The sequence below is a fragment of the Oncorhynchus tshawytscha genome, linkage group LG20, assembly GCF_018296145.1.
Source record: "Oncorhynchus tshawytscha isolate Ot180627B linkage group LG20, Otsh_v2.0, whole genome shotgun sequence".
NCBI lineage: Eukaryota > Metazoa > Chordata > Actinopteri > Salmoniformes > Salmonidae > Oncorhynchus > Oncorhynchus tshawytscha.
The window spans coordinates 11269330-11413508 of NC_056448.1; the positions used below are offsets into that span (position 1 = coordinate 11269330).

Sequence of the window (144179 nt, forward strand, 5' to 3'; positions counted from 1 at the left end):
TAACATCCCGACTGAACTGGAGACCTGAAAATACCTGTGCAGTGACGCTCCCCATCCAACCTGAGAGCTTGAGAGGATCTGCAGAGAATAATGGGAGAAACTCCCCAAATACAGGTGTGCCAAGCTGGTTGCCGCCATACCCAAGAAGACTCGAGGCTGTAATCACTGCCAAAGGTGCTTCAACAAAGTACTGAGTAAAGGGTCTGAATACTTACGTAAATATATTTGTTTTTTATTTTTAATAAATGTGCCAACATTTCTTAAAACCCATTTTTGCTTTGTTATTGTGTATAGATCGAGGGGGAAAACTATTTAATCAACTTTAGAATAAGGCTGTAACCTAACTAAATGTGTAAAAAGTCAAGGTGTCTGAATACCTTCTGAAGGCACTAAGTAAAGACATTCTAATATATTTGTAGTGAAAGATCTAAAAATGGTTAAAGTTTTTCCCCCCAAAATATAGAATAACAAAATATTTTGAAAACATTCCAAATAGGTTTCCAGTAAGTAATGTGGGTGCCTCGGCCACAAATAGCACTTTTCATTATAAATGCATAATAAAAATGTGGCAGTATACCCTCTCATTGCACACTGCCACAATTTGGTAAAGTACACAACATATGTCAACACAAAGGTACACTTTATATACAAAAGTATGTGGATACCTCTTCAAATTAGTGTATTCTGCCATTTCAGCCACACCCGTTGCTGACAGGTATATAAAATCAGGCACACCGCCATGCAATCTCCATAGACAAACATTGGCAGTCTTACTGAAGATTTAAGTGACTTACACTGTGGCACTGTCATAGGATGCCACCTTTCCAACAAGTCAGTTCATCAAATTTCTGCCCTGCTAGAGCTGCCCCGTTCAACTGTAAGTGCTGTTATTGTGAAGTGGAAATGTATAGGACAGGGATCATCAACTAGATTCAGCCGCGGGCCAATTTATTTATTTTTCCTCAGCAGATGGCCGGAGGACCAGGTCATGATTAAAGATCAATTGTAGACTGCAAATTGACCGCAAGAATCTCACAGATATAATTTGACTAAAACAATTTCAAACCTTGCTTACCTTGGTATACAATCACATTTCTATATTATGCGTTGGAATACTAGAACAGATTCTCCAAAATTAAGATAAAATTCAATGTTGGACATAATTTAAGTGTATATTTGTTGTTGTTTTTTGCTCAGAAACTCTGAGGGCCATATAAAACCACCGTACGTGGGCCGCCAATTGGGGAACCCTGGTCTAGGAGCAACAACGCCTCAGCAAAAATTCTGTCCTCGGTTGCAACACTCACTAGTTAGTTCCAAACTGCCTCTGGAAACAATGTCAGCACAATAACTGTTCGTCAGGAGCTTCATCAAATGGGTTTCCATGGCCGAGCAGCCGCACACAAGCCTAAGATCACCATGCGCTATGCCAAACGTCGGCTGGAGTGGTGTAAAGCTCGCTGCCATTGGCCTCTGCAGTGGAAACGCGTTATCTGGAGTGATGAATCACGCTTCACCATCTGGTGGTCCGACGGACAAATCTAGGTTTGGCGGATGCCAGGAGAACGCTACCTGCACGAATGCATAGTGCCAACTGTAAAGTTTGGCGGAAGAGGAATATTGGTCTGTGGCTGTTTTTCATGGTTCAGGCTAGGACGCTAACGCTACAGCATACAATGACATTCTAGACGATTCTGTGTTTCCAACTTTGTGGCAACAGTTTGGGGAAGGCCCTTCCCTGTTTCAGCATGCCAATGACCCCATGCACAAAGCTATCGGTGTCGAAGAACTTGACTGGCCTGCATAGAACCCTGACCTCAACACCATCTAACACCTTTGGGAAGAAATGACGCACCGACTGCGAGCCAGGTGTAATCGGCCAACATCAGTGCCTGACCTCACTAATGCTCTTGTGGCTGAATGGAAGCAAGTCCTTGCAGCAATGTTCCAACATCTAATGGAAAGCCTTCCCAGAAGAGTGGAGGTTGTTACAGCAGCAAAGCGGGGGACCAACTCCATATCAATGCCCATGATTTTGGAATCAGCTGTTCGACAAGCAGGTGTCCACATACTTTTGGTCATGTAATATATCTTCTTTTGGCAAAAGGTAGTCATGGTAGCTCAGTAAATGCTAGTATTTCTTTTTGAAAGCTGTCTCTTGATGTTTTGTTCCATGATGGTTAAAAGTTCTGTTCAGATGTGATGACACCACAAACTGTTGCATGGTCCAGGTCAGTATAATGTCATGTCACCAAGATTCCAAACTGGGTTTACTGTTTATCCAATCAGAAACCACTGCAAAGGAGAGAGACACATTATGAGAGGTGTGTAAGTGAAATAAACTCTGATTTTAATACCGTAGCTCTGTTTTCTCAGGTAAATGGTGATGTTAGGATTTCAAGATGAATTTATGCCTTGCAGGTCTCTGAGTTTTTACATTGACAGCACATATGTTGTGGCTTCAGAGGACATAGGTTGCCCATCACTGGAATGTGATTTATGCAGGGGTAGGTTATATGGGGTTAATCTTAGCTTAATCTTTAGGTGTCTTGTTGACATGGAAGTTTAAAGAGGCTGAAGAAGGAGAAGTTGTTGCGAGGAATAACAAACAGCAAGACTTCGTTCTCTTCTCTTGTGCTCTCTTCTCTTTTTCACTAAGGTTAAAACAAACAAAAAAAAGCTAATATTTTTAGGCCTGGGACTTTTAGGAATGTAATGCACCATGATACTCTGTTTTATGTGGCGTCTGAGAGACTAGCACCTGCTAACAGCTCCCTCCCTCTGGAACATGGACTGGGGATTAGTGACATGTGACTACCCACCAGACATGCACTGGAGGACGGGTTTTTCCCTTACTCAAACTATGCAAACAATTTCCAAACCCACGTTTCTTTACACAGGAAAAACAATGAGCTAAACATTGTATTTAGTCATAGCCATATACGCGAGTTGGTGAAAGAGCAAGGGATAATCTCAGATAACTGTATGATAAATCCTTATCCCTGTTGCTATTCACTCTTACCAGGTCGCAATCGTGTCACTAGCAGACCTTCTCGTTCTTGCCGTTGTCTCTGCTCTTCCTGCTCCTCCTCTTCCTCATTCTCACTGTTGCAGTGTCCCTCCCTGGTCCTGCCCCCTGCAGCCCCTGCCTCCCTCCCAGCAGCACTGGACCGTAGGGCTACCAGCCGATGATGGATGGCTACGTAGAGGCGAGCCACGTCCCTGGCGCTGGCCTGGATGAGGAACACCCGGATGGCCTGGGTCTCCACATCGGTGGCCGTCACCTGGAGGTTCCGACGGGCGGGGCGACGCAGGTGTGTGTGGGGCCAGAGCTTAGTGTTGAGGATGACTTTCAGACTGCCCTGGTGCCTCATCACTGTTTTGATCGGAGGGAGGCAGGTGTGAGAGATGTACTGAGGATGAGAGAGTATTACAGAAAGACGTGCAGATTTTGGTCAGAGAGAGTGGAATAGTAGTCTTCTTCATGGTAAACTCACCTATCCTGGACTGCAGCCCTCCTTTGGTCCCTGCCATTAGATCATTGAGTCGCAGGACTCCTCTCCCTCGCTCATTCCATGCCTGAGTTCCATTTTCCAGAACAAACAGTCTGCAGGTCAGCTAAAAGAAAGGTATTTAAAAAGGTACATCACTATCACTGCTCTAGCAATAGGCATATTGAACATTTCCTATTTCAACATAACATGGTCCTCACCTGGACCACATTGCTCTCCTTCTCCTCCCCAGTGAACAGCTGAACCCGCCTGAGCACACGCTGCCTCCCACAGGACTCTGTGTAAGCTGCAGCAGACTCCCTCAGGCTGTTCCACACAGCACCTATCAACAACCACAGACAGCACTTCAGCTGTAGTTCTGAAAGGCATACACTAAGAGGCAGTCAATTGCTATTAGAACCGAGGTGCACAACTAGTCCTGTAGGGCGTAGTCTGGTGGACCAGGACTGGAGATGTGTACCCATGCAAATCCAATGACGCCCCTAATGATTTACCTTTATGCCTTGTCTCAAAGGTGGAGGACTCAGAATTAGAGGAGCTGCAATCAGAATGTTCACTGCTGGGCAATTTCTGTGGTCTCTATATGAGTGGAGAAAGTTAGAGTATTTCTGTAAATGCAATGTATTTTGTAACACAGTTATGTTTTATAGTCATATGCAAACTTGATACTTTATAAGTATGTCATTGGTGCTCAAAAGTTTCCTGAACTCACCAAAACTCTCGCGTCCATGTTTTCCCCAAATACAAACTGGACCCTGTCTGAGGTAATAGTGTCTGCCTTCAATCTGTAGAGGGTGAACCAGAGGTCAGCAGAGAGGTCAGCAGGTTCAGAATCATTGCTGGGAACTAAACTGTGTCTCTGACACCACGTAGCTCTGACAGAGGAAACAAAACCCAACACCATTGTCAGGGTCTCTGGATTAAAGCATGGCTGTCCAGTCCTGGGTCTGGCCTGGAAGTTATTAACTCGTAACACTAATTACTCTGATTTAAGTAACTAAACCCTGCCATAAATAGATTTATAAAATCACTTCAGTGAAACATCACTAATATTATATTAAACCAGGTGCCCTGCATACCTGTGAACTTGAGGGAACGTCTTCAGATGTAATTCACTCACAGTGGAGGAGTGGTCAGTTGTGACGCTGCAGCAATCGTCTGAAAGGTCATGGCTGACCTGTGGGACAAAATACAATGCAAACCTTTTATTTTACAGTCTTATTGTATTTCTGATAAATTACAGTAATGGCCACTTGAGTCAAAGAACTCAACACAACCTTTATGTAAATATAAAATAAATTGCAGCCAAAACGTATTATATAATTGTGTGTTAATGTGGCAAGTTTGGGAGTAGAAAGGAAGCTATTCAGTCTCAGTGTGGTAAGCATTCTGATGCTGATTCAAACCGGTTTTGGAGTTTGGGTTTATAAACCTGCATCCTCCCACTCTCAGGCAGTGCGTGAATACGTTTCTCTGAGAAAAACATGTTGGTCCCTCAGGCAGTGATGCAACCACAACTGAGGGGAACAAGTGTTTTACTATTTAAATAGTAATAGCCTCATGTAGGACAACACCTGCTTGTTCACAGGCACAGACATAACGTAGTTTCTCAGGACCCACCTGCAAGGTCGGAGTTCGGCCTATTTGGTTGTCATTCTCTCATGTTAAGCTAAACATTTCACAAAGCTATACACGGTGCTGAAATGCTCCCATTTTTAGACTGTTGGCAATACCGTTACTTGTTCAGTAAATCAAGTTGGAAATTCAAACCTTGCAGATTGCAGTGCTGCGGGAGTGTCCGGTACGCCAGTGTTCACAGGTGCCAGCTCTGGAGGACAAAGCCATGAGCCTAACACCAGGGTGTGCGACACGTATCAAGAGAGAGAAGCACGGGGCGTTACTGACGCGTGACGGGGGGAGGTGAAGAGTTGTGGAATACCTCAGATAGGTGTGGCTGTGAGATGTTGTTCCTGGGCTGAGGGGCGAGGAGACGTGCAGGCTGAAGTAATGACCTTCTGACCCTGTTCAGAGGTGACACTATAAAGAAAGAGATGGAGTGTGTGAGAGGGAACGATGTCCTTTAAAGTCAGCCTTACGATCAGATATGGATTAAATACGAGTCGTTCAGGGAATTGGAGGTCTTTTTGTTCAGCCCCCTTAAAGATAAACATAACACCATACAATACAAACTAACCTTTGTTTTGGGAAATGTTGGTCTGGCTGCAGAGATTTGAGGGCATGAAGACATTTGATCTTGAGACTAGGAGAGAGAATATCCATCAGAAGAGTTCACACACACAGTATATCATATGGTTAAAGTTAAAATGTGACCCAGATTTATGTCAAATTGACCGCCAGATTTGGCACATGACAACATACAATCGCCAACACTGAGCAGTGAGGTTTCCACATGGGCACTAGTGGGTCATGGTGGTGATTTGTGATGAGCAGGTGAGGGCTGCAGTGACAGAGTGAAACTGAAACGGATTAAGGGAAAGAGATACCAGGGGCTGCTGTGAAGTGGCTGCTGGGAATCTGAGGCCCTGACAAGGATGGTGTGACTGGAATGTATGGACCTACAGGGAATACTGGCACTGAACATAAACAGAAAATATTTAAGAGAGTTTGACCATGATGCACTGCTTCGGTTCGTTTAATAGATGGGGAGATATTTTATCCCATTAAGATCCCAGTTTTATTAAGGCTACAATCATCTCCAGGTGAGTCAAGGAATTAAGCAGCCTGACTCAGTCGCCACTTATTTGCATGGGCAATGTATGCCCTAGGGCAGTGGTTTCCCAACTGAAATTGGATAGTGCATCATCAATTCCTCCTCATGTTAGTCATTGCATAATTTAAAGAGCTATTTATAACTTGTCAGAAATGGTCAGATCAACTAGCTGTCAGCTAACATTAATTTTTTTGCCCATAGATATTGATGTAATTTGTCACTCATATCACATGAATACACATTAGACATGGCAAAATGTTTAGAATTGAAAGAAAATTTGCTTTAAAACTGAAAAATGTTCTTTGCACCCCATGACAGAATGTGTAGAATTTCATCAAATAAGCTTTAAACCTGCATAATTCTCCCCTCCAACAAGAGGGGTGAGAACAGTTTGTGTCATGAACCGTGCTTGTGCCCATATTCCCCAATGCTAGAAGGGGAATCCCTGCCCTAGGGGACACAAATCTCACAAACAGAGCGACATAGCGTCGTACACGGTCCGTTCCAAAATGTAAGCCACCCAAAAGTACGTAGAACTATGTGTGAAAACACAACGCTCCGTCGCAGCGCTTTCGTAGTTTGCGTTAAGTGTGTAGGGCCCTTTAGAGAGATGATAGAGACGAGAGATCGCAAATGTGTAGGAGGGAGTTTTGTTTACCTGGAGGACGCGGGGGAAAAGAGAGAGAGCTTGATCGCACTCGTCTACTGCCGTCACAGGAGCCTGTCCGAGATACAGAGTGAAAATGCAAATAAGACCTTGATTGGTTGGATTACCACACTGCCAATCACAGGCCAATCATTATAGTCAATGATTGACAACGCTGCCTACCAATCCCACCACAATACAGGGTCCTTCATCATTAGAAAAAGTTAATTATGTAAACCATATATGTTTCATAATACCTTGTACACAGTAAAAAGGTGCAATTTTAATAGAGATCTTACAGATACATCTCCTTTACCAAAGGAACAAAAGAAACATGGAGGAAAAGGCATTATGTCTGGTGTTATGCACCAGTACTTGTGTGTGTGTGTGTGTGTGTGTGTGTGTGTACTGGACAGTGGAAACTCACCTTTCCTGATTCTGTTGTTAGGGTTAGGGTAGGTGAGCGATCTGAATCGTTTGTTTGGACTGATTCCCATAACTATTTGGAGAACAAGAAAAAGATGCAGAAGCACGACTGTCCATGCAATAGAAAGTAACAAAGAAATCATCTATCAAAATGGTTGATTGTTATGACACGCAGCAGCAGCAAGTTATGATGCTTACCTGAGCCCTCCTCCCATCTCTCTGCGCTTCTCTGTAAACAAAATGATTATGATTACTCTTTCATTACGTGATTTGTTCCACACCATGCATTTGCATCCTGTCAACATTGTAAGCCTACCCATTATTAGGATATAACGTTTACCTTCATGGATGGGGTTTTCTTTTGAAAGATGAACATTGGTGGGGCAAGCACAGTTTTTTCTGTAAAAAGACGAATAATAGCACAGTTAGAGGGAATTCTTCCTTGTTGCAGTTTGATATGACTGAATCAGTACTTAAAAGGGACTTTTTAAAATGTTTTTTAGTCAAAAAGATAGCGGAATATTTGTTTTTCCTGTATGTTTTTCCAATGGCATCATATGGTGTGCATCATGTGATTTCAACCAAATATGAGTAGGCATTGCCTACTAATTAGTTAAAATCAAACGATGCATAACAGATGATGCCATTGGAAAAACGTATCTTACTCTTATCTTTTTTGACTAGGAAACATTGAAACGTGCCATTTTCACATACGTTGATGTTGTTGGGGTAGTGCTGGAGAAAAATAATATTTCTATTACATTATTCATGCATGAATCTTAGCTAATCCCTACCTGAGCTTAAAGCATTAACTTAAATTCAAATAGGAAAACACTTTTCTTAATTTTGCCACTGAAACCACAAAGACATAACTAGGGAAATGGGTCTGAATCTGTGAGCTGTCAGTACACACTGTTCTGCCAAGAACCTAAAATGTGATGCTAGGAAAATCAACAGTAAAGCTGTTCTGAATATGAATAATTTACACACAAACTATTATTCCTAAATAAACTCTCAAAATACACAGCCAGCTAAACAACTATTACCAAAGATCCACTCACAATGCAAAGGATGACAGCCAAGAAGTTGAAATGTCACAATCGCAGGAAAAATCTGCACAACGGCCCAAAGAGCAGCGAGATCGCTAGGCTCGCCCACAGTTCTGGAGATGTCAATTGTCATCCCACCTCAATGTATTATCCTAATGAATGGAGGCTTTGACATCCAAGGCCTCTTATGCAACCACACAGCCTGACAAGGGGCTCTGGGAGCTGGGGACAGGCCCACCGTGGAAGGGGTGAGTGATGGGATAGCAGTGGAGGTGAGAGCCAGCTAGGCAGTAGACGCCAAGGCTTGGCCATGGGTAAAACTGACCTGTCTGGAGGCTATAAATACACAGGGACTCTGTCACTGATCTGACCTTGTACTATGAACTCTACATGGAGTCAGTGAGTAATGTCTTTTGGTGTGTTAATTCCAGAGGAGAACGACTGCCCCCTCTCATTGAAGCCACGGAAGTTCAAGGAACACCGCGGTACAGCAGGCATTGTTTACAGAAAATATGCTCCCCATAATAATGAATAGAAAATGGAAACCTTTGTGTAAATATATATTTTTTTTTACCAAAGACAATCATGGTCCCAATAATTGATTCTAAGATGTATGTCCTTGAACAAATTATTTTAAAATCTCACCCAGAAGAAGTTAAGGATAATTTAGTTGCTGATGGCAGCCTGCAGTATCCAGGCTGGCCTTCAACTTGAGTTACTCAATTAGAGGGGGCAGCACTGAGCTAGCCTGCAATGTCACTTCCTGGAGTAGTTCAAACTGCGCCACAGATTATGCATTATATTGACAAGAAAGTGTCCGCTCTTACAATTAAAAAATTAAATCTTCAAAAATGGAAGGCAGTCGGGAGGAGGCAAGATCAGGTAGGACCATTCTAGCCAATGAGAGGGCAGATACGTGTGTAAACAACAGGCACGTGAAATTCTTTAAAGATGGTCATACCAAGGATCATTTAGCTATTTGATTTGGAATTTTAAGACCCCTTAATAAAAGGTATCCAAACTTTTATTTATTTATTATTGGATGAAACATTGAATTTGGCACTACTGCTATTAGCCAATAGAACGAAGATATATATATATATATATATATACACACACACACCTGGGGCGGCAGGGTAGCCTAGTGGTTAGAGTGTTGGACTAGTAACCGAAAGGTTGCAAGTTTAAATCCCCGAGCTGACAAGTACAAACCTGTCGTTCTGCCCCTGAACAGGCAGTTAACCCACTGTTCCTAGGCCGTCATTGAAAATAAGAATTTGTCCTTAACTGACTTGCCTAGTTAAAAAGGTCAAATAAAAAAACACACATACATATATATATATATATACATATATATACATACATATATATATATATACACACATACATATACATATATATATACACAGTGCCTTGCGAAAGTATTCGGCCCCCTTGAACTTTGCGACCTTTTGCCACATTTCAGGCTTCAAAACATAAAGATATAAAACTGTATTTTTTTGTGAAGAATCAACAACAAGTGGGACACAATCATGAAGTGGAACGACATTTATTAGATATTTCAAACTTTTTTAACAAATCAAAAACTGAAAAATTGGGCGTGCAAAATTATTCAGCCCCTTTAAGTTAATACTTTGTAGCGCCACCTTTTGCTGCGATTACAGCTGTAAGTCGCTTGGGGTATGTCTCTATCAGTTTTGCACATCGAGAGACTGAAATTTTTTCCCATTCCTCCTTGCAAAACAGCTCGAGCTCAGTGAGGTTGGATGGAGAGCATTTGTGAACAGCAGTTTTCAGTTCTTTCCACAGATTCTCGATTGGATTCAGGTCTGGACTTTGACTTGGCCATTCTAACACCTGGATATGTTTATTTTTGAACCATTCCATTGTAGATTTTGCTTTATGTTTTGGATCATTGTCTTGTTGGAAGACAAATCTCCGTCCCAGTCTCAGGTCTTTTGCAGACTCCATCAGGTTTTCTTCCAGAATGGTCCTGTATTTGGCTCCATCCATCTTCCCATCAATTTTAACCATCTTCCCTGTCCCTGCTGAAGAAAAGCAGGCCCAAACCATGATGCTGCCACCACCATGTTTGACAGTGGGGATGGTGTGTTCAGGGTGATGAGCTGTGTTGCTTTTACGCCAAACATAACGTTTTGCATTGTTGCCAAAAAGTTCAATTTTGGTTTCATCTGACCAGATCACCTTCTTCCACATGTTTGGTGTGTCTCCCAGGTGGCTTGTGGCAAACTTTAAATGACAGTTTTTATGGATATCTTTAAGAAATGGCTTTCTTTTGCCACTCTTCCTTAAAGGCCAGATTTGTGCAATATACGACTGATTGTTGTCCTATGGACAGAGTCTCCCACCTCAGCTATAGATCTCTACAGTTCATCCAGAGTGATCATGGGCCTCTTGGCTGCATCTCTGATCAGTCTTCTCCTTGTATGAGCTGAAAGTTTAGAGGGACGGCCAGGTCTTGGTAGATTTGCAGTGGTCTGATACTCCTTCCATTTCAATATTATCGCTTGCACAGTGCTCCTTGGGATGTTTAAAGCTTGGGAAATCTTTTTGTATCCAAATCCGGCTTTAAACTTCTTCACAACAGTATCTCGGACCTGCCTGGTGTGTTCCTTGTTCTTCATGATGCTCTCTGCGCTTTTAACGGACCTCTGAGACTATCACAGTGCAGGTGCATTTATACGGAGACTTGATTACACACAGGTGGATTGTATTTATCATCATTAGTCATTTAGGTCAACATTGGATCATTCAGAGATCCTCACTGAACTTCTGGAGAGAGTTTGCTGCACTGAAAGTAAAGTGGCTGAATAATTTTGCACGCCCAATTTTTCAGTTTTTGATTTGTTAAAAAAGTTTGAAATATCTAATAAATGTCGTTCCACTTCATGATTGTGTCCCACTTGTTGTTGATTCTTCACAAAAAAATACAGTTTTATATCTTTATGTTTGAAGCCTGAAATGTGGCAAAAGGTCGCAAAGTTCAAGGGGGCCGAATACTTTCGCAAGGCACTGTATGTGTGTATTTATCTCCTTATTTAACACACTAAAATATCTCCATATATACTTCCATTTTTTAACTGGTACCGAAGACCTTGTGAGGCTTGTGGGTGTCCTAGAGCAAAACACCATTGTGCTGTTGAGAGTCTCAGCTTTCAATCGAGTCGTGGTCATAGTACTTTGTAGTACCGTTAGGAACCTACAGACGTTGTGGTGAGAAGAGCGATTTTCGGGATGTCTCATGGTCTGACAGACACCGCTCTAGCTCTGCCACCTTCTACCGTAGAAGTGGAAGGGCGATATCGGCGGATGTGGTGGATTGAGACGCAGCCCATGCTAACAAACTGATATCGCTTTTAAACACACGGATTTTGATGGGATTTTTGTATTATGTTAATGAGATTTCTGCGGGGGTGGAAATTGTAAGCTAAGGGTTTAACCGACTTCATTTGGCTTCAATGCGCTACCAAGTCTTCATAGGAATTAATGTTGTCATGTGCTCCATTCACATATACCTTGAGATTTGCCAGTGCTGTGTCAGTGAATGTGCTCACTCTGGGCATGGAGAGAGATGGTGTTCACACTTCAGTCAGTGACAGATGATCACTTGGAGTTCACCCAGGTCTACTGTGTAAACACCCTATTCTAATGACTATTGACTGTTCAGATGCAACAGATTGTGGCATGCACTGATTAACATTGAAATGTGTGTTGCTTCTTGCATTTATGTGGTTGTTCAGCTTCCCTTGAAAGCTAAAAAGTACAGTAATGCTTCATCTGAGGCTATTTCTGCCACATCCGCAATCCTCTGTGACCTGGGGAAATCAGACACCACTTATTAACCCTAGAATCCAACTCTGAGGACTTCCAATCACATGACCTACATTAGACAAACAGCAGGGCACGACAAATGGAATGACACTTTACACACCAGAGACAAGTGCCTATTACTCAGAATATGTACTGGAAGCAACAGCGTAGAGAGGTGATCATCCGTGTATACAGTAGTGTGTTTTTTGCTGTGTCAACTGTCTACTTAACATAATAGCAGCACTGTGTATCCTACCTGACATATAGGTGATGTTGTACGTGCACGTCATCGCTCCTGTGTGAAAATACTTATTCACAGGTCAGGTACCATACTACTCACAGTTGAGTTTGGTCACCCCAGACAACCCAGACATACTGACGTTTTTTTTTTACACATTGCATCTCAACTCGTGTTCCCCAAATCTCCCCAAACTTTCCTCCTCTTCCTCCCCTACACCCCTCCTCCTCTCCTATCCTCTGTATGGGCAGACACTCTCTCAGTGTTATATTAACTATGTAATGTTGCTGTTACCTTAGGTCTGAGGGTCCACAGGTCAGCCAGCTCATCCAGAGGTTAGGCAGCACCTGACCTCGGCCGAGGGCCCTACGTATCACACGTCATGAGCAATTCCAATAAGCACTGTCAGGCTAACGCCAGAGAGCAGCAGGCAGGCCAACTCTTTATGAAAGACGATTATTTTCCACATCACGGATTACATGGGTCATTACATAAGTTAGAGAGGAGGGTATTAAATAAACACTATTAAAACTGTTGCCAAATAGGAAATTAAAAAGAAAAGAAGCTAGCTTCCTTTGAGCTTAAAAGAGCACGCACTCTGACAATTCCCTGGAATATTGCAGACAAGGTCTGTCTAAGTTAATGACATAAAAACTTGAACTTGAAAACGTATTAAGTTATTTAAAAGTGATCCTCAGAAAAACCCCTTACATGCCTGTCTCTGGTAGAAAAAGCTGAGGAGCACTGCAATCTGGCAGTGGCAAGCTCCAGTCACTCAGAGAAGAGGACCACACAATGGTGATCTGTGAAGAGTGACGTCAATAGAGATGCACATGCCCTGTCCATGCTCAGCGCAGAAGTGAATAATTCCTGAGACCTCTCATAGTGAATGAACGCATCTATCATGATGAGATCCAACCAAGACAAAGCTGCCTTTGATAAAGCAGTTCAGCTTCACAACAGAGATAGCTGCTACTGTAGATGTGTTCAGCCCTGCTACAGGACAAGCTGTATGTGTGTGTCGTTGTGTTTTGATCTCCTTCAGTTATGTCTGCCTCGTGTGTGTGTGTGTGTGTGCACTAGCTGAACGACACCAAGGTCAGGAGAACCCAGCAGAGAGAATGATGGATGGCTGAATCATCATGGGATCTGTGTGCTGTGCTCTCCCTCAGTCACGTTGGTCTTCCATCTAACCCTGTGATGACCAGGCATCCGGGCACGGAGATTAGCACAGGCAGAAACACACACAGCACGCGCACATATTAATGCCCGCACAGCTAATCCACCCTGCAGAAACAATAACCACACGGTACAGCCATGTGGTACAGGCCTACATAGGCCAAACACTTGTATTGACTCACAGCTAAACCATTCTATTGCAGACTGTGTAAGGAAGAAACACTAACTTGTCTTTACTGTAGATACCTCACACTGCTTTAGCAGAGCCTTTCAGCAGCAGAGGCAAAAACAACAGTAAGCCTACTCAAAGCGATCCATGTAGCTTTTCCATGGGTAATACTTTAATTAGGTTAAAATCAATTTTTCATCCAGATTTTGTATAAAATATTATTGTTTGATGTTCCCTAGTTCCTGGTTTTGGAATACACAGGTAAAAGATTGAAACTGTTTGTTAAAGTATGGTCTCTCTGTCCTCTGCTAGGGTGAATGTAATGGAACTGTAGAGAGGCAGTGTGCTTCTCTTCAAACTGTAGCTGGGCTCCACAAACCTCTGCCCTGACAAAGATACCAAGAGGAGAGCCCATTGAACACACACAAACACATGCACAGTTTCAGAAATGTCCTTGTCTCTGTTAGGAGCATGAATGGGGGAGAGGAGGGGGCACTCACCCTAAACTGCCTCAGACCGGGCCACTCTGGACTCCAGAATGCCACTCAGGGGCTAGTCTGGGTTAAATTAACTGTCCAGTGAAAATCTAACATTTAAAAGTTCATATTCTGTTACCTCATACCTAATAATGTTGTTGATTCTTCCTATACTCATATTTGTGACCAAAGCATACTGTAAATTGGAGAAAACCCCACCTCAAACTGTCATACTCCTGAGGTTTTCTCCAATTTACAGTATGCTTTGGTCACAAATAGGAGCTGGCCAATCAGGGGTCTACTCGCATAAATATTTTTTTATCAAGGGTATACGCCCACACCGTTCTTTGCTTGGGGTACGCCCACACCATTCCAACACAGAAAAGCAGTTTAACATACTTAATTACACTTTTTGTAATTTAAAAAAAAAGTAATTTTAGGTCATATTTCAAAGAAATCTGGAAACATTTCATTTAAAGGGGCAGAGGCCCCACCCCCACCAAGCCACCATCCCCCTCATAACTCTGCCTTGCTTCCCCCTGTCTTCCCCCTGATAGAGCGTACCCACTGTCACATGTTCCATGCGAAGAGAGCCTCTATTCACACACTTGCTGGCTGCGGGCCCAATTGGGGTTGCAGTGGTTAGTGGTTACAATAACTGTTCTCAGATCGCCCAAACAAGAACACACCAATAGCTCAGTCTAGCAGTACATCTGGGCTTCATTTAGGGAGCTGGGATTACATTAGAAAAACCAACATGAAAGACCACAAACAGAAAACATGGCCAGCATACAGCTGCATCACAGCATAATGGGCAGGCAGATGGTTACAGACATGGATATAAACTAGTCAGACAAAAACAGCATTCATCTTCTAATACAAGAATGTGAGTTCTGGATTCGTGAACTTAACAAAATCATATTTACAGTGTGCATTTCCGCAGCCACTGGCCACAACTAATAAGTGTCACTCACCAATATACGTTAATTGCTTTGCACACAAACACTCCACGCATGTCAGTTAAATTTAGCTCTGTTGTACAGAATGACCATGAACTCATAATGAACTACGGGCAATTCCACGGTAACCGTATGTCAAACAAAACCCAATGATTGCAAAGTTAAACAAACCAACTCTATGCAAAAGGACTATTTTTTAACAATTTCCACAGAAATGTTTACAAAAACACATTTACTGTGAGAACAGTGTCGATGCAGTGTTCGGTAACAGAATGACGTCACACGAAACAGCACAAACCGTCAGTCTGTTACCAAACTTTGCATCTGCGTTGTTCTACAAGTAAATGTGTTTTTGTCAAATGTTCTCTGTCACCGTGGAATTGCCTCTATCTTACTCTTCCTGATAAAAGACAGACGGCTTTCCTAATTGTGCATAGGGACTAGATACCGTTTAAGGAAAAGGTTTGAGGTATCATTCTAATGTAGAACAGGAAATACTGTAAGAAAACCGTGACTCTGCTGATTCCCCAGATTCCAGCCAAGGACCCCCTCCAAAGGGTCTACAAATCTAAACACACAGACACACACACACAGACAGTCCTGGAGACCCCCCTGGATGCTCGCTGACTGCTGGGGGATAAGCCAGACTGGGCCTCTAACAGGCTATTAAACAGAGCGCTTCGCCCCATAAGAATGCGAGGCTACTTACAACCTCCAACTATGGGCACGGGCATATCTAACTCACTGAGATCTCAGTCACAGGCTCATTAATCACTTGTCATAACTTTGTTAGGTCTACAGCTCTAGATGAAAACAGACTTTTACTGGGAACGTAGGGGAAAACAAGGTCTGAGCATGTGATTTTCCTGGGAAAATCAGGAATCATAATTTAATGATGGTTTATTGAACAAATCTTTAATAATTTGGTTACCTTGATGGCCTCGTCCTCAACACTTATCTCACCCTGCTTATTGTCTCCCCTACAGCAAACAGCTGGGAATTGGTTATCATTGAAAGTACCGTAAATGACCCAGCATTTCTGACCATATTGAGAGACTATACAGCTAAATATCTCTCGTTAAGAACCCTGTGAAACCTTGAAAACTCTGCTTCTCTTGCAGATGTTTTTTTGACCTGACAAAACACTTCCTTGTTGCAATAGAATGATCTAGTATGGGTTTTCATATCTTCAGTCTGAAACATGACACTATAGGGGAGAGAGGGGCTAGAGTTTGGTTATGGAGGACGGTGGGGGGGGGTAACCACCCTATGTCAGGGTTCACGCTCGAATTTGAGAAAGTGGCTAGCTATTGGGCATGACTGGTAGCTTGGTGAAGAATTAGCTAGCCTGATCTGGTTCTCATTTAAATAAGTGGACTCTGTAACCTTAAGTGGGGGGGGGGGGTAAGTGAAACCCCTCCTCCTGAGATGAGATCTGATCATGTCTTGCACATACAGTACTTCTCTCCAATGAACTCACTTCATTCCTGAATGACACTGAGCTGAAGATGAATATCCTGCCGCCATAGAATGTCAACTCATCCCTATAAGTTAGACAACGTTTACAGGCTTAGTTCAAGAGCATCAACAAGACAAGATTTATTAAGATCCAAGCAGTATTATAAATCAGTTAATTTACTGAACCATACATTCATCCTGCTGTATCATTTCCCATCAAATCAGCATGCCAATTGTTTCTCTTTACAGCCAGAGGGATGCTCTAAAAAAGCTTCCATGCTTCATAGTTGTGTGGAAGCTCTCATCAGCGATATCATCAGTGCTGATTGATCAGCTACACTACATGACCAAAAGTATGTGGACACCTGCTTGTCAAACATCTCATTCCAAAATCACAGATATTAACATGGAGTTGATACCCCCTTTGCTGCTATAACAGCCTCTACTCTTCTGGGAAGGCTTTCCACTAGATGTTGAAACATTGCTATGGGGACTTTCTTCCATTCAGCCACAAGAGCATTCGTGAGGACGGGTACTGATGTTGGGCGATACCGCCTGGCTCGCACTCTGCGTTCCAATTCATCCCAAAGGTGGTAGATGGGGTTGAGGTCAGGGCTCTGTGCAGACCAGTCAAGTTCTTTGACACCAATCTCAACAAAACCTTTCTGTATGGACCTCGCTTCGTGCACGGGGGCATTGTCATGCTTAAACAGGAATGGGCCTTCCCCAAACTGTTGCCACAATGTTGGAAGAACAGAACCGTCTAGAATGTCATTGTATGCTGTAGCGTTAAAATTTCCCTTCACTGGAATTAAGGGTCCTACCACCAAACTTTAATGTTAGCACTATGCATTTTGGGCAAGGTAGTGTTCTCCTGGCATCCACCAAACCCATATTCATCCAACGAAGTGCCAGATGTTGAAGAGTATGTTTTTTTCGAAATCTATGTATTTTTTGGGCACAAGTGTATGAGTTCCATTTTTGCAGCAGGGCCTATTAAAAGGCTTGTCACATTGAGAATATAGGGGATAACAGTACTGTGTAGCGTTACGGCAATACATTTATTTTTGTCTTAAGTATACAATTACATTTAGATTATTATCTAACAGTCGAGACCTGTTAAAGTGACTATTGAAAAAGTGAGATGAAATGACAACTTTACCCTTTAACTCTTCAGCTACGTCCTGCGCGCATCCTCTATCCTGCGCCAGAAAGGTATTACCCATCCGCGGTCTGGAGGTGACAGGTTCTGCCGCTCCACAGACACTCTCCGCGGGCTCCACCGTACAGGGAACATTTTCATGGAAGTCCGAGACTGGCATCATTGAATAATACGCTGAAATATCTTCGTTCGGGGAAAGATTCCCTCTCATTCTTCGGATCTGAAGCTGTGACAAACTAGTGAAATAAACACAACCTCAAGAAAAGGAAGAAACGCCCAGATAAAAGTGGTGATTTGCTCTCTTGGTGTCAAAAGCTTAATTGTCCGGAAGTGTTGATTTTCTTACTCTCGATTCAACTGTCAGTCAGTTTGCCTTCGCACTGTTTATGAATGAAGAGTCATATACCGTGTTCACTACCGAGCGTGCGCCACATTGTGGCTCCTGTCTGCTTGGAAAATGTGGGCGTGGTGAGCGACGTAAGCCAGGTTAACCCCCTCAACCAGTTTATAGTGCTGTGGTAAATGTACTTAAATGAATGCACTCTAAATGGCATTAAAAAACAGATAAGCTTAACGGAAAGCATCTAGAGATTGGAATCCATATCTATACCAACATAGGTAGTTACTCCAAAAGAGCACGTGGCAAGTAATACTATAACAGGATAACTGGAGCAGATATGCAAAGGACCTACTTCAGTCAAAACGAATGGTAAAGTAATTTTCTTATATATTTAACCAGGCAAGTCAGTTAAGAAAAAATTATTATATTTAATGACAGCCTACACCGGCCAAACCCAGACAACACTGTGCCACCCAATCACAGCCGGTTGTGATACAGCCTGGATATGAACCAAGGTGTCTATAGTGACACCTCTAGCACTGAGACACAGCACCTTAGACCTCTTCCCCACTCAGGAGCCCAATTAAATAAAGCAAAGAAGATTATCTTTGCTAATATATCACTATTGATATTGCAGTGGTTTAATTATTTAAAGATAAGATGACATTTTATGAGTATATTTTCTTTATGTTGTATTATACCTCCTTCATTATGTGACTCATAATTGAGGAGGTATAATACCACATCAAGAAAATAGCATGTATCTACCATTGCCCCAGAAGTGCCTAAACTCTCTTTTGACAACAAAAAAAAGGTACATTTGTCAGTGCGGAAATTCCAAAGGTTTTGTTCCATAAAAAAACATGAATGAACATGGGCATGATGCTCTATGTCAGGGTTCCCCAACTGGTGACCACGGTTGGTTTTATTTGGCCCCCCAAGTAATGAGCAAAAAAACTTTTTTCATTGTTGGACATAAAGACTGTAAAAAAAAAAACACCAGGAAATCAGCTCCAGGTGTTTTAATTTCAGGAATCTCTTCCCAACTATTCCCACACATAATGGAGAGAAAGACAGGTGATCTTATACAAACGTAAGCAAGATGTGAAATGATTATGTTTTAGTCAAATATGATATCTGTTTCAGCTTCTTGCGGTCAATTTGCAGTCTACAAATTATATGTAATTATGTTCCGGGCCCCCGACCTTCCGCACAAGAAAAAAATAGCTGAATCTAGTTGATGATCCCTGCTCAATGTGTTATTGCCTTATCACCCCACTCTTATGGAACTTTGCCCAAGATCAACCGAATCCAAATAGGTCACACAGAATAGTCTTTTTCAGTAACCAAATAGGTTAAAAAAATAAATAATAACAAAGACTGTAGGGAATGAGTAGCCATGCCTACTGTAATTGAGTTATATGCATCTCTCTAACCTTTTGGATGGCAGTTGAGCAACCTCTAAGTATTTTCATATAATGCCTTATTTTGGCTTGGACTTTTGCAATATGCTTAGCTTGAACTTTGGGAAATGTCCAGAGAGAGCTTGTTTTCAATTGTTGTTGGATTCTTTCCCCAAATCATGAGGGAAAAACAGGACAAGGATAAGTGCTCTGTGTAGCCTTTGCTTTATGAGAGCAAAGAGTGCTGCTGGCAACTTCACCTTGTGCTGCAACTTTATTCCCACTCTTCCCAAGTTCCCATAGTAGCTGTCCTACTTATTTATTATTGACACTACAGCATATATGGTGACACAGAGCGTTGATTCATATTAGTAGATGCATAACACTCATTAGCACACTTGTCCACATCGTTTCATAAAGCATTCTGTCTTCCCCTTGGTCCTAACTTGGTCTTGTCTGTTCAGTGTGTAGTTTACCCTGGGATAGGAATCGTAAATGTGGCCCAGTGCCAGTGCTTGACTTGGATTGAAATAGGTGCCGGTACTAATTTTGGGTGCTGGTACTGTTTAAATTTAGGTGCAGGAGCTCCACAATACTTTGAGCTGCAGGAGCTCAAGCAGTAGAACATTTTAGGTGCTGGTACTCAGCTCCAGTGAGATCCTGCCCAAGTCAAGCACTGCCCAGTGCCTATAGCTATTAATAACCTGGAGTGGATGCCTGCTGGCTATAGGCTACTACTCTATTTCATTAAACAATATGAATTATGCATCAGCATGGGCATCTGTCCAACACGGGACAACATACCTGTGTGTACTTTGTTTTTGAAAATATGGCCTCTATTCAGAGTAGTTTTATGAATTGCTAAACACATCAACAAAGATTGTTTATTAGGCTTCTGTAACAAGGTGCTAGAGGCCAGGCATGGACTACTTTGACATCATGAGATGTTTCCAAATGCCAAGCAGCATTACAACACACAGTCCCATGCTGGTGCCTGCCTGGTTGTCACGTGAGATCCCCCAGCTGGTGATTGTGATGCATGACGATACACTCTAAGAGAAAAAGGTGCTATCTAGAACCTAAAACGGTTCAGGAACGCTTTTGCCTTCCATGTAAAACCCATTCCACAGATCGTTCTACATGGAACCCAAAGAGTTCTTCTACCTGGAACCAAAAAGAGTTCTTCTATGGGGACAGCCGAAGAACCCCTTTGGAACCCTTTTTTCTAAGCGCGTACAGGAGGAATAGGACAGACTCTGAGTGAAGGGTGCAGGACTGGAACAGGCTGGTTTTTTGAGCATGCTCAGTTGGAGCAGGAGGAATTTTCCACTGTGTGTAACCAGGCAGCAGCCTTGGAGGGGGCAAAGGCTCTCTGCTCAGAGGGGCTGTCTGTGTGCATGAGTTATGCTGTGGTGTGCTATTGTGTGTGACTGCATTAATGTTTACTTCATGTGTGTAGTGGTAAAGCTATTGTGGCTGATTGTATGTGTTTATGTGTGTATGTACGCGCTCTTCTGTTCTTTCATGTGTTTTTTTTTCACATGCTGTTTTTTATATAATTGGGGCTTGTGTCTGTGTGCTTGTCTATGTGTTGTCTGAATGTGTTTGCTCGGACTGTGAGCATTTAACAATCCATTTTTAACTCTCAGTGCCAGGCTCCCCCTCTACTCTCCTCTTTAGGTCCATTACACATTACACAACCCTCTCTGCCCTTCCTCAATCTCACCTGATAACAACCAGCTGGTCTCTTTCTATATACAATACATTCGGAAAGTATTCAGAACCCTTGACTTTTTCCAAATGTTGTTACCTTATAGCCTTATTCTAAAATGCATTAAAAAAAATGTTTTTCCTCATCAATCTACACACAATACTCCATAATGACAAAGCAAAAAAAGCTTTTTAGAAATGTTTGCACATTTATTAACAAGAAAAAAACAGAAATACCTTGTTTACATAAGTATTCAGACCCTTTGCTATGAGACTGGAAATTGAACTCATGTGCATCCTGTTTCCATTGATCATCCTTGAGATGTTTCTACAACTTGATTGGAGTCCATCTGTGGTAAATTCAATTGATTGGACATGATTTGGAAAGGCACACACCTGTCTATATAAGGTCCCACAGTTGACAGTGCATGTCAGAGCAAAAACCAATCCATGAGGTTGAAGGAATTGTCCATAGGTTGTGTTGAGGCACAGATCTGGGGAAGGGTACCTAAACATTTCTGCAGCATTGAAAGTCCCCAAGAACACAGTGGCCTCCGTCATTTTTAAACAGAAGCAGTTTGGAACCACCAAGACTCTTCCTAGAGCAGAGTACAGAGAGATCCTTGATGAAAACCTGCTCTAGAGTGCTCAGAATCTCAGACTGGGGTGAAGGTTCAACTTCCAACAGGACAACGAACCTAAGCACACAACGCAGGAGTGGCTTTGGGAAAGTCTCTGAATGTCCTTGAGTGGCCCAGCCAGAGCCCGGACTTGAACAAACATCTCTGGAGAGACCTGAAAATAGCTGTGCAGCGACACTCCCCATCCAACCTGACAGAGCTTGAGAGGATCTGCAGAGAAGAATGGGAGAAATTCCCCAAATACATGTGTGCCACGTTTGTAGCATCCTACCCAAGAAGACGCGATACTGTAATCATTGCCAAAGGTGCTTCAACAAAGTACTGAGTAAAGGATCTGAATACTTATGTAAATGTGATATTTCAGTTTTTTGTTTTTGTTATACCCAAAAAACGTTTATCAACCTGTTTTTGCCTTGTCATTATGAGCTATTGTGTGTAGATTGATGAGGGGAAAAAACAACTTTATCAATTTTAGAATAAGGATGTAAAGCAACAACATTTGGAAAAAGTCAAGGGGTTTGAATACTTTCCGAATGCACTGTGTCTCTCTCTGACCGTGGCACAGAGCTCTTTATATTTCCAGGACTACCGTTGTGTGTGTGAGGTCTACAACATGCCCTTCTAATGCTCAGGTGTGACCAGGGTCATTATAACCCATAAAACAGAGTTCACTGAACCATCATATTACTGTATTGAAAGGGAATTCAGTCTTGTTCATGTTTTAAATGTGAACATTGTATGAATTATGGTCATTTTCCTGTATGCAATGAGGGAGAAATAAGTGAAACACTACATTTGCAGAAAAGATGAGTTCCTCATAAGTCACGACACCTGGGATTTGATGGGAGTGCTTATGACAATTTTGCCCATGGGATATTTTAAGACCACACTGATAGGCTGCTAGGAAAACATCTGGTTTACTACACTGCCATCTACTGGTGAAAGGTTCTCAGTAATTATTTTTCCCATGTTGTGTACATTCTTGTGCTACTTTGATATTGCTTAATATATATGTGGTTCAGTAACACAGTTATCCATTCCTTAGTGAGTATTATATTATTATTATTATTATATTTCAATGCTCTAACATTCACAGATTCATTGAATCCCTTATGTACCATTGGAAAGAAAACTGGAACACTTTGTCAAGGAACACAGAGGTTCCTTGACAACCCAGAGAGGCATTTAAAGCTCATAGCCAACCTATCCATCGCCAAAACTGAAGAGAAAGACTAAAAAGAAGCCTGGCATAAGGAGCAGAGAAACTAAAGAGAGAGAGTAGTTTTGGCCAGACAGAAGTAGGGCGCTTAAAGTAGTCTACAATTAATTGGGATGCTAAAGACTAACTTGACTTGCTTCACACAGTTTCTCTAGCAGGACAATGAACTGAAATAAACTCAAATATCACTATCCTATGGGATGAATCAAACTTCTAACTTTACCCAGTTTTGCACAGGATCTTATACCTTTTATGTAGTTGTGTAAGTTCCACTTCTCACCACATGGTGACACCGTTGTCTTGCTGCATAATCATGGCCTCCATGCAAAAAATCAATCTTTTTTAGGCCATACACTAGTGTATCAATAACAAGTTCATACTTGCTCACTATTCCTTTAGCAGGCTCTCCTAATAAAAGAAGACAGTTAGTCTTGGTACATTGAAAGACAATTGGTATTACACAGTCATAATCATATCATTAAATCAAGACAAAGGAGATGATTGCGGACTACAGGAAAAAGAGGACAGAGCCAAGTCTAGATCCAAGAGGCTTCTAAATAGCTTCTACCCCCAAGCCATAAGACTCCTGAACACCTAATCAAATGCCTACCCAGACTATTTTCATTGCCAACCCCCCCTCTCCCCCCCCTCTCCCCCTCTTTTACACCGCTGCTACTCTCTGTTGTTATCATCTATGCATAGTCACTTTAATAACTCTACCTGCATGTACATACTATCTCAACTAACCGGTGCCCCTGCACATTGACCCTATACTGGTACACCCCTGTATATAGTCTCGCTATTGTTATTTTACTGCTGCTCTTTAATGACTTGTTACTTGTATTTCTTATTCTTGTCTGTATTTTAAAAAACTGCATTGTTGGTTAGGGGCTCGTAAGTAAGCATTTCACTGTAAGGACTACACCAGTTGTATTCGGCGCATGTAACTAATAACATTTGAATTGATTTGAACATTTATTTGATTTGATAATTAACAGATATGTTATCTGTGCATTCCAAATCGCTCACACCCAAGAGAGTGCCAGAAGTCCTTAGAGTTATAATAGTAATTATATTGCTGTTGGTATTAAGGCACATAGATCTACACAATGTCCTCTTAATCTGACTGCATGAGACCTCAGTGAGAGGCCAGGCCCCTGAACCACAGGTGGGGCCAACAGAGGACTTGTTACGTGCTGAGAATAAGGCCAGACTCATTCACATCACTGAAAGTAAACCAGGTCATAGACAACTATCAGTCTATGGGATTCTGCTTGTATCTTTTAATGGACTTTGTGTTCAAGTTGGAGGGTGTTAAGACAGCAGACCTTGGTTCAAATACTATTTCAAGTATCTAAATTACTTTCATGCACATTTCAAAGTAACCTTGTTGTAAAATGTTAAGACAAGTAGTTGAATATTGGAATTTATTTGGAAATACATTTGGAACGTATTGGCATGTATTTGAAAATACTGAAATACACTGACTGAAATACACTCCCACTCATTTTTATTTTATTTTTGTTTTCACCTTTATTTAACCAGGTAGGCTAGTTGAGAACAAGTCCTCATTTACAACTGCGACCTGGCCAAGATAAAGCATAGCAGTGTGAACAAACAACAACACAGAGTTACACATGGAGTAAACAATTAACAAGTCAATAACACAGTAGAAAAAAAGGGGGAAAAGAGTCTATATACATTGTGTGCAAAAGGCATGAGGAGGTAGGCGAATAATGACATTTTAGCAGATTAACACGGGAGTGATAAATGATCAGATGGTCATGTGCAGGTAGAGATACTTTAACCCAGGTATTTCAAAATAGTATTTAATAAAAGTATTTGAAAATAATTTAAAATAGCAGGTTATTTCTAGAAATGATTTGAAAATACTTTCAAATACTTCCAATAGAAGTAGTTCATTCTGGCCACAAGAAGGACCTGAACTTGCACAGGCGGTGGCAAAACTCCCTGCTTGACTGTGGGCTTTTGACAGGTCAACAACAGGATATGTTAGTGATGTGTTCGCTGCTCCGGAAGGGCTTGTACAGGCGAGAGCTCCTTGCATGTGAGAGTGAATGACAGCACAGCACCGTCCCAGCTCTGGGTCGTTGGCCATTCATTCTGGGGGTGTGGGGTGATGGTATTGAAACCTTTCTTCCCGCCTCCTGCGTATTAGCTCTGTGTGAGTAATTTCGGATTTCATTAGCCGGTGCCATGATGTAAATCCGTCAGCAGTGGGATGGGGAGATGTATGGAGTATGGTGGAAAAACCCACGCAGAGGACCCGATTTTAAGACATGACAAATGGCTACTATGGATTTTTAGATAACAACCTATTACTACAAAGAAAATTGGTCAGCTGTGTGGTGTGCATGGCCTTGCAGTCACATATTGGGCCCAGCAGGAGTTGGCTGTTTGCTTTGGAGAGGTATAGCTTTTAAGGCTGTTAGATCTTCTAACATGGACATTGAGCGTCACAAAGACGATAAGCTGTAGCGACTGTCTTGCTCTCCTGGACAGTGCTGGTCTGCCCAGTCTGGATTCTTCTGCCAAGGCATCGTGTGTGACTGGCAAACTAATGGAGCCATTGCCACTCTTCCGCTATTGGCAGCCCCACTTTGAATTTTAACAACGCAAAGACATTTAGACCTGGACTTGAGTTTGTCTGGACTGGAACTATGAAGAATAAACGATGAGAACAAGGTTCCCTTGCAAATTCACTAGTAATTGGTGGTGGTGATGTGGGGCTGGGCTATTAATATGCACAGAATGTGGGTTGGCCCCCCTGAAATTTGCCCCTCAAAAACTTTGCTAGTTCGGCCAAGTTTACAGGATTGGCTACAGGCATTGAAACTCATACTTTCACTGTGCAGGGCTCAAAGTCATGAAACGTCATTAAATCATTTCATACATTTTCAAGAAAGTTCCATGTCAGTATAATTTTTGGATCCCTTAAAACATAAATCCCCATTGGAGTATATTCCTATTCATTCATTAATCTGACAGTTTTATTTGTGTGTAGATATGTGGCCTGATTTCAGGGGTATTCTTCACTAATTATACTCCATGTCACTGGGGAATACATTTTCCATACAGTGAGGTCACCCACTACTGCACAAGTTACACTTTTTTTCAACTAACTATAATTGACTTTGTCTGTCAGTTACACTGTGGATTGACTTTGAACTATAATAATAACGGGTGTAGACTAACAGTGAAATGCTTACTCCGGGTCCTTTTCCAACAATGCAGAGTAAAATACAATATTTTTTTTTTAAAATAGTGACACAAGGAATAAATACAGTGAATAATTCAGAGAAATAACAAGTAAAAAATAATGGCTATGTATAGGGATTCGGAAACAACATGGCTATATACAGTGAGTATCAGTACCGAGTCGATGTGCAGGGGTACAAGGTAATTGAGGTAGCTATGTACATAAAGCATAGATAGGGATAAAGTGACTGGGCAACAGGATATATCATTTAAAAAAGTAGAAGCAGCATATGTGTAAAGTTAGTGAGTTACTGCAAAAAAGGGTCAATGCAGGAAGTCCGGGTCGCCATTTGATTGGCTTTTTAGCATTTTGTTTAGAAGTCATATGCCTTGGGGTTAGAAGCTGTTCAGGGTCCTGTTGGTTCCAGACTCAGTGAATTGGTACCGCTTGCCACGCAGTAGCAGAGTGAACAGTCTGTGGCTTGGGTGGCAGAAGTCTTTGACCATTTTTTGGGCCTTCCTCTGACACCGCCTGGTATAGAGGTCCTGGATGGCTGGGAGCTTGGCTACAGTGATGTACTGGGTGGCATTACTATCCTCTGTAGCGCCTTGCGGTCGGCAGTCAAGATGCTCTCGGTGGTGTAGCTGTAGAACTTTTTGAGGATTTGAGGGCCCATGCCAAATATTTTCATTGTTGTGTCCTCTTCACGACTGTGTTGGTGTGTTTGGACCAAGATAGATCCTTAGTGATGTGTACACCGAGGAACTTAAAGCTCTCTACCCGCTCCACTACAGCCCCGTCGATGTGAATGGGGGCGTGTTCTGCCCTCCGTTTTCTGAGCTGGAAGAGGTTGCTGTCCTGGCAGTCTCTGACCTCCTCCCAATAGGCTGTCTCATCGTCGTCAGTGATCACTGTTGTGTTGTCGGTAAATTTAATGATGGTGTTGGAGTCGTGCACGGCCACCAGAATATGCGAGCGGAATTGAGCGGTCGGATCACGGAGCAGTGCTTGCACACCGCTCCTGCGCTCCAAGTGCCACGTTCGTTAGAATAAATGTCGGACCAAGGCGCAGCGGCTGTTGAGTTCCATATTATTTAATGAAGAAAGTGAAACTAAGCAAAGACAAAAACAAATAAACAATAAACTAACAACGAATCGTGACTACAGCGATGCCACGTGCAATAACTCAAAACACATACATTCAAACAATATCCCATAACCCGCAGGTGGAAAAATGCTACTTAAGTATGATCCCCAATTAGAGACAACGATTACCAGCTGCCTCTAATTGGGAATCATACAAATCACCAACACAGAAAATAAACCTAGAACCCCACATAGAAAATATAAACTAGAACAACCCCCCAGTTACGCCCTGACGTACTCTACCATAGAAAATAAAAGCTTTCTATGGTCAGGACGTGACACCAAGTTCTTTCCAACCTCTCCGCTAAAAAAAAAAACGCTCCTCGCTCACATGGAAAAAACTCAAAATTCGCTCCATTCATTAAAATGACAATTTAACCAACAACCATCCATGTGGTTTTGAAGTATTGAAACCAAACCATATGATTTGAAAGAAAAACATTTGAATAAACATGAAAAGGAGACTGTAAGAAGCGCTCATCATGTTACATGTCGCATTAAGCAGCATTTAAACACTCAAAATAGGTCAGGAGCCAGACTGGTAGCCCAAGAAGGAAAGAAAATGAATTATTTAGGCTACATTATTAGCCTATTATTTCAATTATTTTAAGGCTATAGCCTACAAAGATATACATTGTGAAGCATTTGCTAGTGCGACACACTAGGCTGAAAGGAACATTATAGTGCTAAGCATTTCAACATTTCATTGTATTAAATCATTATAATCTATAAATTGCGCACATAGCCTGTGTCTTACCTGTGCCTTACGAAAAATGCCTTATTAGGCTCAGTGCCTTTGAATTCATTTTTAGAAACAGCCGTTTGGTCAGAGTCTGGGTCATGCATGGTGCCTGGAGAGCAGGCCAGCAGCAGAGAGAACATCCTCTCTGCACTTGCAGAGCCACTGGGGATGCTTAACACCCTACGGGGCCACTCTTGCCATGCTGGCAGGGATACAGAGTTGTATTTTTATTTTTATATAGGTAGGCCTAAAGTTTTTAGGCAAAATAACCCTATCAAAATGGAAAATCACCTTGAAAGTGGTAAGGTGTCAGACCTATTGAGCCAAAATCTATGATAGCCTATTATATAGATAATAGAACGAAAATGAAATAAACTTTTAAGATCTGATTTTTTGTTTAGAAATACTTTGCTACTATGACACACTTCCCTAGCTACCCATCTCCTTCCTTTCTATTAGCATGTGCACGTAATAAGTACAATATCATGATTTCGCGATATGTGTAATTTCAGATTCCACAATGATTCTTTAATTCTGGACCTTACATCACCGCACTCCCTCTCTTGATCTGGGTCCTTATCTTTGTAAGTCACCTTGATTTTGCACCTGTATGTTTTATCAGTTTCTTTATGCATGCTCGGACCAGCATGCATTTGTAGTCTACTGGTGTACTACTTGAGCTACTGTAATGGAGTTCGTAAAATATTTTCATAAAGAAACTGATAAAACAGGGAGTACAGGAAGGTTGAACAGGGAGTACAGAAAGGGGCTAAACACTCACCCCTGAGGGGCCCCCGTTCTGAGAATCAGCGGCTGTGTTGTTGCCTATCCTTCCTCACCACCTGGGTTGGTCGTAAGGAAGTCCAGGATCCAGTTGCAGAGGGAGGTATTCTGTCCCAGGGACCTTAACTTAGTGATGAGCTTTGACTGCACTATGGTGTTGAACGCTGAGCTGTAGTCAATTAACAGCATTCTCATGTAGGTGTTCCTTTTGTCCAAGTGGGAAAGGGCAGTGTGGAGTACAATAGAGATTGCGTCATCTGTGGATCTTTTGGGGTGGTATGTGAATTGGAGCTGGTCCAGGGTGTCTGGGATGATGGTGTTGATGTGAGCCTGACCAGCCTTTCAAAGCATTTCATGGCTACAGATGTGAGTGCTACAGGGCAATAGTCATTTAGAGTGGTTACCTTGGCATTTTTGGGACTATGGTGGTCTGCTTAAAACATGTAGGTATTACAGACTGGGTCAGGGAGAGGTTGAAAATATCAGTGAAGACACTTACCACCTCGTCAACACATGCTATGAGTACACGTCCTGGTAATCCGTCTGTCCCTGCGGCCTTGTGAATGTTAACCTGTTTAAAGGTCTTACTCACATCGTCTACGGAGAGTGTGATCACACAGTCATCAGGAACAACTGGTGCTCTCACGCTCCTTGCCAGTGTTCCTTGCCTCAAACTGAGCATAGAAGGTATTTAGCTCGTCTGGTAGGCTCATGTCACTGTGGAGGTTGTGGCTGGGTTTCCCTTTGTAATCTGTGATATTTTGCAAGCCCTGTCATATCTGACGAGTGTCAGTGCTGGTGTAGTAGGATTCGATCTTAGTCCTGTATTGACACTTTGCCTATCTGATGGTTCTTTGGAGGGCATAGGTGGATTTCTTATAAGCGTCCAGGTTAGTGATCTGCTCCTTGAAATCGTCAGCTCTAGCCTTTAGCTCAGTGTGGCTGTTGCCGGTAATTCATGGCTTCTGGTTGTGATATGTACGTATGGTCACGTAGATGCACTTAGTAGCCCTTTCTTGCAGTCTAATGATCAAAGCGTCTTCTAGTGGCCTCATGGGTGGATTGTTATTCATATTTTTCATAATTTCTTCATTAATAAACATGAAAAGTCTATTTATGTCAAACGGTTTTGTTATATTTCAGTCTTCTGTGATGTATATAAAGTCTTATATTGGAATGCAAACTCAAATGTTCATACAGTTCAACTCTATGTGTGACATGGTACAGGTGTCTTATTTTTTTTTTTAAATGTTTAAGGCCATTACCATGTGTGTGAGGTGTATACTTTTGTTTCGAGGTATATTTGTTTAAAGCTACCAAGAAACACTCTGTGACCTGATTTGATCCCCTGCAGTAAATTAGTGAAGCCAGTGACTGATGTGGTAAATACTGCAATGCCATCCATGATATGCTAGCAAAACAGTCCTGTAGCTTTGGGTCCACTTCATCGGACTGAGCGCGTCACTGGTACTTCCTGTTAAGAGTTTTTGCTTGTAAGCTCAAATCAGGAGGATAGAGTTATGGTCCAAATAGAGGGTGAGGGAGAGCTTTGTTTGCATCTCTGTGTATGGAGTAACGCAATCTTGAGTTTTTTCGCCTCTAGTTGCGCTGATCCTATGGCCCTAGGCACTGACTGTCCAGTCCTGGCCAGCAACCACTGCTGCTGGTGATGAAAGCTCCTATTTGTCAGGACTGTGGGAGAGGTTACACTGAAGCAGAGGGAGAGAGCCCTAACACCTCGAGCAGATCTTGCTTACTGGTCCACAGGCTTTATCTGTTTCTGAAGCACTCCAGTAAGGGTTGAATAGGCCGACAAAGAGGGGAAGAGGATAGACGAGAGGATGGGGAGGAGGGAAGATGGGAAAGGAAAAGAGAGCTTGGAGGAGAATGGGAGCGGGAGGAGAGGAGAGGAGAAAAAAAGGATTCCGAAAGGGTAATTTGGCTGTCCTCATAGGATAACTTTTTTTGGTTCCAGAAATCTTTTTGGTTCCAGGTAGAACCCTATTGGGTTCCATGTTGCATACAGCATATCCTACTGTATATTCTTACTAATTTATGCTTTCTGAGCATCACTCATGGCACTCTTTTATTGGAATGAATGAGGGACATAACATCCCCCAAATTGTAAAGAGATAGGAAGGGCTACCATCTCCTCCCACTGCCTTTACCTCTCTCTATCTTTCCCTCTCTCTTTCTGAGCTTGAAAGTCTCCTCCTTCTTCAGAGAATGGGAGCATGAGGGATTGCCTCAGTTGTCTTCAGAGAACATATGTACACCTCCCATTATCTATGTGCCTGTCTATCTCACTCCATCTCCCACTCTCTATCTCTCCTCCCTTCTCTGCTTCTGGACCCACTGCCTGCCTCTACCACTGTTGCTCTCTGCCTGCCTGACCTGTCCTCAGGCTGAGGATAACTCATCAGGAAGAGGAGTTTGTCTAATAAAGGAACATCTACACGGGTGAAAGGTCAGTGTTTTGTTTTGCCACTTTTGAGGAGGAGATAGTTGTTGGTGTTGTTGTCCAATGGAATGACCAGGTCTCTGTGGCCCTTGTGATGTTTTAGCTGTATGCCAGGGGTCCATACTGTTGATGTGGCCATGCATGAAAAGTATCATCCTTTTGTTTAGATTTTCATGTCCACGCCTTCTAAATTCATTAAAGTGCAAACAAAATCTTTGTAGCAAAATTTGTGCAAAAAAGTGTTACCAACTGGCATTTTCAATCAAACAATTGATTGAAAAAGTATGCCTTTCCAATGAAATGATACATAGTTGTGTTGTGTAGGGTGCTTTTAGTTGAGTATGCAGTGCATCTCTTTAAAGAAAGCGCAGTTGATTGTTTTTGTTATTCCATTATTCAGGTGCGCATACGTTTTTCCTAATCAGGTGTTTTTATGAATAAATATTTTCCAGGATAGACTGATGAGTTGCCAGGGTGTATTAGTGATGCAGATCTGCACCTGCAGCGTTCCATGCTTCCTGTGTTCAGGGGCTTTGATTCTTGTCATGGAGGGATTCATCATGGGGAAGAAATGCTAGCTTTTGTCTAAGAATAAAATACTTGCTTTCTTCTCAAGATTGTGTGACTATTTTATCATGAAAACATTTGTTATTTTGACGACACACCACATGGTCCAGATTTGCTAAATTTGATTTGCTAGAATAAGCTATTCTTCTTTCTCTAATCTTGTCAACCGCATTGCAATGTCAATGTGAATGTCTGCATGTGTTACTTCAACTGCATGTGTCTTGTTCTGTGTCATTTCATCTCTTCTCCAGTAGCTATCACCAGAGTAAGGGCTGGTCAGACCCATTGGTTCAGGTTGTCTGGCTGTCTAAAAGGTGTGTGAGACACTCCTAGTCCTGTCTGCAGTCATGACCAAAAGTAATTAAGCCCCCCCTCCGGCTTCAGATTCCCACACTAGGATGCAGCGGATCCGGGAGGGCATCCACATAAGGACCATGAAGGCCAAGAGGAAAGTGGAGGACATCTCTAAGGAAGACGTCCAGGCCTTCTTCAAGAAGAACGCCTTTGTGCTCTTTACTGTAGCGGCCGTCGTTGTAGGTGAGTGAACACACACACCTCCAATACCACACCCCAGTCCACTCACAACACACTCCCTCCGTATTTATTTAGAGAGTGAAGCTAAAATGTGTAAATTTGGCTCTATACACCACCATTTTGGATTTGAGATCAAATGTTTCCTATGAGGCGACCGCACTGAATGTCACCTTTTGTTTGTTTTATTTAAGTATTTGGAAAAATGCACTTACAGTGTATTAAAGTAGTCAAAGGTTTATTATTTTGTCACATACTCCTAGCACATAATGACTACATCAAGATTGCAGCTCTACACACTTGTTAGATGCATTTGCAGTTTGTTTTGTTTGTGTTTCGGATTATATTTTTTTGCCCGATAGGAACTGAACGATGAATAATGTATTGTGTCACTCTGGAGTCATTTTCATTTTAAATATGAATATAAGATGTTTCTGAACACTTCTACATCAATGTGAATACTACCACGATTTTGGATAATCATTAATGAATAGTGAATTATGATGAGTGAGAAAGTTAAAGGAACAAAGATCATACCCCCTCAAAAAACATTCCCTGTTTTGGACACATGATCTTTGTGCATCTATAACTTTCTCACTCATCATTATTCATGGTTCATTCATGATTATCCGTAATCATGGTAGCATCAAGATGAATGTACAAATGCTGGAGTATCGTGCCAAATGAAAAGTTTTAGCTTCACTGTCCAAATAAATACGTAGGGGAGTATGGGCCAACATACTCACGCAAACACACCCACACACTTTGAAACACATGCTCTCTTATTGTAATCCCAATCCCATAGGGAGGACTCACCTACAAACCTCATTCTAGATGTGACTGAGAGACAGATCCTCTCATTGTCATTTGCTTTATATGCAGTTGCATGTTCATGTTTCCAGCACACTGATCAGCCCTTCTGATTCTCCAGGTATAATCCTTGGCTTTGCACTGCGTCCCTATAAAATGACCTACCGAGAGGTGAAGTACTTCTCTTTCCCTGGAGAGCTGCTGATGAGGATGCTGCAGATGCTGGTGCTTCCCCTGCTGGTATCCAGTCTCATCACAGGTACACCAAGTCACTATACTGATGCCCTCTGCCAGAAGCAAATTTAGATATAATAAAGACATATGATAAAGAGGAGGGGTAGACTTAGTGGTGTTTGAAAGACAGGTGTGGATGCCCAAAGGGGGAATGCCAATGAAGCTCGAGGCACAACTCGAGGTACTGTAACTTGTGCTTGATCCATGTGAAATTTCTTGCCACCATTTTTCTCCAGATTCCCTTTGGTCCTCTAGTTTTCTGGCACGGAGACAGTCACTTCATTGTGCTTCTTTGCTATTAAAATGAGGGAGGAGAGATGGAAGGATGAGGTAGCTTTCAGTCGGAAGCCCACTGCCTGTGGGTCTGAGAGGCTGGCTTTGGGATGGGTACCCCCCTGCACTTCTACCTCCTGCTTCGCTTCACACGGATAAAAGCACGCAAAGTGCCCCTCCGCCTCTTCCTTCGTAGCTGTATTGTTTAGTGGAATTCCATGCCCACCCAGCACCACAATACCGTAAGTGGTTTGGAGGGTGGTGGGGTAAGAGGTCACGGCCCAGAAAAGAGGCACACTGCCCAGGTACACAAGTGGACATGTAACTACGCCATCTATTATCTGGAGTCCTCCACAAGGTTGGGATCCACATGATGCACCCAGCTTGGTATGATGTGCAGCATGATCTTGAAACTAGACCTGGAGCAGCAAGCTCTAGTCCTTTCTCAAAAACTGAGCTTATCTGCACTGTACTTCATTTTCTTTTTAAACTAACCTCTTTTTAAATTAACCTAATTTGTGTTAACACTCACTTGAAAGAAGTTGTGAATGATTATTAAGTATATTTAGATTTGATCTCACTTGAAACACCCTAAAAACAATATTTTTTATTTGCCTTGGAAAAGTAGAACTCTGGAGAGAAAGGCAGAAAAGGAGAAGTATGTGTGGGGTACAGTTTTGTTTCATCCTCCCTCTTTGTAGTAACCCTTGAAAATAAGTCCTGTGAAAGTGGTCACACAGGCTTGTTTGCAGTTTCCATGGCAATGTTATTATGGGCGCATGGCAAGTGGACAAGTTTCCCGGAACTGAGAGACAGGATGGAGAGAGAGAGATACAGACAGAGAGAGCAGCACAGTGGAACAGGTGATCGTGGGAGAGCGAGGCGTGAAGAAGGAGAGTAGAAGCTGAAAGAGTGTGAAAGAGTGGGAGGGTTTTGTCTAATGGCAGTGCCCCCAACAGGATTAAAAGAGCACATACATCTCGCTTACACAAACAAAATACTTACTCCAGCCCACTGAATGGGGAAAACACACCAGAACGGCCCCTGACACCTTGGAAAATCCAAAGCTAACTTTATTGTAACACTTTGTGAGGTTGAGGTCTCTATAATGGCTCGTTGTCCGTCTCTCTCCCCCTTGACCTTTTTGTAAGATTGTGAGAGAGAGATGTCAGTAGGCAGAAGCTAACCATAACCATGATCTATTTTCAGATGCAGAACATCATTATTTCACCTGCCTGTATGTTTTGCAACTAGGCTGGTTTGCAATCACACTAGGACTTCTGTCAGATGACTGTCAGGCAGCCCGTTAATTTGCACACCCATTTACTCTTTCTATTAGGCTAGATCCTCCAGCAGGTCAGCTTATATCTTATATATTTATCATGAGATGATAAATATCAAATCACATTTTATTTGTCACATGCGCCGTTTACAACAGGTGTAGGCCTTACCGTGAAATGCTTACAAGCCCTTAACCAACTATGCAGTTTTAAGAAAATAGAGTTAAGAAAAGATTGACTAAATAAACTAAAGTAAAAAATGAAAAAAAGAAGACAATAAAATAACAATAATGAGGCTATAAATAGGGGGTACCGGTACAGAGTCAATGTGTGGGGTTACAGGTTAGTCGAGGTCATTTGTACATGTATGTAGGGGTAAAGTGACTATGCATATATAATAAACAGCGAGTAGCAGCTCGGGGGGTCAATGCAAATAGTCTGGGTGGCCATTTGATGAATTGTTCAGCAGTCTTATGGCTGAATTTTTTGAGCCTTCCTCTGACACCGCCTAGTATATAGGTCTTGGTTGGCAGTTAGCTTGGCCCCAGTGATGTACTGGGCTGTACGCACTACCCTCTGTAGCGCATTACGGTCGGATGCCGAGCAGTTGCCATACCAGGCAGTGATCCAACCGGTCAGGATGCTCTCGAAGGTGCAGCTGTAGACCTTTTTGAGGATCTGGGGACCCATGCCAAATCTTTTCAGTCTCCTGAGGGGGAAAAGGCATTGTCATGCCTTCTTCACAACTTTCTTGGTGTGTTTGGACCATGATAATTTATTGGTGATGTGGAGACCAAGGAATTTGAAACTCTCGACCGGCTCCACTTCAGCCCAGTCGATTTGAATGGGTGCGTGTTCGGCCCACCTTTTCCTGTAGTCCACAACCATCTCCTTTGTCTTACTCACATTGAGGAGGAGGTTTTTGTCCTAGCACCACACTGCCAGGTCTCTGACCTCCCTATAGCCTGTCTCATTATTGTTGGTGATCAGGCCAAGCACCGTTGTGTCATCAGCTAATTTCACGATGTTGTTGGAGTCGTGCTTGGTCACGCAGTCGTGGGTGAACAGGGAGTACAGGATGGGACTAAGCACGCACCCCTAAGCGGCCCCCATGTTGAGCATCAGCATGTCTGATGTGTTGTTACCTACCCTTACCACCTGGGGGAGGCCCGTCAGGAAGTCCAGGATCCAGCTGCAGAGGGAGGTGTTTAGTCCCAGGGTCCTTAGCTTATTGATGAGCTTTGTGGGCACTATGGTGTTGAACGCTGAGTTGTAGTCAATGAACAGCATTCTCACATAGGTGTTCCTTTTGTCCAGGTGGGAAAGGGCAGTGTGGAGTGCGATCGAGATTGCGTCATCTGTGGATCTGTTGGGGCGGTATGCGAATTGGAGTGGGTCTAGTGTTCCCAGGATGATGGTGTTGATGTGAGCCACGACCAGCCATTCAAAGCACTTCATGGCTACTGACGTGAGGGCTGCGGGACGGTAGTTATTTAGGCAGGTTACCTTCGCTTTCTTGGGCACAGGGACTATCGTGGTCTGCTTGAAACATGTAGGTAATACAGACTCAGTCAGGGAGAGGTTGAAATTGTCAGTGAACACATCAACACATCAGCATAGCTTCAGGAGCTAGCCAGAACGCATGGCTAACATGGCTACAAGCAATTGCTATTTCAAGTGTTGTCGTGCCACTGCTATGAAGAAATGTTTGAACTATTGCACCAAGGGATCATGCTGTTCTTCTAAACAACATCTCCGCTGTCTCTCCCATCTAGGCATGGCAGCGCTGGACAGTAAGGCTTCAGGAAAGATGGGCATGCGAGCTGTGGTGTATTACATGACCACCACCATTATCGCTGTCATCATAGGCATCATCGTGGTGCTCATCATCCACCCTGGGAAAGGATCTAAGGATGAGTTCATGAAGCAGTCGAAGATAGAGGACATCAGCCCTGCTGACGCCTTCCTGGATCTCATCAGGTAGCTGCCTGCTACTGTAGGAAGAGGGTCAGGGGTTTAGTGGAGGAAAGATGCACTGTATTTTGCCATTGTACTCCTGCCTTAATATTGGAGTGTTCATTGGTTGTGATGATCGTGCTCTTTAATTTCAGGAACATGTTTCCACCAAACATGATCCAGGCCTGCACACAGCAGGTAAAGCATCTAATGACTTTGTTACTAAATGAAACAGATTTTCACATTCAATAAGCAGATAGGGAAAATGGTCTGACAAATTCTGCCAAAGGAAATGCTTGTATTGAGAGGAAACTTGCTGGTTTTGGCGTTTCTGAGCAGCGATAAATCACCACCCTAAGAGACACAGAAACCCAGGACTGGGGGGGGACTTTTGACTTACACTGGAAGAAATATTCCGACGACTCGGAACAAATGACAAAATCTGACTTCTGCTGCCATGTGTAAATAAAAACAATTCACCAGCGGAAGAGAAGACAGGACCAACTTCCAATAGTAGTATGGTGGGGGCAGGATGGTCTGGAAACTGAGATATAGAGGCTGCTGAGGCAGGACCACGGGGGCTAAACGCTTTGTGGTCCAGACAGGGCCGTCAGTGAGCCAGCTGGACCTTACAGAATACTACTCCAGCCATACAGAGGCCTATTGTTTAATTCATGAGGTTGAGATGAGCGGAGCAGGCGCCTTTAGACTTTTGCTCTCTAGTCTTTCGAAATGGCACACGTCTGACTACAATCCCTCGATACCTTATCTATCAGCTTGGCTTTTTATGAGCTCTACTGAATAGATGGCTGAACGATTATAAAGTAAACATTACAAAAGACAATATTTCAGTACAATTTTCACCAAAGGAGATGACATGCTATCATCACTTTAACAAGACAATGTTAACCCATCACTTACGACAACTGGCTCTTTCCCTCCAGTTCAAAACCAAATACGGGAAGCGAATCGTCCATGTGACGATGACAGTGAACGACTCTGTCTTCAACCTGACCAACCTGACCGAGCAGATCACCAGGGAGGAGGTGATCCCCATCCCGGGCACGGTGAACGGGGTCAACGCCCTGGGGCTGGTGGTCTTCTCCATGTGCTTCGGCCTCATCATCGGCAACATGAAGGAGCAGGGCCAGCCCCTCAGGGAGTTCTTCGACAGCCTCAATGAGGCCATCATGAGGCTGGTCGCCATTATCATGTGGTGAGTATTTGGTGTGTGTTTGTGTGTGGGTGTTTATAAAGATGATGTGTGTGTGTGTTATGATGATGGTCCAATAATCCCCATCTTCATTAGGTGAGTGTGTATGTGAACCACATGCATCTGTTACAGAGAAATCTTAGCTTTGGAAAGCTAAGTCTATGGAGTCCCTGCAGAGTTGGGGCAGTACTATGTTTATCTCTCCCTCTCAATTCAATCAAATGGCTTCATTTAGCCTCTTGCTTGAGGCATTGCTGTGAATTCTCTGGTAACTCTATACAGGTGAGATCTGATATAGGTATTTAGGTCTACTGAGATAATTGCATGAGAACCACCTAATAATTGGCCAACACAGAACCGCCTCTGGACATAACTTCCTGATGCTAAGTGGTTGCACAGCTGAATAACAAGGCTTTGCAATCAAAACCAGTGACATGTTCACTGTGCCAATTAAATCAAAAAATATTCCCAGTCAGATATCTGACAGATATAAATCAAGTTGTTTATGAATAAAGGCAATTTCATAGCCTGTGCTTGCAGTCTCAGAAGGCACTGATGGTTTCACTAATTGTTTTCCTATTCAGGCCTATTACACAGAAAAATAAGTAAGATTCTGAGAATGTAGGGCCATTTGAACTGTGACCTTATCCTTCCCTGGCATAACCCCTTCTCCTCCCTCTGCTCTACAGGTATGCCCCAATCGGTATCCTGTTCCTCATATCGGGGAAAATCGTGGAGATGGATGACATCACTGAGATGGGTGGTCAGCTGGCCATGTACACCATCACGGTGATCATAGGCCTTTCCATCCACGCTTTCATCATTCTCCCAGGCCTGTACTTCGCCATCACACGGCTGAACCCCTTCATCTTCATCATGGGGCTGGTGGAGGCCCTCATCACAGCCCTGGGAACCTCCTCCAGGTAGGTTCCCCGAACACTGCTGCTATTCTCCCTGGTTTACTCTGACTACCGACATTTGTAGCCATGCCTCGCTTGGCCGACTCATATCAAAGTAGTAGGGCCAGGTAGAGGTTCCTGCTCAGATTGTGTGGTTCATAAAAACCTATGAGGCATCATCATCCCCATTAGTGGGATTACTTACGTTTGTTTATATGGCGAATACGGATAATAGATTTAATAGAAACAACAACAACAACTCTTCAAACTCAAACACTACCTGTTTCTCTCCATCTTTATCTCAGCTCAGCAACTCTGCCCATCACCTTCAAGTGTCTGGAGGAGAACAACAAGGTGGATAAGCGCATCACACGGTTTGTGTTACCGGTGGGCGCCACCATCAACATGGATGGAACAGCACTATATGAGGCTCTGGCAGCCATCTTCATAGCCCAGGTTAACAACATGGAGATGAACATAGGTCAGATCATCACAATCAGGTGCGAATGAGTATCCAAGGTTTATAAGCTAAGGTTTATGTTTACAGAATCAAAGGGTGTTGATATGTTTACAACTAAATTACATGATTTATCAAGATTTATCAACGTGTCATTTTCTGTTATCAACCAGCATCACAGCCACTGCAGCAAGTATTGGAGCTGCTGGGATCCCACAGGCTGGACTGGTCACCATGGTGATTGTGCTGACCTCTGTTGGACTTCCCACTGATGACATCACCCTCATCATTGCGGTTGATTGGTTCCTGTGAGTAATTTTTCCCATTTTCTGATTGAGAAATTAGAATAAATTAACTATATTTTCTTAATGATTAGGCTACTATGGTGCAAATCCACATACAAGTTTTTGTGAAATACAATTTGTCTAATGACCTGAACTGAAACGAAAATCATTTATCTTTCATTTTAAAGGACAAACTTTTTTATCAACTACAACCCTTTGACACTAGTTCACCAAAATTACAAAATTACATATTGGTTTCCTTACCCTGTAAGCAGTTTATGGACAAGGTATGACACCAATCAATGTTTTGGTTTAGCTTCCCAGTCAATGTTTACAAATACTAATATTTTAGCATTTGTGGCACAAATCCTATTCAAGTCGGGATCGATATTAGCATTTCAAAATTCCAAAAATATCTAAAATTGATTGTGAAGCTCAACAAAGTCACTTATAGATTATTTGAACATGCTGTGTGAAAAATGCTAATATCGGTCCAATGACTTGAATGGGATTTGTGCCACAAATGCTAAAACGTTAGCATTTGGAAACAGTGCCAGAGAAACTAAACCAAAGCATGGAATCCTGTCAAACCTTGTCCATATACTGCTTACAGGGTAAGGAAACCAATATGTAATATTGTAATTTGGGTGAACTATCCCTTTAACTACTATCCCTAGGGTCTTGGTCCACTTTTTTTTTTTGAATTACATATTTTTTTGCAATGAGTTTTAACATAGAAACATAATTAGGTTGCCCAAATTAATAATTTCAATTAGAATCCCCTTCACAGAAATTACACAGCTAATTGGGTAGTGAGAAAAAACCCCACTCTCCTTAAACTAGGATGGACAGAATGTGCAGCCAGAGTCAACGCTTCATTTACTGAAAACATGGATGTTTCTCACAGTGATTAGAATATGAGATAGCCTATAGAGAGTGCTCTGATTACTCTTTCACAGTAGATGGTAAATATCCCTGTTGATAGCGCTGTGGCCTATTTCCCATCTACATTATTTTGCTGAGAATTCTAAAGAGTTTAGTTTATCTTTCAACAAAAGCAGAAAATAGGTGAAGGTTTTGAGTTGTTGACTGTTCCATTTAACATGACTAAACGTCCCAGGGGACATAGTGTTTAACCCTCTCTACCTCTCCTCCCACTGTATATGACTCCCTCCCCTGGTTAACCTTTTTCTTCTTCCCTTATTTCTGGGTTGCAGTGATCGGCTGCGTACCACGACAAACGTCTTGGGCGATTCCATTGGGGCAGGCATTGTGGAGTTCCTATCTCGACACGAGCTGCAGGCCAAGGATGTGGAGATGGGGAACGCTGTACTGGAGGAGAGGAAGAAACCATACCAGCTCATCTCTCAGGAAAACGACTACGAGAACGCCAAACGTCCGGGCACTGAAACCAAGATGTAGCTCAATGCTCACACACAAATATACACGTTTTGGTTTAGTTTAGTTTTTATTCTTTGTCATATTTTTCCAATTATTGCCACTGTGCCATATTTCCTTTCCTTTGTTGTTTTGTCATTCATAAAGTTCCTTTTACAAAACAAATAATTATCTCCCTGAAGTGGCCCAATCAAATTGCTTACATCTGCTGCCGCTCTACAAGATAGATAGGCTTCCTGTTTTTGTGGTTTTTCTGGCTATTTTTGTGTTGAGTTAAGTCATCTTGGCCTAGAATAAGTACGTGGTATAATGGTATAAGTAAGGTGGAAGTTGATGAGGGCGTTGGTGTCAGAAAGGTATTTTGTAAAAAGATCGAAAGACAACATATGTTTGAATGACTGGACAAGCGATATCCTTCACAAAATGCAACAGAGAACACATTTCATTTGATACTAATGACATTAGGCCCTAATATACACTACATGGCCAAAAGTATGTGGTCGCCCCTTCAAATTTGGATATTTTAGCCACACTCGTTGCTGACAGGTGTATAAAATCGAGCACACACCCTTGCAATTTCCATAGACAAAAATTGGCAGTAGAATGGCCTTACTGAAGAGCTTCGTGACTTTCAATGACTTTCAGTGTGTCACCATCATAGGATGCCACTTTTCCAGCAAGTCAGTTTTTTCACATTTCTGTCCTGCTAGAGCTGCCCCAGTCAACTGTAAATGCTGTTATTGTGAAGTGCTAGGCCACACAAGCTCACAGAATGGGACCGGCAAGTGCCTCGGTTGCAACACTCACTACCAAGTTCCAAATTGCCTCTGGAAGTAACGTCATCACGTGAATTGTTCGTCAGCACAACAACTGTTCGTCAGGAGCTTCATGAAATGAGTTTCCATGGCCGAGCAGCCGCACACAAGCCTCAGCTCACCATGCGCAATGCCAAGCATTGGCTGGAGTGGTGTAAAGCTCGCTGCCATTGGCCTCTGGAGCAGTGGAAACCGCGTTCTCTGGAGTGATGAATCACGCTTCACCATCTGGCAGTCCGACAGATGAATCTGGGTTTGGAGAATGCTACCTGCCTGGAGAACGCTGCCTGCATGAATGCATAGTGCCAACTATTAAGTTTGATGGTGGAGGAATAATGGTCTGGGGCTGTTTTTCATGGTTCGGGCTAGGCCCCCTAGTTCCAGTGAAGGTAAATCTTAACGCTACAGCATACAATGACATTCTTGACGATTCTGTGCTTCCAACTTTGTGGCAACAGGCCCTTTCCTGTTTCGGCATGAAAATGCTCCCCGTGCACTAAGCGAAGTCCAAACAGAAATGGTTTGTCGAGATCAGTGAGGAGGAACTTGACTGGCTTGCACAGAGCCCTGACCTCAACCCCATCGAACACCTATGGGATGAATTGGAACACTGACTGCGAGCCAGGCCGAATCGCCCAACATCAGTGCCTGACCTCACAAATGCTGTCGTGGCTGAATGGAAGCAAGTCCCCGTATCAATATTCCAACATCTAGTGGAAAGCCTCCCCGTAGCAGCAAAGGGGGCACCAACTCTATATTAATGCCCATGATTTTGGACTGAGATGTTCGACAAGCACATGTCCACATACTTTTGGCCATGTAGTGTAAATGGCTTCTGTGGAAATATAAACAACTTATTATCGTGGGTTCAATAAAGAGTAATTTAAATTTAAAAAATGCACAGCACTTGAGGATTGTTATTTATTCTTTTCCCTTTCTTCAAGCTGTCAATATGACAGCTCCAATTATCTTTTTACTTTATTAGGATTGAAACAATTTGGGAAGTTGGTGCTGTGATGCTGACATTATTGTTAAAATATATATGAGATGTATCCAACAATCCCATTGTTATCACTATACAGTATATTCACTATTTTGTTGCCGGCCCTAAGACAAATTAGTATTTGAAATATCCTTCACTATTTAGTATATAATTCTGTTAAAATAGCAGGTGTATAAGATTTTTTTGCCTGTAGAGAGATTGTATGACACTATTGTGTAAATGAACTATAGAATACAGTTAACTTGATACTTGTTTACTTGAATGTGTTTTCTTTCATCTAAATGTTGAAAGACATTCATTTTTTCAGGGCTGAAATGCCACTCCAAAGCCTTGGAAAGTTAAATCAAGGAACACAGTGTGTGATAAATAACAGCATGTGTGAACTAACTCAAATAGAAACTGTGATTTTCTTTTTTTCCCTTTGTGGTTTCTGATATTGTTGTTCACTTTCTGTAAATGAATCATTTGTGGTGAAAAGGGAAATAGACTGTCAGATCTGTCTTTGGTGAATACAATTGTGAATAAATGTTTGAAAGGAATCAGGGTTTGATTTGGGTGATGTTCTATTCAATGACACACATACAGTAATAAACAGTTACATAACATTTGTTATATAAATGATAACTGTGGATATCATCTTACACGGCACACAATATGACAATACAACCATACTAATAGAGTAATAGGCCTAGGTCTTGATTTGAATGGGTTATGATGAGGTCATAAAGACAGTTGTACTATGGTACGAACTACATGTCGTGGTCTTTTCAATCAAGGGGTATATTTCATTAGTTGAAATGACCAGACACGTACAGACTGTGGCTTTAATAGGCTAAAGTAATATACTGTTATGTAATAGTAATGTACTAGTAATGTAATGATGATCATACACTGAATAATCTAGTGGCATAGATAGGTATGTAAAAAGATCAAATCATATTTTTGATGGATGTAAGAAAAAAAAGTAGATTATTTATATCAACGTGACTTTTCTGGCAAAATAAAATGGAGTTTGAAAGAGAAAGGAGATAGCCCCCTCTTTATTCTCCCGAGTGGCGCAGGGGTCTAAGGCACTGCATCTCAGTGCTAGAGGTGTCACTACAGACCCTGGTTTGATTCCAAGCTGTATCACAACTGGTGGTGATTGGGAGTTCCATAGGGCAGCACACAATAGGCCTACCCCATAGGCCTATGAGGTAGGCCATCATTGTAAATAAGAATTTGTTCTGAACTAACTTGCCTAGTTAATTAAAGGTTAAAAAAAAAAAAAAAATGAAACTGTTCTTGGGAAAGCCGGCTGAATCGTTTGTGGACGTTTGCTGCCATCTTGAGGTGAGATTTGAGCAGCACTTAATGCAAACTTCTCCCTTTCATCTGTGGCGATAACTTTGGGGGACACCACAAGCACCCCTGGGTTTTTCATTCCTAATATGAACCTTTACGGAAACAACATAATGGTACTACTGTAGGCTATTTCAAGTCAATAATGGGTATGGATCGGTGATAGCAATGTCACAAGAAATATGAGATCAAATTCAACATGTGTGTTTTCTTGTCAAAGGTGTAGATACACATAAATAAAGGAGCAGGGCAGGCCATCTACATACTATAGTTAAATATCTACCGGTATGTAGACTGCATCATAGCTAGCATTTCCTTCAAAAGTTGACCCAACTCTGGCCGATGCTCTGGCTGACAAAGCACCCGCAGAAGGTAAAACCAGATAAAACCATTCGTACTTACATGAAATATCCATATTTACCACATTTCAACTTGTGTTTGTATTAAGGTAGCCTTATATAGTTGAAACCAGAGAGGAAAAGCCTCAGAGATGCTGTTGCTGAAACGTTGGTTGGCAACGAGAATTATGTCAGACTCCACCGAAAATCGAAGAGCGCGACTTTTTCAACAACATCCTTCCTAAATAGAATTATATCCCGAGGACAACAGCTACTGGCCAGGCTAGCTAGCGCCGAAACAGTTTTAAACTAGTTAGCTATTTGTATCTGGTTGCAAAATTGTTTTGCCGGTAAATTATGAATGAACTTTGTTACTTGCTCTCAGTGTCCATTTGTTAAACGTTAAATAAATCAAATCCGTTCTCTGCTTGCTTGCTAGCTAACCCGTTAGCTGAAGTTAGCTAACAACGATCTTTTGCCAGGTCTCTAGCTAACTGAATACACAGCTGGCCCATCCATGTTAATGGGATGCCAAGCGTGAGGAAGACATCAAATAAAGGTAAGACAGAAAGTAAAAGTATTTATTTGTTTATTGATTTTCTGAAATCAGACCTGTTCAATCGATTATGTCAGTTCGCACACTTTCGCTTTCTTCCACAAGAGATCAACAGCTCTTGTTTGGGCATGTTAATACCTTGATAGATTCATGTCTGTTGACTCCTTTGCCATTTTCCCTATTTCCATCAATGTTATGCTTATTAAATTAACTTTCTTATTGTTCATTATTTGTCATAGGTAGAATCTTACTTGAACTACCTACCTGTCAATCAAAGGTAAGTGTGAATGTGGGTGCTTGTGGGTGCATGCAGCAGGAGACAACACCAACATATCTGGAATTCTCTGCTACCATGGTGGTCATCATGCTTCTATTTTTTAGAGAACCAATTTAAAGTAACTGTTCTGTGTGTGTGCGCTCGTGTGTGTGTGTGTGTGTGTGTGTGTGTGTGTGTGTGTGTTGATGGTTGTTGAGCCAAGCACTGATAGGTTTTCATGTCAGCCCAAATTCCAAATATCTTTAAAAAAAAGTTTTACATCAAATAATGCAATTCATACACAACGACTATGTATGTATTTGAATTATCATTATGCTAGTTATGTTATTTTATTAACTGCTTACATTGGTTTAGCTGGTGACATACTCAAGGATGACCTCGTCCTCCAAAATATTTACAGCAGCTGTGTGGAACGGATGGTATCGGTGTATAGTAGTAATGCAGAAAGCGGCGGAAGTAACTGGGTTGCTGGCTATGGTTGCTCCTGCTAGTTGGTTTGGCGCCGGTGGAGGGAGTTATTCCTGCAGCAGTTCTTCCGGTCGGCATTTTGTTCTGCAAGAGAAGGAGGAGAGTCTGAGTGGATCCCTTTTATCACCGCGTCAATAGTATTTCTGTTTTTCACATTTGATTGTTTTCCGAAACCCTTTGGAATTTAAACTCATCTTCTGCCGGTGTTGGGGATAAACCGGTGCAAGGACTGGTTATGGGAATGTTTGCCCCTCTCCAAGCATAGATGTTTGCAGTGAGAAGGAAGAACGAACCCTCCCGAACCGGATTATTGTTGTTATATTATTACTCGGAGGAGCTGTTCGAGCGATAGAACGGAGAGGGAGCTAGAGACACGGATCCAACCCCCTTGCAACCATTTCTTTTTATCAACACATCCAGAGGTAAATATGATTGTACAATATAGATTTAGGAGTACCATAACAAAACAATTCCGATCGGCTACACGGGTGTTGTTTATATTCAGTGAAACTGGATAGACGTTGTGGAATGCACCGATATGTGTTTTTAACATTTATGTTGCCTTGTATCCGCTCATATAGGCGTCGGGTCGGGGTTACGCTTCCTCAGGCGAGTCCGAGGTCCAGTTAGCAAGCTAATAGGCCGATGTAGGCCATTGAAACTGAAAATAAAATCCTAATCCGCACGCGCAATCATGATAACAAACCAAAAGGGATGGTCATACGGTTGCAAAGGAATGATTATGTGTGGGCGAGTCAAGGCAAACATGGATTCGGTTGCAGTCTCGGTAGCTAACGTTGACTAGCTAGCCATAGCTAACTTTTGTTAGCTATCAAAGGTTAGAATAATATAGCTAACTAGCTGCTACAGTATGTGCGTAGTGTTACCTAGCTAGTTAACGTTACTTGTTAGCTATTTAGACAAAACTAACAAGTGTAACTTCAGTGTTTTCTCAGCAGGGTAATGTTTTCTGACGTTTTATGCTGGAGTCAGATGTTCTGAGAAATAGGCTCTTGCTATCCAATGCTACACACTAGCTAGTGGCTAGTATATTTTTTTGCAATGTCAACTAAACTGGTTTAAACGTTTGCCTAATAACTGTGCAAGCTTGCTATTCACCGTTTTGAGGCTACCAAATTGTACACATTAAGCATAATTGACCTAGTCGCTTATAAAGTAATAGCTGCATATGTATTATCCACCAAGTTATCTAGCTAGCTACAATCTATCAAATGGAATCATCAGATACACCACAGAGATTTAACATAACAATATGTGATGAGACCACCCCTTGTCTAGTTGATAACATGTTAAACATACCTATAGCTATTCCCTTTGCATAGGATTGGCAACTTCAACCAACTTAGATTAATTTGTTTACAAGGAAATTAGCAATCTATCCAATGTTGTAGATATTAATGTAACTTGATAAAGCAAATAAATATAGCTACCTTGCTTGGAAAGCTTGCTAGATCATCAGGAAAAGGGATGTGAAAAACTGGGTTATTGTAAGACACAAACATGAATAAATCAGGGCTATGTTAGACTATTGCGTAGCTGATGAAAAGAAAGTTGATTAAATACATTGGACCCTAATTGGTGTTGGGTGAGCAATTAGCAGCCTACTGTATCTGACCGATTACTGTGTTGCCAGAGAGAGTGACAGATGTGCGGCTATGTTGTCAGCCAGAGCAGCAGAGAGAATAATCATGTCTGTAATCATGCATCCAGCTTGTCACACGGTTATCCTTCAATCTAGGTGATCATAGTTAAACTATAGGTGAGCTAACTAACTATGTACACATCCAGCTAACATTACTCAAGGAGCAAGTCTCTGTTGCTGACTATGTTTAGCCTCCTGACTAGAAAATTATGCTTAGAAGGCCCTCTCAACTGACTAAGTCAGCAACATTAGCAAGTCAGCTCTCATTAACTAGTTTTTACTTTTTTGCACTGCTCTGTAAATTGGTGCTGGTGAATGAGGTAACTGACTAGGTTAGGTTGTAACTAGTCTAAAGATTCAGACCGTACGGTCACTGTAATTAGATCTTCCCTGTAAGGTCTGAATTAGAGGTCGGCCTATTATGATTTGTCAATGCCGATACCGATTATTGGAGGACCCAAAAAAGCCGATATCGATTAATCAGACGATTAAATAAAATGTATTTTTATTTGTAATAATGACAATTACAACAATACTGAATGAACACTTATTTTAACTTAATATAATACATCGGTAAAAATAAATTTAGCCTCAAATAAATAATGAAACATGTTCAATTTGGTTGAAATAATGCAAAAACAAAGTGTTGGAGAAGTAAAAGTGCAATATGTGCCATGTAAAAAAGCTAACGTTTGAGTTCCTTGCTCAGAACATGAGAACATATTAAAGTTGGTGTTTCCTTTTAACATGAGACTTCAATATTCCAAGGTAAGAGGTTTTAGGTTGTAGTTAATATAGTATTTATAGGACTATTTCTCTCTCTAACATTTGTATTTCATTAACCTTTGACTATTAGATGTTCTTATGGGCACTATAGTATTGCCAGTGTAACAGTATAGCTTCCATCCCTCTCCTCACCCCTACCTGGGCTCGAACCAGGAACACATCGACAACAGCCACACTCAAAGCAGCGTTACCCATCGCTCCACAAAAGCGGTGGCCCTTGCAGAGCAAGGGGAATAACTACTCCAAGTCTCAGAGCGAGTGATGTTTGAAACGCTATTAGCAGACACCCAGCTAACTAGCTAGCCATTTCACATCGGTTACACCAGCCATTAGGCTGATAGGCTTGAAGTCATAAACAGCGCTGTGCTTACGAGCCTGCTGCTACCTACCATCGCTCAGTCAGACTGCTCTATCAAATCATAGACTTAATTATAACATAATAACACACAGAAATATGAGCCCTTGGTCATTAATATGGTAAAATCCGGAAACTATAATTTCGAAAACAAAACGTTTATTATTTCAGTGAAATATAGAACCGTTAGATAAAATACAGAACGGGTGGAATCCCTAAGTCTAAATATTCTTGTTACATTGCACAACCTTCAATGTTATGTCATAATTATGTAAAATTCTGGCAAATTAGTTCGCAAAGAGCCAGGCTGCCCAAACTGTTGCATATACCCTGACTCTGCATGCAATGAACGCAAGAGAAATGACACAATTTCACCTGGTTAATATTGCCTGATAAACTGGATTTCTTTTAGCTAAATATGCAGGTTTAAAAATATATACTTCTGTGTATTGATTTTAAGATTGGCATTGGTGTTTATGGTTAGGTACAGTCATCCAACGATTGTGCTTTTTTTCGCAAATGTGCTTCTGTTAAATCATCCCCCAGCATTGCATCGATTATATGCAACGCAGGACACGCTGGATAAACTAGTAATATCATCAACCGTGTGTAGTTATAACCAGTGATTATGATTGATTGTTTTTTCTAAGATAAGTTTAATGCTAGCTAGCAACTTACCTTGGCTTCTACTGCATTTGTGTAACAGGCAGGCTCCTCGTGAAGTGCAATGAGAGGCAGGTGGTTAGAGCGTTGGTCTAGTTAACTGTAAGGTTGCAAGATTGGATCCCCCGAGATGACAAGGTGAAAATCTTTCGTTCTGCCCCTGAACAAGGCAGTTAACCCACTGTTCCTAGGCCGTCATTGAAAATAAGAATATGTTCTTAACTGACTTGGCTAGTTAAATAAAGGTATACAAAAAATCTGTAAAATTGGCGCCCAAAAATACCTATTTCCGATTGTTACGAAAACTTGAAATCGGCCCTAATTAATCGGCCATTCAGATTAATCGGTAGACCTCTAGTCTGAATGGTAGGCAGCTGTGATCAGAACACCGTGGAGATGGTGCGAAATATGGCTCGGACAATGTACCTAAAATCCAGGGATGTGAGAGGGCGCTGTACTCCTAATTATACCATTATTCAAAACGATACACTGAGAAGACTGAAATTCTGCTTGTTTTGAATTAAACTGCCATTTTTGTCAGCATGCTAGCTAATGCTAAAGCAGCCCATTGGATTTGACAACACTTCCAGTAGCTACTCATCCCAATGCTAGGCGTTGCATTTTCACGGAATCGAATGGGCTACTATAGCGTTAGCTAGCCTAGCATGCTGCCAAAAACAGCAGTTTAATTAAAAAACTAGCAGTATGCCAATCTTCTCGATTCACCATTCATAATTTCAGGATAATTAGGAGTACAGTGACATATTCCATCCTTGGATTGAGGTTGGTTTTCCAAGCCATATACCGCTCTGGCTGTCCACATGTCGGTATAGCACCATTCCGACTAGAGAGAAGAAATTAACAAGTCGGATTCTGTCAAGGTGGTAACTAGCTAGCTAACTGGCTAGATGGTTAAGCATCACTGGGATAAAGCAGAAATACAATTCCGCACCATTCAACTTCGCTAGCTAGATGGCTAATTTGGCCAATGCTAGGCATGTAGCTCAGTAGGTAGAGCATAGTGCTTGTAAGGCCTGGGTAGTGGGTTTGATTCCCGGGACCACCATACATGTATGCACGTGTAATAGTAAGTCGCTTTGGGTAAAAATGTCTGCTAAATGGAATGTATTATATATGTTATTATAATATATTAAATAGTTAGTTCTGCAGCTAATGCTAGGTAGTTACCTAAAAAAGCTTGTGTGCACACCGTAGCTAAATTAGCAACCTCATTATTTATGCCCCATGTTTACTTAGTAGTGCATGCAAATGATGGCAAAGATCACCCGTCTAAAATGCGGCCGGGAAGATGACTTTCTTGCTAATGGAAACGTAGTATGTTGCTCGCTACTAGCTAGCACTTAATGCATGGATACCGTGTCTAACTTAACTTGAGTATAGCTACTTTTTCAATGTTATCGAATTCATCTACCAAGTACACGAGCAAGCTAAATGACCCATTATCTGTGGAAAATGTTGTGACTATCCCATAAGACTGAAATTTGTTTACAGCGTTGGCTTTTCATTTACCAACATATTTTAGTCTACACATACAGGCTGCAGGTCTGCTGTATTCACGGCAAATGTAGTTGTATTAAAGTAGGTGTAAAAGTTTTGTATAGACTAGTTGATTATGGGGGAATGTTACTGCTTGAATGATGGTTATCGACCAGAAAGAAATACACATTAAAATAATAGTAACAACTATAGTAGTAGGAAATTTCCCATGAGCACCAACATGTGAAGTTCATAGGAGCACATCAAATTGGGTGTCAAATGACCAGAGTCTATACTTTTTTTTCTGGTCAAACTGGTGGAAAAGGGTTTTTAGAAAACATCTATCAGAAAGTCTTAAACGGTATTAGAAATGCATCAAAACATACATGTTGAAGTAAAGATCTCTGCCAACTAATATCAACACTTATATTTGGATACATTTAGATACATTTTTCTGCCTTCTGTAAGTTTAAGGAACATTACCATGTGCCTTGAAATCCCGTTACCAAAAACCCACATATCTTATTTAAAAAATGTCTCTCCCTTATGAGGAGGGAGGATAATAAAAGTTCACAGAAGTAACAAGTAAAGGTAGACCTATCAATTAGTTAGTGTTTTTACTAGAGGTCGACGGATTTTTGATTTTTCAATGTCGATACCGATTATTGGAGGACCAAAAAAAGCCGATGCCGATTAATCAGCAGTTCGTTTGTGTGTGTGTAATAATGACAATTACAACAATACTGAATTAACACTATTATTTTAACTTAATATAACACATAAAATAAATCAATTTAGTCTCAAATAAATAATGAAACATGTTGCAATAATGCAAAAACACAGTGTTGGAGAAGAAAGTAAAAGTGCAATATGTGCTAATGTTTAAGTTCCTTGCTCAGAACATGAGAACATATGAAAGCTGGTGGTTCTTTTTAACATGAGTCTTCAATATTCCCAGTTAAGAAATTTTAGGTTATAGTTATTATAGGAATTATAGACTATTTCTCTCTTTGTTAAATCATTGCCCGTTTGGCGAAGTAGGCTGTGATTCGATGATAAATTAACAGGCACCGCATTGATTATATGCAACACAGGACAAACTAGTTAAACTAGTAATATCATCAAACATGTGTAGGTAACTAGTGATTATGTTAAGATTGATTGTTGTTTTATAAAATAAGTTTAATTCTAGCTAGCAACTTAGCTTGGCTCCTTGCTGCACTCGCGTAACACGTGGATTGCAATGTAATCGGCCATAATTAATCGGCCATGCAGATTTAATCGGTCGATCCTCTAGTTTTTATTGATATCAATTTTGTTTATGAATTATTAAGTGATTAAAGCAAAAAAAATCTGTTACCAAATCAGTAACGGAATTTCAGAAAATGTGGTAATGGAATTTTTGCAATTGAGTTGGCTACAATAGAAAATAATAGTAGTCACAAACCACAGTTGGGTTCACAAGTTCGGACAGTATAGGACAGTAAAGAAAAGTAGAGTATAGTTCAGTACAACACAGGAGTTCAGTATGGTACACAGTAGAGCACACTAGAGTTGAGTATGCTATAATCTACTGAATTGTACTCTACAGTACTGAACTATACTTTACTGTATTGTACTGAACTCTACTGTTCTGTGCTGTACTCTACTGAGCTCTACTGTTCAGAGATGTACTGTACTCTACTGAGCTCTACTGTGCTGCACATGGATGTCCAAACTTGTAAAACATAGAGCTCTATGATTGGTTCAGATTTGGTACGGTCAGGACCAACCAAATTTGGTCTTGTTTGGGTGCAGAGCTCATTAGAATAATAGCATAATTATTCTTGTGTAGAATAATACCCAAATATGCAAAGGAGGATATTGCATATTTATACCTTTTGTGTACCTATTTAGGATACATCACCATGAAGAGAATGACATTCGTATTTATGCGTTTGTTAGGGCTGACCACATTTAGTTGACTAGTTGATTGTTTGGTCGATAGGCTGTTGGTCGACTGAGATTTCATTAGTCGAGCAATCATAAATATATATACATATTTCACGGCGCACTAGACAGCCGTCTGATTCATGCCTGTCTCAGTGGACTAATCCATTGCTGAGGCCACGGGGATGGAACAGTCCATCGCTCTGACATATGCTACTGAAAATGTATATGGTTATATTATTTAAGAACAATGGTGCAACACTAATAAAAAATATATATTTTATAACAAATGCGGTTTTCCCCGCATTGGATAGCGGTTGCTGTCTGCGGTTCTGAAACAATCTTTGGTGCGCTGTTGAATGGCCGCCTTTTCCAAGACCATGTTGCTATGTGCATAATAGCAAAGTTAACCAGCATAATGGTGTTGAGAACAATGCGGCGGAGGCAGCAGTGGAGTGAGGCGTTTTAAATGTCTATGAAAATTGAGGAGAGAGGAAATCCCAACTTAATTAGGTCTATAATCAATAACCTATCTGTTAAATGTGCCTGGCTTTATAAATCATATATATATATCTACAGAAATAAGACACATCCTGCTTCTGTTGCGTGTTTGAGTTTGTTAAATAGCCTACTGATTCCGTGAGCTCCAAGCCTCACGCCACTGCAACACTCAAAAGCAATTTCACAAGTTAAAAAATCAACTCTTTGCTAGGATTTATATCTCTGGTATAGGCTGCTTTTAATTTATTTAGTTGTTTACACTGTTCCAAACGGTCAGAAAGATGATCATATTGTAATCAGGGCCTATAATTAACACCCGCCAAATGCAGGTAGATTTTGGCATTGGTGGGTAAAGATGTCTATTTCACCAGCCACGTTGGCCGGTGGTCAGGGCTCCACAGTGGGAGCATTTCACTCACATTTGTGGATAAAAATAGTCAAGTGTGATCACATTTATAGAAAATAAATGCTGCAGTAGCTGTTTTCAAAGTATTTCTGTTGTATAGTTTCATAGCTGGTAAATTAATTGCACAAAATCAAAGAACTACAAATCCTATATAGCCTTCTACCTCGCTCTGCAATGCTGGGGGCTGGGATAAAAAATAAACTAAAAATATAGGACAAAACACACATCACAACAAGAGAGACACCACAACACTACATAAAGAGAGACCTAAGACAACAACATAGCATGGCAGCAACACATGACAACACAGCATGGTAGCAACACAACATGACAACAACATGGTAGCAGCACAACACAATGTTCAAACATTATTGGGCACAGACAACAGCACAAAGGGCAAAAAGGCAGAGGCAACAATATATCACGCGAAGCAGCCATAACTGTCACTAAGAGTGTCCATGATTGAGTCTTTGAATGAAGAGATTGCGATAAAACTGTCCGGTTTGAGTGTTTTTTGCAGCTCATTTCAGTCGCGGGTGTTGTATGTGGAGGATGAGGGCTGCAGTAGATATTTCAGATAGGGAGGAGTGAGGCCTAAGAAGGTTTTATAAATGAGCATCATCCAGTGGGGTTTGTGCCTGGTATACAGAGATGACCAGTTTACGGAGGAGTATAGAGTGCAGTGTTGTGTCCTATAAGGAGCATTGTGGCAAATCCGATGGCTGAATGGTAAAGAACATCTAGCCGCTTAAGAGCACCCTTCCCTGCCTATCTATAAAGCACGTGAAGAACTAACTGAAATATTCATTTTCGGAAGCGCTGCGCACAGGCATAAAAGTTGGTCTAATTTACTTGAAAGGAAAGTCTACTGAAGTGAGACTTTGTCCTTGTATTTCTTGGCTATTTACATTGTTTGTTCACAATCTAGGTTGTTTCTCTATGTTTGAGATAAACTGCTAGGGAAGAGAAGACAACGCTTGTAATAGTCAGACTCAAATCACGATAACCTCCCTGAACATTTCTCTGTGATATTTTAGTTAAAAGTCTTGGGTCAAATAAATAAATTGTATCAATATACACACATTACTTCTTACTAGTAATACATTTATTGTTTTAGAAACATTACAAAGCATGCGTTTTCTTGGTGTAATTTTAGCGGGCTGGTGGACCAAAACATTTATTTTATGCTACGATTGTAACCTAACAGCACCTGTTTTTGTTACACACTACGCACGCAGCTCTCGCTCCTACACCCTCCTTTTCTTGGCCTCCTTCTTATTGTTATTATTACAATTGTTATTACGATCATTGTTATTATAATAATAAGTAATGTCATTATCATTAGTAGTCTTATGGCCTAAGAGGGCATCGTACAATCATTCATTTATTTGTTCATGTCATCACACAGCATACAAGTCATTCATGTTTTGAAATGCAATCAAGTATTTTAGTTTGATATAACAAAGGGATTCTCGAATAATTAGCCAAAACAACAAATGAACTGCAACATGTCAGCAATTGCATTCACGGATGCATGCAACTGTTTTTAGTCTTTGCAGTAATAATTGCATTAAAAAAAATCCCCGTTAGAACACTCTCTGGTACACGTAATTTATTTAGCATTATTTACACTGTTCCAATTAGAGGTCGACTGATTATGATTTTTCAACGCCGATACCGATTATTGGAGGACCAAAAAAGCCGATACCGATTAATCGGCCGATGTTTTTTTTGTTGTTGAAAAAAACATGTATTTGTAATAATGACAATTACAACAATACTGAATGAACACTTATTTTAACTTAATATAATACATCAATAAAATCAATTTAGCCTCAAGTAGATAATGAAACATGTTCAATTTGGTTTAAATAATGCAAAAACAAAGTGTTGGAGAAGAACGTAAAAGTGCAATATGTGCTATGTAAGAAAGCTAACGTTTCAGTTCCTTGCTCAGAACATGAGAACATATGAAAGCTGGTGGTTCCTTTTAACATGAGTCTTTAATATTCCCAGGTAAGAAGTTTTAGGTTGTAGTTATTATAGGACTATTTCCCTCCTCTACCATTTGTATTTCATTAACCTTTGACTATTGGATGTTCTTGTAGGCACTTTAGTATTGCCAGTGTAACAGTATAGCTTCCGTCCCTCTCCTCGCTCCTCCCTTGGCTCGAACCAGCAACACAACGACAACAGCCACCACATCGAAGCAGCGTTAACCATGCAGAGCAAGGGAAACAACCACCCCAAGGCTCAAACAACTCACCCCAAGGCCCAGTCTAAGGCACTCGCTGGCTCAAGTCATTTGTGTGTCTTAATTATTTAATCAAACGGTGTGTTTAAAGTATCAAACAAGCTCAGTGCATATAGTTGATTTTATATGGAAAAATACACAAACAATTGGTCGAAAGAACAGACTACTTTCGGGCGACCAAGATTTCTTTGTAGTGCAGATCAGGGACACATGATGACATTCTGTTACCGCAGTTCCGTTACCATGTGTAAATCCAGTTCACTTACTCTCGTTCAATAACCAACAGAGATTTTTTGAAAGCCATTGTGTCATGTTATAGAGGACACCCCATTCTTTCTGCAGACATCGTTGAATCTTACTTCAGAGTTTAATTCAGAGCAGATATTTTACACGTTTTTGGAAAACATGGGCACATAATTAAGGAATTATGTTACCAAACTTTTCATCTGCTCAGTTCTTCCAGTAAATGTGTTTTTGTCAAATGTTCAGTGTAATTTGTTAAAAGTAGTCCTTGTGCAGAGAGTTGTATGATTTTGTTAAACTTTGAAATCAATGGTTTTTGTTTGCCATACAATTTAAATGGAATTCAATTACCATGGAATTGCCCAGTAGCTAGCTGCAAATTCACAGTTAGAGAGCATATCTGTTTTTTTTTGTTGCCTGATTCCGTTTTCTGTTTTATTTTTCCAGGTTTCAGTTTCCGCTCTCAAAATCACACTTAAAAAAATAAAAGGATGTTCTTAGTGCACAACAATGCTTAAATCACATCAGAAGACCACAACAATTGAAGAAATGTTGTTTTTGGGTGGAGTTGCCCTTTAATTCAACTGTACACCAACCTGAGACGGTTGTTTGGTAAGCGATGTTTCTGTAGCACTCGTGATTGAGAAGGTTTTTTGGAAAGCCTTTCCATCTACCAGAAGACTTGTCAATACATTAAAGTCATTGCTAACGGCTATAGAAAGTCGTAGACAAACGTGCACTCACAGACAGGGGCCTTTCCTCAATTGGATTTGCTCATCTCCTGTGTCCTCTCTCGGACCTCTCTCACCTCATTTTGAAAAAGGTCAGAGGTAATCGAAGAGAGCCGGTGAACGAGGACGGAAGTGCGCTTGTTTGAAATGAAACGGTCCTTACATGGTTTGATCGTAAAGTAATAAAAACAAATGTTTTTTGTAGTTGTGCAAGACATTTTTATAGATAAAACAATAAGTAGAATATGTTTTTTGAAACGTGTGCATGGTTTTCTCCTCTGTGGCAGATATCATAACTTCTCCGCGGTAGGACACATTTTATAGGGCGCTACATATGAAGTCAAGTGTTTTCAAGAAGATCTTGCAGCGCCAGAGAAATTGCCTTCCTTCCCTAAACCAGATAATCCTATATGCTGCTTGCTCGTCTACCTTCCTACCCAACCAGCACAGCTTCAGAGTGACCATGAGCATTTGGGTCCGGAAAGGGGTAGCTGTTTACATTTACGCATGCATGGGTTCACACCTCTTCCTAGGATTATCAAGGTACTACCCCAGTAACCACTGGGGTAGTACTGTGCCATGTCAAGTCATCTAGGCCTATTGCTATGTGTTGCCGTTCCTGGTCTCTACTGTCAGTCTGGTGTTGATCATGCTATAGGGATATAATTACTCCTCTTGTTGCCTTCTCTGACAGTGGCTGTCTTGTCGGTGGCCAAGGATAATAGTAGTGAATGATAATGAGGTGTTCCGTCCAAATGCAAGAAGTGCACACACTTTTTAAATGCACTGGGTTTCACTCAGTCCTACTCAAAAACACTCTCTGCGTGCTTCAAAGCCACTGCATTATCAGTAGGAAAGGATCTGACTATTTTGTATGGTCTGTTTTTGATGACACCCCTGGAACTTGTCAGAGTAAGGGCACCACCAGTACTGTACTCGGTTTTTTTCAATTCCTTCTCCCCACTGATGCATGTCTGCTAATGTGTTCTACCAGTGTGTTTGCTCTAGCAGCCATTGACCAATTTCCCCATGTAGCCTATTTCACCATGCGCACAACAAGTAGCCTATTTCTCCATCTGCACAACAAGTAGCCTATTTTACTTCACATGCCATTTCATTAATTGATGTTTCTATTGCTCCTGTTTCGTTAATGGAAAATGCCTAGGTCATATTTCTAATGCAAGTAAAACCTTGAGCTGCTGCCTGAGTGAAAGTTGTCAGTGAGTGTTGTGTGAGTTTTATATCCTTGTACTAACCAGTGTAACCCTCCGTATCCTGTTGCACTACTTTCACATCTGTGTCATTCCCCTCAGCCTTAGCTTAACAATGGTGCCTAATTAATATAGCCCCGTTAGTTCATCCCTGAGAATTCTTCCTCCATCACTTTGACTTTTGATATGAAAGCCCCTGATTCTATGTTCACCAAGGCTTTGGTTTAACATGCGCCGGCTCTTCTGAGCAGTGTTGCACATTGAGGAGTGTTGTGTGATATTGTGAATTGTCCATCTCTCGTTGCCGCTGGCTGTTCTAATGAAGCCCTCTGTGTTCTGCAGCGGTCGGGAGATGTGAGGAACAGTCGGAGAGCGACGACATTGAGCAAACCTGTGCATCGACACGACTCCCCCACCCCCATCTTCAGCATGAATGGGGATATGCCTCATGTTCCCATTACTACTCTTGCTGGGATCGCTAGCCTTACAGACTGTAAGTATTACACTGCCACTCACATATTTACTGATATGGTGGATTCCTGGAAAGCAAGTGAAACGATGGTGGTGGGGCCAAGCTATTTTTGATGTACCGAGTCTACTGACATTTATTCCCGCTGCAAGCTTTTTTATACTAATACATCTTTAGTATACAACGCTGTTTTCAAAATGTATACAATCCTTTAAACAATAGTACATCACAACCATTTTGCTTGCTTTATGGTCAGTGCTGCCTTGCCGCAAAGCTCATTTATTGGTATTTAGATTATTAATTTACCAAGTTAGCCTGATTTTGAATTGAGCTTTGTTTGATTACTCCTTTTTTTCCCCCTTGTTGTAATAAAGCATTAATGTTCACTACATGAATATTGCAGTCTTGGTATTTAGGACACTCCTACAACTGAGTATGATTGATGGTACTTTTCCATAGCCCTTGCTTTAGAATTACATTGGTAGTGGAATATGATATATAGTGCCCATATCAAGAAAGTATCCACCTTTGCACATTTTGTTGCCTTAGTGCCTCAACTTTCAATGCAATTCATTACACAGTGGTTAAGTGTCCAAGCCTGGATGTAAATGTCTCTGGGTTACAAATCTAGGCAAACATTCTGTGCATGCGTGGCACGTGTTTACATTGTTCGTGGCCATTTGCCTGAGTTTGACAGTTCATAAGGTTGTAGCTAGTAGTCCAGTAGCTAGGTAGCTTGAATACAGATATGACCTCTGACGACGAGCCACGAGGCTGAAACGTTGGCACAAAATAAACAAGTGTCTTTGCAAGTACAGTGTGCCAGGGCATCGTTTCTTTGAATTATTACTCAGGATTTCCTATCCACCTGCCAAACAGTCCCTAGATTTGAATTTCGCTTTTAGGTTTTTGTCCTGCCAATAAGTGGATTTCTCTCAACGTAATGTCTTTATCAGACTGCAGAAGGATTTGCTCTATTATTTAGCCTCTGCTTTTCTCTCTTCATTTTCTTTTGATCCTGCCAAGTTTACCGATAACAAGCATACCTGTTATATGATGCCGCCACCACAACAGGTGTGGACTAGAGTCACATGACTTGGACTCGAGTCTGACTGGAGTCACATTTGAGCCTCAAGACTTGGGATTAGACTTTGACTTGAGACTGATGACTTAAAATGATTTGGCCAGGTTTTGTATAACATTTTGCCACTCATTTTGAGGAAGAGTCTCGGTGGATTACTCGCCACTCAGCCAGAGACAGTAGTAACAGCAATTTGCAACAGATTGACGAATGGAATGCCCTCTGATTGGACCAGCAAACTGTCAATCCACACAGGTCTGGTGAGCTAGCCAACAGATTGCTGATTTGCTGTACAGCGCAAATGTCAAATTGTAGGGAGGGAGGATTGCCATAAATGGGTAACACTTTATTTGGATACTCCATCTGTAGATGCTCTACAGACTATCACTTCAACTAACTAACTATCTACTAGCCCTAACCTTAACTTTTACCCTTACCCTAAGTGTTACCCTAACAAGCAGTTGCTTATCAACAAGTAGTTTGTTGATAGTATCCTTCTGTCTTTAATATTGTTGGTGATCAAGAATATTAAAGACATGCTCCGCAATTTTGGCGACTAGTAAGTACTTTTTAAATCTCCTGCTTTGGGCTGGATGTGCAAATGTCTTGTTCATACATGTGCATAATCTATGAGCAGAATTACTGTTTTACCTCAATTAGCCACAAGGACACGTACATAGAGCCAGCCAGATGGAAAAAGTAGTTTGCCAGGTGCCCCCTGGCCCGGAGGGCAGCGGGGGTCTTGCCCCCCAGGGGTCAAAATGTTTTGCCAAAGTAGCTCTATTTTGGTGGCCTCTGGTACATTCTAATGGCTTGATTCCATCCAAAATAGGATACATAGAGAAATTATTTACTTCCCAGATTGGAACAATTTGTTGGGGTATTGTGTAGAAAGACATGACTTTACAATTTAAATGACAAAAAACTTTCAGTGTATTGTTAGTTGTTTTGGATATCATCTAGGCCTATTTGATCAGGACTACTAAGCCTTTTTAAAAACATTTAATCTGTCTTTTCTTGATTAGTCTTATTTACAGTTTTACTGCAAGATATGAATTGCCACAATAATGTTTGTTCTTGAAATTATGTAATTTATTACAACTGAAAAAGTAGCTATATAGACCACATTATCTTGAAAAATCTATTAAAGGTCAAATATATAAAACAAATAAAAGAGTTATATCAGTCTTAAGTATTATATCTTTCTGATTTGCATAACCTAAATGATTGAAACATTGTACATTTTAGGTATGGTTAGTTTTTGCCTGGTTCTGTTTTGTTCTTTCCGAAATTCTGTTTTCTCCGTTGAGTTTTTCCAGGTTTATGGTTTTCGCTCTAAAAATCACACTTTTTTTTATAGAACATCCACTGTTGTTGTTTTTCTAAGTCCACAACAATGCTTACACCACGTCAGGAGCTAACGTTTGAGGCCTGGGAAAAATTTAAGTATTTTTGATTTTTGGGTGTAGTTGCCCTTTAATTCAAGTGTGCACCTAGCACAAGAGGCTGTTGTTTAGAAGTGTTTTTGTAGTGCACGTGATGGCCGAGTTTGCAAAGGAAATACCCACTGGATTGATTAAAATAATAAATATATCCTTCTGCCAGGTAAGCAAAGGCTACTTTGTAGTTCATATTTAAATGAGAAGGTTTTGGGAAAGCCTTTCCATTTACCAGAAGACTGTTTTCATTCGCATCATCGCTAACGGCTACAAAAAGTGGTAGACGTACACACCAGACACAGACAGGAGCATGCTTGTTGCCTCTTTAGAAAGTTGCAGGAAATACGAATCACTGATGCGTTCTGTTCATGTCTTATGACAAACTTGGGCAAATTAATTAATTTTCAATACATTTACATTGCCTTAAGGAAGTGTTCACACTCCTTTACTTTTTCCACATTTTGTTGTTTTACAGCCTGAATTTTGACAATACCCCATAATGTCAAAGTGGTATTTAGATTGTATAACATTTTTGAGATTAATAAAAAATGAAAAGCTGAAATGTATTGAGTGAACAAGTATTCAACCTGTTATGTTATGGCAAGCCGAAATACTTTCAGGAGTAAAAATGTGCTTCACAAATGACATAATAAGTTGCATGGACTCATTTTGTGTTCAGTAATAGTGGTTAACATGATTTTTGAATGACTACCCCATCTCTGTACCCCACACATATAATTATCTGTAAGGTCCCTCAATCTAGTAATGAATTTCAAGCACAACGACCAAGGAGGTTTTTCAGTTCCTTGCAAAGAAGGGCACCGATTGGTACATGTGTAGAAAATAATCGTTGCTAGTAGCGCAATGACTGGGAGTATATGGGTAACGCTTGTAAGCAAATCTAACTCTAACTTCCTTCATACTTGACACAGAGACATAATCTGACACATCTGACTTTGGGGAAGTAGACAAAGGGCCTCGTTGCCAAAGTATCCCTTTAAGTAATACTGCAAAAAAATTGGCAAAGAAATGTACTTTTTGTTCTGAATACAAGTGCCATGTTTGGGGCAAATCCAACCCAGCACATCATTGAGTACCACTCTTAATCTTTTCAAGTATGGTGGTGGCTGCATCATATTATAGGTATGCTTGTAGTTTTTTAGGATTAAAAGAAACTGAATAAGGGCCTCCCAAGTGGCACAGCAGTCTAAGGCACTGCAGTGTTGCTGCGTCACTACAGCCTGGTGTTCCACAAGGAGTCGTGATCTAGCGACTCCTTGTGGCGGCCCGGGCGCCTGCAGGCTGACTTCAGTTGAACAGTGTTTCCTCCGACACATTGGTGCAGCTGGATTCTGGGTTAAGTGAACAGGTGTTAAGAAGCGCGGTTTGGCGGGTCTCGTTTCGGAGCATGACGCGACCGTCGCCTCTCCCAAGCCCGTTGGAGAATTGCAACGATGAGACCAGATCGTAATCACGAATTTGGGCTAGAAAAGTGGGGTAAAAATGACAATAAAAAATAAGAAATGGAATACTGCTAAGCATGGGCAAAATCATTTTAGTCTTCTTTCCAACAGACACTGGGAGAAAAATGTACCTTTCAGCAGAACAAGATCCTAAAACACAAGGCCAAATATACACTGCAGTTGCTTTCCAAGATAACTTTAACTAGGCCATTCAGGAACATTTAATGTTTTGACTTAAATCAGCTCGAAAATCTATTGCAAGACTTGAAAATAGCTACGATCAGCAACCATCTTCACAGAGCCTGAAGAATTAGTAAAATAATAATGGGCAAATATTGTACAATCCAGGTGTGCAAAGCTCTTAGACTTACCCCCAAAAAACATACAGCTGTAATTGCTGCCAAAGGTGTTTTTAACATGTATTGTCTCCAATAGGTTGAATACTTATTTAATCAAGATATTTTCATATTAAAAATAAATAATAATAAAATGTTCGTATTTTGTGTAGATCGTCGACCAAAAATTACAATTCAATCCATTTTAATCCTATTTTGTAACACAACAAAATGTGGGGAAAAAGTAAAGGACTGTGAATACTTTCTGAAGGCACTGTAGTTAATTCCCTACTAAGGTCAATACATTTAAAAAATATTGTTGAATTCCGTTTTAATGCCTGGATTCCGCAAGGGCCCTAATTATCATATTTGGACCAAAATGAGGCTCTCCTCAACTTATAGTTTCTGTAGTATTGATTCTTCATCGAATGCTTTCATAAGTTATCTGCAGATACTCGCCAAAAAGCCTAGGCCTACCAATAGCCTATGAACGGCTCTCTCACCGATTCAATTCGGTAGGGTATACTGACTGACGAGACGAGAGTCACTCACTTTAGCGTCACTGTATGGCAAGCCCTGACATCCTAGGAAAGTTTCACTTTCTCCCTGTCCTCACTCGCTTTGTGACTGACAGTCGTCTATCCTATCAATAGATTGCTAGAAGATGCATATCGTTCATTCTGGAGGGAGAGGGTTTGACGGACTAGCGAAATATACTTTTCTAAGTTAAAAGTAGCCTAGTTAATATGAAGTGGAAAAGTAGCTGGCTGAAAATGAGTCTTATCGGCTGATTAGCCTATGGGCGGTGTTTAAGGAAAACACTTGAGTTTGAAACCAACTGTTTACTGAAAGCTGTGCTGCGCCATTTTCCCCCACGTGGGCCAGCCCCCTAGCAATTATAGTTCTAGCCAATGAGCATCATCATCCCCTCAGTATTTGAGTGACAGCAAGCAAGATGCCCACACAGCAGATTGCGAGAGGGAGAGAGCAATGACGTAGATACAGAGCAATGACGCAGATATAGTTGAAGTCGGAATTTTACATATACCTTAGCCAACTACTTTTAAACTGTTTTTCACAATTCCTGACATTTAATCCTAGTAAGAATTCCCTGTTTTAGGTCAGTTAGGATCATCACTTTATTTTAAGAATGTGAAATGTCAGGATAATAGTAGAGAGAATGATTTATTTCATCACATTCCAAGTTTACATACAGGAAATTAGTATTTGGTAGCATTGCCTTTAAATTGTTCAACTTGGGTCAAACGTTTTGGGTGGCCTTCCACAAGTTTCCCACAATAAGTTGGGTGAATTTTGGCCCATTCCTCCTGACAGAGCTGGTGCAACTGAGTCAGGTTTGTAGGCCTCCTTGCTCGCATACACTTTTTCAGTTCTGCCCACAAATATTCTATAGGATTGAGGTCAGGTCTTTGTGATGGCCACTCCAATACCTTAACTTTGTTGTCCTTTAGCCATTTTGCCACAATTTTGGAAGTATGCTTTGGGCCATTGTCCATTTGCGACCAAGCTTTAACTTCCTGACTGATATCTTGAGATGTTGTTTCAATATATCCACATCATTTTCCCTCATGAAGCCATCTATTTTGTGAAGTGCACCAGTCCTCCCTGCAGCAAAGCACCCCCACAACATGATGCTCCCATCCCTGTGCTTCACGGTTGGGATGGTGTTCTTCGGCTTGCAAGCCTCCCCCTTTTTTCACCGAACATAACGATGGTCATTATGGCCAAGCAGTTCTATTTTTGCTTCATCAGACCAGAGGACATTTCTCCAAAAAGTACGATCTTCGTCTCCATGTGCAGTTGCAAATTGTAGTCTGGCTTTTTTATGGCGGTTTTGGAGCAGTGGCTTCTTCCTTGCTGAGCGGCCTTTCAGGTTATGTCGATATAGGACTCGTTTTACTGTGGATATAGATATTTTGTACCGGTTTCCTCAAGCATCTTCACAATGACCTTTCCTGCTGTTGTGGGATTGATTTGCACTTTTCGCACCAAAGTATGTTCATCTCTAGGAGACAGAACGCGTCTCCTTCCTGAGCGGTATGATGGCTGCGTGGTCCCATGGTGTTTATACTTGCGTTCTATTGTTTGTACAGATGAACGGGGTACCTTCAGGAGTTTGGAAGTTGCCCCCAAGGATGAATCAGGTCAACAATTTTTTTAAGCATTTTTTTTTAGGTCTTGGCTGATTTCTTTTGATTTTGCCATGATGTCAAGCAGAGAGGCACTGAGGTTGAAAGTAGGCCCTGAAATACATCCACAGGTACACCTTCAATTGAATCAAATTATGTCAATTAGCCCATCAAAAGCTTCTAATGCCATGCCATCATTTTCTGGAATTTTCCAAGCTGTTTAAAGGCACATTCAACTTAGTGTATGTACTTCTGACCCACTGGAATTATGATACAATGAATTATAAGTGAAATAATCTGTCTGTAAACAATTGTTGGAAAAATTACTTGTCATGCACAAAGTAGATGTCCTAAACGACTTGCCAAAACTATAGTTTGTTAACAAGACATTTGTGGAGTGGTTGAAAAATTAGTTTTAATGACTTCAACCTAAGTGTATGTAAACTTCCGACTTCAACTGTATCTGTACATAGTGTATGTAATGTAGTAAGCCATTTCCTGGGACCCCTTTTGGCTCGTGAGCGCTACTTTCAGAACTATTGGCTAAAAAGTATACAAACGTGCCGGAGAATCTCGTAAGTGTTTACTTTCCAAGCTCACCAGCAATGTGGCATCAATCAAACATTACTAGCATAGGCCTACTGCTCTTTTGTTATGTCAAAATTGCTTAACAATTTTTTATTTGCTCATGAATATTACATTTGTAATTTGATAAAAGTAATTATTAAATAACCAAAATATGTTGTAGACCAACTTATGAAAATGGATGTCTATTAGCCTATAAATAGAAAAAGATTTAGTTGAACAAGTCGTTGCATATATTGATTTTTATTTTATTTTACTTTATTTGAAACAACGTGTGACTTGACTTGACTCGCTCTTAGAATGCACGACTTGGACTTGACTTGAGATTCGACCTGTTTTACCTGGGACACGACTTGGACTTGACTCGAGATTCGACCTGTTCTACCTGGGACACGACTTGGACTTGACTCGACCTGTTCTAAATGGGACACGACTTGGACTTGAGATTCGACCTGTTCTACCTGGGACACGACTTGAGACTTTGGACCCTTTTACAGCTATAATACATTTTGTATGAAATTTTTGGATAATTACCAAATATGTTGTCTTCTCACACTATTCGAACCCCACAATTAATAAACAGCTTATGAAGCTCTCTTAGCCTATAGATCACATATTGCAAACAAATAATCTTGACCTAAAAACTTCTGTGCTTCCTTGACAATCATGAATCACTCTCCGAACCTGCTTATCTTCTCTCTTTTGTGGCACCAATGTGAGGGGTAATGGCAGGGGAAACGGTGTTTCAGTAGTCTAGTGTGTGGTGCGGAAATAATGACAAGCAAACCTGGGTAGCTTTGTGTTCACATTGCCTTGAAATGGAACCGGACTGTGGATTTCAAGCGAACCGAACTCAGACCACCTCTCCTGATGGTCTCGGTTCGCTTCGGGGTCTCTTTTGAGGGTTCGGAGTTCCTTTGGAGTGTTCACACTGCACAACAAATGAAGTGAACTGCACTGAGCACAAACATTTTAAGGAACCAAGTGTGAAAACACCCCAAAACTGTGGTTGGTTTTATGCAGTAATGTGAAGTATTGATTTTATCCCTAACTTAATACTTTGCATTTAGGTTGTACAATGTATTTTTTTTTTCCAAATGTAATTTGGAAGGAGACTTTTCCATATAGGCTTCCTTATTCAGTGAAACCAATATTGTTGAGTAGCTGGGATGTTGTTGAACCATGCCAGGGTCCAATCTTAACTTATTTTCTTTCTCGTCAGGCCAGTTGGCCAAAAATGTACTGTCCCAAACAGGATTTCTACTGGCCCGGACATGGTGTAGTTTTTTAATGCATTGGGGTCATGCAGGGCCTTTAGCAGCGTTTCCCAAACTCGGTCCTCTGGGGGTGGACATTTCGTTTTTTGCCCTAGCAATACAAGGCTGATTCAAAAAATCAACAAATTATTAAACTTAGATAATTTGAGTCAGCTGTGAGGAGCTTGGGCAAAAACCAAAACGTGCACCCCTTGGGGTCCCCAGGAACAACTTTGGGAAACACTGGTCTATAGGTTGGTATGCTTCTCTCTATATTAAACTATTAAAGATATTCTCCAGTACTTTGGCGACTAAGACATTATTGAACATCCGCTTTGGGCTGGATGTTTCAATATGTAGTTCATACATACATAATCTTTGAGGAGAATTACTGTTTTACCTCAATTAGCCACAAAATCCCTCATTTGAAATCAACAATTTCCCTACATTTCCTCCCATGGGGCAACAGGTAGCCTAGTGGTTAGAGCGTTGGGCCAGTAACCGAAAGGTTGCTAGATCGAATCCCCAAGCTGACGAGGTAAAATCTGGCATTCTGCCCCTGAACAAGGCAGTTAACCCACTGTTCCCTGGTAGGCCGTCATTGTAAATAATAATTTGTTCTTAATCATTTGTTATTGCCTAGTTAAATAAAGGTATAAAAAAAATACAAATGTGGGCAATTAGAGTTCCAGCCAAAGCAGAGAGTTTAATTTTGTAAATCCCTTTCCGTAAAATAAATATGCTCAGCGAATGTATTATTGTGCGTTTCTTTTTGCTCTGGACAGTTTGCGTGTGCTGTGTGAAGGCATCAGTAGCATGGTGGTACTTGAATGAATGGCCAATCATATTGCTCAAATACAAATAGCTTGAGTATTCTGCCTGTGGTCTTCATTGGTTTTCAATGGTAGACTGTGACAGAGAAGGTAAATGTTGAAATGGAACTAAAAAAATGAGCAGAAAAGTTAATGGCCAGGTCGGTCCAGTGACGGAAGAGATCCACTGGCCATCGTTAATGTTGAACCCTGCATGCACATTTTTCCCATCTCAGCCTTTGTTGGTTACAGCGAGCAGAGACGACCATTATCACAAATCATAGTTAACTAGTTTTAGTGCACATACACCGCATGTGTTGTTAAAGGGTGTCGTAAAACCACATCAACAGAGAACTATAGGTGTTTTATCACCATTGGCCTCATCCCGTAGCACGCGCTCCAGCAGGTATATTTCACTGGTCACCCCCAAAGCCAATTCCTCTTTGGCCGCCTTTCCTTCCAGTTCTCTGCTGCCAATGACTGGAACTAACTGCAAAAATCACTGGAGTTGGAGACTCATATCTCCCTCACTAACTTTAAGCACCTGCTGTCAGAGCAGCTCACAGATCACTGCACCTGTACATGGCCCATCTGTAAATAGCCCATCCAAGTACCTCATCCCCATACTGTTATTTATTTTGCTCCTTTGCACCCCAGTATCTCTACTTGCACACTCATCTTCAGGACATCTATCACTACAGTGTTAATTGCTTTATTGTAATTATTTTTGCCACTATGGCCTATTTCTTGCCTTACCTCCTTTATCTTACCTCATTTGCACTCACTGTATATAGATCTTTTCTATTGTATTATTGACTGTATGTTTTGTTTATTCCATGTGTAACTATGTGTTGTTGTTTGTGTTGGAATGCTTTGCTTTATCTTGGCCAGGTCGCAGTTGTAAATGAGGACTTGTTCTCAACTAGCCTACCTGGTTAAATAAAGGTGAAATAAAAAAATCTTGACATCCCTTGGCAGTTTCCTTCCTACCCGGCAGCTCAGTTAGGAAGGAAGTTGGGATATTTATTTTCTGGGTGGTATAATATACTATCCACAGCTTGATTATTCACTTGGCCGTGCTCAAAGGGATATTCAGTGTCTCTTCATTATGGCAGATGTCTTCTCGCTCACCCAACCTCCCACTCACTCAGGCTAACCAGTCTCTTCTTCGTCTTTGCAGTGTTAAACCAGCTGCCCCTGCCATCCCCTCTCCCTGCCACCACCACTAAGAGTCTGCTGTACAATGGGAGGATCGCGGAGGAGGTCAACTGTCTGCTGGCCTGCCGGGATGAGAACCTGGTGTCCCAGCTGGCTCACAGCCTCAACCAGGTTTCCACCGAGCACATGTGAGTACCTCCCCACCCCTGCACATTTCTACGCTAGTTTTCAAAACAGCTGAGTAGAGAAAGTTATGAGCCACAGTTGCCATAGTTGATTCATGTATAAAGTGTGTGATTTATTCTGATTTGCTGACTGTAACCTTTCTGCCCCACCCCCTCCCCTCCCATTGCAGAGAGCTGAAGGACAATTTGGGCAGTGATGACCCGGAGGGTGATGTGCCTGTGCTGCTGCAGACAGTGCTCTCTAGGAACCCCAACATCTTCAGGGAGAAAAGTAAGTCAGCCTGGCATGGGGTTCAGGGTGGTACGGAGAAGAGTGTCTTGGACGCTGCTCTGGAGCACATTGTATGGCCTAATACAGCACTGACTGTGTCCCTTCTTCTTATGGCCTTGATTTGTTGACCTGAGTAACACTTCCTGGGTCAATTGTGTTTTCTGGGTCAAAACAGCGTTTTGAGGCATTGCAAGGCAAGTTTTGTTGTCTTGGGTGATTTTTAGAGTTAGCGCTGTACTTGTAGCTTGGAAAGAGCTTGTGGTATGTGTTGGCTACCCCTCATAACCTGGTTCCTCTCCAGGTTTCTTCCTAGGTTTTGGCCTTTCTAGGGAGTTTTTCCTAGCCACCGTGCTTCTACACCTGCATTGCTTGCTGTTTGGGGTTTAAGGCTGGGTTTCTGTACAGCACTTTGAGATATCAGCTGGTGTAAGAAGGGCTATATAAATAGATTTGATTTGGTACTTATGGCCTTGAGTATAGTTGATAAAACATTTAATTGCTCTGTGATCTATGGGCAGATCAAGAAGCCATTTCAGTCAGTGACAAACTGGTGACAAACTGGTGTCTAGTTGCTGGTGCTATAGGGGGAAAGTGGTGTCTGCACAGACGGTTGAGGCTGGTGCCAGTAGGGATCCCCGGTACTGTGTAGTGCTGTGCTGAGATTGGGATACAGCGCAAGACTTGGAACCTCGTCATGTCTGAGACAGTTTGTTATCCATAGTACACATGCAAATGAGTTTGCTAACCTCTTCCCTAGCTGCTGTTGCATTCATTATCCAGATAATTGAAATAGCTTATCACTGTCCCTGTCATGCTCTGTTTTCCCAAGCAGTTTTTTGTGTGTTAATGTTTGGTTAAGGACCTTGATTAGGCAAGCTAAGTGTGTTATGATGATGACACAGACTTGTATCCTGTGTCATCTCTGCTGGCTAAGTGACCCCGACCATTTGCATGTTCTCCAGTGAAATGTCTCCCAAACCTGGCCTGACTCTGTGCTGTTGTATTCAACAGTGAATCGTGCAATGTGTTTATTGGACTTTGTCGTACACTCTGTGAAAACTGTTCTGTTACTGTAATCTCCTGCACTCCCCAGAACTCTTAAATACTAGTGTTTTGTAAAGAAATGCATTTTGTCAAACCACCAGATAACTGAGTGAGGATCAGAAAGTGATCTCATGCAGTCTCGCTCCCGAAGTGGCTTAATAGTTCTTTGAGTGAGGTCTTCTATCTCCCACTGACATAAACAGGACCCCTCTGCTTTGGCCTGGAGGTTGCCTCCATACTGGTGCTGTGCACTGGCCTTCTCTACTCCTCTTTAATCACTTCTTCTTTTCATCTTAAAGATATAATGCAGCAGCCAATAATGCCGCAGTACAAGATGTCCCAGAATTCCATGCATGGGAGTCCGGCGTCGACAAACTACCAGCAATCCACTATCTCACACAGCCCTTCTAGGTACAACGATACATTTCTCATTCAATTTGGTGTAATGGTACAGTGGGTGCTCTGATGGTTCATTCAAGACTCCTGTCAGCTTTTGAGAGTTACAAGTTCCCTTGGAATTGACATGAATTGACATGAATTGTTCTTCTCATCCTCTGCCTCTACAGTCGCTTTGCATCTCCACAGATGGGGTCTGGCGCTAGGTTCACGCCCCAGCAGAACAGCCCTGTGTCTAGCCCTTACGCCCCCCAAAGCCCTGCAAGTTACATGCAGCAGTACCCTCACCCCCCCAGCTATTCTCAGCACCAACAGATCCAGCAAGGTGAGACTGCACCTCTGCGTTTGTATAGGGAAATGATGCATGAAACCTACAAAACTGTTTTTCAGGTAACCGTACTGTACCTAACTTTTATGTACAGTACCAGTCAAACGTTTGGAGACACCTACACATTCAAGGGTTTTTCTTTATTGTTGCTATTTTCTACGTTGTAGAATAATAGTGAAGACATCAAAACTATGAAATGACACATATGGGATTGTGTAGTGAACAAAAAAGTGGGAAACAAATCAAAATATATTTTATATTTGAGATTCTTCAAAGTAGCCATCCTTTGCCTTGATGACAGCTTTGCACACTCTTGGCATTCTCTCAACCAGCTTTTTTTATTTTTTTTATTTAACTAGGCAAGGCAGTCATTGTTATTTACCCTACACTGGCCAAACCCTAACCCGAACGACGCTGGGACAATTGTGCGCCGCCCTATGGGACTTGTTTTACACTTTTTTGCTCACTACATGATTCCATATGTGTTATTTCATAGTTTTAATGTCTTCACTATTATTCTACAATGTAGGAAATAGTCCAAATAAAGATAAACCCTTGAATGAGTAGATGTGTCCAAACTGTTGACTGGAGCTGTATGTCAGGATGTTGATTCTGTGTCGAACCAACACACTTAAACCAACAGACCAAATTGTATTTGTCACATGCTTCATAAACAACAATGAAATGTTTACTTACAGGCTCTTTTCCAACAATGCAGAGTTGAAGATTAAAGTAGAAATAGTGAAACAGAGAGTAGATACACAGTGCATAATGAATAACAATAACGAGTCAAACTAACATGGATATATACCCATGGTTTACCCTGGTGTGTTGTGTTGATGTTCTGTGGTCGTAGAGCTGCATGGTTCCCCTGTCGTTCCGGCTGCACCCTCTTATTCAGGAAGCCCCAAGAGGCCTGTGCAGCCCTGCCTAGAGGTGCAGACCCAGCCCCAGGCCTCCCCCCACCAGAACCCCTCCACCCCAACCTTAGGTACGGGAGTCACCTGGGGACATCATGTCAAACATCCGCTATCCTGCCCCATCACCTCCAAGCTGTGACCCATCGGCTCATGTGCCTGTGCCTTATTATTTGCAGCACCGAATATCCATGCTCTGTCGACGCAAACTCTGTGTGTAACAATACAGGATGCAGTGTTGGTTTGCGATGCACACTTGCTGCAAGATTCCTGTGCATTGGCATAATATTTCACGTTTTCTTTCTTTTGTTTTGTTGTTTTATGTCTTGTTTTATTTGCATTCATTCCAGCTTTTAAACCAGATTTACAGGTGAACCAGTGGTTGAATATGGGTTTTGGCTTAGCTGGAAGGCAGTTAAACTATTGATTGATTGTATCTGAGATTTATTTGGGTGTCTGTCTGTGTCTGTTCAGTTGCCAGTCCCGTGGTTCCTGCTAGCATGCGGAACATCCACGACAACAAGGTCTCCGGGCAAATTTCAAGCAACTCAGCCAATCACAATGCCAGACATGGCTCGAACGAAGACTACATGAACATAGTCCACAGACTAGGGAATGAGGTAAACAAAAGAAACGATTCATACCAAAATTAAACTCTACCTAGCAAAGAGACTATTTTGACTATTCTCGCGTGGATCCTCATTGCTTGTACACTGCCTGAATGTATTTGTTTTATCCACCATTGCTGCTTTAATGATCTGTAATATAGATACTTATGTGACATGTGTTTTTTTTTAGGAGAGTGATCCTTCCATGAGAAATGCCTCCTTCCCGCTCCGATCGCCCCAGTCTGTTTCTTCCCCTGTGGGCAGCGAAGGGACCCCAAAAGGTATTATGCATGATCATGCTGTGGGCTGGAAATCACAAGTCAACCTACTTATTCTATGCCAACCAGTGTTTCCCCTATATTCATTTAGGAGCCGCTGCCCACCACTTCAAATAATGATTACAAAAAAGTTGGTAAAACGTTTTCAGTGTAAACTTAAACCAGATATCTAAATATGTAGAATAGATAAGGGAGCTTTATATATTTAAATAAGATCCTATTTGAGAACTAATAATCACTCAAACAAATCTACAGAAGGAGAATGTAAAATTTAAAAAATGCCATGGGGCCCCCATAGATTTTTTAAAATAACGTTTGAGCTCCCCCACCAAGCTGACTTTGCCACCACTGCTGAAAAAAATCCTTGTTAAAAAATAAACTCACCTTTTTGGTTTTGGCAGGGTCACGACCTGGCCTCATTCTGCAATCCCCTCCACCTTATGCTCCCCCCCGTGACGCCGCTCCCGACCTCCTCCTGGACTCTCCTGACCACAAGAAGAAGCAGAAGAAGCTAACTAAAGAGGAGAAAGAGCAGTTGGAAAAAGCTGCCATGTACGACATTGTTAGCTCTCCCTCTAAAGACTCCACCAAGCTGACCCTCAAACTGTCCCGGGTGAAGTCCTCTGAGTTGGACCAGTCCGGAGAGCTCCTATCCGGGGTAGAGGACCAGGACACTGACCTGGCCTACAACAGCCTGCAGTTCTCCCGGACGCAGCAGGACCCTGCCCACAGGTTAGCCCCGGGCCAGGGGGAGCAGTCAGGCTACCAGCAGGTCCCTGTGCTCCAGAACACCAAACAGGCAATAGGGGTGATCAGCGGAGCTGTGTACGACGATGCTGAGATGGACGCGCTTGCTGAGATCGAGAGGATAGAACGAGAGACGCTCATAGAAAGGGAGCGCTGCTCCAAAGAGGTTCAGGATAAAGGTGAGTGCACATCTTGCTTCATCTAGTTTTACACTTACTGATTTATCACATACTGGCAATATTTTTCACTTAATAAAGAGAGATGGGAGAAAGAACTTGATAGTTGTGGGTGTCTGTCAATTTCCTTACCCATGGTTTCCTCATTGTAGACAAGCCACTGAAGAAGCGGAAGCAGGACTCGTATCCCCAAGAGCCTGGCGCTGGTGGGACAGCGGGGGTAACTCAGCCTGGCGTGGGAGGGGGCAATGTTGGCAGCAAGTTGGCACCCCAGGAGGCTAGTGCAGCCAGTAATGGTGCCAGCCGGCCAGCCCTCATGGTCAGCATCGACCTGCAGCAAGCAGGCAGAGCTGACGGGCAGCCAGAGGTGAACATGGGCACCCCCACCCCAGCCGTGGAGGCCCGGCGCTGGCCTGAGGAACGCCTGGGTCCAGAGGAAGGCTCCGACTCTACCGGAGTTCTGCGGCTAAAGTCCAAGACGGATGGAGAGCGACTACAGACTGCAGACGGCCGGCCAGAGGTCATCAAGCAGCGCGCCGACACCCCCAAGAAGCTGGGCCCCGACGGCCGACCGGAGACCCCTAAACACAAGCACGAAAACAGAAGAGACTCGTCCAAACACAGACACGACGGAAAACCTGACAATGGCAAGGCCCGACCTGACAGCAGGACGCCTGACACGCCACGACAACGGCACGAGGGCCGCTCAGACTCTGGTCACAGGGAAGAGAGGTCTCGGGACAGCGACCCATCCCGTATCCGCAGGCCAGAGACCCCCAGCAAGTCCAGCAGGGGAGAACACGACTCCAAACATGGACGGGACAGAGACAGGGAGCGGGCGGATAAAGACAGGGAGAGGAAACACAGGACAGAGGCAGGGGAACCACGGGACCGCCGGTCTCCAGAGCAGCGCTCCAGGCCAGAGAGCCCGCGGGTTAAGCAGGAGGGCCGAGGGGGGGTGGACCCCAGTGGGCGCCAGAGGACTGACCGGCCATGCCCCAACCTCAAACCCCCTAATAAAGAGGAGAGGAGGAGCGGGGAGGAGAAGAGGAGTGGGGACGGCAGCAGGAACCGACAGGACTCCAAGCAGCAACAGCAGCCTGCTGAAAGCAAACAGGAGTTCCCTGCCTACCTGCTAGGGGGGGTAAAGTCTGGAGGCTTTAAGAACTTTGTGATTCCCAAGATGAAGCGGGATAAGGATGGGCATGTGTTGGCAGCTGAAGTGAGGAAGCCTGGGTCTGGTCTGGGGCCTGTAATGGAGGGCTGGAGCGAGCCCCGGGTCAAGCTGGAGCGACTGGGACTGGTAGAGGAGATGAAGACAGGAGCCAAACCTGTTGTGGTGCTGCAGAAACTCAGCATCGACGAGGTGCAGAAAATCATCAGGGAAAGGGAGGACAGGAACGCACGCGGCTCCAAGTCCTCCAAGAGCAGACACTCACATGAGAAGTCTGGGAAAGGTAAGAGACATCCTGCTGTCTGCGTGCGTGACTGACTGGGTCAGCTTATTGTGTGGGTGAATTTAAGGTTTAACTATGGTTTTGACATCATGCGTTTTTTACTTAATTTGAGAACTTTGAGTTTTAATTACTTTGCACATTGATCCACTAGCAGCACAGAATCACGTACTGTATTTCACTCCCCTTGAAGGGATTCTGATTTATTTTGGGGTTGATTTGATTTGGTCATGAGGCCTTGCTAATGATCCTGTATACAAGACACTACTGGTTTTAATTGTGGCGCGTAATGTGTCGTTGTTAGTGTATTTAGCCCTTTCATACAAGGGCTAATAGATGACTGGGTGACCTCTCCTTAGGAGGTCTTGATGAATCAGTGTTGAAAGAACTGCCTCCTCATCTCATTGCTGAGATAGAGTCCACCATGCCACTGTGTGAGAGAGTGAAGATGAACAAACGCAAGCGCAGCACCGTCAACGAGAAGCCCAAGTACGCCGAAGTCGACTCCGACGACTCAGACGACGACTCTGTGACGGAGTGTGAGTGTCACACAACATTGCTGTCTCCCCCCCCCACAGCCATAACCAAAACTGTGTTCATTCCAATCCCAGAAGTGCGGGCTAATGGTTGATAACAAACCCCTGATGATTAAAGCAACATCCTGCGACATGTTGCTCCTTCTTTCTCTCCCTGCAGCTGCACGGAAGCGTCACAAGAAGGAGCGAGAAAAGACGTGGGCGCCTGATGAGCGGGAGAGGAGAGGCTCAGGAGAGCACCGGAGGAGTAGTGGGGGCTCCCAGGAGCGGCGCAAGGGATCTGGCAGGCGCTACCGAGAACGCAGCCCAGAGGAATCGGATGAGGAATCCCCACCACCCAGCATGAGTGACCGTAAGTCTGGCACTGTCTTCGACTGACCATCCAGCATGTGCGTCAATGGTTATCTTTTCCACTGTCTGAAGAGTTTAAACCAGCAGGCTATACCTGGGCATTAGATGCAGAGGATGAGATGTAAGATCATCATTTGATCGCCCTTTTGTTGCTGAGCTTTGTAGTTTACGTCAATTCACTGAAAACCACCACGAACACACTGTTATATTAACAGTATTGCACTTTTCACACAGCCTACTTTTGGCCAGCTAATAGCCTAACCGCCGATCAAGCAACATTACGGACTAAACCTTTAAATCCTGTTGCTGCATGATTATTTTGCTTAGACTATATCGTTCAAATTAAGATCTTAGATCTGTAGTAATATTTCACGAGGTAAGTGTTGCTGTCCAATGTATTTTTCGAACATGTATCTATCCTGTCCAGTTGCCAGAAAGATGAAGAAGGAGAAACAGAAGAAGAGGAAGTCATACGAGCCCAAGCTGACACCAGAAGGTAATTTCGTCCTAACTTCAGCCGTGTCTTTGTTGTATGACTTTTGTCCCATTTAACGCAGGTTACTCACTTTCTCTGTGTTTACTCAACAGAACTGATGGACTCCTCCACGTTCAAGAGGTTCTCAGCCAGTGTGGACAACATTCTGGAGAGCTTGGAGGACATTGACTTCAACGCCATGGGTATGCATTATTCATGATCTACTTTTACAGGTGTTTTTTTATTTATTTTTTATCCTCAGCGGTTTGAGTCAGTGTTTTTAATACCTTCTACCAAGGATGGGACAGATAACCTTGTGATTGTTGGAATTATTTTCCAAATGTAATTAGATTTCGGCCGTAGTAATGTTCAGTGACAAATGACGGTGACAGAACTGCTTCCTCTAACTCCAGAACTCTTGTCACCAGATGATGATGAGATCCCACAGGAGCTTCTGCTGGGGAAACACCAGCTGAGCGAGCTGGGCAGCGAATCTGCTAAGATCAAGGCCATGGGCATCACCTTCAGGGTAAGAAAGGGGAACACTGGATGCAGGGAGATGTCAGTATTTTTGTCAATCCTAAATTGGATACTGTATTCTGTTATGTATTTTCTCATCTGTCTCATCCATAGCTTCCATCTGATAAGTTGGTGAAGGTCCTGAACATCCTGGAGAAGAACATTCAGGACGGTTCCAAGCTCTCCACACTGATGAACCATGTAAGTTGTCCTCTCATATGGTTTCCCGGACACAGATTGTCTCCTCCTGACTTAAAAAGCAAGTTCCACTTGTCTGAACGTCTTCCCTCTCTGTCCCAACAGGACGCAGACGCAGAAGACGAGGAGCGGCTGTGGCGTGACCTCATCATGGAGCGCGTGACCAAGTCTGCAGACGCCTGTCTGACGGCCCTCAACATAATGACGTCGTCCCGCATGCCCAAGGCGGTGTACATCGAGGACGTGATTGAGAGGGTGCTGCAGTACACCAAGTTTCACCTGCAGAACACCCTCTACCCTCAGTATGACCCTGTCTACAGAGTGAACCCTCATGGAGGTCAGCACCCTAAACCCACCTTACTATCAAAAGCAATTGGAGCAAAGCCATAGCATAATGTGGCGAGAACAGGCCATATAAATGTCCAGTCACAGTCTTGATACACTCTGTTCAAGACCAGAGCACCCAGAACGTTTGAAAGACAGTTCATGTAAAGAATAAGCATAGTGTGTATATTCAAGGCAGTGTGGTCCGTCTCTGAACTACTGGGGCCACTGTTATGCATATTCCTGCCCTGACTGACTGTGGAAAGGGTTTTTGCTCTACATTCCCTGTTAACTGATTTTCTCATGGTCTCTCCTCCCGTCTCCCACCCAGGTGGCTATCTGAGCTCCAGGGCTAAGAGAGCTAAAAGCTCCACACACAAGCAGAGGGTGATCATCATGCTCTACAACAAGGTGTGTGACATCGTCAGCAACATCTCTGAGCTCCTGGAGATCCAGCTGTTGACGGACACCACCATCCTACAGGTGAGACTCGGCTCCTAGTGCTCTCCCTGGGGGTCATGCCCTCTGACCCCTGCTCACCTTCTGACCCATCTCTCCCTCTCTCCTTACCTCAGGTCTCCTCCATGGGCATCACTCCATTCTTTGTGGAGAGTGTCAGTGAGCTACAGCTGTGTGCCATCAAACTAGTAACCGCGGTAAGAATCCAAAACAGGGTTCCCATTGAGTTGTCACATGCGCCGAATACAGCAGGTGTAGGTAGGCCTTACAGTGAAATGCTTACTTACAAGCCCTTAGCCAACAATGTAGTTTTACGAAAACCCCCCAAAAAGTAAGAGATAAGAATAACAAATAATTTAGGAGCAGCAGTAAATAATAGCGGGGCTATATACAGGGGGGTACCGGTACAGAGTCAATATAAATACACTTCCCTTTATTGTGCATCCATACAGCCCTTGTATAGCAGTGCCAGGGTTGCTCTTGATGTGGTGCTTCAAACCAGGGTTCCCATGGAGTCTGGATTTGTTCTAGAATATATTTCCTTTCATTGTGTATGTATTATGTATAGCGATGTCAGGGTAACTCTTTCATTTATTTGTATTTATTAGGATCCCCATTAGCGGCTGCCAAGGCAGCAGCTACACTTCCTGGGGTCCAAACAGGATTAGAACAATTACATCAAATAAAACAATTCCTCATACAATACATGATTACTCTATTATTACAAATGTACAATATAATCTTTACAATATTACAATGTGTGTGTGTGTGTGTGTGTGTGTATAGAGTGTGTGTGACTCCGATGATGAGCCTTTTCTCCTGATCTCCCTTAGGTGTTCTCTCGCTATGAGAAGCACAGGCAGCTCATCCTGGAAGAGATCTTCACCTCTCTGGCCAGATTACCCACCAGCAAACGCAGCCTCAGGAACTTCAGGTAACTGTACCTGTAGAGAACATGCGCCACGAGAGACCATGTCGTAGTTCTCAAGAAACAGTCCTTATTTTTCAAATGCTTTTCTGGTTCTTTTCAGCGTGTTTATCTGCTGAAATGAATTGTCCGTGTTTCTTTGTCTATGTGTGCGTCCCTAGGCTGAACAGCAGTGATAAGGATGGGGAGCCCATGTACATCCAGATGGTCACAGCTCTGGTGCTTCAGCTCATCCAGTGTGTGGTGCACCTCCCCAGCAACAGGGACAGTCACGATGATGAGTACAACAAGAAGGTACGTTAGAGATGCCATGTACTACCTGGGCTGGTGATGATTCGACAGAATTCTCAGCCAAAGACTTCCGTATTTAGTTTGTTTTATTTTCCCAGGTGGATCAAGATGTCCTGATCACTAACTCTTATGAGACGGCCATGAGAGCAGCTCAGAACTTCCTGTCCGTCTTCCTAAAGAAGTAAGTTGATCTCTCATTCTCAAAATCAAAATACATCCTAACTGTTATGAGAAGATGGTGTGGCCTCCCGAGTGGCGCAGCGGTCTAAGGCACTGCATCGCAGTGCTAGTGGCTGTACAGTGTTTCCTGTACAGACACATTGGTGCGATTGGCTTCCGGGTGAAGCGAGTAGTGTGTCAAGAAGCAGTGCGGCTTGGCGGGGTCATGTTTCGGGGGACGCTTGGCTCTCGACCTTTGCCGAGTCTGTACGGGAGTTGCAGCGATGGGACAAGTCTGTAACTACCAATTGGATATCACGAAAAGGGGGTAAAAAAAGATGGCGTAAGATATCTGTTATGATACTGTAAGCTCTTCGATCAAACTTCCCTCTGTGTGTGTTTCAGGTGTGGCAGTAAGCAGGGAGAGGAGGACTACCGGCCGCTGTTTGAGAACTTTGTCCAGGACCTGCTGTCTACGGTGAACAAACCAGAGTGGCCAGCTTCAGAGCTTCTCCTCAGTCTGCTGGGACGTCTACTGGTGAGTCCATCCGTCATAGAAACAAAGATTTGGCTAAATCAATCAGTTATTGACTAGCAGTAGAGATAAAAAGCACACATAGGACTCCTCTGGTGTATGGATGGGCACGTTTATCCAGATATCCGAACATACATTAGTATTGGATTACTTGTGAGTAATCCTAAAAATAAAAAAAATAATATAGGACTATTTTAACAATGAAAAGGCTCTGTCAAAATGTTAGATTGTTAATGTGACATTGTTCCATACAAGGATATATAGTACCATGATATTTGAAATTCTTAACTTAATAAAACAAACTTTTAACTGTGTTTTTTTTATTTTTATGACGTGCGCTCCACAAAATAGACATACCGGTAGCGTTTCACGCGTGTAGCTGCTTGTTTTTGTCGGCCATTCAAAGCAGCAGAGGTTCCATGTGTAGCAAGTGAAGTGAGAGATCTCTAAGCATTCCAACATTTTATAAACAATGACGGAATAAAAAGTTTGCTAAATGAGAAGGCGTGGGCTACAACCGACAGGTAGGCTGTTGTTTCATCTGAATGGAGTTGTTCTTATTTGTTGACTAGGATGGGGAGCGCGGCATATTATAGCCTCATGTAGCTAGCTATCTACATCTCTACATTGATTTGATGCAGTCTAGACATACACTGTCAGATAGATAAGCTATGACAACCGTTACAAGTTTGTCTAGCGTGAGATGGCGTTGCTACTTTACTGGTCTCTCTCTCCGTCTCACACACCAGTCACTCCCCAGCCCGCTGCTGTAGCAGAAGCTCAGGTTAAAAACATAACACATTTAAAAACACATGTCCTCCAAAAATAGTTACGTTATTTAAAATGCCCGTCCTTACTCTGGTGAGTTCTTTGCTGTTGTGGGGAAAAAAGAACAGCCTGAATGACACTCTTCTCACTATCCACTGTTCCAGGTGCACCAGTTCAGTAATAAGCAGACGGAGATGGCTCTGAGGGTGGCATCGCTTGACTACCTGGGCACGGTCGCTGCCCGCCTGCGCAAAGACGCAGTCACCAGCCAGATGGACCAGCGCTCCATTGACCGCATCCTCAAAGAGGTAAACGTTCAGTCAAACACAGAACAATCTGAACACGCACACATTTTTAAGTTGACCATGACAATGCTCAACATCATCCTCAATGTTCTTGCTGTATTTCCAACCCAGACCCAAGGCAATGATGAGACGCAGCAGCTACAGAAAGCCCTGCTGGCCTACATGGATGAGAACGCAGAGACGGATCCATCTCTAGTTGTGAGTGTGTTTAATGCACATACCGTAGTAATAACTGCCCGTTACTTACATATCAGATGGGAGGTGTAACTCTTAATTTCCGCTGCTGCTCCTCAGTTTGCCAGGAAGTTCTACATAGCTCAGTGGTTCAGGGACACTTTGACAGAGACAGAAAAGGCCATGAAGTCTCAGAACCAGCGAGGGGATGAGGACTCTTCTGAAGGCCAGCACCACGCCAAGGACATCGAGAGCACTGGCGAGATCATGCAGAGAGCTGAGGCTCGCAAGAAGTACCTTCGCAACATCATCAAGACCGCGCCCTCGCAGTTCAGCACACTGAGGTAGGACTCAACCCTTGCTGTCCCACTCAGTAACCGAAAGATTGCTGGGTCGCGTCCCTTTGCCGACTAGGTGAAAAACCCGTCGATGAGCACTTGAGCAAGGCACTTAATCCTAATTTGTCCTGTAAGTCACTCTGGGTAAGAGTGTCTGCTAAATGACTCAAGTGTAAATGTGGCTCATCCTCAATGTTGGCCTGTGTCTCTTTTCCCCCACAGGATGAACTCTGACACTGTGGACTATGACGACTCCTGCCTGATTGTCAGATATTTGGCCTCTATGAGGCCGTTCGCGCAGAGCTTCGATATTTATTTAACACAGGTAAGAGGGTGGATTTTGTTTAATTCCTGCGTGTTGTGAACCAGCATATGGTAAACTTGGTGCTTTGTGTATGGTTGGTAAAGAATGGATCTCTGTTCTCTCCTCTCAAACAGATCCTGAGAGTGCTGGGGGAGAGTGCCATAGCTGTCAGAACTAAAGCCATGAAGTGTTTGTCTGAGGTGGTGGCTGTAGACCCCAGTATTCTAGCTAGGGTGAGTATGCTCTACCCAACACGAAAATTGATCTACCTGCAGTGCCTTGCAAAAGTATTCATCCCCCTTGGCGTTTTTCCTATTTTGTTGCATTGCAACCTGTAATCCAAATGGATTTTTATTTGGATTTCATGTAATGGACATACACAAAATAGTCCAAATTGGTGAAGTGAAATGAAAAAAATAACTTGTTTAAAATAATTCTGAAAAAATAAAAAAACGAAAAGTGGGGCGTGCATATGTATTCATACCCCTTTGCTATGAAGCTCCTAAATAAGATCTGGTGCAACCAATTACCTTCAGAAGTCACATAATTAATTAAGTAAAGTCCACCTGTGTGCAATCTAAGTTTCACATGACCTGTCACATGATCTCAGTATATACCTGTTCTGAAAGGCCCCAGAGTCTGCAACACCACTAAGCAAGGGGCACCACGAAAACCAAGAAGCTCTCCAAACAGGTCATGGACAAAGTTGTGGAGAGGTAACGATCAGGGTTAGGTTATAAAAAAATATCAAACTTTGAACACCATTTAAATCCATTATCAAAAAAGGAGGAGGGCATTAATCAGAGAGGCAACAAAGAGTCCAAAGATAACCCTGAAGGTGATGCAAAGCTCCACAGCGGAGATTGAAGTATCTGTCCATAGGACCAGTTTAAGCTGTACACTCCGCCGAGCTGGGCTTTGCGGAAGAGTGGTCAGAAAAAAAGCCATTGCTTCAAGAAGAAATTTGCAAACATATTTGGTGTTCGCCAAAAGGCATGCGGGAGACTCCCCAAACATATGGAAGAAGGGGTACTCTGGTCAGATGAGACTAAAATTGAGTTTTTTGGCCATCAAGGAAAATGCTATGTCACAGTGAAGCATGGTGGTGGCAGCATCATGCTGAGGGGATGTTTTTCATTGGCAGGGACTGGGAAACTGGTCAGAATTTAAGGAATGATGGAAGGCGCTAAATACAGGGAAATTCTTAAGGGAATTGTGTTCCAGTCTTAAAAAGATTTGAGACTGGAACGGAGGTTCACCTTCCAGCAGGACAATGACCCTAAGCATTCTGTTAAAGCAACACTCAAATGGTTTACAACTTCTTAGAGCTGCAATCCCGTTAACAGGATCGATATGACAACAGCCAGTGAAAGTGCAGGGCGCCAAATTCAAAACAACAGAAATCTCATAATTAAAATTCCTCAAACATACATGTATCTTATACCGTTTTAAAGGTAATCTTGTTAATCCCACCACAGTGTCCGATTTCAAATAGGCCTTACACCGAAAGCACCACAAACGATTGTTAGGTCACCACCAACTCACAGAATAATTCAGCCATTTCTCCAGCCAAAGAGAGGAGTCACAAAGCACAAATAGAGATAAAATGAATCACTAACCATTGATCTTCATCAGATGACACTCATAGGACTTCATGTTACACAATACATGTATGTTTTGTTTGATAAAGTTCATATTTATATAAAAAAAATCTCAGTATACATTGGCGAGTTACGTTCACTAGTTCCAAAAACATCCGGTGATATTGCAGAGAGCCACATCATTTTACAGAAATACTCATTATAAATGTCGATAAATACAATTGTTAGACATGGAAATATATATATACCTCTCCTTAATGCAACCGCTGTGTCAGATTTCAAAAAAACTTTACGGAAAAAGCAAACCATGCAATAATCTGAGAAGTCGCTCAGAAAGTTTTTTAATTATCCGCCATATTGGAGTCAACAGAAATCAGAAATAACATTATAAATAATCCCTTACCTTTGACGATCTTCATCAGAATGTACTCGCAGGAATCCTAGTTCCACAATAAATGCTCGATTTGTTCGATAATGTCCATTATTTATGTCCAAGTAGCTGCTTTTGTTAGCCCGTTTAGTACACAAATCCAAACACTCGTGCAGGTACAGCCGAATGTCGGACGACAACTTCAAAAGGTTATATTACAGGTCGAAGAAACTTGTCAATCTTTAGGATGTTGTTATCATAAATCTTCAATAACGTTCCAACCGGAGAATTCCTATGTCTGTAGAGAAGCAATGGAACGCAGGTCGCTATCATGTGAAATGGGCGCGACCAGGACCTGGCTCTCTGCCAGACCACTGACTCAAACAGCTCCCATCCGGCTCCACAACACAGTAGAAGCCTCTTTCAAGTTTCTAAAGACAGTTGACATCTAGTGGAAGCCTTAGGAAGTGCAACATAGCCAATATCCCACTGTGTATTCAATAGGGGCTGGGTTTGAAAATCAACCAACCTCAGATTTCCCACTTCCTGTTTGGATTTCTTCTCAGGTTTTGCCTGCCATATGAGTTCTGTTATACACACAGACGTCATTCAAACAGTTTTAGAAACGTCAGAGTGTTTTCTATCCAATACTAATAACGAGATGCATATATTAGCAACTGGGACTGAGGAGCAGGCCGTTTACTCTGGGCACCTTTCATCCAGGCTACTCAATACCGCCCCTGCAGCCATAAGAAGTTAAGGGGAAACATTTAGGTGCCACAGGGTTCAATTCTCGGGCCGACTCTTTTCTCTGTATATATCAATGATGTTGCTCTTGCTGCGGGCGATTCCCTGATCCACCTCTACGCAGACGACACCATTCTGTATACTTCCGGCCCTTCATTGGACACTGTGCTATCTAACCTCCAAATGAGCTTCATGCCATACAACACTCCTTCCGTGGCCTCCAACTGCTCTTAAACGCTAGTAAAACCAAATGCATGCTTTTCAACCGTTCGCTGCCTGCACCCGCACACCCGACTAGCATCACCACCCTGGATGGTTCCGACCTAGAATATGTGGACATCTATAAGTACCTAGGTGTCTGGCTAGACTGTAAACTCTCCTTCCAGACTCATATCAAACATCTCCAATCGAAAATCAAATCTAGAGTCCACTTTCTATTCCGCAACAAAGCCTCCTTCACTCACACCGCCAAACTTACCCTTGTATAACTGACTATCCTACCGATCCTCGACTTCGGCGACGTCATCTACAAAATAGCTTCCAATACTCTACTCAGCAAACTGGATGCAGTTTATCACAGTGCCATCCGTTTTGTTACTAAAGCACCTTATACCACCCACCACTGCGACCTGTATGCTCTAGTCGGCTGGCCCTCGCTACATATTCGTCGCCAGACCCACTGGCTCCAGGTCATCTACAAGTCCATGCTAGGTAAAGCTTATCTCAGTTCACTGGTCACGATGGCAACACCCACCCGTAGCACGCGCTCCAGCAGGTGTATCTTACTGATCATCCCTAAAGCCAACACCTCATTTGGCCGCCTTTCGTTCCAGTTCTCTGTCGCCTGTGACTGGAACGAATTGCAAAAATCGCTGAAGTTGGAGACTTTTATTTCCCTCACCAACTTCAAACATCTGCTATTTGAGCAGCTAACCGATCGCTGCAGCTGTACATAGTCTATCGGTAAATAGCCCACCCAATTTACCTACCTCATCCCCATACTGTTTATATTTATTTACTTTTCTGCTCTTTTGCACACCAATATCTCTACCTGTACATGACCATCTGATCATTTATCACTCCAGTTTTAATCTGCAAAATTGGAATGATTCGCCTACCTCCTCATGCCTTTTGCACACAATGTATATAGACTCTCTTTTTTTTCTTTTTTTCTACTGTGTTATTGACTTGTTAATTGTTTACTCCATGTGTAACTCTGTGTTGTCTGTTCACACTGCTATGCTTTATCTTGGCCAGGTCGCAGTTGTAAATGAGAACTTGTTCTCAACTAGCCTACCTGGTTAAGTAAAGGTGAAATAAAATCTAAAAAAATAAAATGTCTTGGAATGGCCTAGTCAAAGCCCAGACCTCAAATCCAATTGAGAATCTGTGGTTTAACTTAAAGATTGCTGTACACCAGCAGAACCCATCCAACTTGAAGGAGCTGGAGCAGTTTTGCCTTGAAGAATGGGCAAGATGTGCCAAGCTTATAGAGTCATACCCCAAGAGACTTGCAGCTGTAATTGCTGCAAAAGGTGGCTGTACAAAGTATTGACTTGTGAATGGTGAATAGTTATGTTTTTTTGTGTGTGTGTGTGTGTCATATTTCTTGTTTGTTTCACAATAAAAAATATTTTGCATCAAAGTCGTAGGCATGTTGTGTAAATCAAATGATACAAACTCCCCAAAAAAACAATTTTAATTCCAGGTATAAGGCAACAAAATAGGAAAAATGTCAAGGGGGGTGAATTACAGTGCCTTGCGAAAGTATTCGGCCCCCTTGAACTTTGCGACCTTTTGCCACATTTCAGGCTTCAAACATAAAGATATAAAACTGTATTTTTGTTGTGAAGAATCAACAACAAGTGGGACACAATCATGAAGTGGAACGACATTTATTGGATATTTCAAACTTTTTTAACAAATCAAAAACTGAAAAATTGGGCGTGCAAAATTATTCAGCCCCCTTAAGTTAATACTTTGTAGCGCCACCTTTTGCTGCGATTACAGCTGTAAGTCGCTTGGGGTATGTCTCTATCAGTTTTGCACATCGAGAGACTGAATTTTTTTCCCATTCCTCCTTGCAAAACAGCTCGAGCTCAGTGAGGTTGGATGGAGAGCATTTGTGAACAGCAGTTTTCAGTTCTTTCCACAGATTCTCGATTGGATTCAGGTCTGGACTTTGACTTGGCCATTCTAACACCTGGATATGTTTATTTTTGAACCATTCCATTGTAGATTTTGCTTTATGTTTTGGATCATTGTCTTGTTGGAAGACAAATCTCCGTCCCAGTCTCAGGTCTTTTGCAGACTCCATCAGGTTCTCTTCTAGAATGGTCCTGTATTTGGCTCCATCCATCTTCCCATCAATTTTAACCATCTTCCCTGTCCCTGCTGAAGAAAAGCAGGCCCAAATCATGATGCTGCCACCACCATGTTTGACAGTGGGGATGGTGTGTTCAGGGTGATGAGCTGTGTTGCTTTTACGCCAAACATAACGTTTTGCACTGTTGCCAAAAAGTTCAATTTTGGTTTCATCTGACCAGAGCACCTTCTTCCACATGTTTGGTGTGTCTCCCAGGTGGCTTGTGGCAAACTTTAAACGACACATTTTATGTATATCTTTAAGAAAAGGCTTTCTTCTTGTCACTCTTCCATAAAGGCCAGATTTGTGCAATATACGACTGATTGTTGTCCTATGGACAGAGTCTCCCACCTCAGCTGTAGATCTCTGCAGTTCATCCAGAGTGACCATGGGCCTCTTCGCTGCATCTCTGATCAGTCTTCTCCTTGTATGAGCTGAAAGTTTAGAGGGACGGCCAGGTCTTGGTAGATTTGCAGTGGTCTGATACTCCTTCCATTTCAATATTATCGCTTGCACAGTGCTCCTTGGGATGTTTAAAGCTTGGGAAATCTTTTTGTATCCAAATCCGGCTTTAAACTTCTTCACAACAGTATCTCGGACCTGCCTGGTGTGTTCCTTGTTCTTCATGATGCTCTCTGCGCTTTTAACGGACCTCTGAGACTATCACAGTGCAGGTGCATTTATACGGAGACTTGATTACACACAGGTGGATTGTATTTATCATCATTAGTCATTTAGGTCAACATTGGATCATTCAGAGATCCTCACTGAACTTCTGGAGAGAGTTTGCTGCACTGAAAGTAAAGGGGCTGAATAATTTTGCACGCCCAATTTTTCAGTTTTTGATTTGTTAAAAAAGTTTGAAATGTCTAATAAATGTCGTTCCACTTCATGATTGTGTCCCACTTGTTGTTGATTCTTCACAAAAAAATACAGTTTTATATCTTTATTGTTTGAAGCCTGAAATGTGGCAAAAGGTCGCAAAGTTCAAGGGGGCCGGGCCGAATACTATATATATATATATATATATATATATATATATATATATACTGTATATATTACCTGTTTGTCTGTGCATAAGTGTCTCCTCAGTCCTCATCCTCTCCTCTCATCAGTTGGACATGCAGCGTGGGGTCCATGGTCGTCTGATGGACAACTCCACCAGTGTTCGCGAGGCTGCAGTGGAGCTGCTGGGACGCTTTGTGCTGAGCAGACCCCAACTCACCGAGCAGTACTACGACATGCTGATCGAGAGAATACTGGTAACGAACACACACGCGCCATAATACTCACCTGAGCAAGCAGACTATCACACATCTTTATGCACAGATACAGAGTCACAGCGTGACACCCTAAACACAGCTGTGAAGTGCAACTCTTTGAGCAATGCGCAAACAAGCTGTTAAAGAGGATAACACGGCTCAGAGCCTTTTCTAGGAGAATGAGAAGGCATCAGCTGAGACAGAGTAGTGAGAAATGGAACTGGGCCGATGACACTTCCCACCTCTAGCTGAGAGTTCATTCCAAGTGTAAAAGTTCACCTAAGGTAATATTATTTTCTCCACACTGCCACCCAGGGCTTTGCTGGAGAACTGCAGGCTTCTCAAACGTAAACACAATGCATTTGAACAGCTATCATTTCTCCTCTACTCAACGAAAGTAACTCAGATTGTCGTTTTGTTAATATGACATTACTTATTTAATGTTTCATTTATTTTTGATAATATATATCATGGTCGCTTGTAAGGCAGAGGTAGCCCTGGAGTGAAAGTGTGTAAATATATGGTGGATGTTGCATTCCCATCTGACCTCATTGCACCCCTCTTGTTTCTAGGACACGGGTATCAGTGTGAGGAAGAGGGTGATCAAGATCTTGAGAGACATCTGTCTGGAGCAACCCACCTTCAACAAGATCACTGAGATGTGTGTCAAGATGATCCGCAGGGTCAACGACGAGGAGGGCATCAAGGTGTGTATCTGTCTGCGTCTGTAATAAATGTCCGTGTTTCATTTGCAGATGGATACTTCACAGGGCTGCAGAACGTTACCTGTCGTCGTGTGCGCATTTGTGTGCAAATTTCAAAGTTTGCTCCACTTTCTTCTTCAGAAACTTGTGAATGAGACCTTCCAGAAACTCTGGTTCACCCCTACACCCAATCACGATAAAGACGCCATGACCCGTAAGATCCTCAACATCACAGACGTGGTGAGTTCCAGGGCTCAAACTATCAAACTGTCAAATAACTTTCCAATGTACATCTCAGTCTGTATTTGAGGGTTGCCTGTTCGACATGTCTTGACCTGATGACATCATCTTTCCTAGGTGTCTGCATGCAAAGATACAGGCTATGACTGGTTTGAGCAGCTACTTCAAAACGTGAGTATTTCCAGTTGTCGTCGTGTGTTACGTGGTGGTAGTTGGCCTCGAGTCACATTCAGAACTTTTTTCGCATTGGCTCAGGTTCATTGTTGTCCCATTTATTCGTGGTCGTGGAAAGTTTTAAGCACACGGGGAAGTTATGTTGTTTACTCCAGGTCTACTGTGACTTGTTCATATATATCACTTTTCTCTTGTGAGAGCTGTTACAAACAGGTTCCCGAAAGATTTACGTTGTGTGCCTCACTTCAAAACCTCCCCCTTACTTAGCTGCTGAAGACGGAGGAAGATGCTTCCTATAAACCAGCCAGAAAGGCCTGCGTTCAGCTGGTGGACAATCTAGTGGAACACATCCTCAAATACGAAGAGTCTCTCGCTGGTATGGAGGTCACTCCCAGTTTAGATTGCGAATCGCCATTTATCTTGACACATCAATGTACTGTTGATTTATGTTATGATAGAAAGTCCAGTTGAGACTGAAGGAAGGATCTGTGTTTCTGTTTCAGATATCGAGAACAAGGGGGTGAACTCTAATCGTCTGGTGTCTTGCATCACCACCCTCTTCCTGTTCAGTAAGAATCGAGCCCAGCTGATGGTCAAACATGCCATGACCATGCAGCCTTACCTCACCACCAAGTGCAACGTAAGGACCCACGCAAACCTTCTCTCCTCAATTTGTTGAAACACTGAGACCGGTGTAAGAAAATTCAAGCAAAAATTAGCCACCTGATTTTACATAGTGCTCTAGGGCCATCTAGTGGTTTATTATTGTCGGTACATGTTTTATACAACAACATGACCAACAGGTCAAGCTTTCTCTCACATTAGAAATCTCTGTGACTGTATCAATATGAATTTGATCTTGTTTTCAGACCCAGAGTGACTTCATGGTGATCTGTAACGTGGCCAAGATCCTGGAGCTGGTTATCCCTCTGATGGAGCACCCCTCTGAGACCTTCCTCACCACCATAGAGGAAGACCTGATGAAGCTCACCATCAAATACGGCATGACGGTACATCTCTAGTAAAGGCTGCAGCTTGTAGCCAGGTTCAATGCTAAAATAACCGTGAAGAAACCAAATCAAATGTGAAGGACTGGTTTTTAGTTGTTCTGTCATCTTTTTTTTTTTTCGCAGGTTGTGCAACACTGTGTGAGCTGTCTTGGCGCTGTCGTGAACCGGGTCACTCACAACTACAAGTTTGTTTGGGCTTGTTTCAACCGTTACTATGGTGCCCTGACCAAGCTGAAGACCCAGCACTCAGAGGATTGCAACAACCCTGTTCTGGCTGCTAACAAACCGGCCTTGCTGCGCTCGCTGTTCACTGTGGGGGCGCTCTGTCGCCACTTTGACTTTGACCAGGAGGAGTTCAAGGGGCCCAGCAAGGTAGAGCCAGGAAATAGAAGGGAGATATATTTTTGTATTGTTGGGGATTTTTAAAGACCTGAATACTTGATGCATTGTCGGTCACTGTTGCTTTTTCCCTTCAGGTTGTGATAAAGGACAAAGTGATGGAACTTCTGCTGTACTTCACCAAACATGAAGATGAGGAAGTTCAGACCAAGGCCATCATTGGTCTAGGTAAAGCTAACCTTAATTCACCCTAGCACAGACCACAAGTTGTTCTAACAAACTTCTGTCATCCACCACCAATGGCTTTTGTTCCCCTGGTTCCACGGTGCTTGGGCTGATATCTTTTTCCTGCTCTCTTACACCCCATCCCCCTCTCTCCGTTCTCCAGGCTTCCAGTTCATCCAGTACCCAGGGCTGATGTTCATGCAGGATGTGAAGACTCTGTACAACGGCATCCTGTCGGACAGGAAGAGCTCCGTAAACCTGAAGATCCAGGTGCTGAAGAACCTGCAGACATACCTGCAGGAGGAGGATTCTCGCATGCAGGAGGCCGACCAACAGTGTGAGTCTCACCTCTGCGTCTATTCAATCTAATATATTCCATTTCCTTATCCAAAGTGACTTACAAAATAGAGTGTATACATGTTCATATTGGTGGTCCAAGCAAAAGTTCATTTATTCACATCAATACAGGTCAAATAAAACACACAAGCACAGCAATATAATAAAGTGTTAGAATGGGGCACAGGATATTGGGTGTGTTAGTTAGGTGCATGCCTCCATGATGTCTAGTGGCTAGTTTCCATGCGACTGAACCAGGCTCAGGGTTCCTAATGGTTCTCGCCTTTGTGCGTCTGCAGGGAAGAAGCTGTCGAAGCAGGAGGACCTGAAGGAGATGGGGGACATCTCGTCAGGCATGAGCAGCTCCATCATGCAGCTGTACCTGAAGCAGGTGCTGGAGGCCTTCTTCCACACACAGTCCAACGTACGACACTTTGCCCTCAACGTCATCGCCCTGACGCTCAACCAGGGCCTCATCCATCCTGTGCAGGTACATAACACTTCAGAAACCCATACTGCATACCATTGGGCTACTCTTCTCAGACAAGTCATTCCTAAACTCTGGCCATGTAAAAAATACATGTGTGATTATAATGGAGAAAAGCATCACTGTTGTCAACAGTTTTGTAACTGCTGTTGATCCATCTTCTTTTTCAGTGTGTGCCCTACCTGATTGCCATGGGAACGGACCCAGAGCCCACCATGAGGAACAAGGCTGACCAGCAGCTGGTGGAGATTGATAAGAAGTACACCGGCTTCATCCATGTGAGTGTCTGTGGGCCGGTCTCAGGGTAGAAAGAGCGGCCTGGCCTCTCAACAGGCTGGTAGTGTGATTATCTACTGTATGTTATCAATGTATATAACGCATTGTGTTTGGTTGTGTGTCCAGATGAAGGCTGTGGCGGGGATGAAGATGTCCTACCAGGTACAGCAAGCTATCTGGTCAGCTAAGGGTACGGTGATCCGTGGCTACCGGCAGGACGAGACCACCTCGGCCCTCTGCGCCCACCTCTTCTCTATGGTCCGAACCAACCGGCAGCACCGACGAGCCTTCCTCATCTCACTGCTCAACCTGTTTGATGACAGCTCGGTGAGTCCCTCCTTCCCCTAGATACACATTGTGAAGAATCAGTATTATAGCAGTATACATAGACAGAATGAACAGATAGACAAAAGTAAGAGTTTGGTGAAGGTAATGGTTGTTATTGTGACTTTTCCCACCCTGCAGAAGATGGAGGTAAACATGCTCCTGTACATAGCAGACAACCTGGCCTGTTTCCCCTACCAGAGCCAGGAGGAGCCCCTGTTCATCATGCACCACATAGACATCACCCTGTCTGTGTCCGGCAGCAACCTGCTGCAGTCCTTCAAGGAGGTAGGTCATACACACAAGATCACACGTAGCCACACGTGGTTTGTAAAAACACGACCTATAATGTGACTTTTAACGACATACAAGCTATAGTGGGTTTTATACCCTATAATAATCCCCAACACTAGCTTTTGTTTGGTTGTGAATGACTGACTCACTCCTCTGTCCTCTCTGCAGTCCCTTCTCAAAGAGCCGAGGCGGCGGGAGAAGAAGCAGAAAGAGAGGAAGTACCACTCGGAGGAGGATAACTCTGAGGAAGAGGGGCGTCACAGCAGCCGCTCCAACAGCAGTGACGATGAGGTGGTCCACAGGCCCAAGAAGCCCAAACACCGGGCCCAGGCCCACGTGGAGTCTGACTCTGACTCTGACCTGGAGATGGAGGACTTGGACAAGGTGATGCAGCGTCTGCCTGACAACCCCATCCCCCTGTTGGACTTTGCCAACGCTTCGCAGGGTATCCTTCTGCTGCTGGTTCTCAAGCAGCACCTAAAGAACCTCTATGGCTTCTCAGACAGGTACGTCACTACATAACATCTCACCTTACCGTCTCACTGGACAAGACCGAGCTAGGAAGATCACAATATGATACTGATAATAATTCTGTCTTTTTATGTTGCCATGCCAATTTCTCAGTTAATGAAGAAATAACCTAAACTTAACCTCTTCATCCGCTCATGTAGTAAAATCCAGAAGTACTCTCCGACGGAATCGGCTAAGGTGTACGAGAAGGCTGTGAACAGGAAGAGTCACGTGCACTTCAGCCCACGTCAGACATTGGACTTTTTAAATTCTGACCTGGCCAATGTTGAACTCACCTACGACATCAAGAGGAGGATCGTCAAACAGTACCTAGATGTAAGAGATCACTCTTCCTTTTTCTGAAAGTCTCTTTAGTTGTTTTGTGTCATATAAAGGAAATAATGGAATTTTGGAAAATTGGGTTTGCAATTTGTTTACTTAACTGAATTTCCTCATTTGAAACGGAATTGAGCCAGATGGAGTTTATTTTTGTCGTTTTTAAAAGGGTTAGGCAGTAAGGCAGGGTTTGCCAACTGGCAACTTTGGCCCCCAAAGTTTTCTAAACCCTCCCAATTTTTTTTTCATGTTTTATTGTTGGACATAAAGACTGTAAAAACACCAGGAAATCAGCCCCAAGTTATTTTAATTTATGAAATCTGTTCCCAAGTATTCCCACGCATAATAGACATGTGATCATATAAAATGTAAGCAAGGTTTGAAATGATTGTTTTAGTCCAATGTGATATCTGTTTGGGCTTCTTGCGGTCAATTTGCAGTCTCCAAATTATATGAAATTATGTTCCGACCATCCGCTCAAGAAAATATTGGCCCACGGTTGAATCTAGTTGATGATCCCTGCAGTATAAGGTGACCTAGTGTTGTCTCTGAGCGCAGCAGACTGGTTAATATTCTTGTCTCTCTCAGTTCAAGTTACTGATGGAGCACTTGGACCCTGATGAAGAGGATGAGGAAGGTGAGGCGTCGGCCAGCGCTAACGCCAGAAACAAAGCCATCACTTCACTGCTGGGAGGGTCCAGCCACCAGGACCACAAGAACCACCATCAGGCTCCTATAGAGACGGACGACGACGAGAGCGACGGAGACGAGAAAACCCCAGGGGTGAGCCCCAGGCAGCCTATTGCAGCGGTCTTACAGCTGTTATTGTCCCTGTTAATAACTTTTTAGAAGACTGTTGACTGCCATGTTGGCTACTGGAACCTACAGTGCCTTCAGAAAGTATTCATACTCCTCGACTTATTCCACGTTTTGTTTTTTTTCTCACCCAGATAGTGGAAACATGTTTGTTGAAAATGAAATACAGAAATATCTAATTTACATAAGAGTCAATACTTTGTAGAAGCACCTTTTGGAAGCGATTACAGCTATGAGTCTTTCTGGGTAAGTCTTTAAGAGCTTTCCACACCTGGATTGTGTAACATTTTCCCATTATTATTTATTTTAAAAAATTCAAGCTCTGTCAAATTGGTTGTTGATCATTTGCTTGACAACCATTTCAGGTCTTGCCATAGATTTTCAAGTAGATGTAACTGTAACTCAGCCACTCAGGAATATAGACTATCTTCTTGGTAAGCAATTCCAGTGTAGATTTGGCCTTGTATTTTTTTGTTATTGACAGTGTCTGGTGTAAAGCAGACTGAACCAGGTTTTCCTCTATGATTTTGCCTGTGCTTAGACCCATTCCGTTTCTTTAGTATCCTGAAAGTCTCCCCAGTCCTTAACGATTACAAGCATACCCATAACATGATGCAGCCACCACCGTGCTTGAAAATATGGAGCGTGGTACACACTCAGTAATGTGTTGTATTGGATTTGTCCCAAACATAACACTTTGTATTCAGGACAAAAAGTTAATTGCTTGGCCAAAAGTTTTGCAGTATTACTTTAGTGCCTTGTTGCGAAAAGGATGAATCTTTTGGAATATTTTTATTCTGTACAGGCTTCCTTCTTTTCACTCTGTCAATTAGGTTAGTATTGTGGAGTAACTACAATGTTGTTGATCCATCCTCAGTTTTTTCCTATCACAGCCATTAAACTCTGTAACTGTCACCATTGGCCTCATGGGGAAATCCCTGAACGATTTCCTTCCTGACTGGATGTATTGATACACCATCCAAAGCGTGATTCACCATGGTCAAAGGGATATTCAATGTTTTTATTTTATTTACATTTTTACCCATCTACCAATAGGTACCCTTCTTTGCGAGGCATTGGAAAACATCCCTGGTTGAATCTGTGTTTGAAATTCACTGCTCAACTGAGGGACCTTACAGAAAATTGTATGTGTGGGGTACAGAGATGAGTCATTCAATATGTGATTTGGTAGGCAAATGTTTACTCCTGACTTTATTTAGGCTATCCATAACAAAGGGGTTGAATGCTTACTGACTGAAGACATTTCAGCTTTTCATTTTTAATTAATTTGTAAAAAAAAGAATTAAAAAAAAATCTAATTACACAATATCACTTTGACACTATGCGGTATTGTGTGTAGGCCAGTGACAACTACTTTTAATACATTTTAAATTCAGACTGTAACACAACAAAATGTGGAAAATGTCAAGGAGTGTGAATAATTTCTGAAGGCATTGTATCTGCTCTCACTGCCTTCGGTGCAGTAGTTAGCTGGGTGTTGTAGTAACACTGCTGTTTCTTTCCCCAGTCATCACGAAGATCCAGGAAGCACGGCGACTCTGCGGAGGCATCAGGTCACATGAACGAGACGGTAGGTTCCATGGACGTCATCGCCCTCTGCTGCCCCAAGTACAAGGACCGGCCACAGATCGCCCGCGTCATCCAGAAGACCAACACGGGCTACAGGGTGCACTGGATGGCTGGGTCCTACTCTGGAGTCTGGGCTGAGGCTAAGAAACGGGACGGACGCAAAACTGTGCCTTGGGTGGACACTATCAAGGAGTCTGACATTATTTACAAGAAAATACCCTTGACGAGTGCACACAAGCTGACGAACAGAGTGGTGCAGACTTTACGGTCACTGTACTCAGCCAAGGACGGAACTTCCTAATCGACTCTACGGTTACTCTCAGACAGATAAACTCTTTGCAGCCAAACTCTATTATGAGGAACCAACGTTTTTCTAATACAGAAAATACAAAAAATACTACAGACACGCAAAACATGAAATGTAAGCACGAGATAGAGAGCAAGTATTGTGAACTTTTGGTCTGTGATGAACATTTAATCTGGATCCAGGATATGTTTAAGTTAAACAGAAAAAACACAAGAAGGAAATGTTTGGAAAACATTGTGTGGGAGCTCCTTCGCTGTTGTGCAGCAAACTCGGTTGTTTGATTTTCCCACTGTATCATAGTTTAACAAAAAAAAATGACAAAAATGTTTATATCGCTGACAAAAATTCTGTTTAAAAAAATAAACAAAGTGAATGTTGAAAATTAGTCTGTTAATGTTCTTAATAAAGTGTTCTTGGAGTTTAACCTAGCACCGGATGGATTTATTTAGCTTAGTTTCCAGGGAAGCTACTTTTAAAACTTTTACCTTTTTATTTTGTTTTATTCCCTTTTGTTTACCCATGCTGTACAATGGAGTCTCTTGGATATAATTTATTCGGTTGAAAGCGAAGCATGCAGTATATGTGGCCTACATGCAGGGGAGTTTTTTGTAAATTTAGATTTTGATGTATTAGGTCACCCAAGAGAACTAAAAGGCATCCCCAGCACTTCTGGCGGAGCAAATACTGCAATAAATTTTTTTACTTCTCTTTGTTACTTGTCTCGTTTGCATTTGACTTTATTTTATTCTTTTCATGGTGATGGTGCGCCACCATGTAGTATCTGTTGTCAACTTGTCATTTGTTGTTTGTCATTTTTGTTGGTTCTTTTCTGTTTTAGTTTTTGATATTATACGTGGAAGGTCCAGGATGATGGAAAGGGCTACATATTTTGATTCCCTCGTAGTAGAATTGTAATATGGTCAATTTTGTCTTGGGTTTATTGTGGTAATTTAGTAGTCCACGGTGTTTGATTACCTAGGTGTTTGCAACTCCGAGAACTCAAATCCATCGCTCATCAACTCAGTTTCAGATAGGGCCTTGCAAAAAGCAGTGGTGAATCCATCTGTTATCTTGTTTCTGTATGCCACTGACAGTTTTTGTAATGAACTGGATTTAGTATAACCATGTACTCTATGAACGTGATGGACGATCCGCATAAGAAAATTAATATTCAGAAAAATATAAATATGGTTTTGTGCCGTAAAGAAACAGTTTGTCTGTCCCAACAAATCTGTCAAGTGCTGAATGCCAGGCTGTTTTTTTGTTGTTTCAGGCTAAAAAAGTAATGGGAGTAGCTCATTAGGGAAAGGGGGATACCTAGTTAGTTGTACAACTGAATGCTTTGAAATGTATCTTCCACATTTAACCTAACCCCTCTGAATCAGAGAGGTGCTGCAGTAATCGACATCCACGTCCGTCGAACAGTGGGTTAACGGCCTTGTTCAGGGGTAGAAGTACAGCTTTTAACATTGTCAGCTTGGGGATTCGATCTGGCAACCTTTCGGTTACTGGCCCAACGCTCCTCCTACCCGCCATGCTATCTGCCGCCCAAAATCAGAGCGCTCTGTTTCTGCCCGAAAGGAGAGGCGTTTGGATATTTCGCACATGCTTTCAGCACTTCAACTGGTATGTGTGTACCATGTCCAAACCTATAGTTAATACGCTGGCGCTTCTTAGTGGACAGAAATTGTAATTACAGTGTCCGTTGTGCTGCAAGAACAGATTCTATCGGCAGAAAAAAAAGTGAAAAGGCCAGTCGTTTTAGTCTGGGCAACGAAATATTATGATAAGTTCAACACCTTTGCAAATGCCATTAGTGTAGAGAGCATGTAGAAATTCACTTCTAAAGCGTATTTGAAATTACACAGGAAGTACATCCTATAACCTTTCACCCTGTTCAAAAGTGTCATGAGGCTGGCGGGCTAGCTGCTACACTTGTTTACACCGAAGACTAGAATATTTTGCTTATCACACATTGTGTTAACAATTAATTACGTCCGGACGGCTTTCTGTACGGTAAACTGTAAGAAAAGTAGCGAACGTTGTTCAACAAATCTAATTTAACGTTAGCTAGCGAACGTTAGCTCGCAGCTTAGAATAAACAGGGTTTAGCCCGCGTTTTTAGCTATTTTAGTGTTAGCAAGATGTGCTATTATGTGCTATTAACCTGCTATATAACTAGTTTAGATAGCTAACTCATCCAGTTTCACAAGTTAGTTTCACACGTACTTTTATAACTTCCACCAGCCTTATTTTGATAAAAGTGTTGTGTGTAACTAACTTAATTGGCTAGCTAACGTTAACTACCTACAGAGTCATTGCAGAACGTGGTGACGGGGTTGGACAGGCTAAGTAGAGCTTGCTAGTTGGCTACTGTCTGTGTTTGCCATATAATCAACCGTTTATGTCCGTACTGCCTTTCATCTGTCGTATAGTTTGCAAGTTAGGGGACATGTCTGTCCGTATAGTTGCACCTGCGGTGACAGTCTGGTTTGTTTGTGGTTGGATTTTGACCACGGCTGACGTCACAGTGGTGCTGAAATATGTTCATCTCATGCGAATCTCATCAGTCCCACAGTGTAAAACATGCCGTCCACCTTGGGACCCAGCAGTCCTGCTGCTGCCCTTGCGGAAGCGCTGGAGAGCTCTGGCCGGCTCATAGACAGACACCTCCAGGATGACCGCTGCTTCCCTGACCTCTCAGAGCTTCTTAATGTCCCCTCACACAGTAAGTCAAGTAATTGGCGGTGCAAGGTTATATGTTGTTCAAGTTTGTCATATCAATTCATCTCGCAAGACACTTTAGCCCTGATATTTTGGCTGTAGCCAGCTTACTGTGCATAGGGAGGCTACAGCCACATCTCAGGGCTTAGTTCACTCCCCACTCGGTGTTGCAGACATGCCATCTTTGTCTGGGGGGTCAGACATGGACTACCCTCTTCAGGGACCTGGGCTGATCAGCGTGCCAAACCTTCCTGAGCTCAGTGCAGTCCGAAGGGTTCCCCTACCCCCTGAGCTGGTGGAGCAATTCAGCCGTATCCTTTTCAGAGACTAGGGGAAGGAAAGGGGGATACCTAGTCAGTTGTACAACTGAATGCCTTCAACTGAATTGTCTTCCGCATTGAACCCAACCCCTCTGAATCAGAATACACAGAGGGAGCTGTGTCCAACTGTCCAGGTCTCACCCATATAACTCAGAAATGTCTGTGCAGGATTATGTGAATTGTATTAAACTAACCACCATTTCAGAAAAGCTGCCTAGTCCTTAACCTTCCCCTAACAGATATGCAGTGCAATTGTATGATGGGAGTTTTTCCTGAAATCTGTCGAGCATGGCTCACCATTGACAACGATATCTTCATGTGGAATTATGAGGATGGGTGAGTACCAAGCACTCATAAATGAAGTTATTTTGTTCAAAAAAAACATTGCAGGAGCAGTAAACATGGACCCATTTTCATTGGACACTGTCATCACTTTGTTCCACAGGGGGGACGTTGCATATTTTGACGGACTCAGTGAAACCATCCTGTCCGTGGGGCTGGTCAAACCTAAAGCAGGTAAAATGGCAACACACTTTAACCTGAGCTGTGTTTCCTATATTTAAAATTACAACAGCTCTGTAGGTGTTTGGATTCAAGGCCCATTGCAGTCAAAAATGTGATTTTTGTATGTGTATACAGTAGAGGTCGACCGATTTATGATTTTTCAACGCTGATACCGATTATTGGAGGACCATAAAAGCCGATACCGATTAATCAGCCATTTTTAAAAATGTCTTTATCTGTAATAATGACAATTACAACAACTGAATGAACACTTATTTTAACTTAATATAATACATCAATAAAATCAATTTAGCCTCAAGTAAATAATGAAACATGTTCAATTTGGTTTAAATAATGCAAAAACAAAGTGTTGGACAAGAAAGTAAAAGTGCATTATGTTCCATTTAAAATATGTGCCATGTAAGAAAGCTAACGTTTCAGTTCCTTGCTCAGAACATAAGAACATATGAAAGCTGGTGGTTCCTTTTAACATGAGTCTTCAATATTCATTCCCAGGTAAGAAGTTTTAGGTTGTTTTTATTATAGGAATTATAGGACTATTTCACTCTATACCATTTGTATTTCATTAACCTTTGACTATTGGATGTTCTTATAGGCACTTTTAGTATTGCCAGTGTAACAGTATAGATTCCGTCCCTCTCCTCGCTCCTCCCTGGACTCGAACCAGCAACACAACGACAATTAGCGCGTGCTAACTAGCTAGCCATTTCACTTCAGTTACACGAGCCTCATCTCGGGAGTTGATAGGCTTGAAGTCATAAACAGCGCAATGCTTGACACACAACGAAGAGCTGCCTTCAAAACGCACGAAAGTGCTGTTTGAATAAATGTTTACGCGCCTGCTTCTGCCTACCACCGCTCAGTCAGATACTTGTATGCTCAGTCAGATTATATGCAACGCAGGACACGCTAGATAATATCTAGTAATATCATCAACCATGTGTAGTTAACTAGTGATTATTATTGTTTTTTATAAGATAAGTTTAATGCTAGCTAGCAACTTACCTTGGCTTACTGCATTCGTGTAACAGGCAGTCTCCTTGTGGAGTGCAACGAGAGAGAGGCAGGTCGTTATTGCGTTACACTAGTTAACTGTAAGGTTGCAAGATTGGATCACCCGAGCAGACGAGGTGAAAATCTGTCGTTCTGCCCCTGAACAGGCAGTTAACCCACTGTTCCTAGGCCGTCAAAATAAGAATGTGTTCTTAACTGACTTGCCTAGTTAAATAAAGATTAAATAAAGGTGTAAAAATAAAATCGGCGCCCAAAAATACCGATTTCCGATTGTTATGAAAACTTGAAATCAGCCATTCCGATTAATCGGTCGACCTCTAGTATACAGTGCCTTCGGAAAGTATTCAGACCACATTACTTTTTTCATATTTTGTTACGTTACAGCCGTATTCTAAAATGGATTAAATAACAAAACATCCTCTGCAATCTACACACAATACCCCATAATGACAAAGCAAAAACTGTTTTTTAATTTAATTTAGCAAATGTATTAAAAATAATAAACAGATACCTTAAGCATTCAGACCTTTCGCAATGAGACTCGAAATTGAGCTCAGGTGCATTCTGTTTCCATTGATCGTCCTTGATGTTTCTGACTTGATTGGAGTCCACCTGTGGTAAATTCTTTTGATTGGACATGATTTGGAAAGGCACACCTGTCTATATAAGGTCCCACAGTTGACAGTGCATGTCAGAGCAAAAACCAAGCCATGAGGTCGATGGAATTGTCTGGAAGATCCAAGACAGGACTGTGTCGAGGTACAGATCTGGGGAAGGGTACCAAGACATTTCTGCAGCATTGAAGGGTCCCCAAGAACACAGTGGCCTCATCATTCTTAAATGGAAGAAGTTTGGAACTACAAGACTCTTCCTAAAGCTGGCCGCCCGGCCGAACTGAGCAATCGGGGGAGAAGGGCCTTGGTCAAGTAGGTGACCAAGAACCCGATGTCACTTGGACAGAGGTCTAAAGTTCCTCTGTGGAGAAAGAGAAACTTCCAGAAAGACAACCATCTCTGCAGCACCCCACCAATCAGGCCTTTATGGTAGAGTGGCCAGACGGAAGCCACTCCTCATTAAAAGGCACATGAAAACCTGTTTGGAGTTTGCCAAAAGACACCTAAAGACTCTCAGACCATGAGAAACAAGATTCTCTGGTCTGATGAAACCAAGATTAAACTCTTTGGCCTGAATGCCAAGTGTCATGTTTGGAGGTAACCTGGCAACACCCCTACAGTGAAACATGGTGGTGGCAGCATCATGCTGTGGGGATGTTTTTCAGTGGCAGAGACTTTGAGACTAGTCAGGATCAAGGCAAAGATGAACGGAGCAAAGTAAAAAGAGATCCTTGATGAAAACCCACTCCAGAGCGCTCAGGACCTCAGACTGTGACAAAGGACAAGGACCCTCAGCACACAGGCAAGACAACGCAGGAGTGGCTTCGGGACAAGTCTCTGCATGTCCTTGAGTGGCCCAGCCAGAGCCCGGACTTGAACCAGATCGAACATCTCTGGAGAGACCTGAAAATAGCTGTGCAGCAGCACTCCCCATCCAACCTGACAGAGCTTGAGAGGATCTGCAGAGAAGAATGAGAGAAACTCCCCAATAAATGCAGGTTTGCCAAGCTTGTAGCATCATACCCAAGAAGACTCGATGCTGTAATCACTGCCAAAGGTTCTTCAACAAAGTACTGAGTAAAGGGTCTGAATACGTATGTAAATTTGATATTGACGTTTTTTTATTTGTAATAAATGTGCAACGTTTTCTAAACCTAATTTTTGCTTTGTCATTATGGGGGGTAAAACAATTTATTCAATTTTAGAATGAGGCTGTAACCAGAGAGCTGGTTGAGAGAATGCTAAGAGTGTGCAAAGCTGTCATCAAGATAAAGGGACTTTCTTTGAAGAATCTCATATTTTTTTATTTAACACTTTTTTTGGGTTACTACATGATTCCATATGTGTTATTTAATCATTTTGATGTATTCACTACTATTCTACTACTGTAGAAAATAGTGAAAAATACAGGAAAACCCTGAAAATGAGTAGGTGTCCAAACCTTTGATTTGTATTGTGCATAGATATTAGGTACACCTATCTAGTACAGGGTCAGACCCCCCCTTTGCCTCCAGAATAGTCTGAATTCTCTGGGGCATGGATTCTACAATGTGTTTGTTGCCCAATTGGTATCAAGAAACCGAACGTGTGCCAGGAAACATTCCTTACACCACCGCCACCAGCATGTACCAATGACAGCAGGCAAGATGGGTTCATGGACTCTGTAGGAGCGAGCCTTTTTTGTGAACAGGGTGGGTTACCTAATAAACTTATTCCCACACTGAGGCTGGAATAATATTGTGAGAAGGATAATGCCCATTTAGTGTAAGACCTGTTTGGGGGGGTGGGGAAGCCTGATATTTCAGCCTGTTTTGAAGGAATAGAGTTTTTGCCTGCCTGGTGACATCACCAGGCTTGTACATTTAGGTAATAGACCAATAAGAAAGTGTTCCAAACCTCTCTGCCAATAACTGCTATGTTTCCCCTCCCCACTCAGACCACTCCCAGACAGTCCTAGAAAAATTCTTGCTTGATAAATTCCTCTTTGCTAAGAAGCTATTTTTGTGTCTTTTGTGTTTTCAATTTAAAATGGTAAAAAATCTAAGAGTAAGGTACTTAATTGTTACCCAAATATCATTTGATATTGAGATTTTAAAAAATGGCTGCATTGTGAGAGAAAATTACTTAATTCTTTCTACAGGGATTTTCCAGCCACACATCCACTTCCTGTTGGTCCTAGCCACTCCTGTGGATGTAGTGATCCTGGGGCTCAGCTTCCCTAAAGCTCAGGCAGGTGAGTAATGATGATCATCCTAGACCTGAAGCACACAACCCGGTGTCATCAATTCGACATACAGTTTTGAAATTGGTTGATTTGGTTTAGATTTATCTTTGTGTTGTTGGTATTAGTATTAAAGTCCTACTCCAGTCTCCATTTCACCTCATTTAACACCTGATTTACTTAACAGGATACTTCAGGATTTTGCCAATGAGGCCTTTATCTACTTCCCCCAAAGTCAGATTAACCCCTGGACACCATCGTTGTCTCTGTGTGCAGTTTTAGTGTCGTTGCTAACTAGCTTTTGTGGAATTGCTAACTAATCATGCTAGCGGATACCCATAGACTTCCAATCATTGTGCTAATGCTAGTTAGCATTGGCCCCCAAAACTACCTCTAACTTCATTCATACTTGACAGAGACAAAAATGGTATCCAGGTGTTCATCTGACTGGGGAAGTAGATAAAGGGGCCTCATTGCCAAAATCCCAAAGTATCCCTTTAACAAATGGCACATCTCAATAAGTCTTCCGTGTATCCTCATGACATGGCACAAGTGGGGGGTGCTCCTTTCCTTTTTTGTTCTCTATTGTTCCTCAAGCAAGAGGGGAGGCTGATGACATCACAAAGTCACAATCAGTCCAAATGCTTGAATGCCCTACTCGCTGAATTTTGCAGTTGCCTGAACACTATTAAAACATGTTTTTTTACCCTTTAGCAGTGGTGTAAAGTACTTAAGCAGTCATTTAAAGTATGTTTTACTATTGTAGTTATCTTTACTTTGCTATTTATATTTTTGACAACTTTTACTACATTCTGAAAGAAAATAATGTACTTTTTACCCAATACATTTTCTCGGACACCTAAAAGCACTCAATACATTTTGAATGCTTAGCAGGACAGGAAAATGATCCAATTCACACACTTAACAAGAGAACATCCTGGTCATCCCTGCTGTAGGGCTGGGCGGTACACTGTATTTTACTATATACCGGTATTTATGCACGGACCAGTTTGGGTTTTTACTTTACCTTCTATAACGGTATTTTAATGTTTGATTTGTTAAATGTAATACGCCGTGTTTATGTTTCTTACATCTGCAAACCACTAGTATTTCCTTACCAAGTTAAGCTAAATCGTGTTAGCTGACTAGCTAACTAGCTGACAAAAGTACTGAGTCAGAGCAAACGTAGCTAGCTAATACAGCCTGATACCAGTACTGGTGGAGGCTTAAATCAGCATGTTTGTCCAACAGTATCTTCTAAATCAAAAAGGGATAGGTGAAGCATGAATATGTTGGCTATATGAATAAAGATGTAATGTAGCCAAAGATTATAGGGTCCCCCAGCAAACACTGAACACCACTTTGGTTCCTACCTATGTCACAATAACTCGTCCATTGCATTTTCATTCGTTGTCATGTCAAACAACACTATTCAAAGTGCCCACCATTATTTATATTCTAACTATAGAATTATAATAAAAATTATATTTCCATGATTCCAAAAGTTCACCCAAGGGTTTTGATCTAAATCGCAATTGCGACATTTGGTTAAATAAAGCCTAGTATTTTTGCCCATATAGTGGCAGTGTGGAAATTATCTCAAATGAATGCAAGGAAATGCAGGAAATAATTTTAGGTTGAAGTTGAATTGAACAGAATAAAACAATCCGAATGGAGAAAGGCCCATTGAAATCATTTAGAATATATGTGTTGTCACGCTCTACTCATAAAGCCAACTTAAAGCTTTTATTAATCAAAAACATAAAATACGTCATACCGTCAAAAATTTGAAAAATACCATGATATATTTTGGCCATATCGCCCAGCCCTACCCTACTGCCTCTCATCTGGCGGACTCACTAAACACACATGCTTTGTGTGCAAATTGTGTTGGAGTGTGCCACTGGCTAAAGGTTAAATAAAAAAGAAAACCAGACGGCACCATTTTCTTAATATAAGGAATTTGAAATTATTTGTACTTTTAAAACCAAATACTTTTACTCAAGTAGTATTTTACTGGATGACTTGAGTAAATTACTTGAGTAATTTTCTATAAAGTTATCTTTTACTTGTACTCAAGTATGACAATTGGGTACTTTTTCCACCACTGCCCTTTAGTGTCTGTGTGTTTACTGTATTTATACCTGGGATATCGCTTTTCAACAGGAAAAGTATAAAACTCACTGGAACGTCTTTAAACCCACAATGGACTACTTCAGAAATTGATTTACTCTCTCAACTTCTCTTTCCCTCTCTTTATCAGGGTTGAATGACAGCATGTCTGGAGGGATGCAGTTACTACCAGACCCGCTGTACTCCATCCCCACAGACAACACCTACCTCCTGGCCATCACCTCCACCGACCTGGGCCGCATCTTCCTGGCAGGGAAAGATGGCTGCCTGTATGAGGTAGCCTACCAGGCCGAGGCAGGCTGGTTCAGCCAACGCTGTAAGAAGATTAACCACTCCAAAAGCAGCCTGTCCTTCCTAGTCCCCTCTCTGCTCCAGTTCTCCTTCTCTGAGGACGGTAAGGATAGTTCAGAGGCTCCTTGTGGAATTGGAACTTTCTTGTGCTCTAGTTCTTGAATTGAATTTGACTATTTTTCTATCTTGGTGCCCCACAGACCCGGTAGTGCAGATTGCCATTGACAACTCCCGTAACACACTCTTCACCCGCTCAGAGAAGGGGGTTCTACAGGTACACAACCCAACTATTTGAATGGTAGCACTGTAGTAAATATCAATATGTTTATTTGTTGAATAGGATGATGTTTTGGGTAGAACTTTGTCAGACATTTCAAAAGGTTGTACTATTTAGAACAGGGGTTCCCAAATGTATTTAATCTACGACCCCATTTTGATATCTGAAAATTCTCAAAATGATGTGATTAACAGCCAGTGTTTACTTTTTTTATTTGGGACTATTGCAGTCAATTGCAAAACATTGTAACAGTATTTCTGATTGTCTTGTCAACTCACGAACACACACTTTTAATTTGGGCCTATAACAGCCAATTGCTAATTGAACTGATATAATGTATCCTATCATCACCACTGATGAGATCGGTGTGCTTGATTCATGTCGCATTGGAGCTGCTGAAAGTCAGGGGGCGTGGTCAACAGTGCGCACCTCATCTCTGCTGTCACATCCAACCTGGATCGATATTTGATTTTAATGCAGACGAGAGCAATTAATCCAGCTTCACACAGATATGAGCTGGCAAAGGGTACCATGAGTTTTAACGCTCTGAGAGAGACTGCAGGGTATTCCCTTCTGAGTCAGGAACCAAAACTCCTCCGTGATGGACCCGTCAATGCTTTGTCTGCAGCATATGTCCACATGACCGCTCGAAAGGCCGCACTTGACTGTTGCACCTGAATAATTCCAATTCAAGTGTATTTCCCCACGATCTAAGGGTACTCTGGTTGAGTTTAAGATTTTAAGTTTTCATTTAGATTTTTAAGTTTAACGACGTTACAGTGATTTTTGAGATACAATGACGATAGGTCATTTGAATGCGCAAAAAAAAAAAAACAGGATTTTGGAAATTCTCCCACGACCCCATTTTCATATCAGACGACTCCACGTGGGGTTGCGACCCCTAGTTTGGGAAACTCTGAATTAGGACCTTGAGTTAAAAGCTGATGATGTCTGTTCCAGGTGTATGATCTGGGTGTAGATGGGCAGGGTATGAGCCGTGTGGCGGCCATGTCACAGAGTTCCATCGTGGCTGCAGCAGGAAACGTTGCCAGGTTTGTCAGCTACTCCTCACCTCTGGTTAAATCCAGAGTGCTAGTGAATGTTTCACATGGTCAACGCTCATCACTGCTTAAGTACAAATCAAAATGAATCTCTTTGTTCTTTTAAATCGCTCCCTATAGGACCATAGATCGCTCTGTGTTTAAACCCATCATTCAGATCTCTGTGATAGACAGATCGGAGTCGTCCGACTGCCACCTGCTGGCTGTCACTCATGCAGGTAAGGAGACGGACTGACATGGGAGAGGAAATAGAGGCCGTACTGACATTATTTTCATTGCGGAATAAGTATCTACAAAGACCTTATGTAGGTCTCTATCTCTGCTTGTAGGAGTGCGTCTCTACTTCAGCACCGCTCCCTTTGCCCCACCACATGCCAAGCAGCCAGGGGTACGCCCTTGCCTGCTTGCTCTGGTCCATGTCCGCCTGCCTCCAGGCTTCTCTGCGTCCTCCACCCTGCAGAAGCCTGCCAAGGTCCACAAGGCTCTGCACAGCAAAGGTAAAAGCCACTCTGCAGTCTATACGCTATCCTGTAATAAACCTAAAGGTTTACTCATGTGTCTCTGGTGTTAATCCCTACAGGAGTTCTCCTGATGGCAGCGTCTGAGACTGAGGACAGTGACATCCTGTGGTGCATCAACCACGACTCCTTCCCCTTTAAGAAACCCCTGATGGAGGCTCAGGTGGGAGCTGAGGGAGTGAGGGTCATAGTTAATTAGAGATGTAAAAACCCATCTGCTTTGGAGTTGAAATTAGACACACTACTATGTGTAGTCAAAACCCCGGCTTACTTTGCAATGCATATGCTATGATTTAGTTTCCTTTTAAATGTAGTATTTGTTTGGCTTCAGAGCATTATAGTTCTATTGTCTGTGTATATCATTGCAGATGATGTCCAATGTAGATGGCCACTCCTGGGCGCTTTGTGCCATCAAGGAGGAGAAGGCACCTAAAATCTCTACCCCCCTGAATAAGGATCAGGTTCCCCTCACTGACTCTCCTGTCGTGGTGCAGCAACACAATGTCCCTCCACAGAAATTTGTCCTTCTCTCTGCCAAGGTACGGTCAAGATTTTACGGCTTAGTATGGCACTGTAAATTCACACGGTCAATGAAACCTGTGCAGTCCTGTCTGTCATTTTGTGAACAAACGTCTATACACTGGTTGTTATTCATGGTTTTCCAGGGAAGTCACATCTTCCACAAGTTGCGGCCGGTGGACCAGCTGCGCCACCTACTGGTGAGCGGTACTGGTGGAGAGAGTGAAGAAGTCGAACGCTTCTTCAAACTGCACAGGGTATGAATGTCATTACTCATTGTCTTGTTACTGCAAGCACTGCTACACACACTCTTTATTTCTGTGTTGATCTAACCCTCTTCACCTCAGGAGGAGCAGGCGTGTGCCACTGCTCTGATAGTAGCCTGTTCCAGTGCTGCTTGCGACAGAGAGGTGTCTCAGTGGGCCACCAGAGCCTTCTTTAGGTATGGAGGAGAGGCTCAGATGAGGTTCCCCTCGGCTCATTCGGCTCCTAGCAACGTCGGCGCTCTGTTCGGCTCTCCTGTACCAGGTGAGGCGCATCTGAGGCAGGATTTCTGCTTAAAGCCAAATTCCCATTCGTTGGAGCATGGCAATAATACCCTAGTCAAAATCCCCTGTATAAGTTTTACACAGTGCATTGCAATTAGACTGCTCATCACTTGTCTTACTCCCTGCCTGCCTGTTGTTTTAGGGTCCCCTATGCCGGTTGGTAGCAGTCCAATGCCTAACCCTAGTTTCTTAGCAACGCCTGTTCCAGGTACACGGCCCTTTTTCTTTTTTTTGCAGAGTGCCTTGCCCATCGACAGTACTCAACACATTCACCCACTGAATATTAACAACATTCAAGTGTTTAATGTTTGTGTGTGTGCCCTGACAACAATCTCTCAGGTATGATGCCCCAGAGTGTGTCTACGCCCTATATACCAGCCACGCCCATGCCCTCCGCCCCCATCACTGGCATGTCTTCTGGGCCAGAGGTGGTCTTCTCAGGGAAACACAATGGCATCAGTGTCTACTTCGCACGCATAATGGGGTCAGTCCCTTCACCTGGATAGCGTACTGTACTCAGGCCTCACTTCCATACTCGGGGAAATGCATTTAAAAAAATAAAAAAATAACTTTGTACTGGACTGAGAGACATTACTCATATGTTTCACTTATAGCATGACTTGAGTGGCTTCACTAACTTGTGAACGTTATTGATTAACAGTAATATCTGGGACGGGAGTCTTGCTGTTGAGAAGACCATCAGTAAAGGAAATCAGGCTGTCAGTATTGTGAGTATTGCATTAACAGCATATTATAGTCCTCCTTTGCAAGTTAATTTGAGGATGATCAATCTCTCTCTGTCTGCCCCAGTTGGAGAGCACAGCCAGCTCATCTGATCTGGAGTCAGTTCTTCTGGAGCTCCGTGGTCTGAAGGACTTCCTGGATAAGAACTCCCAGTTCAGCCCCTCGTCTCTGGGGGCAGCCAGGTAAGACAGAGCCTTGGACCCTGCCTCGCCCCATGGCCAAGACCTGGGCTGGCTGCTTTATGGGAGGTACTATATATCCACACTTCTATGGTCATCTAGTGAAATAAATAGTATTTGATTTGCATGTTGAACTCCACGCATCTGCAGTTTCAGCTCTCCAGCCAATCTGCAGCAGCGTCTGCTGGGCTTCATGCGGCCTGATGGAGGAGCCAGTTCTCAGCAGGTCCAGCAGGAACTCCAGAGGAAGTACCACAGTAAGTAATGTGTGGATGTTAAACTGCCATTCCAAATCCAGGAGCAACTAGAATGACCGCATTGTTGGAGTAGAATCCTAACACCAATGAGAAAACACTATACTTATATTTTGTGGTCTCTGTACTTTGTGACTACGGTTTCTCTCTCTTCCCCGTCCACAGCCGAGGCTCAGGCCTATGAGAAGATGTCCCTGCAGGGTATCCAGCAGCTGGTGCATCGCTCCTGTCAGACCCTGGCACTGTGGAAGCTGCTGTGTGACCACCAGTTTAGCCTCATCATCTCTGAACTACCCATGGTAAGCTTCCAGCACCAATGACCTCACTGGGGACTGGTTTCCCGGACACAGATTAAGCCTAGTCCATTCTCCGTTGGGATAGATTTTTAATCCAGGACTAGGCTTAATCTGTCCGGGAAACCAGTGCTGGATATTCAGGATGTGCAGGATTACATTGTGCTGTCAGTCAGACTAATTCATCAAATTGGTTAATCATCAACACACACTCCCCTCCATATTTATTTGAACAGTGAAGCTAAAATGTGTAAATTTGTCTATATTCCAGCATTTTTGGATTTGAGATCAAATGTTTCAAATGAGGTGACAGTACAACATGTCACCACCGTTCATTAGAGGGTATTTTAATAGATATCTGTTTAACCGTTTACAAATATAAGCACTTTATGTATCTAGTCTCCCCCCAAAATTGGTATCCTCCCCTAATGGCGAGAGGTTAGCGTTTTGGTGGGGTATGGTCTTTGTTCCTCTAACTTTCTCACGTATCATAAGTCATGATTACCCTTAACCATGGCAGCATCCACATTTAATGTAGACGTGTTCAGAAACATCTATTATTATTTACGGAAGAAGTGACTCCAAAATGACAATACATTATTTACTGTTAATTTGTATTGGGCACAACATAATCCGAAATGCAACCAAAACGAACTGCAAACGCATCCAAGACGTTTGTGGAGTCACAAGCTTGATGCAGTTAAGGAATGAAAGGAATATGGACAAAATACTACACTTTTAACTATACTGAACAAAAATATAAATGCAACATGCAAAGTGTTGATCACATGTTTCATCAGCTGAAATAAAAGTTCCCAGAAATGTTCCATATGAACAAAAAGCTTATTTCTCTCAAATGTTGTATACAAATTTCTTTACATCCCTGTTAATGTGAGCATTTCTCCTTTGCCAAGATAATCCATCCACCTGACAGGTGTGGCATATCAAGAAGCTGATTAAACAGCATGATCATTACACGGGTGCACCTTGTGCTGGGGACAATAAAAGGCCACTAAAATGTGCAGTTTTGTGTCACAACACAATGCCACAGATGTTTTGAGGGAGCGGGCAATTTGCATGCTGACTGCTGGAATGTTCACCAGAGCTGTTGCTATGTATGAACATTCCCTCAAATAAAAGGTGACATTTTGTATTGTCACAACATATAAAACATTTGACCTCAAATCCAAAATGTTGGAGTATAGAGACAAATTTCTACATTTTAGCTTCACTGTCCAAATAAATATGGAGGAAGATGTATTTCTGAAGTCTTTTGTAAAGATGTCTCGTCTCCTGTTTGTAACCCGTGTGTGACTTGAAATAGGAGTTCCAGGACCAGATGAAGGGGGCGAGTTTTAAGGACGTGGTGATCCGGGGTCGAGAGCTGACCGGAGCTCTGATCACAGCCCTCATCAACGTCTACATCAAAGACTCCGCCTCTGTCGATGCCATCAGCAACCACCTTAGAGACATCTGTCCTTTGCTGTACAGCAGCGACGACAGCGTCTGCTCAAAGGTAGTCTACAAACACACGCGCTGTGTTTTTATTTGTCTATATGACAGGGAAGATGTCCATCCGATTTTGACTACAAGGTTAATTCCCATCTGCAGTCCCTGGGCAAAGTTTGATAGCATCCACTGTTGCCGCCTCAGTCCTCTTTTTCCCTTTACAAATGTATCTCAGAACTACATCTCCCCCTCCCTCTGTCCCTCCCAGGCTAATGAGTTGCTGCAGGGCTCCAGACAGATCCAGACTAAGATCGATAAGGAGAGAACACTTAGAGAGTCACTACAACTCTACCAGCTGATCAGCCAACACACAGACCTGCCACTGGTCTGCTCCCAGTACAGACAGGGTAAGGCTCCACACACACCTTGGCCATCACACTAATACTATTTGAAATGTCCTTGACTCTTCATGCTTAGTGTGGATGGGACGCTAAGTGTGTTTCTCTCTCTCTCTCTCAGTGCGTTTTTATGAGGGGGTGCTTGAGCTGTGCCTGACTGCAGCGGATAAGAAGGATCCTCAGAGGCTGGGACCTCACTTCTATAAGAACGGAGAACCAGAGGAGGACCAGGCTGGAGCACTGGCCTTCCAGGAGAGGTAACTTAACCACCTGTACACGTTGATCATGAGACTGTGGCAATAGATATCTGCTAAGGGATGTCCTGGCCCTTTTATTTTCTCCCTTGTGCTGACAGACTGACCACCCCCTTGTCTCCTTCTGTAGGTTGTCATGTTATAAGTGCATCACAGACACCATGCAGGAGCTGGTGAACCAGAGTAAAGCGGCTCCTCAGTCTCCCAGTGTCCCTAAGCAGCCAGGACCCCCTGTTATGACCTCTGACCCCAACATGCTGAGTAATGAGGATGCCACCGCCCACGTAAGTGCTGCGTGGAGGAGACTGTTACCCCCAATAACAATAATAGGAATTTGTTTACGAAAATAATAATTTTTAATTATTGTTTAGTATAAGGCTGGAAATGTTTAGGTCCAAAGATTTGGCCCTCAATTCATTCATGCTATGGATGAACTGTCTTGTGATCTTCTCGTTCTCCCCGGCAGTTTGAGCAGGTCATTGGTCTGGCCCAGAGGTCACAGGATGAACTCTTCCACATAGCCCTCTACAACTGGCTGATACAGGCTGACCTCACCGACAAGCTTCTGGAGGTAAGAACCTTCTGGCATTGTCCCACAGTCACGGCCTGAGATGCCTGGTTCTGTTCTTTATAGTGGATGAGTATATTGCATTAAACTGATCTTTCGTTGTGGTTTATTATCGTCTCTCTCTATCCAGGTGAACTCTCCATACCTGGAGGAACACCTGATGCACATGATCAAGCAGGACCAGAGTAAGGTGCGGAACATGGACCTGCTGTGGCGGTACTATGAGAAGAGCCGTAGCTTTGGCAAGGCAGCTCACGTCCTGGCCAGGCTCGCTGACATGCACAGGTACGATCTAACAGGCGCCCCCCCCCCCGAGTCTTGATGGGCCATTTCCACACACTGTGTGGCTCAGTGATAGAGCCCGGCGATGAAAATGGCCTCATTCATGCAGATTCTGAGCGATGTTAAAAAGGAGTGCGAACATATTATATGTGTGTCTGTCTGTGTGCAGTACTGAGATCTCCCTGAAGCAGAGGCTGGAGTACATCTCCAGGGCCATCCTGTCAGCCAAGAGTTCCTCCTGCATCTCTGCTCAAGGAGCTGAAGGGGAGTTCCTGCATGAGCTGGAGGAGAAGATGGAGGTACGGGGGAGGGGAAATAACTCCTCGCTGAATTTTTAGGTTTTGGCCCCTTTTTGATAAGGTTTAGATTTGGGCTCTGTCAACTCAAGCTGATATTGTTGGTCCTGCCTCCCAGGTGGTGCGTATTCAGGTCCAGATCCAGGAGACTCTGAGCAGACGTTACTCCCAGCATCCCTCTGTCCAGGGAGCCATGTCACAACTGGATTCCGAGCTTATGGACATCACCAAGGTAACGGTGCATGGATATCTAACATTGCCCCTCACTCCAATAGTTCTGTTTGGTAATACATTTTCCTCCCATACAGTAAATGTTTTAATACCCCTGTCCTTTGTCCTCCTATCTAGCTGTATGGGGAGTTTGCCGATCACTTCCGGTTGTCTGAATGCAAACTGGCCATCATCCACTGTGCTGGTCACTCTGACCCCATCCTGGTGCACTCTCTGTGGCAGGAGATCATGGAGAAAGGTGTGTACAGACAAGTGCTCCTGACGCTATCCAACGTGTTTGTCTCTTGAGTAGTTAAGGAATAGACCTAACTACTCCGAAACTGGGTGGTTGGTTACGGGTAGTTTTACAAAGCTATACATAGTTCTTAATATTTTACCGATGTTAATTTCTCTGATGATCATAACTAGATTCTATCCACTTCCTTATTATTTCCCTTTTGTCGCATAGAGATGTATGGAGATTGCAAATAATCTCTCAATTGTGCTGCCCATGTGCTCAAGAGGCCATAATGGGACAGATCTCCATACATCTCTATGCGACAAAAGGAAGTGGATAGAATCTAGTTTTTATGATTATCAGAAATGAACATATTGGTAAAATATTGATAACGTACAGTGCCTTGCGAAAGTATTCGGCCCCCTTGAACTTTGCAACCTTTTGCCACATTTCAGGCTTCAAACATAAAGATATAAAACTGTAGTTTTTTGTGAAGAATCAACAACAAGTGGGACACAATCATGAAGTGGAACGACATTTATTGGATATTTCAAACTTTTTTAACAAATCAAAAACTGAAAAATTGGGCGTGCAAAATTATTCAGCCCCTTTACTTTCAGTGCAGCAAACTCTCTCCAGAAGTTCAGTGAGGATCTCTGAATGATCCAATGTTGACCTAAATGACTAATGATGATAAATACAATCCACCTGTGTGTAATCAAGTCTCCGTATAAATGCACCTGCACTGTGATAGTCTCAGAGGTCCGTTAAAAGCGCAGAGAGCATCATGAAGAACAAGGAACACACCAGGCAGGTCCGAGATACTGTTGTGAAGAAGTTTAAAGCCAGATTTGGATACAAAAAGATTTCCCAAGCTTTAAACATCCCAAGGAGCACTGTGCAAGCGATAATATTGAAATGGAAGGAGTATCAGACCACTGCAAATCTACCAAGACCTGGCCGTCCCTCTAAACTTTCAGCTCATACAAGGAGAAGACTGATCAGAGATGCAGCCAAGAGGCCCATGATCACTCTGGATGAACTGCAGAGATCTACAGCTGAGGTGGGAGACTCTGTCCATAGGACAACAATCAGTCGTGTATTGCACAAATCTGGCCTTTATGGAAGAGTGGCAAGAAGAAAGCCATTTCTTAAATATATCCATAAAAAGTGTCGTTTAAAGTTTGCCACAAGCCACCTGGGAGACACACCAAACATGTGGAAGAAGGTGCTCTGGTCAGATGAAACCAAAATTGAACTTTTTGGCAACAATGCAAAATGTTATGTTTGGTGTAAAAGCAACACAGCTCATCATCCTGAACACACCATCCCCACTGTCAAACATGGTGGTGGCAGCATCATGGTTTGGGCCTGCTTTTCTTCAGCAGGGACAGGGAAGATGGTTAAAATTGATGGGAAGATGGATGGAGCCAAATACAGGACCATTCTGGAAGAGAACCTGATGGAGTCTGCAAAAGACCTGAGACTGGGACGGAGATTTGTCTTCCAACAAGACAATGATCCAAAACCTAAAGCAAAATCTACAATGGAATGGTTCAAAAATAAACATATCCAGGTGTTAGAATGGCCAAGTCAAAGTCCAGACCTGAATCCAATCGAGAATCTGTGGAAAGAACTGAAAACTGCTGTTCACAAATGCTCTCCATCCAACCTCACTGAGCTCGAGCTGTTTTGCAAGGAGGAATGGGGAAAAAATTTCAGTCTCTCGATGTGCAAAACTGATAGAGACATACCCCAAGCGACTTACAGCTGTAATCGCAGCAAAAGGTGGCGCTACAAAGTATTAACTTAAAGGGGCTGAATAATTTTGCACGCCCAATTTTTCAGTTTTTTTTTTTCAGTTTGTTTAAAAAAGTTTGAAATATCCAATAAATGTCGTTCCACTTCATGATTGTGTCCCACTTGTTGTTGATTCTTCACAAAAAATACAGTTTTATATCTTTGTTTGAAGCCTGAAATGTGGCAAAAGGTCGCAAAGTTCAAGGGGGCCAAATACTTTCGCAAGGCACTGTATATGTATAGCTTTGTAAGACTATAAATGGCCTACCACCCAGTTTTGGAGTAGTTAGGTCTATTCCCCTGCTGTTGAGAGAAGCTGGATACTGTACCTGAAGACTTCACGGAATTGCGCCACGCTAACATTATGCTAGCTTCAATCATCTCCAAACTGCACTCGGACATACAAATGGTATGCATGAGTTCATCTGGCTCTGGGTAAGTAGATAAACAACCTAAATCTTGAATTCTGTTATTTGTCCTTTATTCCAGAGCTGGGTGACAGTGTGGCCATGAGTCCAGCTGACAGGATGAGAGCTCTGAGTCTCAAACTGGTGTCTCTGGGGAAAATCTACGCAGGAACACCCAGATACTTTCCACTAGGTAAAACCACATGCCTACTTTAATTTATTCAGCCAATTCTCTGATTGTCCTCTATGTAAGACATCCATACTGAGTGTAATTACATAAGCAGTTCATTATGTCAACATGTATGTCTCTAAGGTGTTATGTCTATAGGGTCTGGACGTTTCATCTGTAATTGCTTCATTATCCACCAACACCTGTCCTAGGTTGTCTCCTACCATTGAACTACAGAGATGGGCAAATTGTTTAATGTACAGTCCTTTTCCACTGTCTTGTCTCCAGAATTCCTGGTGAAGTTTTTGGAGCAGGAGGTGTGTCATCTGAATTGGGACGTGGGCTTTGTCACCTTCACCATGCAGGAGATAGGAGTACAGCTCCCCCGTCTGCTGGAGGTCTACGACCAACTCTTCAAGACACGGGTATGTCTCTCAATTAAATGCAATGACCATTATTCATCCCGGAGGGGCAATTATTGCTGACAGTTTTGGGATACAAATAGATAAAGATACTCTTCATAATAAAGGGTTATTATAAAATCATATTTTACACCTGTTCAACTTGAGCATTATTTGATTAATAAGGTTCTGTCGACCTTAAAAGACTGAATGTCTCGAACTGTGGCTGTGTCACCCAGGATCCGTGTTGGCAGCGTCTGAAGAAACCTCTCCACCTGGTAGAGTGTATACATGTGCTGCTGTCAGGATACGTAGAGGACCCCAGCAGAGTACCAACATATGACCGGTAACTAATCAATCACCACGTGTGCTAACTGTCGCTGCTCTCTTCATTAGGCCGTGCTTCTCATTTGAAAACATATCAACCCATATACGTACGTAGTCATGACAATTATTGTTTGTAAACATGTTTAAAATGTATCTCTAATACACTCTGTCTAACTCCTATTCCTCCTTCCCCATCTTGTCAGACGGCGGTTCACTAATGTGTGTCTGGATAACATCTGTGGTTACCTGGTGGAGCTGCAGTCCCTGAGTCCTAACTCTACCCTGCGGCTCACCATCGGCAACTTCAAGGCCTTGCAGGCCAAGCTGGAGAAAGTTCACTGAGGAGGTTCCCAGGGGTCACAGGAAGATCAGCAAGTAAAGAGACAGAATGAAACCGGTTTACAGTTCTGAATAACATAACTCTTCTGTATATCTCTTGTTCTGGCTGGTTTTTGATAGTGGAGTGATATTGAGAATACAGTTCGGTCTCTCAGACTGCAGTTGCGTCGCAAAGGACTACACCCCCACATTTCTCATGAAGGGGTTATTGACCAGCTCACTATACCCCTGTCTTCAGACTTTTTACATCCTATTTTTAACTTATTTTATAAGTACAGTATGCATTTGTTTTGTGACATAAGCCTAGAAGTGAAGACAACTTATTGGTGTCTGTCTGAGGGAATTGCATTAGTTTCACAAATGAATGTTAGGCAAACATGAACTGTTGTCACACACAGAATTAGGGGACAATACTTTACAGGGATGGGATTGTCATTTACATATGGAGTTACTGTACTTATGTGGGTAGAATATATAGAATGTACATATGTAGAGGAGAAATGCACTTACATGATGGCTGGATATCGTGCTGATATCATTCATGAGTGTCTTTCCTTCTACATGCCTGCCATGATTCAGGCCTAAGTATTTGTTCCATGGACATTAGCCTCTGATGCGAGCTGAGGACGCTGTCTTAATCACTCCACTCATTTAAACCCAGATTAATCCCCCCCCACTGTTTAGATGTCAAGAAGACTGTTAAGATGACAGTATTTGGCTTTGTCTGTACCACTCAACCTCTCCGTAATACAGAGTAAAATATTGGTACTCCTTACATTATGCTAAGAATGCCTTCTCTGCCAAAGGTTTGTCATAACTTAACCTTACTTTTACATGTTTTGTTAGTATTTCTTATTTTTCTGAATGACTTAACACCTTAATCAGTGTGTCTGCTTTTGGCTGACTAGTTAAATGGCATTTATTTGACTGTATGAGTGTTGTACTCAACTGAGATTTCAGGGATGAGACTGAAATCCTTGATCCATGCCTTGTATAAGGGCACTGTTCAAACAGTTTTACTCTGAGAACTCAGGCCTGCAGTGAGCAATTTTATCAAATAAGCCAATTTTACATGCATAGAATAATTTCAATTTGTCATTGTTTTTTTGTTTAAGATTGTATTGGAAAAAAATGTATAATAAAATTTGCAACCTGTTCAGTATATAAAAAAATAAACACTTTGATTTGAACTCTTTGCACAAGTGAATGTTCACAGATATCCATGTATGGGTCCTGTTGTGATATAAACTGTCCACAATGTATCTAGTTCATCCATCTAGTACTGGGTGAGACGCCTCCACAACAGCCTGAATTATTCAGGGCATGGACATGTCGCTCAATTGGTATCAAGGGACCTAACGTCTGCCAGAAACATTACAATACCGGCCCCAGCCTGTAGTGTTGATACCAGGCCGGATGGGACCTTGGAATGGTGCTGCTTACGCCAAATCCTGACTGCCATCAGCATGATGCAACAGGAACCGGGAATTGTCAAACCAGGTCATGTTTTGTCCAGTGTTAGTGATCGTGTGCCCAATGGAGCCGCTTGTTCTTAGTTGATAGGAGTGGAACCCGGTGTGGTCGTCTGCTGCAATAGCCCATTCGTGACAAGGACCGACGAGTTGTCTGTTCTGCGCACCACTTGTACTGCGCTGTTATTTGCCTGTTTGTGGCCTGCCTGTTAGCTTGCACGATTCTTGCCATTCTCGTTCGACCTCTCTCATCAACGAGCTGTTTTCGCCCACAGGACTGCCGCTGACTGGATGTTTTTTGTTTGTGGCACCATTCTCAGGACACACTAGACATTGTCATGCGTTAAAAGCCCAGGAGGACAGCCGTTCCTGAAATACTGGACCAGTGCGCCTGGCACCAATCATACCATTCTAAAAGTTGATTGGGTCACTCGTTTTGCCCATTCTAATGTTAAATCGAACAGTAACTGGATGCCTGTCTGCCTGCTTTGACTCACTGTCGGTAGGAGTGAACCGTTTTGGTTAAGGGAGTGGTGTACTTAATTGACCACTGAGTGTATACAGTGCCTTCGGAAAGTATACAAACCCCTTGACCTTCCACATTTTGTTATGTTACAGCCTTATTCTAAAATGGATTCAATAAATAAGAATCCTCAAATCTACACACAATACCCTATAATGACAAAGTGAGAACAGGTTAAGACTTTTGCTAAGTTATAAAAAAAAATAAACATACCTTATTCACTTAAGCATTCAGACCCTTTGCTATGAGACCTGAAATTAAGCTTGGTGCATCCTGTTTCCATTGATCATCATTGAGCTGTTTCTACAACTTTATTGGAGTCCCCCTGTGGTAAACACAATTGATTGGACATAATATGTAAAGGCACACACCTGTCTATATAAGGTCCCATGTCAGAGCAAAAACCAATTTGAAGGAATTGTCCGTAGAGCTCCGAGACAGGATTGGGTCGAGGCACAGATCTGGGGAAGGGTACCAAAAAATGTCTGCAGCATTGAAGGTCCCCAAAAACACAGTGGCCTCCATCATTCTTAAATGAAAGAAGTTTGGAACTACCAAGACTCTTCCTAGAGCTGGATGCCCGGCCAAACTGAGCAATCAGGGGAGAAGGGCCTTGGTCAGGGAGGTGACCAAGATCCCGATGGTTACTCTGAAAGAGTGCCAGAGTACCTCTGTGGAGATGGGAGAACCTTCCAGAAGGACAACCATCCCTGCAGCACTCCACCAATCAGGCCTTAATGGTAGAGTGGCCAGACGGAAGCCACTCCTCAGTAAAAGGCACATAACAGCCTGCATAGAGTTTTCCAAAAGGCACATAAAGACTCTCAGACCATGAAAAACAAGATTCTCTGGTCTGCTGAAACCAAGATTGAGCTCTTTGGCCTGAATACCAAGCATAACGTCTGTAGGAAACTTAGCACCACCCCTACGGTGAAGCATGCTGGTGGCAGCATCATGCTGTGGGGATCGAGGCAAAGATGAGCGGAGCAAAGTACAGAGAGATCCTTAATGAAAACCTGCTCCAGAGTGCTCAGGACCTCAGATGGTTTACCTTCCAACAGGACAACGACCCTAAGCACACAACCAAGACAACACAGGAGAGGCTTCAAGACAAGTCCCTGAATGTCCTTGAGTGGCCCAGCCAGAGCCCGGACTTGAACCAGATCGAACATCTCTGGAGAGAACTGAAAATAGCTGTGCAGCGACACTCCCCATCCAACCTGACAGAGCTTGAGAGGAATTGCAGAGAAGAATGGGAGAAACTCCCCAAATACAGGTGTACCAAGCTTGTACCGTCATACCCAAGAAGACTCGAGGCTGTAATCGCTGCCAAATGTTCTTCAACAAAGCACTGAGTAAATGGTCTGAATACCTATGTAAATGTGATATTTACGTAAGTATTCTGCTTTGTCATTATGGGGTATTGTGTGTAGATGGGGTGGGGGGGGATTTTATCAATTTTAGAATAAGGCTGTAACATAACAATGTGGAAAAAGTCAAAGGGGTCTGAATAATTTCAGAAGGCCCCACAGCACACAGCCTCATAGTACTGTTGACAATTAACAGACACCCCATTGTAGAGGGTTGTTCATACTTTGTTGTGTGCCTGTTGTTTTTGTTGGCATAATTACCCTTAATAGAGGATAATTGTGCCCCAGGGCTGGTTGTTGTCTCTGCAACTTAGCAATAATTGCTGAGATGCTTTTCTCCAATGACTCAGGCACGGGCCTTTGATTTTAATGTGCTGGAAACAAAACAATTAAAGTAGACTTGAATCCAGAGATGCAGCATTGATTTCCCAAGTTCATGAAGCACTTAAATCAAACTCGAAGTTGAAATGCTTGTTAACACAAACTTTATGTTAGATATTATAGCAAATCATTAACATCAAAGTAATGTGTGAGTATATATCTATAGTGTATTTTATGTAACTTAACATTCTACAGGGTTGACAACATTTCCATCATAAACACACTACTAATTGTCAGTCACCATCACTAGCTCGATCTGTCAGAGAGTCGTTGGAGTTCACTGATATTCACCCAGACGTGATGGTGTATATACTGAATTTGTGTCTACACTAGTATAACTACACTAATGAAATCATGGCCATATGCCAATCTAATTTCATTTATTTTCAGGCAACACAGATGTCCTAAAGACATCTGGGGCGGCAGGTAGCCTAGTGGTTAGAGTGTTGGACTAGTAACTGAAAGGTTGCAAGATCAACTCCCTGAGCTGACAAGGTTAAAAATATGTCATTCTACCCCTGAACAAGGCAGTTAACCCACTGTTCCTAGGCTGTCATTGAAAATAAGAATTTGTTCTTAACTGACTTGCCTAGTTAAATACAATTTTAAAAAGAGCAACAATTATACAAAGCACTTGATACCACTAAATAGAAAATGAGTGTATGACTATATCTAGCTACCCTCTGCAGGAGAAAGACAGTTTTTTTACTCCATAGAGGAAGATGTAGGGGATGATGCAGGTGTAAGAGGATCCGATGTAGCTGGCCAGCTCCAACACCAAGGAGGACGTGTGGATGTTGCTGGCCATCATCAGCAGCAGGTGGGTCACCCAGCACACCACAAACACAGTGGCCACAGCCACCACGCTCTTGGCTGCCCTCACCTGAGTACCTGAGCCTGGGCTGGGCTTAGCTGGAGGCTGAGAGGACCTCTTCAGATCGGGTGGAGCTCTGACTATGCTGTCCCCGATCTCGACCTGGTAGAGGGGGGAACTGATCGAGCTGTGTACAACTGAAGGTCCATTGTTAGGTAAAGAATTAGCTGTCCCCTTGTGATGGTCCGAAGTCAGGCCCTGGATACGTGCCTGGTGCCTTAGCAGAGTGATCACAATCTGGATGCTAGCAAACGCTATACCAGTGATGGGGAGGGCGTTAGCGAAGGTCAGATACAACGGCTCATAGGTCTGCCTTGCAGTTTGGGAGGGAAAGAGTTCTATACAGTCATCGTGGCTCTCATTACCACTCTCCAACCGGACAAAGAATAATTGTGGAACACTGAATACCACAGCCACTGTCCAGCTGCCAGCCAGGAGACAGGCTACGAGACGGAGGCTATCCAGCTGGATCGGAGCTCCTCCGCGTTTCAGAGAGCCCACCAGCTTCTGGTGCCAGAACACACTAATAAACAAGGTGGAGAAGACACTGCTGGTCTCTGACAGGTCAGAGCAGAACTGGACCACACAGCAGTAGGCTTCCCCCAGGAACCAGTAGCCAACAAAGTCAGCCATGGTATCGGGCAGGTCCACCAGGTAGTTGGTGATGAGGTTGGAGACGGCCAGGTTGATGAAGAGGACCTCATTGGTGCGGAGACTGGACTTGGGTCCGGGGAGAGAACGGAGACAAAGCCAGTTGTTCCCCAAGATCCCGAGCAGACACATCAGCCCTCGGATGAAGGCTTCGATCCACTCCGTTGCATCCATCACGCCTGGGGCATCTATCTATGTCTGAGCCTTATCTGGCTCAACATTTATAAGGGATGTTAATATCATGCTACAGCCAGGCCCAACCCCTCAACAAATCCTTAGAGACTTAACCTCACATTTGCCATACATATCTAGTCTTCAGTTCTTGGTCAGCACCAGAGACTGGGACCAGAAACCGGCCCTGGCATTTCAAACACACCGGACCATTTTTAATTGTTGAGGCCCCCATCAACAGCCAGATAATTAAAAATAAACAAGTTAGACAGGCCCACTGGGCTAAAAATGGACCAGCCCCTCTGGCATTTGCCCCAAATGCCAGATGGCCAGTTCGCCCCTGCCAGAGACTTGTAGTATCCCAATACAGAAGGGAAAAACCAAACTGAACTTGGATCACTGTAAAGGAGCAGAGTTTGAATAGCCTATGTTTATGTCGTTAGAATATTCAACATTTATACATTATATACTTTTATCTGTCACTATAGAGCAACATTATTGTCCATTTCTAATGACAGATCCATTTCCATGTTGAAGCAAATAACATTTGTAATCAAGAGTATGACTATGACATGAAATACGTTTTTTTTTATTGTAAAAATAATATTTAGCACTGAAAACATACACCACATTTGAGTCTATTCTGCTATAGTGTAGTTCACGTAAGTCCTCCTTTAAACGGAGTCCAACCAATAGACAGACTCCCGATGTTGTGTCCCAAAGCTACCTTTCCCCGGCGATAGCCCCACCTATCAAATCAAGAGCCGCTTCGCTGAGTTGGTGGTTGGTCGGGCCCAGTCTGTACGGTGGGATTTCCAAGACGGGCACAGCTCGTTGGACTTTTTGACCATGGATTTGTTGCATTTGATCCATGGAGACCCAGGACAGAACATAGTGGGAATACGTCGTATCATGTATCATGTATTGTATCTCGGTGTAATCGTTTCGCTGGAATAAACTGCTGATGTTTGTGGAAAGTACAGAATGCCCACCAGCGGCAGTGGAAGAATTAAAGCCAGCGCGTTTATTCCAGTGTCCACCGCTGCAGTCCTCCTCGTCGGGTCCACCACTTTATTCTTTGTCTTTACGTAAGTTGACGATATGCCTCCTTTTGAAAATGTAGTTTGACACCAGACACGAAAGTAGCCTACATTTTCGAAACTATTATATTCCATATCTAAAGTAGGCCTAGGCCAAGTCCACATATTTGAATTGCATATACTGTATATAGGCCTATGAAGTATCAGATCCAATGGGCATGCACAATTGCTCCAAACGGTAAAGTTGTCTCTAGGGAAAGGTTACGATAAAATAGGTCCTGTCGCTCACACACTGTGTAGAATAAGGGTCGTTTTTTAATTGATTTGGCATTTGAGTCCCTTGCCTTTGCAACCATGAAACACACTTGAAAATGACAAATAAACACAAATAATACACGTTTTGAACTGTTTATAAATGATAAAACATCATTAAAATCCTTCATACTGCAACCCTCTATGTTGATGCATTGTTTAAAGTACTTAAGAGCAGGCTTGTCACAGTAGTGGAGTTCTAGTGACATGTTTTTTGGAATTTGAATGCTAGAAAGTGAACAAAAGTAAGTCATATATTGTATAGATGAATCAAAACAAAGAAGGCTATTAAAATACCTATTATTTTACCGGTATAATGTGTGAGCCTCTGTTTTATGTCACTGGGGTTACCACCTTGAAAATAACTCATTACAAAGATCTACAAGAGCCTTGAGCATTCTCTCCAGTGGCAAACTCTTTTTCAGGGAGTGGTTTATATTAAAGGAAATTATTAGCTAATCACACCCTTTAAATATGTCATACATTTCAGGATTCCGTCAATTCATTCGGTGTCAAAATCCAAAGTGTCACTTTTCAATTTAACTAGGCAGTTAAGAACAAACGACGGGCCTAGGAACAGTGGGTTAACTGCCTTGTTCAGGGGCAGAACGACAGATTTTTTACCTCGTCAGCTCGGGATTCAATCTAGCAACCTTTCGGTTGTTTGGCCGTTCTTACCACTAGGCTACCTGCCCGACCCCAACTTGGGGTTAGTCCATTTAAATGAAGGGAAATATCATTGTGAGAAAAATGATTAATCATATCACTTTAGTACAGGATTGATGAACTTAGATTTGAGCATTGTGGCCTCCATTTCAGACAATCTTAATTTACCTCAAATGTCTCATTGGTGTTACCTTCATTGGTGTTACTACTCCTACAGATGTCACAACATTGTCATAAAGGTACACACTTTTTAAGATCATTAAGCTACCATATTAGTTGATTTAGAATGGGAAGATGTACCCAAATAAAATAAAGAAAAATTAAGTACATTTTGTCCAAAATGCCATGTCCAAGTTCCACTGTAATTCAAGAACGACCCATAAACATTTTAAGGCAAACTACACATTCTGAATTTAAGAACAGTGTTTTTTTGCCGTTCAATCTGACAGAAGTGAAATATGACACATATTTGTTGTTGAAAAAAGTCCCTTTTGTGAAATTCTGGTGTAGTTTTAATTACATATCAATATGCTATACTATTCATTAAACAGTTCAGCAATACTGTACCCAAAGCTCTCTATTAGTATTCACATGTCATTGCCTAATATCATGTTGATCCTCTTAATATAAGCTACTGTAGGCTATATGAATTTGGTATGGGGACTATGTGAGTTAAGAGGCTATTTAACTATTAGGCCTATGTCTAAGGCTGATTTTCTTGTTAGGCTAAACTCAAATGTTCGGATGATTAATGTGGTTCAGTGGTTGATATAACTGTGTCCTAATCCGGAAACGTCATTATATTATATTTGATTGTGACTCAAAATATAATGAACACAACCACACCTCTGAGTGTATGTGAACATGTGTTCCTAAATCCCTTTATCTTCTTCCAGAGGGCAATGATGCTTAGAGCTTAGAGTCAGGAGTCAGTTAGAAATCAGACTGGGTCGCCTAAAGCAACACAGGTTCCCACAGGTTCCCGAATCGTACTTGTGTTCTCAAAACAACATTTTAGTCATGTGAGAATCACTACCGTGAGTTGGGATACCAACAACAACATTTTCAACATTATCCACTAGATTGCTAATAGCGCCTGGGTGAATAGTCCCACTGTACTACCATACCACTACAAAGGCAAGCACAGCCGTGAGCTGCCCAGTGACACGAGCCTACCAGACGAGCTAAATAACTTCTATGCTCGCTTCGAGGCAAGTAACAATGAAACATGCATATGAGAGCATCAGCTGTTCCGGACGACTGTGTGACCAGGACGTGTACTCCGAGCATGCGCTGAAGTGTCTTCACTTGCCAGTCCCTGTCTGAGTCTGTAAAACCAACATATCTCAGGCAGACCACCATAGTCCCTGTGCCCAAGAACACTAAGGTAACCTGCCTAAATGACTACTGACCTGTAGCACTCACGTCTGTAGCCATGAAATGCTTTGAAAGGCTGGTCATGGCTCACATCAACACAATTATCCCAGAAACCTTAGACCCACTCCAATTTGCATCCCGCCCCAATAGATCCACAGATGAGGCAATCTCTATTGCACTCCACACTGCCCTTTCACACCTGGACAAAAGGAACACCTATGTGAGAATGCTATTCATTGACTACAGCTCAACATTCAACACCATAGTGCCCTCAAAACTCATCACTAAGCTTTGAGGGCACTATGGTGTGCAACTGGATCCTGGACTTCCTGACAGGCCGCCCCTAGGTGGTAAGGGTAGGTAACAACACATGCGCCATGCTGATCCTCAACACGGGGGCCCCTCAGGGGTGCATGCTCAGTCCCCTCCTGTACTCCCTGTTCACTCGTGCAAGGACAACAACCTCTCCCCCAACGTGATCAAGACAAAGGAGATGATTGTGGACTTACAGGAAAAGGAGGACTGAGCACGCCCCCATTGTCATCGACCGAGCTGTAGTGGAGTAGGTTGAGAGCGTCAAGTTCCTTGGCGTCCACATCACCAACAAACTACCATTGTCCAAGCACACCAAGACAGTCGTGAAAAGGGCACGACAAAACCTATTCCCCCGCAGGAGACTGAAAAGATTTGGTATGGGTCCTCAGATCCTCAAAAGGTTCTACAGCTGCACCATCGAGAGCATCCTGACAGGTTGCATCACTGCCTGGTACTACAGAGGGTAGTGCGTATGGCCCAGTACATCACTGGGGCCAAGCTTCCTTCCGTCCAGGACCTCTATACCAGGCGGTGTCAGAGGAAGGCCTTAAAAATTGTCAGTGAGTCCAGCCACCCTAGTCATAGACTGTTCTCTCTGCTACAACACGGAAAGTGGTACCGGAGCGCTAAGTTTAGGTCCAAGAGGCTTCTAAACAGCTTTTACCCCCAAGCCGCCATAAGACTCCTGAACATCTAATCAAATGGCTTCCCAGAGTATTTGCATCCCCCCCTTTTTACGCTGCTGCTACTCTCTGTTATTATCACTTTAATAACTCTACCTCAGTTACCTCGACTAACCGGTGCCCCCGTAAATTGACTCTGTACCGGTACCCTCCTGTATATAGCCTCGCTATTGTTATTTTACTGCTCTTTAATTATTTGTTACATTTATATCTTATTTTTTGTAGGTATTTTTCTTAACTGCGTTATTGGTTAAGGGCTCGTAAGTAAGCATTTCACTGTAAGGTCTACACGTGTTGTGTTCGGCACATGTGACTAATAAAGTTTGATTTGATTTGAACAGTACTTCTATACTGACCCCTGTAGACAAATATGTCCCAGTTTCCACATCTGTTGGTTTACCAGAAATTTTTCAAGTGGATCCTCTAGCAGATGAGAAGTTTCCGATTAGTATCCCGATCTTCTGATCGATGCCTCTTGATTCCCACATCTGTGGAACAAGGGCTGACTGAAGACTCGGGGCGAGCAGGGAGGAGTAAACTATCGATGACTTGTAAAGGGCAGAATCAACAACCTCTGCATCATCAAGACAGTCCATCGATGAGGAGGGGTTAACTATAGAAAGATGTTAACTTATGCTCACACTTACTGTTATGTAAATGGCAGCTGAAAAGTGCCTGGCCTTGGCCCTAAAGTCAAAGCATGTTCCCTGAGGCCATGGTCCAGTGTGATACCGGTGCCGGTCTGTGGAGATGGAAACAGAAAAGTCTGAGCCTTCTGGGTAAAACACTGGGGTAATTCTCAGGTGGGAACTTGGCATAAGTGTACTAGAGTTCATGCACTTCTGATTAACTGAAATATTTTAGAACGATATATCCTCAGTGACGTGATTATGCATTGATGTGAGGAAAGAGAAAGTGGGCCACAGTGGATTGAGTTGTAAATGTACTATACTGTACTGACTGGGTTGATTTGGACTAAAGCCACTGACTTGGCTGGGGGTTATCCAATGATTTGTGAGAGAGTCTGGAAAGAGTGATTTCATACTGACATCCTCCCTATTCTTTTACTCCCTGCTGTTCAAAGACAAGGAGCTTATGGACACTGGGCTTAAGAGAGATGTGTAATCCTCTATGGCTCTGTTAGGGTAGGATCTGAATCTTTAGCATGGAAGAGTCACAGTTTTCAGTCATTTTCATGTCATTGAACTGTTATATGTATCTTGTATCTGAAAGTGTCAACAGTGAATATAACAACTGAATATAAGAACTGACATGGCCATGCCTACTGCATACCCCCAATTCACATGCTGTTTGGAATGAGGAATTCTAGAATTCTTTATGGGAAATACAATACAATGAATCATCTGATAAGTGAATGCGTAAAAAAAAGTAAACTCATTCCATTTTACTGCAACTCTTGGCTGCTGATGTATCTGCTGCTGTTGAAGGTTAATTGCATCTCTTCACGTACGCTTGTTTATTGCGTTATTATCTTGGCGCCCCGCTGTTGTTGACTGATTCTGGGGATGTTTTTAATTGGGATTGTAAATCAGGAATTCTTAAAAGATGAGACAATAAACATTTGTCACAAATATTTTTCTTCATAATAACAACATTTGAAATACACGTATTTTAAACCAAAGTATCAGCTATCATACCATGTAAAGGAACAACCTCCTAATGAAAACATGTTTTCATAAAGTGCACCTAACTAGATTTATGTCAACTCCATCAGACACCATAAAAGGCATTTCATTTTTATATTTATTGTACAACAAGTGTTTAAAAGCCTTGATTGTTTCATTCTAACATTAGCTTATTCAAATATTTTGTTTTGTTTTAGAACACTGTATAATGCTCCAGGGCTAATTTCGTTAGCATTTTGGCATGTTTTTGTAGATTAAGAACTTAAAACAATGTTTATAAAGCAAACATTATGCTTTTTTTTTCTAGCACAGCAAAGTGTTCAATAGTTTAAGCATATATTTCAGGACAATGATTAGCAATCAGTGAGGAGTTGACAAGCAACTGCCCAAGGTGACAACAGATACTCAAAACAGAGTATGTAAATACAAACATTACTTAAAATATGGATGATACATTTGACAATCCCCAACAAAAACACAACGGCTTGATTGCAACCAACAGGCAGAATTTATATATAAACGCAACATGTAAAGTGTTAGCCCCATGTTTCATGAGCTGAAATAAAAGATCCCAGAAATTGTTCATAGGCAAAAAAAGTTGATTTCTCTCAAATTTTGTGCACAATTTTGTTTACATCCCTGTTAGTGAGCATTTCTCCTTTTCCAAGATAATCCATCGACTTGACAGGTGTGGCATATCTAGAAGCTGATTAAACAGCATGATCATGACACAGGTGCACCTTGTGCTGGGGAGAATAAAAGGTCACTCTAAAATGTGCAGATTTGTCACACAACACAATGCCAGACATGTCTCAAGACTTGAGGCAGCATGCAGTTGGCATGCTGACTGCAGGAATGTCCACCAGAGCTGTTGCCAGAGATTGTAATCTTAATTGATCTATCATAAACCACCTCCAACATCGTTTTAGAGAATTTGGCAGGACATCCAACCGGCCTCACAACCGTATGGCATTCTGTGAGCTAGCGGTTTGCTGATGTCAACGTTGTGAACAGAGTGTCCCATGGTGGCGGTGGGGTTATGGTATGGGCAGGCATAAGCTATGGACAACAAACACAATTGCATTTTATCGATGGCAATTTGAATGCACAGAGATACCGTGACGAGATCCTGAGGCCAATGTTCGTGCCATTCATCCACCGGCATCACCTCATGTTTCAGCATGATAATGCACGGTCCCATGTCGCAAGGATCTGTACACAATTCCTGGAATCTGTAAATGTCCTAGTTCTTCCACGGCCCAATGTCGCAAGGATCTGTACACAATTCCTGGAAGCTGAAAATGCCCCAGTTCTTCCATGGCCTGTATACTCACCAGACATGTCACCCATTGAGCATGTTTGGAACGACTTGTACGACAGCGTGTTCCAGTTCCCGCCAATATCTAGCAAATTCACACAGCCATTGAAGAGAAGTGGGACAATTTTCCACAGGCCACAATCAGCAGTCTGATCAACTCTATGAGAAGGAGATGCGTCGCGCTGCATGAGGAAAATGGTGGTCACACCAGATACTGACTGGTTTTCTGACCCACGCCCCTACTTTTAAAAAAAGGTATCTGTGATGAACAGATGCATATCTGTATTCCCAGTCATGTGAAGTCCATAGATTAAGCCCCATTTATTTATTTGAATTGACTGATTTCCTTATATGAACTGTAACTCTGTAAAATCTTTGAAATTGTTATATGCTGTGTTTACATGTTTGTTCAGTATAGAAGTAGTAGTATTAGAAGGCCTATATTTCATCAAAACGTTTCACATTAAATGCCAACATAGTATATGCCATTCAAAATACATTTAGGCTGTAAACTATATTTTCATTTGATTAAAAAAAGATACATTATATAACTCAATCACGATTTACTTGATTTAGTCACACAGTATGGACAGTCCAGGGATATTTTACCCTCGATCTTGATAAGAAATGACCATATCAGACACATTTTTTTTCAAAGGCAGTTGTATTTAATGGAATGACTAAAACAATAAGTAGGCTTCAACATTAGTTTTCCAATCATACAACAATGTTCGGTAAATTTCCACAGTCAATTTGCCGTGCTAAACAAGGACATACTTTATTTCAGTCGTACTGAATGATTGTCAAATAGATAAATCGCCCTTACTTTGCTCAAATAGCTAGATTAAAATGTTCTGATGATAAGAGGCTGAAATCATCTTGAAAAGTGTTGGTTGCGATCAGAACTAAAAGAACCCCTCGACATCCGTGTTATGGAGCGGTAAATCGATGCGTCAATTGGTGATAATCCATCAGTGTTTGCAATTGGCCCAACCCTTCTATCAGACGTTAGACAAAAATCTGACTGAGTTGATGTTTTACGGAGTTGACAAATTGCTTGTTTTTCTTCTTTATTCAAGTGCTATACTACATAGCAATGTTGTTTTTCTTCAGTTGCTATAACCTAATTAAAATGAACATATTTGAACCAAAAGTCATATTCTATGTTCATTTTTTAAATTTTTTAAATTTTATTTCACCTTTATTTAATGAGGTAAGCTAGTTGAGAACAAATTCTCATTTGCAACTGCGACCTGGCCAAGATAAAGCATAGCAATTCGACACATACAACAACACAGAGTTACACATGGAATAAACAAAACATAGTCAATAATACAGTAGAACAAAAGAAAACCAAAAGTCTATATACAGTGAGTGTAAAAGAGAGGTAAGATAAGGGAGTTAAGGCAATAAATAGGTCATAGTGGCGAAGTGATAGTAGTTAGTAGTTAATCTATAAAGTAGATGAAGTTGACAGGTTATGGTTGTGAGCATTTGATATCTACAATGTATTTTTAAAAGATGAAGAAGGGCTTCCTATAGCTGACCCAACACATTTTTTTTTACATTTATTTACGATTTTGAACAAATCTGACAGAGTTGACCAATGCTCTGGACAATTTTTTTTAGGAATCACAGTTTTGAGAAACATATTCCTTAAAGTCAGAGAGGGCTATTGCAAGAAACTACATGAGATCCTTTTTCAGTGAATATTCATTTTTAGCCCATTTTAAAAGTTGTAAACACTTTTGGGGGGAGTTTGAAATTGAGATCCTTTGTTCTGGTTTAGAATCATTATCACAACTTGCAGACTTGTTTTCGAGTTGCTGTGCGTTTTGTTGCCAACCTATTTTGCTACCTGACAACTTTACGGTTTTTACTTTTTAATTACCGTTTATATATATATATATTTTTTTCCTCAACTTTTTCACTCCGGACGCTTTATCTGGACACGATTCGTCAGGACCTCCAACAGCCGAAGCTAAGTAGTAACATTAACATGATGCCTTCTAATTGCAGTCGCTGTACTCGCCTTACTTTCACTTTAGCAGTGATAAATTCATGAACTTCTTTGAGGAAAAGATTATGATTATTAGAAAGCAAATTACGGACTCCTCTTTAAATCTGCGTATTCCTTCAAAGCTCAGTTGTCCTGAGTCTGCACAACTCTCCCAGGACCTAGGATCAAGAGAGACGCTCAAGTGTTTTAGTACTATATCTCTTGACACAATGATGAAAACAATCATGGCCTCTAAACCTTCAAGCTGCATACTGGACCTGTTCCAACTAAACTACTGAAAGAGCTGCTTCCTGTGCTTGGCCCTCCTATGTTGAACATAATAAACGGCTCTCTATCCACCTGATGTGTACCAAACTCACTAAAAGTGGCAGTAATTAAAGCCTCTCTTGAAAAAGCCAAACCTTGACCCAGAAAATATAAAAAACTATCGGCCTATATCGAATCTTCCATTCCTCTCAAAAATTTTTGAAAAGGCTGTTGCGCAGCAACTTACTGCCTTCCTGAAGACAAACAATGTATATGAAATGCTTCAGTCTGGTTTTAGACCCCATCATAGCACTGAGACGGCACTTGTGAAGGTGGTAAATTACATTTTAATGGCATCGGACCGAGGCTCTGCATCTGTCCTCGTGCTCCTAGACCTTAGTGCTGCTTTTGATACCATCAATCACCACATTCTTTTGGAGAGATTGGAAACCCAAATTGGTCTACACGGACAAGTTCTGGCCTGGTTTAGATCTTATCTGTCGGAAAGATATCAGTTTGTCTCTGTGAATGGTTTGTCCTCTGACAAATCAACTGTAAATTTCGGTGTTCCTCAAGGTTCCATTTTGGGACCACTATTGTTTTCACTATATATTTTACCTCTTGGGGATGTTATTCGAAAACATAATGTTAACTTTCACTGCTATGCGGATGACACACAGCTGTACATTTCAATGAAACATGGTGAAGCCCCAAAATTGCCCTTGCTAGAAGCATGTGTTTCAGACATAAGGAAGTGGATGGCTGCAGACTTTCTACTTTTAAACTCGGACAAAACAGAGATGCTTGTTCTAGGTCCCAAGAAACAAAGAGATCTTCTGTTGAATCTGACAATTAATCTTAATGGTTGTACAGTCGTCTCAAATAAAACTGTGAAGGACCTCGGCGTTACTCTGGACCCTGATCTCTCTTTTGAAGAACATATCAAGACCATTTCAAGGACAGCTTTTTTCCATCTACGTAACATTGCAAAAATCCGAAACTTTCTGATAAAGCACTAAATAAACTTCAGTTGGTGCCAAATACGGCTGCTAGAATCCTGACTAGAACCAAAAAAATTTATCATATTACTCCAGTGCTAGCCTCTCTACACTGGCTTCCTGTCAAAGCAAGAGCTGATTTCAAGGTTTTACTGCTAACCTACAAAGCATTACATGGGCTTGCTCCTACCTATCTCTCTGATTTGGTCCTGCCGTACATACCTACACGTACGCTACGGTCACAAGACGCAGGCCTCCTAATTGTCCCTAGAATTTCTAAGCAAACAGCTGGAGGCAGGGCTTTCTCCTATAGAGCTCCATTTTTATGGAACAGTCTGCCTACCCATGTCAGAGACGCAAACTCGGTCTCAACCTTTAAGTCCTTACTGAAGACTTATCTCTTCAGTGGGTCATATGAGTGTAGTCTGGCCCAGGAGTGGGAAGGTGAACGGAAAGGCTCTGGAGCAACGAACCGCCCTTGCTGTCTCTGCCTGGCCGGTTCCCCTCTTCCCACTGGGATTCTCTGCCTCTAACCCTATTACAGGGGCTGAGTCACTGGCTTACTGGGGCTCTCTCATGCTGTCCCTGGAAGGGGTGCGTCACCTGAGTGGGTTGATTCACTGATGTGGTCATCCTGTCTGGGTTGGCGCCCCCCCTTGGGTTGTGCCATGGCGGAGATCTTTGTGGGCTATACTCAGACTTGTCTCAGGATGGTAAGTTGGTGGTTGAAGATATCCCTCTAGTACATCCCTCTGGGGGTGTCCTCGGATGGGGCCACAGTGTCTCCTGACCCCTCCTGTCTCAGCCTCCAGTATTTATGCTGCAGTAGTTAATGTGTCTGGGGGCTAGGGTCAGTTTGTTATATCTGGAGTACCTCTCCTGTCCTATTCGGTGTCCTGTGTGAATCTAAGTGTGCGTTCTCTAATTCTCTCTCTCTCTTTCTCGGAGGACCTGAGCCCTAGGACCATGCCCCAGGACTACCTGACATGATGACTCCTTGCTGTCCCCAGTCCACCTGGCCGTGCTGCTGCTACAGTTTCAACTGTTCTGCCTTATTATTATTCGACCATGCTGGTCATTTATGAACATTTGAACATCTTGGCCATGTTCTGTTATAATCTTCACCCGGCACAGCCAGAAGAGGACTGGCCACCCCACATATGCTCTCTCTAATTCTCTCTTTCTTTCTCTCTCTCGGAGGACCTGAGCCCTAGGACCATGCCCCAGGACTACCTGACATGATGACTCCTTGCTGTCCCCAGTCCACCTGACTGTGCTGCTGCTCCAGTTTCAACTGTTCTGCCTTATTATTATACGACCATGCTGGTCATTTATGAACATTTGAACATCTTGGCCATGTTCTGTTATAATCTCCACCCGGCACAGCCAGAAAGCCTGGTTCCTCTCTAGGTTTCTTCCTAGGTTTAGGCCTTTCTAGGGAGTTTTTCCTAGCCACCGTGCTTCTACACCTGCATTGCTTGTGTTTGGGGTTTTAGGCTGGGTTTCTGTACAGCACTTTGAGATATCAGCTGATGTACGAAGGGCTATATAAATAAATTTGATTTGATTTCCTGGCACAGAGCTGACATGCAAATGAATAATATTATAAATATTTAGAAAATTCCAAAAACAAACAGTATTTTTTTTTGCTTAAATAATGTAACAAAATAATTTTTTCCCAAAGTATATATATATATATATTTTTTTTTCACAACTTCTGATAATCCCTGAGATTCTGTGTTGGTTTTTGCCATCAGATGATGGATGCTGCTGTATGTGGGTAGCATGATGTTGGCGGCCAGGCAGAGCCAGCAGTCTATCCCTGGTATTATATAATGAGAGTGAGTGGTCCGTTTCCATCAATGATCAATAGACTCGTATCTGCATTTGTAAAGAGAACTTCCACACTTCAATAGAACAAACCCCTAGAGCTCTACTGCTCCAGGACAAGTGGCTGTTATTGCAGGTTTGTCTGAAGATCGCCAACAAGAGACATAAAGAACATTCCCGAAAACGTTCCCACTGAGAGATGTCTCACGATGATAAAATAGACTATGTCTGAAGTTTCTATTCCATGGACAGCCATTCTTCAAAGATAAGGTCATGTTGAAACAGAGCGTTCCAGCCCAATCACACATGCTCGTTTGTTTGCCCTTTCACGTTGGCAGTAGCAGAAGAAATGGAATCTGTAGGGACAATATTTTGCTGTTACATCATATGTAGGCCTACATCACTGTTAGACAGCCTTTTACTCAGAGAAGGACTGTCTGTCTGCCTGTCTGCTCTGTCAGCAGGGACGATGTCTGTGTTTCTTTAAAAGCAGTGATGGACAGATGCCAGATTCTGTCGTTATCTCGACCAAATGCAACCCTACCTGGGTCCTTCTGAGGGAAAGGGACCTTGATTCGTCCTTGGTGCTATATGCTGCTGCAGGGAGTCCAAAGTGAATGTCAGTCAGACCTCGTGGTCTCTCAGGTTGTTACTTAGAGTATGTGCGTGTCAAAATAAAGTGCCCAAATGCAACCCCAGTCTGTTAGTATGGAGAGTAAAGCTCCAGCAGTTACTCTGATGTATCAAAGTCCACGACTCACAGACAAACTGACAAACTGGTCTCTGCAAGATTTAGGACACTTTTCAATATCTACACAAAAACCCCTCCTGTGAAGTTGTCAAGGGGGGGACCACTGAATGTAGGAACCTTTGGTCATCCTTCGCCTGACAAACAGCCGCGTTGCTGAGCTAAAACGGAAACGGTCATCTCAGCCTTCAGATTGTGTTTGTGCTACGTTGTTCTCTCTAAGTACTGTTACTGTGGACAATTCACAAAAGACATGCAAAGACCAGCAGTGGAAACACTACGAAATTGAACCATTACAAGCAAAGATTCCCTCAAGGGTGTTTCCTCATAACAATTTCCCCCGGCTAATGTCAAGATTTGATGTAGCTGAGATGCTACACAATTCTGTAAAGGAGAAGCCTTCTTGACCTTTTACTTCCTTCCTGAGTTAATTATGCAACCATGTGCAGAGGGGAGGATGTCAGATGTGATACACACCCATAGTGGGTCAGATATTTATAGAATAACACTCCTCCCCAAACAAACGGTTTATTTTATGCCCGCATACGCATCGATCCCTGGATACAATGATGTAATATGTACACATATGTCTCCTTTAAGTAGACATACATAGCTGATACTCAAGCCCGTAGTTTTAATAGTTCAAGGAAGCACTCTCTCCGAACCCTGTTATAACAGTGTTATGTGTTCATTCAGTGTTTGCTGAAGCTGAAGACAAGTCATACATTCCTAAGGGCTTATGATCGCATTTCATTCAGCATTTCTAACACTCATATTTTCTATCCATGAGATGTTTCTAGGAGCCATACACTGGAACCTAAGATGGCCCTTCGGCTGTCCCCCATAGAAGAACCCTTTTTCGGGTTCCAGGTAGAACCCTTTAGGGTTCCATGAAGAACCCTTCCCACAGAAGGTTCTTCAAAGGGTTCTCCTATGGGGACTGCCAAATAACCCTTTTAGAACCCTTTTTTTGTCCTGCGAGTGTAGTTGAGCCTCTCTAATGCTCTTCTGTGCTTGCTGCCGATGCGATAGACACTGGTAGTGATGACTAGCCTGCCCACTACTGTGCTTTACTCAGGCAGGGCAGTGTGCAGATTGGACAGCCTCAACAGCAGCTTACCCTTCTGGATGATTTAATACGGCTCTGCTGTCTGTTTCATTAGGCGCAAGGCAGGGGCTTGTCTGCCTGCACCGCCACACTGCAGCATAATGAACTCTCCCTGTGCTGTGCTCCAGATGGTCACAAACCAATGATGGGCCGGACGGCAAGGCCGCTCATGCAATGGCATCCACAGAAATAATCCCGTTGATAAGAAATCAGGCAGTCGCGGATCGACCCTCTTCTAGAGCGCTCCACCTTATCTGGTGTGTCCTCTACGCTCCGCACTCAGCCCAAATGAGTTTGACTGATTTCTGCTTATTTTGAACGCAATATCATTATCTTCCATATTGTGCTCATTTTGACAATTTTTTTTCTTGTGATAGATCCATTATTTGACAGATGGGTGAGGGGGAAGAGGATTTGACCATCTAAATAATGAGTTTTGAAAAGATAATCAGTGACAGTATACCTATTCCTAATTGCCTTTTTGTCTCCTTGTTTTCCCCACCACCCATTGGCCTTGCTGGTAGAGGAGGATGGTGAAAGTGTTGTGCAGATACATGAACACTACTCCAGACCATGCAGACTGACTGGGCTTGGTCCCTCATATTTAGTGCTGCCCCGCTGGCAGTTACCCCTGAATCAACCAACTTCATCCACATCCCCTATTTATACTGTAGAGTGGCTAGACGTGCAGGTACAGTATTGTACAGTATTCAGTGTACTGGGACAAGTACAGTATTCAGTGTACAGGGACAAGTACACTATTCAATATACTGGGACGAGTACAGTGTGGACTCTGGGTACTGTAGGGGTGCAGTATAATGCACTTATCCATGTAATCTAGCTCTCTTATGACAATTTAAGTACATCTCAAACATTAAAACATTTAGTGAAACTTTGCTTTCAGAGAGGACTTAAGATATAAATCCCCTCCACTGTTCTGTTCCCCTCATTAATCTGATTTACTCAGTAGTACAATTTAGTGTTAATGTTTCAATTAAGTAAATCCTTCAAGAGGAGCATTATTCTGACAGATCAGAACTGTACAGAACTGTATTGTATTTGCCTAGGAAGGCTGTTTGTCTGTAAAGGCAGGCGTGTCTGTTGTAGCTGTATAGGTAATGGAATATGTATGGTTTCCTTTATCCTAAAGGTATGGAATAGGTTCTGTTGGGCTGTGTGTTGTGCTGTGTGCTGCAGGCTGTAGGGTCTGTGTGCTTGTCGTCTGATGGGAGGATTCCACCATCGCGGGCTGGCAGAGTAGGCTGTAATCCAGAGTCCCTAATCCCTGGGATTATTGAGATTGCAGCTGGCATGGCATTACCAGGCATTCCTTTGGGGGTAACCACCCTTCCCCCACACTACCCCACTCTCCCCCATGCGCTCATCCTTACTGGGGCTGTTCTGTGGGGGTTGGGGGGCTTGCGCGAGGTTGGGCTGGGCTGGAGTTGGGGAAAGGAGACTCTTGACTCAAAATGTTGTCAATTTCACAGTGTTCACAGTCACGGTCAGTCTATTGGGGTTCACACATATATACATTCTGCCTTCGTCACCTCCTGACCCTTCACCTTTGCAACTGTGGGGAGACGGGTTTGGGTTGTGTGTGTGTGTGTGGGGGGGGGGGATCCACCCAGTATCTGTTTCACACTGATCACGGTCTTGTTACAGTCACTGTTACGGCCATGGTCACTAATACACAGTCTGCACTTCAAGGGTGAACCACACTTCTGCTGTTGTTGCCCCTAAACATCAAATACCGACAGGAAGTAGGAGCATTATGCCATTATGACATGATGCCAGTTGTGATAATGTAAGAGGTCCAATGCTGAAACCCGTTCTGCTGTAAAACTTTTCAAGTGAAGATAAAATCGCCACAGCAGCATGGCTTTGGACTCAATTCTATACAGATAAAAAACAATGATTGGATATTGTATAGACTCCTCATGCCGACCTTTAATCATTATAATCCACCGTGCCTTCCCCTGTGTCCCCGTCAGTAAACCTGATTACAGAGCCTTTATTTCATCTCACACTGTGGAGATATAATCATAGCATCCTCTCACCAAATCAAATTCTCCAGTTTTAACCACATTTGCATAATGACAGTGATGGTTGTGATGGTTTCTATAAGCCCTGTGGACATATCCAGAAAAAGCCATGAAGTTGGGCATCAATCTGAATTTAGCGTCGCCGAGTGTAGTTACATTTCCCTGCCGAGGAACCAAATCATTTAGACGATTCCTTTTGATTGATTCCTACACTTGAGCCTGAGGGAGATTTATACCCCTTTCAACCAATTCAACCTAGACATATTACGGTGCATGTTCTACGTCTATACTATGAGTGTAATGTGTGTGTATTGCAAAACTACTGTGTGTGTATTGTGAGTCCACTGTGCTTCAGGTCTCTTGTCTCTGTCCCAGGTGCCCGTGGCTGGCAGTGACTGTGTCAATCTACGTGCCACCATGCAGTGGCATCCTCTTCTTCTTTGTCTTGGCCAACTTCACCATGGCAACCTTTATGGATGCGGGTGTTCTCCCCACGGGTTAGTTACACTATAACTACTATATTATACACTATTGCCATCAAAGTCAACTCTGCACCTCGAAGCCAGTTCCACTGCATTTGTTCATTGTTCCCTTCTAACCAGGGACACCAGGTGGGTGCAATGAATTATCAGGTAGAACAGAAAACCTGCACTGGTCTATTCACTACTGTACACTATAGTGTAACTAAACAGGACAAACATTACAGGAGGTTGGCAGGCAGTTGTTCAATTCTATTGAATTATTATCTACTAGTTATAACATACTGGTCCATTTCATTACCATGACAATATATTGATAAGCTAGGCCAGGTTTATGTTAGTAATGTTAACTTTCTGCCTGAGAAGGAATTTGAAGAGAAAACATTGACATAAAAACAAGAATATCCTGTGTTACCCAATGCCCGGTGGTGTGCCGGTGACCTATAGTTCATGTCGAGCTGTGCGTTTGGGTTTCAGCTAATGAGGACGAGGACAAGGACGATGACTTCCGCGCCCCGCTCTACAAGAACGTGGACGTGAAGGGTGTCCAGGTCCGGATGAAGTGGTGTGCCTCCTGCCACTTCTACAGACCTCCACGATGCTCCCATTGCAGTGTCTGTGACCACTGTGTAGAGGTGGGAGGGATGGAGAGAGAGGGAGGGAAAGGGAGAACAAGCCAGGGCTGGCGGAGAGCGGGAGGGAGGGGTGGATAGGGGGAAGTTGTGGATGTGAGACAGGCTTGGGGGGGGGGTAGTGGTTGATGGTGGATGGTGGAGGGAGGAGGAAGGGCCTGAGGAGGGATCAATAGTGTGTGTGGCTGTAGGGTAATGGTGGGTGGGAGAAGATGATAGAGGGATAGAGGGGGAGGAAGGGAGAGATCACATTAATCAGGTTAATCCCTTTCCCCCGATCCTTAATGTCCCCGCAGCGGGGAGAGAGATGAGATTTGAAAATGGTTGGGACAATCTCTGTGTGTACACTGAGGTATATTTAGACAGCTCAGTGCCTATCAACACTTGGATGATATTTGACTTCTGTTGATAATGTCTCTCCACTGTCCAAGATTGATCAATCCCATGTGGATGGGGCTAGTTAGACCACTCCAGAATACTGTTTGTAGCATGGGATGCACAATGTTGGGACAGAGTCATGTAAAGTAGGCTACTACAGTGTGTTGTCATAATTCTCAGAGGGATTGAATGTTGTATCTAATGCTGTGTCTCATCGTGTCAAACCGCATGCAGGACTTTGACCACCACTGTCCCTGGGTGAACAACTGTATCGGGAGGCGGAACTACCGCTACTTCTTCCTGTTTCTCCTGTCACTCACGCTGCACATGGTGGGCGTGCTCTCCGGTGGCCTGCTCTACATCCTACACCATCTGGAAGACCTATGGAAGCTGCACTGTACTGTCACGTATCCTTCCTTGCACAAACTCTGTGTACTGTGTGCGTGTGCGTGTGTGTTCAAACAGTATGTGCAGTATGGTCATGGTAATTCATTTCTAAAGGTCCCTACAGAGAGTCCGTGAGTCTCCTTGACTGCTGTGTCTAGCCTGGTGGTGATGAGTGTATCAGGTCTGTTCTTCATTCCTGTCCTGGGCCTCACAGGGTTCCACCTCTACCTGGTGTCTAGGGGCCGAACCACCAATGAACAGGTCAGACGCCTCTATGTAGCTCATGTTTTTAAACGACTAGATAAAAGGATTCTGGAATACATGAGGCCGCCCTAGGTCGAGTCCTCACTTTAATGAGGAAACTGTTGCCCTCTTTTCCACAGGTCACTGGGAAGTTTCAAGGAGGGGTCAACCCTTTTACACAAGGTTGCTGTGGCAACTTGGAGTATCTCATATGCAGTCCCATTTCTCCAAAGTAAGAAGCATTTGACGTTTTTATGTAAACATCATGTTTATATAACGTATTGGAGCTCATTAGCTTATCTATTTGCTTGGACCATACCAGGTATACAGCGAGGCCCATTAAGAAATCAACAGTTCGCATCATTCCTCCATTCCTGAGACCAGAGACTGACAGACAGATACCAATTATCAAGGTTGAGGATAACGGCATCCAGTGTCATGATAACCAAAATAAAGTAAGTCTGTCCACCCCAAAATACCCTCAGAAGGGAACATCCCAGATTCACATAAAGCCTCCGTATTTAACTAACTTCATCAGCGGATCAGATATGTTTAACAGTAGTGCCTTCTCTTCCACTCTCAGCGCCCGTCCACTGACGGTATGGAAGAGCCAGACATCCGACGTCTGGACACCCCACCACCTCTGCCCCCCAAACCAGATCCCAACGTGCTGAGGAGACACCTAGCAACACTTGAAGGTAGGGTCACATGAGTAATCTGACAACCAGGGAGACAATACCTGTATTTATGCACCTCATATTATAGAGAACATGAGCAAATGATCATGAAGAAACTCCAAACGGTCCAGAAACCCCACAAGCTGTCACTCACTGCTCTCCTACTGCACCCTGGTGGCCACATTATTCAACAGAGAGGCAGCCATGGTTTTTGTTGCTGCTTGTGTCTTCGTTGGTTTTTCTTTGTTTGTTTACTTGTGGATTTCCAACCAAGTTTCACTCGTGATGAGCTACTGAATATTCGAGCCAGCCTGATTTAGAATGTAGTTTAGTGTTTGTAGTGAAGTTCGCAGTTCTTAGTTTACAGTGTAGGTAGAATACTTACCGCGTATGGATTTGTGTAAACTATGCTTCTACGTCTGTTGTCTGTATATCCTGTTTATCGTCTGTCTGTATATCCTGTTTATCGTCTGTCTGTATATCCTGTTTATCGTCTGTCTGTATATCCTGTTTATCGTCTGTCTGTATATCCTGTTTATCGTCTGTCTGTATATCCTGTTTATCGTCTGTCTGTATATCCTGTTTATCGTCTGTCTGTATATCCTGTTTATCGTCTGTCTGTATATCCTGTTAATTGTGGCAGCACCATTTAACCAAGTCAAATTCCTGTTTATGCAAATGTTTTGGCTAATTAAGGTGATTCTGAGGACAGACTTGCATTATATGTTAATGAGACACGTCACTGCCTCTCTCTGGATTAGTTCAGTCACAAATCCCAATAGACATTATGGTAATACATTTCACATTTAGTTAAATATTGATTTCCTTCTCCATCTGTGTTTGGATTACAGAGAGTGGTTTGCATCCCAAACCAGTGACCCCTTCCCCTGGACAGACCCTGCAGCAGCTCAGGCCATTACCGCAGTCCACATCTAAGGCACCCCCCCCCTCACCTGTCCATCAGGTCAGTCATATCATTCACAGCATTGACACCATTCAGATACACTGTGGATTTATCGTGCTGTGTTTTGAGCCGTTTCCACAGATCATGGTTGTGTGCTGTGTTTTGAGCCGTTTCCACAGATCATGGTTGTGTGCTGTGTTTTGAGCCATTTCCACAGATCATGGTTGTGTGCTGTGTTTTGAGCCGTTTCCACAGATCATGGTTGTGTGCTGTGTTTTGAGAGCTTTCTAACAGACTGGCCATGTGATTCTGTGTTCTGTCGACCCTCTAACAGACTGTTGTGGCTGTGTTGTGTTCTGAGAGCTCTCTGACAGTTGGTTATGTGTTGTGGTTGTGTCTAGGTGGCTGTGGCACCAGAGCAGCAAGGGGGCAGCAGTAGACGTCATGACCTGTCATCAGAACTCATCCTGGGCACATTGGACCAGCAGCTAGCCGTCCCATCCGGTCCCATGTCCGCTCCACTCCAGCTCAACTCTCTCACCCTCAACTCCCGCTCCCTCACCCTCAAACACGCCTATCGCCACCACAACAAGCTGCCGGTCTTGTACCCAGAGGGTCTGATCTCCCATCAGGTATCTCCGGGCTTGTTCCCCCCTCACAACCCCCTGTCCAACCGCAACAGCCTCTCCTATGACAGCCTGGTGAACTCAAGTGACGCCCACTACCTGGCCCAGCGAGGGGGA

General features: G+C 42.7%; 6 protein-coding genes across 11 annotated transcripts in view; 4 read left to right on the forward strand and 2 right to left on the reverse strand.

Annotated features, from left to right (window-relative positions):
- Window positions 1–2008: 2008 nt before the first annotated feature.
- LOC112219500 (ran-binding protein 3-like) lies at window positions 2009–18295 on the reverse strand. The gene is made up of 14 exons (XM_024380802.2): window positions 17837–18295; window positions 7656–7714; window positions 7514–7544; window positions 7317–7388; window positions 6902–6964; window positions 5707–5772; window positions 5452–5549; window positions 4592–4689; window positions 4225–4297; window positions 4007–4091; window positions 3713–3834; window positions 3498–3618; window positions 3023–3376; window positions 2009–2295 (listed from the first exon to the last, which is right to left on the reverse strand). Exons 1-14 carry the CDS (start codon window positions 18045–18047, stop codon window positions 2249–2251), a joined length of 1500 nt encoding a protein of 499 aa, XP_024236570.1. The 5' UTR covers window positions 18048–18295; the 3' UTR covers window positions 2009–2248.
- Window positions 18296–31285: 12990 nt separating this feature from the next.
- LOC112219853 (excitatory amino acid transporter 1-like) lies at window positions 31286–42126 on the forward strand. The gene is made up of 10 exons (XM_024381355.1): window positions 31286–31507; window positions 32453–32605; window positions 33531–33668; window positions 36972–37176; window positions 37308–37350; window positions 38097–38368; window positions 39055–39288; window positions 39570–39764; window positions 39895–40029; window positions 41223–42126. The coding sequence occupies exons 2-10, from the start codon at window positions 32467–32469 to the stop codon at window positions 41425–41427; spliced, it is 1566 nt and encodes a 521-aa protein (XP_024237123.1). The 5' UTR covers window positions 31286–31507; window positions 32453–32466; the 3' UTR covers window positions 41428–42126.
- A 4127-nt stretch (window positions 42127–46253) lies between these two features.
- On the forward strand, window positions 46254–97284 carry LOC112219499 (nipped-B-like protein). 4 transcript variants are annotated; one of them, XM_024380797.2, is made up of 47 exons: window positions 46254–46623; window positions 58783–58933; window positions 69211–69376; window positions 69544–69644; window positions 70988–71099; window positions 71255–71409; window positions 72269–72403; window positions 72804–72949; window positions 73128–73218; window positions 73617–74141; window positions 74291–75595; window positions 75952–76131; window positions 76289–76480; window positions 76907–76975; window positions 77068–77157; window positions 77383–77483; window positions 77588–77674; window positions 77777–78008; window positions 78327–78478; window positions 78571–78651; window positions 79288–79388; window positions 79544–79676; window positions 79772–79854; window positions 80238–80370; window positions 81300–81443; window positions 81552–81638; window positions 81735–81958; window positions 82175–82277; window positions 82391–82489; window positions 88455–88601; window positions 89174–89308; window positions 89447–89545; window positions 89663–89716; window positions 89987–90095; window positions 90223–90359; window positions 90589–90729; window positions 90853–91101; window positions 91206–91296; window positions 91457–91630; window positions 91929–92119; window positions 92287–92394; window positions 92519–92719; window positions 92858–93004; window positions 93179–93516; window positions 93682–93856; window positions 94445–94639; window positions 96201–97284. In XM_024380797.2, the coding sequence occupies exons 2-47, from the start codon at window positions 58870–58872 to the stop codon at window positions 96561–96563; spliced, it is 8145 nt and encodes a 2714-aa protein (XP_024236565.1). In that variant the 5' UTR covers window positions 46254–46623; window positions 58783–58869; the 3' UTR covers window positions 96564–97284. The 4 variants fall into 4 exon arrangements, with proteins under 4 accessions (XP_024236565.1, XP_024236566.1, XP_024236567.1 ...); XM_024380798.2 differs by having other exon boundaries at window positions 76009–76131; XM_024380799.2 differs by lacking the exon at window positions 72269–72403 and having other exon boundaries at window positions 46255–46623.
- Window positions 97285–98433: 1149 nt separating this feature from the next.
- On the forward strand, window positions 98434–119144 carry nup155 (nucleoporin 155). Of its 3 annotated transcripts, none has more exons than XM_024380795.2 (34): window positions 98434–98585; window positions 99140–99297; window positions 99467–99604; window positions 99853–99949; window positions 100059–100129; window positions 103907–103999; window positions 106251–106514; window positions 106612–106685; window positions 107649–107740; window positions 107870–107967; window positions 108079–108246; window positions 108330–108430; window positions 108636–108806; window positions 108933–109043; window positions 109134–109314; window positions 109477–109542; window positions 109674–109818; window positions 109996–110062; window positions 110145–110260; window positions 110408–110514; window positions 110677–110810; window positions 112129–112320; window positions 112522–112660; window positions 112773–112908; window positions 113036–113189; window positions 113372–113476; window positions 113604–113758; window positions 113925–114054; window positions 114170–114283; window positions 114400–114520; window positions 116789–116899; window positions 117164–117300; window positions 117516–117622; window positions 117807–119144. In XM_024380795.2, exons 2-34 carry the CDS (start codon window positions 99156–99158, stop codon window positions 117943–117945), a joined length of 4176 nt encoding a protein of 1391 aa, XP_024236563.1. In that variant the 5' UTR covers window positions 98434–98585; window positions 99140–99155; the 3' UTR covers window positions 117946–119144. The 3 variants fall into 3 exon arrangements, with proteins under 3 accessions (XP_024236563.1, XP_024236562.1, XP_024236564.1); XM_024380794.2 differs by having other exon boundaries at window positions 98446–98592; XM_024380796.2 differs by lacking the exon at window positions 109477–109542 and having other exon boundaries at window positions 98446–98592.
- Window positions 119145–122364: 3220 nt separating this feature from the next.
- Window positions 122365–123456, reverse strand: LOC112219739 (alpha-1A adrenergic receptor). The gene has a single exon (XM_024381265.2). The coding sequence runs from the start codon at window positions 123385–123387 to the stop codon at window positions 122365–122367; it is 1023 nt and encodes a 340-aa protein (XP_024237033.1). The 5' UTR covers window positions 123388–123456.
- Window positions 123457–124139: 683 nt separating this feature from the next.
- LOC112219496 (palmitoyltransferase ZDHHC8B) overlaps window positions 124140–144179 on the forward strand; it is a 21352-nt gene continuing 1312 nt past the window's right edge. The window contains exons 1-10 of the mRNA XM_024380793.2: window positions 124140–124472; window positions 140112–140233; window positions 140693–140850; window positions 141460–141632; window positions 141771–141873; window positions 141996–142087; window positions 142178–142310; window positions 142439–142553; window positions 143384–143496; window positions 143838–144179. The exon at window positions 143838–144179 is cut by the window's right edge and continues 1312 nt beyond it. Of these exons, the coding sequence (XP_024236561.1) occupies window positions 124369–124472; window positions 140112–140233; window positions 140693–140850; window positions 141460–141632; window positions 141771–141873; window positions 141996–142087; window positions 142178–142310; window positions 142439–142553; window positions 143384–143496; window positions 143838–144179 (1455 nt within the window). The 5' untranslated portion in view covers window positions 124140–124368. The remainder of the gene's footprint in view (window positions 124473–140111; window positions 140234–140692; window positions 140851–141459; window positions 141633–141770; window positions 141874–141995; window positions 142088–142177; window positions 142311–142438; window positions 142554–143383; window positions 143497–143837) is intronic.

Excerpts from the sequence above, each read along its gene's own strand:
- LOC112219739 (XM_024381265.2), bottom strand. The coding sequence starts at position 123,387 with ATGGATGCAACGGAGTGGATCGAAGCCTTCATCCGAGGGCTGATGTGT.
- LOC112219500 (XM_024380802.2), bottom strand. The coding sequence starts at position 18,047 with ATGAGAGGGAATCTTTCCCCGAACGAAGATATTTCAGCGTATTATTCA. Across the intron at positions 6,965-7,316 it reads TAACAACAGAATCAGGAAAG|GCTCCTGTGACGGCAGTAGA; the intron begins GTGAGTTTCCAC and ends TATCTCGGACAG. Across the intron at positions 4,690-5,451 it reads CACAGCCACACCTATCTGAG|GTCAGCCATGACCTTTCAGA; the intron begins GTATTCCACAAC and ends TTTGTCCCACAG.
- nup155 (XM_024380795.2), top strand. The coding sequence starts at position 99,156 with ATGCCGTCCACCTTGGGACCCAGCAGTCCTGCTGCTGCCCTTGCGGAA. Across the intron at positions 104,000-106,250 it reads CTTCCCTAAAGCTCAGGCAG|GGTTGAATGACAGCATGTCT; the intron begins GTGAGTAATGAT and ends TCTCTTTATCAG. Across the intron at positions 110,063-110,144 it reads GAAATCAGGCTGTCAGTATT|TTGGAGAGCACAGCCAGCTC; the intron begins GTGAGTATTGCA and ends TGTCTGCCCCAG.
- LOC112219853 (XM_024381355.1), top strand. The coding sequence starts at position 32,467 with ATGCAGCGGATCCGGGAGGGCATCCACATAAGGACCATGAAGGCCAAG. Across the intron at positions 37,177-37,307 it reads GCCTTCCTGGATCTCATCAG|GAACATGTTTCCACCAAACA; the intron begins GTAGCTGCCTGC and ends CTTTAATTTCAG. Across the intron at positions 39,765-39,894 it reads GGTCAGATCATCACAATCAG|CATCACAGCCACTGCAGCAA; the intron begins GTGCGAATGAGT and ends GTTATCAACCAG.
- LOC112219499 (XM_024380797.2), top strand. The coding sequence starts at position 58,870 with ATGAATGGGGATATGCCTCATGTTCCCATTACTACTCTTGCTGGGATC. Across the intron at positions 90,096-90,222 it reads ATACGAAGAGTCTCTCGCTG|ATATCGAGAACAAGGGGGTG; the intron begins GTATGGAGGTCA and ends TTTCTGTTTCAG. Across the intron at positions 91,297-91,456 it reads CAAGGCCATCATTGGTCTAG|GCTTCCAGTTCATCCAGTAC; the intron begins GTAAAGCTAACC and ends TCCGTTCTCCAG.